The sequence below is a fragment of the Erithacus rubecula genome (genome assembly GCF_903797595.1).
Source record: "Erithacus rubecula genome assembly, chromosome: 8".
Taxonomy (NCBI): domain Eukaryota; kingdom Metazoa; phylum Chordata; class Aves; order Passeriformes; family Muscicapidae; genus Erithacus; species Erithacus rubecula.
This window is the reverse complement of record NC_136659.1, coordinates 28568978-28710274: the sequence shown is the minus strand read 5'-3', so window position 1 is coordinate 28710274 and position 141297 is coordinate 28568978. Positions and strand designations below refer to the sequence as shown.

The 141297-nt window shown below is 46.0% G+C and overlaps 5 protein-coding genes across 11 annotated transcripts; 3 read left to right on the top strand and 2 right to left on the bottom strand.

Annotated features, from left to right (window-relative positions):
• The first annotated feature begins 2216 nt into the window (after positions 1 to 2216).
• MARCO (macrophage receptor with collagenous structure) lies at positions 2217 to 11806 on the top strand. 2 transcript variants are annotated; one of them, XM_079311672.1, is made up of 15 exons: positions 2217 to 2390; positions 4294 to 4395; positions 4831 to 5067; positions 5212 to 5247; positions 6134 to 6169; positions 6534 to 6641; positions 7897 to 8004; positions 8096 to 8140; positions 8660 to 8758; positions 8846 to 8899; positions 9370 to 9414; positions 9558 to 9665; positions 10450 to 10491; positions 10808 to 10984; positions 11254 to 11806. In XM_079311672.1, exons 1-15 carry the CDS (start codon positions 2252 to 2254, stop codon positions 11382 to 11384), a joined length of 1467 nt encoding a protein of 488 aa, XP_079167798.1. In that variant the 5' UTR covers positions 2217 to 2251; the 3' UTR covers positions 11385 to 11806. The 2 variants fall into 2 exon arrangements, with proteins under 2 accessions (XP_079167798.1, XP_079167799.1); XM_079311673.1 differs by lacking the exon at positions 2217 to 2390 and adding an exon at positions 3063 to 3286.
• A 46667-nt stretch (positions 11807 to 58473) lies between these two features.
• On the bottom strand, positions 58474 to 92655 carry C1QL2 (complement C1q like 2). Of its 5 annotated transcripts, none has more exons than XM_079310531.1 (5): positions 92211 to 92655; positions 91729 to 91810; positions 64539 to 64709; positions 62989 to 63748; positions 58474 to 62606 (listed from the first exon to the last, which is right to left on the bottom strand). In XM_079310531.1, exons 3-5 carry the CDS (start codon positions 64622 to 64624, stop codon positions 62427 to 62429), a joined length of 1026 nt encoding a protein of 341 aa, XP_079166657.1. In that variant the 5' UTR covers positions 64625 to 64709; positions 91729 to 91810; positions 92211 to 92655; the 3' UTR covers positions 58474 to 62426. The 5 variants fall into 5 exon arrangements, 4 of the variants coding, with proteins under 4 accessions (XP_079166657.1, XP_079166658.1, XP_079166656.1 ...); XM_079310532.1 differs by having other exon boundaries at positions 92392 to 92655; XM_079310530.1 differs by having other exon boundaries at positions 91729 to 92655.
• Positions 90338 to 114085, top strand: STEAP3 (STEAP3 metalloreductase). 2 transcript variants are annotated; one of them, XM_079310529.1, is made up of 5 exons: positions 90338 to 90552; positions 105197 to 105677; positions 106120 to 106647; positions 108232 to 108396; positions 113681 to 114085. In XM_079310529.1, exons 2-5 carry the CDS (start codon positions 105198 to 105200, stop codon positions 113969 to 113971), a joined length of 1464 nt encoding a protein of 487 aa, XP_079166655.1. In that variant the 5' UTR covers positions 90338 to 90552; position 105197; the 3' UTR covers positions 113972 to 114085. The 2 variants fall into 2 exon arrangements, with proteins under 2 accessions (XP_079166655.1, XP_079166654.1); XM_079310528.1 differs by lacking the exon at positions 90338 to 90552 and adding an exon at positions 93257 to 93397.
• A 10683-nt stretch (positions 114086 to 124768) lies between these two features.
• Positions 124769 to 133824, bottom strand: LOC306804213 (UPF0538 protein C2orf76 homolog). Its single transcript, XM_079310518.1, has 6 exons — positions 133684 to 133824; positions 132427 to 132577; positions 130714 to 130764; positions 128185 to 128222; positions 127972 to 128053; positions 124769 to 124954 (listed from the first exon to the last, which is right to left on the bottom strand). Exons 2-6 carry the CDS (start codon positions 132557 to 132559, stop codon positions 124878 to 124880), a joined length of 381 nt encoding a protein of 126 aa, XP_079166644.1. The 5' UTR covers positions 132560 to 132577; positions 133684 to 133824; the 3' UTR covers positions 124769 to 124877.
• A 419-nt stretch (positions 133825 to 134243) lies between these two features.
• Positions 134244 to 137317, top strand: DBI (diazepam binding inhibitor, acyl-CoA binding protein). Its single transcript, XM_079310519.1, has 4 exons — positions 134244 to 134397; positions 134481 to 134598; positions 136257 to 136319; positions 137023 to 137317. Exons 1-4 carry the CDS (start codon positions 134389 to 134391, stop codon positions 137094 to 137096), a joined length of 264 nt encoding a protein of 87 aa, XP_079166645.1. The 5' UTR covers positions 134244 to 134388; the 3' UTR covers positions 137097 to 137317.
• The last annotated feature ends 3980 nt before the right edge of the window (positions 137318 to 141297 follow it).

Genomic DNA, 141297 nt, shown 5'->3' with positions numbered 1-141297 from the left:
ACCACAGGTACTTGTTTTTTTTTGTGGGAGAGCAGTGTGGTCTGTGGCAGGATTACTTTTTGTGTTTTGAAGCCCATCTGCAGAAACAGGAGTGCAGGTATGAGGATAAGGGGTAGAGTGTCACCTTTCCTGGCTGCAGCCCTCACTTCAATCTAGAGGCAGCAACAAAAATGGTGAAAGTTCCTGCCCCAGCCTACCCAATACAGGGCTTGCTCGTGCCACACTCTCTTTTTGCCCTCTTCCTTTGTGAGGAATGAAAACTTCCTAATCCTTCACATTTATGCTTAAGACAGTCTGCAATCAAATAGATGAGTTTGGAAAAATTACCTTGTGGATAAATGGAGAAACACCCCTGAGCTGGGATATCTTCTCACTCGGGAAACAAAAAGTCTCTACAGAACCACAACTTAGTTCAGTCAGGAAAAATGGCTATGCTGAGGAGGCTGATGTCTGCCCAAGCCCCCTGGCAGAATCCCTGCTGTTGATGTGGAGGCTGTTGATGTGTTTAGCTATTGCCAGGCTGGAGTCTGGTGTTGCATCCCTTTGCTTTGTCATGAGCTCTTGGTGGTGGCAAATGCCTGCAGTGGCCAAGAGTGATGAAAGGAGATGAGAAAGATAGTGGGTAGGGCCAGGGACTTTTTGCTCCACTAGCCACTTCCAGGCCACTTCCTTTTCCCATCACCAGCAGTTCCCCCAGGCCCGTGACTTTGAGGCAGCTGTGGTCAGTTTATAAAACTTGGTTCACATCTCGGTGCACATTTAGAGTGAGAACATGAGGAGCATCTTCTGTGTGAATGTAGGAAGGAAAGGGATGAGCTGAGGACTACAAGCTCTTCCTTGAGTGTCAGCAGAACATTCAGGGGAGGCAGGATGAGCAGCAGGAGGAGAGGGAGCAGGGCTTTCTCACAGACAGCCTGAAGCATCCAAAGGATAAGGCTGATGGCCCAGTGTACGTGTCCCATAATGCGCTGTTGTTCTATAAATAACCCCATTGCTTCAGCAAAACATCAACCTAGGGAGACTGTACTGAATCAGCAGTTTCTTTTCTTTTTTTCTTTCCTGATTGCAAAATCAGAGTAGACCCATTGGTGCAGTCAGTGACGGTACAGTGAGAAATGAAAGGGAGCAGAAAGCAGGACAGGAGCACAGGCAGATGCTGAGCCAGCATGTTGGGACATGGTTTCTGGCACCAGGGCGTGGCCCAGACCCTCGGCACCACGAGCACTGGGAAATCTGCTGCCTGTTTGCAGAGGCTGACATACAGATACAAGTGCACCAGCACCTCCCAGGCAGCTAGGTGCTCACCTGAGCTATGGGAATGTGGCAGCTGGCCAAATTTCATCAGATAGAAATAGAAGTTTGATCAGCTGGGTAAGTGACTGCAGTCAGAGGGGTCATGACTTTCCCCCCCAAAAGTGGAGAATTGGACTTCAAAACCCGAAGCACTGCAGTTCAGGGCTGTCACAATCGATGGAGTCAGCCCCTGTTTTTACACCCCTCCCAGCTGGGCTGCTGACGGTGGCATGGCCACAGCATGACCATGAATCATCTGAAAACTTATCCCTGAGTTTGTCTCTCAGGGAAGGAGGGCACAAAGATCTCATTGCAACTTTTGTCTTTAGGCAGGCTTTTTAGAACTATGTCTGCCAGTTTATCTTTAATACTTTGGAATCAAATGGGTTTGACTAGAAGTATTATTAAAAGCCTCTCTGCTGTAAATCTGCTCCCTGCATGCACCTGAATCACATCCATCCCTATAAACACCCACTTGGCAGCACAAGCACAGTCATTCCCAGCTCATCACCCAGCAAGAGCAGAGGCTCCAGGCTTGTGCTGAGTGGTGAGCTGAACCACCAGAACCGTCAGAAACGGGCTGGAGATGAGCCCTGGCTCAGCTGGTTGGTGGTCACCTCTCGAGCTTCCCTAATCCAAGGGGATATCTGAGACCTTCACAACTCCTACACATTCCTAGCAGAATGTTTAAAACTAGAGGATTCCTCTTCCCTCCTGCTGGTGACAAAGCAGGCCACAGCTGCACGAGCACGTTTGAAAGGAGAACACAGAAGCAGTTTCAAAAACCCCCGTGTGTTTGTGGTTCAAGCCTTTCAGCAGTTTGTGCATCAGGGGCAGAACAGAGGGCTTCACTCTGCGCTCTCAGGGTGAGGGGATCCAGCTCATCCCCACCTGGAGATTTGCACACTGGATTCACCCCATGGCCCAGCAGAGCAGCGAGGAGGCAGCAGCCCCCGGGATGAGCAGAGAGCAGGCCAGGAGCAGCCCGTGTGACAGTGACAGCCCGGCACCCCGCAGAGGGCAGGACCTGCTGCTGGCAGCCTGCAGGAGGAGGGCTCTGCCCAGCTCCTACCGACGGCTCCTGCCTGCGGGCTTGGGTGAGTCACCCTGCTTTGCACAGCCAAAATCAAACCCTGCACTAAGGAGATGTCAAAATGACAAATGCAAGGTCTCTACAGGAGGGGGGGTTGGCAGGGTGAGGGCAAAGAAATGGTGAAGAAGTAGGAATTGTGTCCATGGGTGTGAAAAACCCAGCAGGGAGGAAGGAGGAGCTGGAGAGACCTTGTCAAGGAGGCTACAAGTGTCTCTTCTCCAGATCATCCCAAACCCATTTGGGTCTCAGCCCATCCAACCATCATTAGCTTGTTTTCACAACCCCTCCTGATTCTTTGCCTCCTTGCACTTGAGTCCTGCAGAGTCCCTGAGGTGTCACCTTGGTGCACATTTCTGTGTGTTTCACTAGGAAAAAGTCCCAGCCTCCCCTCCCAGGAGAGGGATTGCCCAGCTAACATTGAACATGGAATATTCTTGGCTACATGAGGAGGTTTCTTTGTGTTAGAAACAAAATGCCCATCCCATGCCCAACTCCACCACAATGCAGAGATGCTGAATAGCTCCAGGTTGAAGATCATTCAGGACCCTGCCCAAGGCTCCTGGACTCCAGCTGAGCACGAGAGCAGCTCAACATCTTAGCTGTGGGATTTTTTGAGGAACTATTGACATTACCATATCAGAGTTCTCAGTAGTCTATAAAAGCTGAGCAGATAGGAAATGCATATCAGAAAGTGCATCAAATCAAGAGGCAGAGAGCAAGTACCTCCAGTTCTTTATTGTTTTTGTAATCTGACAAGGCTTTAGGTTAGCCACAAGAAATTTGTCATGAAAGTTAAAGACAAGTGTGGGGAAGACGGAAATTCAAGTGATATGAACTCTTTCAGTGTTTCAGAAAAGATTGGGTTTGCCTCACCTGCTATCACAACCTTTCAGATAAGTGGTAAGGTTTTGTTTTTTTATTCAATTGATTTATATTGATTTTATCTGGTCTAAAACAACACATTAAAATGAAATATTGCATATTAAATGTTTTTTGCAGTGATTTTGCTAGTAAAATAACTGCCATTTAAAAGTAGAAATATGTCAAACTAGCCAAAAGCTGATGCTGAGCATCAGAAAAAAAATTAGTTATTTTCCTGACTTAGAAAATGTCTAATTTTCTTGAGTAAGACTTTCATGCATAGCAGTTAAGATATTAAAATCAGCAGACTCAATAAAAAAATGTAAGTTTATGAATTTTTAGCTGAATATAAAAGCTTCATTGCTGACTAAGCCATTCTATTGTAAAGCCAATTAAAATACTGTACTTTTTTTTTTTAAATTAAGACTTTAAACTCCTGATTACATTACTTTGAAAAAACCCAAAAACTTCAATTGAGGGTAACTTACTGAATGTCTGACATAATTACCAATGCTTCTAAAATACTTTTTTTTTTTCTCCCTGAAGGTCAAAATTCAACAAAGCCATTTATTTCTTTTCCATTTGCTGGTAATGATTGGTTTTATGTCTTATGACTTGTTTCAATTTGTCGTGCAGTTCAGTTTATTATTTATTTTTCATTTATGTTGATGCATGCATGCATCACTGTTGAAATCACATGTATGCAGTGCTCTGGATAGAGAGGGAATTGCTTTGAGCAACCCTCTGAATGGCAGCCTGGGACAAATAAAAGTGATGGAAACAGGGAGTTTATTGATGCAGAAAGTTGGAAACCACCATACTCACACTGTTATGGAACACTGGATGGAACCAAGCTGGATAAATTAGCTCAGGAAAAGATGGCCAAGCAGATTGCAGGGGAACACAGGATCCTTGCTCTCACAGAGGGATCTCACTGCTCCACACTGCTGGAAATGATGTGGCCAAGCCTGAAAAGGCTGGGAGCAGGCAGAGCTTGAAGGGGAGAGATGTGGGAGAGTGTCTACCCTTCATGTCTTGGTTTTTAGAGCCTCGGAGCCAGAAAAAGGCGTCCACATGCTGTGTTAGGACAGCCCTGAGCACCTACCTGCTGCTGCTGACAGCTGGCCAGGGGCTGCTGATGTACCAAGGTAACAACACCCAGCAGGGTCTTGGCAGAGCACAGAGCTGAGCTGGGGGCTCCTGGGACATGGGAAATGAGCACATGGGGCACACAGGGCACAGAGCATGGATCATACAGGTCACACAGATCATACAGAGCACACAGGTCACACAGAGCACACAGATCTGACACCTCTGAGCTCCTCTGCACACCACCAGGCAGAGCAGCCACTGCAGGGACCAATTCCCCCTCCCTGTGAGAGTGTTCTGCATTTGCAAAAGCACTCCCAGCTGCACTCCTGGCTGCAGCAAGGACTGGCACATGAAAATCACCTCCCCGGGTCAAACAGGGTGGTCTTTATCCCCCAGTCCCCCCCAGGTGCTGAGGAACTGCTCTGCCAAACAACATTTCCCAGCCAGGCTGGGCAGTGAGTATTCCTTGCATGGGCTTTTTGTTTCCTCAGTATTTAAGATGCAGAGAGAGATATTGAAACTTCAAGAGCAAAATGCCTCCTATACAGAAGAGATTCTGCAGAGCTCCTTTGCCAACAATCTGGCCTTGTTGAGAAGCTCTGCTGGGAAGAGCTTTCTCATGAGACATGATGAAAACTGGAGGAGAAGCTTAGAAGAGGAAATCACCATAATTAAAAGCAACAATGCAAACCTGATGATGAGGATGAACAACATCACCTTGGTTGCAGGTATGGCTCTCCATGCTGGCTCTGCAGTGAGGAGACCTGGTGTCTCTGCAGCACTAGTGGGGCTCTAGCCTGTTCTATCCCATACTGCTGTGTTCCTCACTGACTGCTCACTACTGAAAAATATCCATCAAATATTTATTTCAGGGCCTCCTGGACCCAAAGGAGATTCTGGTCAACCAGGTATGTTGGTAAATGAGCCACAACTTCCTTTTCCTCTTCTTTATTTCATCTAAGAGACCCTAAGTGAGGATTTGGGATTTCAGTCTCCAGATCCTACCCAACCCCTGGTCATGAGGACACTGCTGTACCTTTCCACTGATCCTCCAGGAGCCTTGGCTAGCCCAAGTGCTCTCACAGAGGTTGATGCCCACCTGGCCCTTGGAAAACATTGGCACAGACTCAGGAATGAGCTGGGTGCAAGTTCTGCTCTCCACAGCCATGCACAGGCTGCTGCCCTGGGTACCTGGGGGTTTGGGTAGAACTACACCTGCCACAGGAGATAAATATCTCCAGACTGTGAGGATGCAACAAGTCCTGATCTAATGTTGGCTCCACTTTGAGCAGAAGTTGGACCAGGCAGCAGTTTCTATGATTCTGTGATGATGATCTAAGATGCAACCCTTGTTAGGTCAGGTCTGTAACTCATCCATCCCTACTTCTTGGCTACACTGATGAGATTTTCTGAAGTAAAAAAAAAAAAATAAAAAAATTGTGTTTTCATATCTTCCTGGCTGCACTTACGACATTGAAACAGCACCTCCTGCCAAGCAGTGTTATTACACATCAGAGCCCAATCATTCAGTGAGTTTTCATGAAAGATCTCCCCAATGGTCCCCATGAGCTGGGCTTGGCAGGAAGACAAGCTGGCCCCTGCCCAGCTGAGCACTCAGCTGAGCTCCAAGGACTTCACTCAAGTGGTTGTGCTGGTCCCTGCCAGCTGAAGATTGGCCTCACTGGTGACAGAAATTGTGTGAGCAAAGGATGATTTAAAAATCAGTCTCTTCTTCTTAGCCATTACTGTGAGTAGATGATGTGTGTCAGCTGATATATGTATTTTACATCCCAGGGTTACGGGGACCACCAGGGACAAAGGGAGACCAAGGTAAGGCTTTTCTGACACCTGAATTACTTCTGTAGTTGAACATAAAGTGGCTTTATGGATGATTTTATGAGCAATCTTGTCCTTAGCCAAGGTATAAGTGAGTAAGAATGTCATTGGAGTTGAAGGAAATAAACCTACGTAAAGCTAATGTGAGCAAAAGCAAAACTTAGCTGGAAAAAAAATCTTATTTTAAAAGTCAGTGTGCAAGAGTCACAATGGGCCAATTTCCCACTGTCACCAGCACCACTCTCAAGTGCACAGAGTGGAGTTTAGTTCATGCTCACAGCTGTGTGGACATCCTTCTGTTGCAGTGAGTACACATGGCACCTGATGAGGCATCAGAAAAATGGTGTTGTCCTTGCAGGTGCACATGGACCCCAGGGTGAGAAGGGGAGCAAAGGACCTCCTGGTCCTGCTGGCCCAAGTGGTGTTCCAGGAGTAAAAGGAGAAAAAGGAGAGATTGGGCTTCCAGGTAAGACTTCTTCACTACCTCAACATTTTTAATGTTCTCACACATATTTCTTTTAAAACTCATTGTACATAAAACACCAGAAAAAGTCTCCATAGGTCAGTACTTATAAAATCCAAGCAGCCCTGAGCATGGTTTGCCAGTCAGTGAGGGAGATGGATAAACAGGACACTTGACCTGATGTGAAGGGGTTTAATTTCATGTCATGCTTCAGCAAATTTCCCAAAGGAGGGCTGGGGAAAAGGGCCATGCAAAATGTTGACTCTGCACCATGGAAGTCTCTTTACAGAGTGACCTTTGTCTAATGAAAGCCACAGATATTCAATTATCAGCTTACTCCATATTGAAGCAGTGATGTTTGCAGGAGGATTTCCATGGTATAAAATAGTACAATATAATTTATATGCACAAGCATGTGGATGGTAGTCCTCATTTTAGTGTAACCTCTTTCTGAGAGCTTTATATCTTACATAAGCCTGGCTTTATACACCTGGAGTAGAAGAGTTCAGCAATGTTTCTCCCATGTAACATGCATTATGGATAGCTGTGGTCTCACATGGGCTGAGAGCAGGAGAGGAAGAGAAAGCAGGTGATGTGTGTGGTGCAGAGCAGGGAGGACAGCTGGACAGGTTAATAAGAGCTTCCTCAGATCTTCCATCAGATCCTGAATGCCCCAATGCTCTCATTAGTACAAGATACTCCAGAAGAGAAGAGTGATTGCAGGAGGAATACCAAAAGGCAAGAACTTTGGGATAGTTGTAGAGCAGAAAGGTGAAGGAGAAGTCTTCAAAAGAGGCACTTGCAAGTAATTCAGCTCTTTTGGAGCATGCTGATCACCCATTCAGAGAAGAGAAGGTTAAGGGGAGATGAGAGAACTCTCTGGAAGCACAGGAGTGGAATGTGCTGCCCTGTGTCTAGCAGAAGGGAGGCCTTCAGACTGCAGTAAGGGAGATTTAACCAGAGCAGAAAACATTCCAGCAACAGGGGGAGTTTGGGGAGTAGATTGGAGAGGTGTCACTGCAAGCTTTAAACAGCATTCCAGACAAACATCTGTCCAGAGAGGCTGTCAGAGCCAGGGGTGGATCAGAGAGACCAGCTCTGTCCTCCTACAGCTTATGGTGACAATGTCACTGAATGGTAAATGCAGGTGTGAGGCCAAATCTTGTACTGGTGTGCCCAGACAGAGATGCTCCACAGACTGCAGGGACAATAAATCTGGATTTTTGAATTTACACGTGTGTGCTGTGCTGTTTGACAGGTCCCCAAGGACAGAAGGGTGACATGGGCAGGAAGGGAGACCCTGGGCCCCAGGGACCCGTGGGTGCAGAGGGAGTGCGTGGATTCCCAGGACTGCCAGGTTCTGAAGGTGAGTGCAGAGGACACAGTGGAACAGGGTGCAGGACTGCCCCAGCTGGGGCTGGTGAGCTCTTAGCACTGATGCCAGGGTATCATTGCAGGTAGCCCGGGCAAGCCTGGACCTCCTGGGCCAAAAGGAGAGGCAGGTAAGCAGTGCAGAAGGTGCAGCTTCTTCTGGATATAATCTCTTTTATATGGTGTTCCATGACAAGGAAAACTGCAACTGGTCTAGATCCCAACATGGGTGAGAGATGACGATGATTAGAGGAAGAAACCTTGCCAACAATTCAATGCCAGCCAACCCATCCAACAGCCTTGGCTGTCTCTTCTGGGCCCCTCTCACTGCAGAACCTGAGAGGGGAAGAAGGGCCATGCCCTCCTTCCTGATGGGTGTGCACACACAAGGGCAGAAGTGGGCTGCTCTTTCAGGACAGAACTTGTGCATTTCAAGGCTGGCAGTCAGCCAGGACCTGATTCCACACAGCCTTTCACTCCAGACCATCCCTCACTGCACTGCTAAGGTTAGCACTGCCAGGATTGCAATTTGGAGACATTTGCCTTCATAGGCTCAACTCAGTGTACAGGGGCTGGTGATAGAGCTGTCTTTTAATCAGCCTCATGTGTTGTGTTATATTTCATTTGTGCTGCTTTCACTCCACCTCAAGGTGCAGCTGGACAGCGTGGCCCTGCTGGAAGCCCTGGCCTGGATGGCAGACCTGGTCAGAAAGGGGAGAAGGGGGAGCAGGGCCCCAAAGGGAGCCCAGGTACAGCCCTGCTCAACCTAGCACTCACTGACCTCCTACTCTGGCCTCGCTTGGGCTTCACCCTCACTGATTTCTTTTTGATTTTAGGAGCACAAGGCACTGTTGGGCTCAAAGGTGAACAGGGAGAACGAGGAATAGCAGGTAAAGGAGAATAAAACAGGTTTGGGGTCAACAATACACATCAGAAAAGGAGCTACACCACCCAGAGGAGATTTCTTGAGTCTTCTTCTTGGACCCCCAATGCATGCCAGGATGCCATGGCACTCCTGGGGCTCTGCTGTGGGCTGACTATTCACCAGAGGGCTGTTTCTGCCATCTGTAGTATGTGTGAGGGGCTGATGGTACCTGAATTTTGGTATAAAATGAAAATGCACAAAGAATCAGTTTAAGATGAATTTCAGGAGATGTTTCTCCACTGCCTGTATTTTCTTTTTCGACATGGTCTGCACTGAGTATGTGAAATAAGACACCTGATTCAGAAACAGATGTTTATGGTGTACACCAACACTAGACGAGCTAAAATAAATTGTAAATACTAATTTTTTAAATGTATAAACATCAGCTATATAACGTTTGTTTGTTTGTTTGTTTGTTTGTTTTTATGCTCTTAGGACCTCCAGGGCCAATGGGAACAAAGGGAGACAGGGGCGTACCAGGTAAACTCTTATAATGTGATTTATTCTGATGATGCAAAGAACTTCAGGTGCCACATTCCAGTGTTCTGCACCAATGTGAAATGTTTTTCATGTCCTTTCCCTGGGAAGGGAAAAAGGCAATGACTTTTTTGCTTTCCTCCCAGGCATCCCAGGCTCAGCTGGTCAAAAAGGAGCCAAGGGGGATTTTGGCTCTCGGGGTCTGAAAGGAGAGCCAGGACTCAAAGGAGCCAAGGGAGAGCCTGGATTTTCTGGTAAGGCTCTTTGGCACAGGGGCTGTAGAGCTGATGGCAGATTGGATTCGGGACTGTAGATCACAGACCAACAAAAGCTGCACTGGGGTGTGTTTCCAGAGCAGGAACTCAACAGACAGGTCAGCCTTCCCAGCAGAGAATGAGCAGGAATTGTACACCCTGGGAGGTGTGCTAAAAGACATGCAAGTACACAGAGGCATCAGATTTTCTCAAATCAGGGATTTCACAGAAAACCAGAACAACTCATGTTCCTCTTTGCTTTGTTCAGAGACATCAAAGACACCCATGGGATAAATCCCATGTACACACAGCACTCAGGAACATGGAAGAGTGAAGCTATGGGAAACAACAGCGACGCTCTTTAACAACATCTTACTAGCTGCAGGACACAAAAGTTGTTCAAAAGGGCCAACATACAGCTACTCTCCATCCTTAACCCCCTTACCTTCCCATCACAGAATGTTAAAAAAAAAAAGACCTGTAGTAAATAAATAAACAAACAAACAACAACAAAAACACATTTCCCACAAGTGAATGAATAAATGAATATATGGGATTTTGAAAGTGACCCTTTTCTGGGTCACACATTGGGAATGTTTTGCTGTATGTCATCCTACTTTTCCAGCCATATTTCTTTTACATACCCTTAGTCACTTCAGAGTGTTCATTTTCTACAAGGGGAGGAGTCTGCACATCTCTAACTCACACAAGTATTCAGAACTAGATAATAACTACATTTTTCCACAAGCAACTGTCAAATGTCTGCTTTTCTAATTTGGAACAGGTTTGAAAGGAGAGAAAGGGAGCAAAGGTGAAAAAGGAGGAGGTACTGGACTTTTACTTCTTCTCTCACTTGCCCTTAGGTATCAGAGCTCCCTGGGATCAGGAGCAAAATACCCCTCTGCTCACACTGGTCAACCCACTGCACAGCTAACAGGAGTCTGTGCTTTGAGCTGCAGCCTGGTGTCTTCAAACGCAGGGAGGGGCTTTGGATAGTTTGGATTTGAGCTGCCAGTAACTCTGGTCCCACCCTGGAGCTGGGAACATCCCCCTGCTTTGGGTGGTCGCTGCTTCTGTCTGTCAATGTCTTTTTCCTTATGCCTGCACCAGCCCTGGAGTTACTGTCTCCTCTGAACCCCCAGGTGGCCTCAGTAATTTTATCCGAATCGTGGGAGGAGACAGGAGGGGCCGAGTGGAAATCTTCCACAAGGGCTCCTGGGGCACAATCTGCGACGATGGCTGGAGCCCCCGGGAGAGCGCCGTGGTGTGCCGGATGCTGGGCTTCAACCGCGCCGTCTCCTCCTTCACCGCCCCGCCAGGTGAGGCCACAGCACCTGGCAGCCCTGCAGGCCTGCCAGGGGTCACACAGCCACAAATACCACAGCAAGGTCACCCACGCCAGCAGCCAGTGGGATCCTCAGCAGGGCAGCTCCTTCCTCTTGGGATGGGGAGCTCTATGCCACTTGCTGCTTGAACCGTGCCCAAATGATGGATTTCCAACAACCCAACACTGGGCTCCCTTTAGAAAAGAGAAGCATATTCCCCTTTCTCCTGTCCAACAGGTTTTTGTTTGTTTAATCTTCCAAAGGTACTGGACAAATTTGGCTTGATGATGTGAGTTGCCAGGGGACTGAAATTACAATTATGGACTGCAGGAAGCGCGACTGGGGTTCACACAACTGCAACCACGGCGAGGATGTTGGGGTGGAGTGTGTTTGATGGGACACCATCAACAGTGTCCTGGGAGCTGCTGCTGCCTCTGCTCTCCATGGAGCTCTTCTTCATGATGCAAACCCAATTTCGTCAGGCTGTGCTTTTGTGCCTCTTTACTGGATCATAAAAATATTGACAAAGAAAGTTGGATTTGCCACAAATCAATAACAGTTGTGAGACCCACAGGTAACCTGACCCATCCCAGCTGTCACAAAACAACTGGAGCTCAGGCATGTGAGCCAGTTCACAGCTTTTCCAGCTACCTGACATCAGCTCATCTGCAGGAGCTCACACGTGTGTGACCTCTAAGTCCACATGGGAGGGGATGGTCTACGTTAGCTTAGTGCAGTAGGAGAATAGGATCAGTGTGCAGAAACCTGCACTTACTGCAGCTGAGCTGGATAGTCCATCTTCATCACAGTACAGTTGTGAACCTGAGCTTAAAACCCCCAGGGAAGTGCATACACCCAAGAAAGCAGATGCTCAGAAATCTTCAGATGATCTCTCTGGCATGCAGATATAAATATTCTTCAGTTATGATGCAGATCACACATTAAAGTGCAAAAATAAGTGCCTGGGATCTAGATGCCATACCACCCTGATTCAGCACAGCACTTGTTTTTGACCTTAGCTAAGTCCCTTGCCTTCTCTGTCAGTGTTTCCTAAGCTGTCTCCAGGAGCAATACCCCTTGCTTACCTGGTGTATAAAGCTAAGCTTTTAGAAATTAGATGCTCCAGTAAAGCAAAATGATAACAAATAAAAAATACAGCAAAGCATGAATAAGCTATCGATTGGTGTTAAAAATAACTAACTAACTAAATAAATAAATAAATGCTGGAATAGACAAAGAAATACAATTATACACGCACACCTGTAGATATTAGGGAGAAAATATTGAACTGGGCTTTCCTGGATTCGATGCGTTTTACGTTCAATAAAGAAAGGTCTCCCTGCAAGGACAAGCGCTGGACACATCCCGAGGGGATGCGGTGCGAGCTGCGGGATGAGCCGCGGGCAGCGCGCCTGGACCCATCCATGGGCTGCATCCCCGGCATCGCTCCCGCCCGGCGGAGCCCGCTGCTCTCAGCTGCTCCTTGCCGGCACTAAGGGGAGCTCAAGGGCCGCCGCCGCTGCGGGAGAGCCGGGCATCGCCGGAGCTGCCCCTGCCCTTCCCCTGCCCCTGCCCTTCCCCTGCCCCTGCCCTTCCCCTTCCCCTGCCCCTGCCCTTCCCCTTCCCCTGCCCCTGCTCCTGCCCCTGCCCCTGCTCCTGCCCCTGCCCTTCCCCTGCCCCTGCCCCTGCCCTTCCCCTTCCCCTTCCCCTGCCCCTGCTCCTTCCCCTTCCCTTGCCCCTGTCCCTGTCCCTGCCCTTTCCCCTGCTCCTGCCCCTTCCCTTTCCCCTGTCCCTGCCCTTTCCCCTGCTCCTGCTCCTGTCCATGTCCCTGTCCCTTTCACCTGCTCCTGCCCCTTCCCTTTCCCCTTCCCTTTCCCCTTCCCTTCCCTTCCCTTCCCTTCCCTTCCCTTCCCTTCCCTTCCCTTCCCTTCCCTTCCCTTCCCTTCCCTTCCCTTCCCTTCCCTTCCCTTCCCTTCCCTTCCCTTCCCTTCCCTTCCCTTCCCTTCCCTTCCCTTCCCTTCCCCTGCCATTTCCCCTGCCCCTGCCTCCTCGGCTTTCCCTTCCCCTACACCAAATGGATTTAGGTCTGTGATGCAGCCTCTTGTGCCTGATGGTTTGAGAGAGATTGCTGGGCGGCTGTGACACTTGTACAGGTTTTGCTCCCCACTCTTTAATAGCTAGAAACTTGATTTTCAAGGCAAATTCTCAGATTTTGCCAGCATGTCGGAGGTGTCCCTGTGGAGAGACTGCTGCACAGCTCATGTCCAGCCTCACCCCTGTGGGGGCAGGACACAAATCCCAGCAGTGTGTTTGGAGCCTGAAGCTCAGCACTGGGATCCCTATGCAGCAGGTCTGGAGGGCACTCATGCCCCACATGTTCACTTCTCCAGTCTAAGAGAAGTGGGGAGGAAGAGTGCCAAAGGTCACCATGAGATGATTGGTGAGCAACAAAAAAAAAATCCTTTTGCATCTACAGAAAGGGGTAGCCCTGAGATTTGTAGGTTGGTTTGCAGGACCACACCCTCTCCCTCCCAAATACCCAGCTCCACTATTGCACCCCAGCTTCAGTCTCCCAGCCATCCTGCAGTGCCCTGAAAAGCTGCCTGTGACAGCTAACGAGGAGTGGTACAGCTTTGCTTATCATTCATGCCCAGCACCAATTAAAAAGACTTAGTTAAGCAAAATGCAATTACATTGTCATGGATAAAAGGAATACAATTAATTAAAATGGAACACTTTCCCTTAGGAATGGTGTTATTTCCAGATGCTCCCATCCCCGTCCCTCACCATTCCTCGTGATCTGAACACATTTGGGATGCATTGGGGTTTTTTGGGTAGTTTTGTCCCATCTTGCTGGATCATGTGTGTTTATGAGGTAAGCGAGCAAAGACCCTTGAGGACACAAATCTTTTCTGGAGCCCTAAAACAGCATTTCCATTGTATCTGACACTACCTTTCCAAGAAGTTGAACATTTCATAGAGGCTATCAGGTGCCAAGCTAAGAGCTTTCTCCTTTTGGGGAGAAAACTAAGCCTTCTGTCATCTCTGAAGGAATGGGGAACAGCCAGACACTGTGGGATATGTGTGTGGCTGGAAGGATTTTCCAAAATTCACAGGGAAGCAACTGAAGTGAGGTTTCCCATCTCAAGCCCCATGGGAAGGGAGAGAAGCTGAAGAGCAAAGCGTTTACCAGCTAAAAGCCAGTTCTCCAGGGTTCCAAAGCCTGAATGCATCATAAGACACCTTCTTGGCAAAATTATAGATTATTCCAGCTGCAAAAGTAAAAAGGCAATTTATGCATTTAAGACATATTAAAATATGCAATAAAGGAATTAGTTTTCTATATTACATTCATATGACAGACAGGTAATAACTTTAATACACATGCAGGCTACATCTAAAGCTTAAACTCCTCATATCATAGATAGGTCAATAATTGTATTTTCATCCTTCTCTTCTGAAGTCTTCTGATGTTTTAGATCACATATCCATCCACAAATCTGCCAGCACATTTCCTCGTTTTTTCTGTTAAACATCACAGTGGAGGGCAGCATCTGGTCTCAAAACCCTAAGACTTTTTTCTGTCTCACTTGGTGTCAGAACAGGTCAGGTTTTGCTTGGTTAACTCTTCCCACCAGCATGGTCCAGCAAAGGCCCAACCATCCATCTAGTGCAGGACACAAGCCCAAAGTGAAAATGTTTCTGACCCTGCAAAGGAGCCAGTTTGGTTCTCACAGGTGCTGGCACAAAGCTGGACCATGCATGGATGCAGGCAGCTGCTCTGCTGTAACACCGAGCTGATTTTAACCCAAAGTGCTTAAACAAACTGTTAATGGTAGCTCCAAGTGATTATCCATTTATTTCAGTATTTGTCTTTTTCAAATGTGACCTAAAATCTATAAGTAATTAGTTATTGTACAGGCTACGGTATTGCAAAATGCTTCCCTTCATTTTTTATTCCGACTCTGAACTATAATTCCAAAATCATTCCAGTCACACCAGCCTTCAAAGGTCTAAATGGGGAGGAAGGGGGGCTAACTCCTTAGTATTTTTGAGACTTACAAGAATATTTGAGGATTTTCTGGGGATTCAGTGCGAGATGAAAAAAAAAAAGAGTTTTGCAGGCAAACAGAGAAATTTATGCTTCAAGTTCAAAAGGAAAGACACATCCAAATAGAGAAAGATTTAAATGCTAAAATGATAAATAAACATTGCTATTCAACAATGGTCTTTGTCTTTTGAGTCCTAGGTTAAAACTACTTCACAGGGACTATAAATGCTCATTACTCTCCTTTGTTGGAGCTAAATGAATTTTAACCACAGAAGTTCCAGAGTGAACTGAAGAAAAATTGCCTCCTAAAACTCCTCCCAAGGCACCTAGATACCCCAGCAGAGGTAAGCAGGAGAGGACTTTGGGAGCTGTTAAATAAGGTGAATAAGAAAATAGCATACAAATTGCATTTATTCCACTGGTGATGTTTTGCATAAATGCTAACAAATAAATGCTAACAAATCAGTGGTGCTGTGGAGGTGCTGGTTCCACACCAACCAGGCATCAGCAGCAAAAGGATGCACAGTTCTGCAATGACCTTGCCTTAGGAAATCCCAGTGGAGCCAGGGGATTCAGAGGCTTTCAGGCTCAGGCCATAAATCACTCAAGATATGAATTACTGCCATATTAGAGCAGATTCATAACTGTAATTTTAGATAAATACACAATTAGTGTGATCTCCTCTGATAACATGCCAACAGGAAAAAAAAAAAAGTCGCCTCCTACTAAGCAGAGTAACTATTCAAAGGAACTGCAGCAAACTTTCACAGATGTTGAGGCCAGCAGGACCACTGTAATAATCCCATCTGATCTTCTGCATGGTGCAGGGCAGGAAAACTCCCCCAGGGATTTCTACATCATTTTGAAACTGCAGCTTGTTTTCTAGGAAGGTGCCTTACCTTGGTTGAAAGTTTTCTGAAAGCAGAGAAAATATTCCTTAAAAACCCACAATATTCTTGCCTCATTAATTGATATTAATTAATGTGCCAGCTCTCTCCCAGTGACTCCACTCCCAACCTGTGCTGGGACACCAGGGCCCAGCTGAGGTCCCTGAACCACCGAGTGCTCTTGCCTGAAGTCCACTCAGACAAGGCCTAAAAGATTAAATAAGTTTTCCCTAATACAATTAACTTCACCTGGCAGAGACAAGCCCACAACCAGGTTTTAGAAGAGCTACTTACTGTTCCAAGCAGGCAGCACACCTCTAAAGGGATGCTAATGCCCTTGCCAGAGCTCAGAGAAATGAGGAATGTGCAGCACATGCCAAGATCAAACCAGAGGTGACCTTGACAGTTTTATTTCTGCTCAGCATCTGAAAGGGTATTTCTGGAAGGCTTTTGCCCTAATAGCTGTGGCTCATGTGAACACTGTGACTCTGCTTTTGCAGTTGCTCTGATTTTAAAGGAGGAGTTTGACTCTAGAGAGCAGCGATAGAAGGAGCTCGTTGGGATTAGAAGGGTCTCAGCACACTTCTGAGGCCCTCAAACTCTTTTCTGGGTGGAAATGAGATCAGACTAAACTAAAGTGGCACTGTTTGCATGAGCAACAGCTAATCCAAATTACCCAGGGCTGAGAGTTGAGGATCCCAGGGCTAAAAGAACAAGGGTGTTTTTTTCCACACATGGGTAAAGGCTGTTGACTCAACTTGCAGGGCTATAAAATTTCTCCAGTAACAAGCAGGGACAGACTCCTACAGCAATGCTGCAGGGAAGGGAAATACCCTGTCTCTGAAAATCCACTTATTTCAACCAGACTGAAGGAGCTGCACAAGACTATAAATGGATCTGGCTGTAGTTAAGGGGCAGATGAGAGAAGGAAGAGCATCCTTTGCTTCTCCTGTGTTTTTACTTCAAAACTGTAAGCTTAAGAGTGAGGAACTCACCTGCTTCCAGTTTATTTTCTTTAGAAGCCTTTTTGAGTCCCCTCATGCAAACTGGCATGAAAGACACACTATGCCCAGTGTTCTGACACATTCTGACTTTACACATCATAGACTGGGAAACGTGAAAAAAGTCACTTTTTCAACATTTTCTTTTGTTGCTCCCGGATGCACAGTGCCACTTCCCATTACAGGCCAGCATGTCAGTTGTGACCCACTCAGGGGAGACAGGCTGTGACCCTGTGGGACAGGCTCAGCACACTGAGGATGTGAGGGTAAAATGCACAGTCCTCAGTAAAGATGTGGGGCCCAGCTCAGTGAGGGGTCCTGAGCCATGAGGCTGAAGCAGAAGGCCTCCAAGCATCAGCCAGCATGGGAGATGAAGCAGAGACTTGTGACCTTGGTCACATCTGCAGCTGGTATAAATCAACATCACTCTGTTGAAAACTTGAGAAATACATGGATTTGTTTCTGCTGATAATTTAGCCCTATTTTTTTTTTTTTTTTTTTTTTTTTTTTTTTTTTGCCCAGCTCTCTAAAACACTGCTTAGTTCCTGGTGAGTCTACCCTTGGTCTTGATGGTGGGTTGTGTGTGCTGCCCAGCAGCCTGGGAGGAAGGTAAGACACCTGGCAGGAATAGTGAGTCCTTCCTCAAATGCCTGGGCACCCAGGAGAAGCATGCCTTAGGCTAGGAATCCTGAAGTTGTCTAGTGCAGAAAACAACAGGAACTCTTTCCAACATGGTTATTTAAACAAGGCATTTTAAATCGAGGTGCTCTGGTTATTAGAAAGCACAGTAATTTTCAATCTCATGCCACAAGGGCATTATAAAACTGCCAACAACAGCATCTCATTAACACCTCTGATTCCAGCTCTCTCCCACCTTGACAATTCTGCAGTTTAACCCTCATTATTGCTGCTTGCCCCACTGTGATGGATGTAGTCCCAAGCCATCCTTCATCTCTGTGCCATCAAACTCTCAAGGATCCTGATTCCTTCACTTAATGTGAAGTGATGAAATGGGTTCTGGCAGCAGAGATGCAAGTTGGAAAGCTAAGGTTTTGTTAAGTATGAGCATAGAAGTGAGTTGTGTGGAGCTTTCATCCAAATTACTTTAGAAAGACATATTTCATAGAATCAGAATATCCTGAGTTGGAAGAGACCCACAGGGCTCATCGAAGTCCAGCAGCTGGCCCTGCACAGGACCACCCCAAAGATCATCCCATGTGCCTGAGAGCATTATCCAAGGGCTTCTTCAGCTCTGCCAGGCTTGGTGCTTCCAGAACCCAAGCACCCTCGGGGAGAAGAGCCTTTTCCTAACATCCAACCTAAGCCCTTCTGACACAGTTTCATGTCATTCCCTCAGGTCCTGTCCCTGGTCACCACAAAGCAGAGATCAGTGCCTGCCCCTCTTCCTTCCCTCACAATGCTCTCTTGCAGATTGTGATGAGATCTCCCCTCAGTCTGCTCCTCTCCAGGCTGAACAGACCAAGTGACCTCAGCTGCTCCTCACATGGCTTCCCCTCAAGGCCCTTCACCATCTCTGTTGCCCTCCTTTGGATATTTTCTAACAGTTTAATATCTTTATTATATTGTGGTTCCCACATCTGGAGAGGAGAAACTCCTTCTCCAATATAGAAGGGCTTGTTCCCCAGCTAACATCAAGTACCACAGCCTATCTAATGAAGTATTTGTGGATCCCTTCCCTATCTAATGAAGTATTTGTGGATCCCTTGCCTTATCTTTAGAGAGTGGTTCTAGTTTTTCCCTTCTATTCAGTTGTACATCTTCTGCTCTTTAACTGTTCCAAGATGTTCATCTGATATAAATTTACAAACCAGATGATAGCCATCATTTTCACATTAAGGAGGAAAACTCATGTACTGTTTCAAAGGCTTTAACTCTGTTTTCAGACCTGTATGTTCTGGTCTGTTCATATTTCTGCCATTTAGTTTCCAAATACTCAATTCTTTTCAAACAAGATCATGGTAGCTGGCAGTATTTGAAAACACTGATACTGTTAATCACCAAAAGCCTGGTTGAGTTGAAAGAAACCCAAACTCATCTGTCTTGCATGACAAACAACTAATGCAATGTTAGCCCAGCTGACACATTGAGGCACGAGCAGGGAGCAGGCCTCTAAGGCCTTTAGGGCTGGTAAAGACAGAAAATATTTTAATCACAGCTGAAAAAGGAAGAGATCACTGTCAGGTTTGGATAGGCTCAGTGAGGTGCTCAGCTGGTGTAAATAAACTCGACTCTGTCGAGGTCAAAACCGTTTATACCCACAGTTATTTTTCCTGAGTGAGGTGAACATGAACAATCCCTTACTGAGTAATTTTCAGCAAGCTTGAGCACTACAATTCTCTCTCAAATCAGGAGGAATGAGCAGGCTGAGAGAGGACCACCCAAGTTATTGCAGGCTATCAGTAGCTGTCAAGGGAAAAATGGCTGCAAATCAAAGAATACAGAGTTCTTCTCCATTAAAAGCACAGATTAAATGTATATAGCTGAAAGGAGCTCAAACACTTTTCTTCCTTCATCAGAAGAGTGTTTGTCCTGGCAGCAGCATTTCGGGTAAACTGGAAGAAGTCAAATATGTAAATACTGGGACTGAACCATCCCATCTGCCTTTTGAGGTTGAGAGAACAACCTGGCAGATGATATGATCAGTACCTGGATGGAAAGAAGAGAATTTCAAAGATGAGGGGAACATCCAGCTTTCAAAATGGTCAGAGGAAAAGAAAGTCTGAACTGATTCTATAGGAAAGAGCAGAAATGCAGGGAACCTCCAACAGAACATCAAAACTCCACACTGTTAAGAAAACAAAGGGATATTTTCAGGGAGTTAGGGATTATAAATTAGAGTTTGGGCTTCAGAAGTATTTGTAACCTCAATCAAGTCAAATTTGAGGAAAAAAGAAAGTTCATATTGTCACCAAAGCTGTGGGAAAACCAAAAACTCTCCAAGAACATTTTTAGTGTTACAGAATCGAGGCGTTACTTTATTCTGGCCAGGATCTGCAACAGAAATCATTTCACCTACAGACAGCCTGGGTTGTGCAGAGAAATTAATTCCCTGACACATGAATTTGACTGAATTTTTTTTGATAATTATACAGCCAAAACCCACAGAAATTCATTGGTTTAATGTTCACTGGTCCCAAGTTGCACAGTTCTTAGTTTCCTATTCACAGTTCTTTGGTTTCCTATTGGTTATCAATCTCTTTGCCTTTAATGTTAATTAGGTTCTCATTTTTGGTTCTCTCATCTCTCTTTTCCCAACCAGGAGTTTCTGACCATGCCAGGGGTGCTGTTTGGAGCTGATGGTTCTTGATGGTCCTTATCTTTTGTGTATCTTCTGTGCTACTCCCAGTCTTCTGAGATGTTAAGCTCATCACTGCCTTGAGTGATGAAACAGTCCTTTAAAAGAAACTTACAATTCCTTTTGCCCAGGGGCAAAGGCAAATAGAACCCCTTGACTAAAGTTATATATAAAAAAATTTAAACTTGGTATCTTTTCCAATAATATCAAGTCTTAAAAATTTTAGCACAGCAGATATTATAACTGCAACAGTAAGAGACTCTTTGCTAGAGTAAAAAAGACCCAAAAACTTGAGATTGAGCCAAAATGCAATTTTTTTGCAAAAAACCAAAAATATTACCATTTCTAGGGAAACAGTCTTAAAGATTTCACCAAGTTTGCATATTATCAATCCACAGTAATTTAGAGGTGGTCCCAACCATGAGGAAAGCAGCCTTATCTATCCCAGTCAAAAGTGGCCAGAAAAAGGAATTCAGCCCACTCAGATCTGTGTTTGTGCCCCACTAAACCAAATTCAATCCTAATGTCCCTGTACCCACCCTGCCAATAAGCACTTCTGAGCATCCCAGCTAATTTCTAGAAACTTTGTCAATGGTGACCATCTGTCATTGGGAAAACACAAAAAGGGGGATTAGTAACAGACTGGCAAGGAATAGTAGAAAGCTGCAATATATTTTACTGAGTACAGACGTAAACACAATGAGGATATTGTTTTAAAATTAAAGGAAGAGCAGGAAATTTTGCACTGCTCTCCTGAGTTGGTTTGTTGGGTTTTTTGTTTTTACCTTTGCCACATCAGAGTGAAAAAAAAGGCTGGTAAGTGAAAGGACTAATAATAGAGCATAAATGTACCATTTTGGGGAGCTTCCCCTGGGGTCTGCCTCCCCTCCCTCACTGCTCAATTGCCACCATTACTGCACGTGAGGAGCATTTTTATGCTGCTGCTGAATGAATGCACAGATGCATCTCTGTTGCCCTTAGAAGCACAAACTGCTTTTTCTAACAAATACATTGCCCAGTGCACAAACACACCTAACGAGCTCCTTCTGCCTTTTTGCTGCAATACAGCACCTTCTGCTGAGACTAAGATAAAACTGAAAGAGCACAGAAACCTCCTAGAAAAGCTAAATGGGGGGACTTAATTGCCTCAGCAGTTTTGCTTCCAAAATTAGAGGGGGAAATGTTTTACAGATGAGAAGATTTTAAAGTGCGCCAATCACAACGAGAGAGATTTCTGTTTGAAATGCTGATGGTCGAGACATCTCCAATGCCATGTTCATAGCAGAAGGGGAAAATATTCAGAGAACTGCCAAAAATGTCATCCAGGGAGGGAACCTCTCCCCAGATCTTGTCTGCACTAATAAGAGTTTGCTGGCACTTCTGAAGGCAGATGTATCTTCTGCTGAAAAGTCTTTCCCATTCCCTCGGTGAAGGAAGGCATGCTCTTTGGCTGGTGTGAACCCATGTACTGCTGCTCCTGCTAACAGTAGTCAAAACATCATTAAAAATCACAGCCTGAGAGGCATTACTGCAGCAGGAGAAGTCTGTGGCAAGGGGCAGCCTTTGGCTGGAGGCTGTGGCTTGGGAAGGGGTCTATAACGTTGCTGATGCAGGTATAGGGGACAGCGAGTCCCCTAGAATGGGGCGAAAAGCATGAAGGCAAATCTGCAATTCATAGGGCAGTGTTGGGCAATGGACATGATCCACAGGAGTGGAGGCAGGCTGGGATTGCTCCCACATCCCTCCCCTCTGTCATCACTGCTCTTGGGAATCAGCCTGGAGCTAACCAGAGTGATGGAAATACTTCACTGACTTTGACAGATTTTGGATCCAGCTTTTCATGACATTTTATCTTCTCGTACTATTCCAAAAAGTCCTACACCACAACCATGAGGCTGAGATTTCCAAGTCTACTCCCATCACTTTCAACAGAGACTTTTCTTCCACCTGCCAAGACAACCCCGAGCCACGAACGTTAATAATTAAATAACAGCTGAGCACCAGGGGAGGGGAAGTGACAAAGCTGCCAAAATCCTTCTGAGATATTTTGACAATCCACAGCCTGGAAAGATTTTAAATGAGGGCCTGGCCTCTTGTTACTCTCCCACTTTCTCCAGCTTATCTTTAAGCATCACACGGATTAGGCATCATCCATCCCAAAGATGCATATTGATGTCATAACAACATTTCCCACGCTGGACTACACAACACCGAGCTGCAGCCACGGTGATTAACAACTGCTTTTGCCCCTGTGCCTTCTGGACTGCCATCAAAGCAGGATTTGTCCCAATTAATCAAACCCAAGTGCTCTTTGTCTGCACGGAGAGGATCCCAAGCGTTCATCCCGGATGCTGTGCGCGGCTCTAACCTTTCGCTGGAGTCTGCCGGGAGCTGCTGCTCATTTATACACAAAGCACAGCAGGTAAAAGGGCAACTAAACATCATTTACCTGCAAGGGAGGTTAAAAGTGGTTTACCAGCTTGATGGTGTTTGGCTTGAGAAACAAGACGTTAATTAACACCTACCCATCGATTAATATTGACCAGGTTTTTGCCTTGCGCAAGTTTAAAGCAGGCGATGCTTAAATTTATTTTAACTTAACTTTTTTACCTGTACCAAAAATATTTGGGCTGAACTTTGACCAAACATGAGCTAACACAGAGAAGACTTGCACCCCCACTGATGGCTGTAAGCGCTGCTGCTCCAGGAGGGATTCCTGCCCTCGGTGGGAGAGTGCCCCAGGACAGCCTGGTCCAGAACCACTGACATTAATGAGCCTTGTCACTGCTTCCAAACTCTTAGGGCCAAATCCTGCTGCCTGAAAGGCTGGGACTTCATGACATGCTCTCCTTGCCTTTGGAGCCATGACCAATTTCACTGCAGGCATGTTAGAAAAGCCCAGCATAAAGGCACAAATCCTCTGTTTCTTTGCAAGATGTCATATTTACTTAGTGGAATTCTCCTGGTGCCATTGCAGAGATTGCACTGTGGGGTATTCACATGATCTCAGCACCCCAAATGCCCTACTGATCCCACAGACAGAAGCTGGGCTATTTCACCCCAAATAAGAGAGAAGACCTGTCCCATTATTTGTGATTGCCCCTGGATGCCTGTGATATGATTTAAATATCCTTATTGCCAGGTGGTCCTCTTGGCACAGGATTATGATCCAAATTCATCCTCTGAAAGTTCTGTGTTTATCATTTCTCACTCATCCATGGCACATTTAATGTGTCAATATGAGATACAAACAAAATTAAAGCCAGCTATTCACCTATCTGAGGCAGGAGGAACCCTGGATTACTGCACTGAAAAGACACTGAAAGAGGGGAAACTGGCTTTCCCATTAACATTTCCCCAAAAGAGGCAGCACAAGACCCAAAACTCACCCACAGATGGGACCTCCCAAGTCCCAGGAGACCCCATTTAAAGGAGTGAGGTGATTCTGGACCCATGGAGGGAGTACAGGCACCTAAGCCTTATCTCCCTCCACAAACTTCCTCCACAGTCTTTCCAGATGGCCAAAGCCCTTGGAAACAGCTTCTGCAAAAATCAGAGCAGGTGAGAAAAGCCTTCAGGATGCAAAGACAAAGCCTTGAAGCTGTATCTGCATTGGCAGGCCTTGAAATAGAGCCCTTGCTTTGTACTGTCTTTTTGGGGGTTTTTTGAGTGGCTCTTTAACTGGTGTTTATTAAAAAGAGACCACTTTTGAAACTTGAAATATCTTTTTCCAAATTGGCATAATTTGTCTCACCTTCCAAAAATTTGAGTTTTCTCTTGACTTGAATTTTCCATAAATGAAGACTCTCTGCAACTTTGAAAAGTACTTTAATTCAAAGTTTTAATAAAAGCCTTTGAGGCATCTTACTGTCCTCTCCTAGAGGGGAGAATACTCATTTGTTGGCAGGATGGAAAATGCTGACAGTAATGGCATCTTCAGGAAAAATTAATCTTTGGGGAATGAGGGTGTTTTTTCTCCTGGCAATTAAAAAAAATTGTATATAGGGGTTTATGCCCTCAACTATAGAAATATTAAAGCAAATGTTTGTTTACATTTAAGCTATTAAAATATTTCAATGCACTCCAGAATCAATTTAATAATTTCATGTTCTCACTTCCCTTTTCAGAATGGGATGACTTTGCAACTCTGGAGTCATGCTGTTCACTTCAAGATTGACCTTACTATTATAGTACAGGTGAAACAATCCCAACTGCAGTGTGATTTTAATCAAACCAAGCATTCTGAAAACAACAAAAATATGCCAATCACTTTTTTTTCCAATGCAAAACCAGTACAGCACACCCTGAGCCCACCAGTGAGGCTGCTGGTTCAGCCACTGCTGAGGGGCACCATTTTGCAAGTTTGGTTTTGTTTGCTTCATTGTGTTGTTGGGCTTTAAGGATAGATCAAAATGACACATCTTGCCCATCACAGATCAATAACCCATCCTATTCTTGGCCTGTGTCCTGTCCTCCTACCTCTAACCACTGAACTAGAACAAGCATTAGAGGACTCTGAAATCAGTCCTGGCCCAAGAAATGGGCAGTAGACAGAGATCTCACTCTGGGCCATGTTACAGAAGCACATATTGTTCTCTGTGCTCCAGAGTCCCCAAGAAAGCATCCTAAAAAACATTCTTCAAAATGTTCTGGAGCTTAGCCTCAAATGCTGAACAGAAATGGGGCAACCTCAGCCTTCAGGAGCTGCTTCATGGCTCAGGCTGTTTCAGCACTCCCATTTTCTGCCAAGGGCTTGGGGTGTGCTCACATTTTATGGGTGTGCAACAGGGACAGCTGGTCTAGTGATCAGGTGAGAGATGAAGAGTATTCCTAATACATAAAGGTAAATAGAAGGATGGAAATTATTTACATGTGTGGTTTAATGGGAAAAAGTTTTTTCCTTGCAATTGAAGCCTGGTCTCTCCAAAATTAAGGGAGGGCTGAACTTACTTCATCCCTTTACAGGCAGATCAGTGCATCAGGCTGCAGCCACTATTTGACTGACAGAGATTTTGGAAGCCCTGTGAGTGATGAGTCATGTCCCTACAGGATCAGCCTCAGCCCCAGCGTGGGCACAGGACAGCCAGCCTCTCCTCTGGGTGGCTGTACAGTCATACTCAACACATGAACAAATTGTAGCTCTGCAAGGCTCATAACTCAGCCAAATCAGACCCAGTTTTCAAGGGAGAGCCCAGCTACACTCATCAAGGGACCCATTCCCCTGCCAGGATTCATTTGCCTGCCCCCAGCTGCTTTGACTGTGCAGATGTTAAAAATGAAGTTGTAATGATTGTTTGCTAGAGGAAATAAAGAGTTTTTGTACTCTCATACTGCAGAGTGAACAGGCCAGGTCAGCTCACAATCCACCCTCCCATATTAAAAAAATACATGAAAAGTGTTAGGTCTGCTAACCCTTTTGTCCAGAGAGAGGCCAAGGTTTGGAATCAGTTCTCTGGCAGGCAAATACAGAAATACTCTTTTATCACCAAGAGATTGGACACCTCTTTAATTATCCATGCTGATCACCCCAGCAGCCTGGCCTTGTCTGAGTGCTCACCCAGGGCTGTGTGGGACAAACTTGGCTCCTGCTGAACCCCAGTCCCAGCCCTTGGAGGTCACCTGCCAACGCTGAGCAGCTGCAGCCCTGCCAAAAAAACTTACTTTTCTGACACTTATTGTTTATGAACTTCTACAAGCTGCTGAGAAAGAGATTTTCTTGCAGAGAGAGTTGACTGAAGCAGCAGGAAGAGATGAAAAATGCCCATTCTTCCCCCACTTTCTCATTCATTGGTAAATTAATGAGAAGCATTTGCAAAGGACGCAGGCGCTGCAGCCCACGCTGCACACTGGGTTTCCCCACCCACCTAACCTCACAGGTAAACAGCAGCACCAAGGTCTGGCTTTGTGACAAAAGGCACCCACCACGGCCAGAGCCAAGTATTTAAGAACCACTCTTCAATTAAATTAAAAACATTTCTTGCAATGGTGTAACTCAGAGTCTAGGCTTAAGGGAGGATTTTTGAATGCCAGATAATCCATTCATTAAAAGTTAAAAAACCCACCCTTAGTTTATTACCTGCTACTCTGAGGTGAGAAACTTATACTCAGCCTCTGCAGAATGCAGCTATATTGACTACAAACAGGATTACTCACAGGAGCTTTTCATTTATAAGTTTTCTGTGGAGCTTGAAGGTCACACATTAACAAAGGCTACACCTCCTTCAAAAACAGCAAGGGAGAATGCATTACCTCTGCTGCTGCTGCTTATTCAAGGAAACAGTAAATGCCTTTCTTAAATGGCATAAATTGAGCTGTGCTGGTGTTTCACAAAGACACAAATTGGTTTTCTTATTTAAATGTATGGTTCTTTGCTCCTGGATGAGATCTGAGCCTCTCCACCATAACAGACAAGATTAATTCAACATCCCTGGAGCAGGAAGGGCCAGCTCAGAGAGCCCAGCACAGCTGGTCAGGCCAGCTAAGCCATGTCTGCAGGGACAAATCACTCTGTCCCACACATGCAGTGCTTTGCCACTTATGACCCAATGATCTGAGTCTCCAGAAACTGAGATTTGACATGACCAAGCCAGAAGGAACTTTGTCCTCTTCAGTGCTCCTTCTCAAGACACTGGGTTTGGAGAAGCCACCTTGTGCTTGCTAATGAAGGCAAATGGGCAGCCAGGAATTCCTGCCCACAGCAGGTCCCCCAAACCCTGCTTGAGGATTGCAGGCAGCCACATAGAAGTGACACAGAGGTCTCCTGTCCACCTTGTTTCTGCTGGCAACAGCTCCAAGCCCCTCACAGGGGTGGTAGGGCTGCAAAGGTGAGGTGAGGCTGTTTCCCACCTCCCTTCCCAGCCCTGGGCAGCACCAGTGATGTGCAGCACATGCCTGAGGACTCCCTGTTCTCATCAGGGACACAGTGGGGCTTGTTGAGGAGCAAAATGAACTCACCTTGCCTCTCTACAGTAATTAGGTGTGCCCCAGAGGACCCCTGGGCCAAAAATCATACATCTGAAAAGTTCCTTTTATTTTGAATTAATTTTCAGTTATTTTAATTGTCTCTTTCAGCACACTTCAATGACATCTATCTTTTAAAAATGTCTTAATTAAAAGCCAGACTTTCAGAACTCTGAAGGATAGCAGTGGAAGTGTGACAGGACAGATGCACAGACTGTTACCCCACCAGACACCAAGGGGGTTGATCTTTTCTTGTTTAAGAAAAGGAGGAAAAGGAGTTCATCTGTCTGGTCCACAAAATGTCTGCTTGTGACCAGAGGAGCCACCTGAGAGCAGCTCCATGAGGTTCATTAATAAGCACCAACACACACCAAGTCAGGAGCTTCTTTTCCAAAATAAGCACCCATGACATGTGCTGCTCCCTGACCACAAATCCTCTCCTACCAGGGTGAGAGCCACCCTCCACATGGCACCAGCAGGTTTTATCAGCCTGGACTGGTGACTAGGGTCATCTGCAATCCAGTTTTACCTGCCTTAAGAACCTGCTAGTGTTACAGCTCCTGACCTTGTGGTATGTGCAGCAGCACCCAGCTTGTGTCTCCTGGTTTACATCAAAAAGGATGCAGACTAATTTTTTCTCAGGACCAGCTGTAACTTATGCACCCTCTGTGATTCTTTTTTCTCACTACTTCTGACATTTTGGTGTGCTAGCTTTGTTCTGCACTATTATAACTCCTCCTCTCAGCTATGGGAAAGGCTGGGTGGGTGGAAAGCCTTGTTGAAAGATCACAGACAAAACAGAGTGGTAATGGGGGAAGCAGCACAGCCAAAGAGAAGTCCAAAAACGGTTTTGGGACAAGGACCTATAGCCCATGGTAGTGCTGTATTGTACTAAAGATCTCAGATATGTGACCTGACATAGGCAGGAACCATCCTCCTGGACTCAGCCTCTAGGAAAACACTTCACATTAGGAGAAAACTTAGTCCCAGCTGTCTAAGCTAAACTCTGTTAGTAATAGGAAGGCTGCTGACTTCCCAGGAGCTCTCCAAACCCTGCATCTGTGTGGTCCCACAGAGCAGGCTGCAGGCATGGGTCAGCTTTGCTTCTTAGCATCTTCATCAGGTACCACATCATGCCACAGATCCTGAATACTAAATAAATCATGTCTTTCATAAGCATTTATTGCTCATTAGTTTGGACATGAGCTAATGAATGACTCATTTGTCTTCTAAATCCCTAATGACCATTAATTAAAGAATTAACCCAGCTCGCTGAGAAATGGAAGAAATCAACCGACAATTATTTACAGATACATACAAAAATTCAAAGCTATTTTTAAGATTCCAGGGTGCTTTGTCAGGGAATTGCAATCACTCACCAAAGTGCTGTTCTTTAATTTTCAGTTGGGGAGCTTCAGAGCTTGTCTCCTGGCAATTGCTAAGTGGCTGAATGATTGCTCCCCATTGACAAACGAGGGGCTGGCAGGTCGCAGGTGCTTATGTGCATTCATATAAAGCAGCACAACGTGAGCCAGTGCTGCTTAGCTGTGTGTGTCACCTTTTCATAACAACAAAGAAAAATACCTCCAAAGGTTTCATGAGTTTTGCTTATTAAGCAGTTGACTGATTGCTCCAGACTGGCAAGTGACAGTGAAAGGCACCAGGTGTTGCTGCTTTCTGGAGTGCTGGAGCTGCCCACCTTCCTTTTGGACTAACAGATTAGAGAGGGGCACAGTCAGAAGATGAAGATTTTGGTGTCTTAAATATTTTTAAGTACCCCTATGCAATGTCTTCTTTGTGACTCCTGTTACAGAGCAGCTCCTTCTATTCACTCTGAAAACAACAGGAAAAATACTTGACTGGCCACTTGAGGCACAAAAGTTTCCATGGAGGCAGACAGGGTGTAATTGGGTATCAGGTGAGGAAGCACTAGGAAGCATTTTTTTGTGTTTCCTCTGAACCTGCTGCTCACCAGTGAATACTTGTGTTCAACAACATGGTGAATAATCCCCTGGTCACTCCATCCATCACCTTCAAGATATCACAGCTTCTAGCTCATCTCCCTCAGAGTCATTTATTTTCCAAGAGGAAAAGTCCCAATCTGTTTAGTGTTTGTCATACTGAAACTCTTGCATGCCCTTGGTCATCCCTTACCCTTCTCTGTATCTCTCCTGATGGATGAATGATGCTGTTGGCTTCACTGGGATCAGTGGAAGCATGAACTTGGGGTTGCAGTTAAAAGTTTCTTGGTTTCATGTGTGGGTTTCAATTTTTTCAAGGCACATGTACTCTCATAATTTCGGTGACACTGAACTGGGTTAGAAGAAGTGCTGGTTGGGCCACTAGAGGATACAAAAACACAGCCTTTGTGTGGACTCAGTTATCTGTATCACTCAGTAGCCTGTAAGGTCTCAGTATTAGATGATGCAATAGCCAATACACCTTTGAACTTCACAATACTCATTTAATTTATACCCTATAATTTACATATTCAAGTGTTGGCTGCTGATGAGTGGGAATGACACCTCATATTGCCAAAACATAGCATTCCAAAATCAGGTTAGATATCATCCTGCCTCCAGAAAACACTTCTGGGACAGAGATTTTCAATCTGTGCTTTCTGAACCTATGTGTTTTGCTGAGCTCACGTTTCCAGGCTTTTTGGATTAGCTGCTGTCTTTGCCAATGTCTCAGCATCTCATGATGACTCAACCTATGATGAGAGTTTTGCTGCAGATTTTTCTCTGCAGCCACTCCCCCAGTGTCTGCCCCTGGTCTCTTTTGGCAGATGTGGGCAGACATCATGGCTGTGGGCATTTTGGGGTGTCTGATGTGGGACTGCCACCATAAAAATGTTTTTTAAAACACCCCAAAAAATGCCAATTAAAACAAATTTGTAACCTCCACTGTTTAAGCCACTGCTGGACAGGGCAATGCTTAAGATCTCAGTATGTTTGATGGACTGGAAAAAAGCATTTCCCAACTAGCTCTGCCTAATTACAGCCTCATTAAGGGGAGAATCAACTGTACTGAGCCATTGGCAGAACCAGGCTGCCACAAAGCACAGCCAGGGAAAGGCCTTGGATTTCATGAGCTGTGGCACTTCCAGGCTGGAACACCTATGGCAGGTCTCATGAAGGACCCATCCAGACATCAGGAGTGTGTGTACACAAATATGCCTGAGCGTGCATTTCTGATTTTCCACAGGTGGTAACTGGCAGTAGGTGATGCCACCCCCAGCTGTCCCCCACCCAGTGCCCACCCCAAGCATGGGCACACCTCTGGTCCTCAGTGTCACCTTGGTGCCAGCTCCAGCAGCTTTGGACTGACAAGATGGGACTAAACAATCACCATGGAGCTGGACAAACACTCAGAAACCGTGGGGTTTGGTGTTTCAAAATGACTTCATGGACTAGCAAATACCTTGGGCTCTGAGTCTGCAACTCCTGGTGAAAAATGAAGGTGGAAATCACCAGCTGGGGTAAACACAACATACCTAACCTACATGATTAAAAACAGGCTGGGTTCACCCAGGACCCAAACAACTCCATCCTTCAGTGGTCACTGCACCTAAAAGCTCTCTCCTTTTTAATTTTTTTTTAATAAAATGGTATGTAAGCAGAAAGAAAGGTCTGGTGCATGAACTAACTTTTAATTGATTGACTTAATTAATTGCCTTTCATTATTTTTTTCCTCCTGGCCATCTCCCATCCTCCCAGGCACACACCAAATTGTTGGCAGGAGCAGGATGAGAGCAGAGAGGAGTGTTGAAGGTGGGTGTTTGGCAGCAGAGCTGGGCTCCTGCTCTGTGCTCATCACTGCTGGGAGGACAGCAAGGAGCCAGAAAGTTTCATCATGTCCAAAAGAAAGGAGCAGAGTGATGAAAGACTGCTCAGATGGTGCTGCAGGGTGCTGAGGGTAATAAATCAATCAGAAAGAGAGACAAAACAAACAGGAGCAAAAACCTATTTTTGTGCTGAATTTTGAGCTTGCTTTGTTTAAGTTTGGAAGCATTTGGTGAGGGCAAGTTTTTGCTTTTATATGAAACATTTGCAGTAAAATTCCGGTTTCTCTTCAGGCTCTTTTGTTTAAATCACAATGATTTTTTTTTTTTTAAATCCAGAATGATCCTTCCACAAAGGATTTGTAAATGGTACATCTATAAAAATAATATTTTAAATGGGATTACTTTCTGCCCAAATTGCTTTTTAAAATAAAAACTCATGTTTATTTAAATGTGCAGTTTGGAAAAACATTGACCAAAATCCTCTTAGCAGAAACCTTGGCCACAGTGTAATGAAGGGGATTTTTGTTCTTGAGTACAATGAGAACCAAGATTAATCACAACACGATTTTGAGAAACAGCTGGATTTTTGGCTAGAGGGGAGGGAGTTTAAAAATAAAGCTGGCATAAAGATGAAAAAAAAAGACTTAGACATTATGTTTAGCTAATTAGCTAATTATCCTGTCCTAGCAGTCTGCACAAAAAGAAAATACTCTTACACCAGCATCAAACTCCTGCAAATTTCCAAAACATGTTTTGGAAACTGTTTTGCTTTCTTATTCCTTCCCCAAATTCCTCTTCTCTCCCCAGCCCAGCCAGTGATGTCTCAAATCCCCTCTGTTCACTTTGGGGTTGAGCTGCAGGTGTGGACCTGCCCTGGTGGAGCTTCCCAAGCCTGAGAGCAAAGCTGGCAGCTGTTGGGAGGGACATCCTGGAGCTCAGCTCTCCTGCACTCACACACCCAAACTGAGCAAATAATGACTATTTTACCCCTCTTTCACCTGCTGGGGAAGATGCAGACCAACCCTTTGCTCTTGGGGCAGAGGAGGGGTATTTTTACACTTGCAATCAAAGCTGTAGTTCGATGTGTTAGTTTTAGAAATGAGGAGTCTCCCATGCCAAACTCTTAGCAAGCACTGAGTAAAAAGAGATTTCCAGCCCAAGACCAGAGACAGCCACAGACAGCCAGGGTGAGAGCAAGGGCTGAAACACCCACACTCAGTGGTGGCAGTGAGTGTGAGGTAAAAGGTTTGAATTGGTGATTTAGAGGTCTTCTCCGATGTTAATAATTCAATGATTCCATGACCTTGGGTCACCATCAAGACATTATTTTGGATTGGGACCATATGAAGAAGGAGCTACTGAAGAACCTGAAGGAAGAGAGAAATTTACAGTAGAGATGGCCACAGACTACTGAAAAAGGAAATTCCATGGTGGCTCATCAAGCTGCATTTGTCTGGAGAGGAGGAAAGGTGGGTGCAGGGGAAGCTGGAGGAAAGATGTAACACCAGAGGCTGATGGAGAGGTGGTTGCCTGTAGCTGCTATACAAAAATAGCACTTAGGGCACAGGCATAGCCTGGATGCAAAGGGATTGAGCTGGCAACCAGACATCCACTAGGACATGTCAAAAACGCTGTGACGGATTTGGGAGAGCAATGCTGGAACATGACCTGCCAACTTTCTCTGCTATGGAGACAGGCTGAGAGAGTTGGGCTGCTCAGCCTGCAGAAGAGAAGGCTTAAGGGAGAACTTAGAGCAACTTTTAGTACCTAAACAAGCCACAAGAAAACTGGTGAGGGGACTTTTTATTAAGCCTTGTAGTGATAGGAAGGGAGGAATGGCTTTAAACTGAAAGGGGGCAGGTTTAGGTTAGATATCAAGGAGAAGTTCTCTGCTGTGGTGGGGGTGAGGCACTGGATCAGATTGTCCAGAGAAGCTGGGGATGCCCCATCCCTGAAAATGCTCAAGGCAAGGTTGGATGGGGCTTTGAACAACCTGGTCTAGTGGAAAGTGTCCCTGCTCAGGGCAGGGGGATTGGAACTGGATGGTCACAGAATCCACAGTTCTGTGGATTCCTTAAGGTCCCTTCCAACCCAAACCATTCTGTGATTCTATGATTCCCAGTGACATTTCATCCTCAATGAAATCTCTTCAAACCTATATTTTCCTGTAACAAATCTTAGAAATACTCTCCAGAACAGTCATTCTTGCTCTGTCTTCTCCTTGGACTTGTGTTTTCAGCATCTCTGTTTAAGATCCTGTCTCAGAGGTTTGACTTGCCTGTGGTGAGCCATACCCAGGAGCACTTCACTAATTGCTGCATGACCAATGGTCCTGGTAGTACAGCACAGTTTCAACATCCTTGGCTCAGGTGCAAGCACAATTTCGTAAGTCTTTTGGTTTTAACAGCACATTGCTGAAGTGGGGAGGGGGTGGGTAATTCATCAGCTGCAGAATCCTGAGCTGTAAGACATTGCTCTCTTCATGATCAGTGTGAAGAACAACGTCAGCATTCAAGCCTTGTCTTGAGCAGCTCCTCACCCCAGCTGTCAGTGTGTGATCCCAACTACTTGTTTTTGACCTACTGAGTCTTTGCAAAAATTCTCCCTGATGGATACCCCCAACTTCCCAAACTTTCACACGCTGCTGTCAGATACAGGCAGTTTTGACTGTTATTGCATGAAACAAGATACTAATAGCTAATAGGCAATTTATTTGGTGCTGTCAGCTTCATGATTATCCACCTCAGAGACATGGCCTAAGAAAACATTAAAAAAATGTATGGGCCAGATCCTCATCTCTGCAAATCTGCCTCATTATCTCTATTTGTGCATGGAAATTTTCACAATCTGACACTTAATCCATGTGAAGGACCAATGTCAGCCACTGGGAAAGAAGCACTTCATCAAAAACAGAAGGTTTGCCACAAAGTACTTTGGTGTACAAGGTAGGATTTAAGTGTAGAGGCAAAAGGGCTCAGAAATTATAAACTAAGCTTAATTTCTCATTGAAGACCAGCTCTCCCATGGGTAACACTGAGTGTAAGAGCAAGTCAGTGCTTGAGTGGCTTTTGACATATGTCATGTTAGGGTTTTTTATCAAACTCTGGTGAGGGAAAAGCTGGGCACTCAGACATATGATCCGTGTTTGCTCAGGTCTTCCCAAAATGATGCTGGCCTGTGGCAAGGACAAGGTTGGGCCCAGTTTTCCATCAAGGACCCCAACATGTTTTGGGTCCCTTGAGTACCAACATACTGGTTGTTCCTCAGAGCTGGAGGTCTGGTGGCCTGCTCTCACAAAAAGTCACCCAGTGACAAGAACAGACAAAAATTAGCAGCCACCCCTCACAATAACAACATATATAATAGGTCCAGGAGTCATAAAAGACATAACACTGCTGAAATCCTGCCCATCTCCTTTCCTTCTACCATAGAATGGAACATTCTTGCACAGGCAGCTATTCTCAAACATGCTCCATCTTGCTGGATGCAGGAAGGAGCATTGCCCAGTGTTCCACTCCAGGACAAGGGCTGCTTTGTCACTATGCACCTACAACTAGTGTAGAAAGGCAACCTTGTGGACTACCAAGGACTTCACCCCTTTTTTCTACATCCATCAGCATTAGTTCATTACTTCACGCCCCAAAATTTTCTGCTTGTAAGTCTCTTTGAAGAGGTCTAAGTAACTTTCATGGTGCTCCATCAGAGCACTGGGTTTCAGGGCTATTCTTTTCTCCAAGCTTCCCTCATTTTGCATTCCTGGTGACAAGGGCTGGCACAGTGCATAAAGACAATTTCATACCTGTTTATTATGGGGAAGGACACATGCATCTGTAACTGATTTGACAGGAGACAGCATGACAGCTGTTTTACAGGATTCTCCATTGAAATAGCAAATGAGAGGCTTGCTGGCATATATGGGACATATTTATATCCTAAACAAAAGGGCAATAACATACATAGTGACAAGCCTTGTTTGTACACAGCTTTCAGCAAGTTTGTGCCAAGCACTGGCTCCCAGCCAGCTCACAATCTGGCACAGCCCCTCCGACTCCGAGGCAGCTGCATCAATTTGCACCAAGAAAGAAATGAGGTATAATTTTCTCAGTTACACACCAGAATTACAAGAGGTGGGGTGTGGGGAGGGAGAAAACAGTGATCTGCAGGAAGGCTGGGGGCAAGCAGCATCTCAGGCTGCCACGTGCTGGAGGGGGATAGGTCTGAGAATGTTCACCAGGCTGGGCTGCTGGATTTCAGGGGGGGCTGCAATAAAGATAGAAACATTTCAGAAGCCACCATAGCTCTGGGTACAGCAGCCCGTTGTTTCCAGCCTGTTTAAATGGGAGGTTACAGTGGGGAAAGCTGCACTCCCATCAATGTTCCACACAGGGAGATGGAGACGGGGCTCTCCCGTACCCCAGGGTCTCTAATTGTTCTGCAAACAGCAATTTTCTCACGCAGGGAAAAGAGATATGAGGATCACCTCCAGGCCTCATTTAGTCCCTGACCATCTGTGTAATGCCAGAGGATGCTTCAGGGAAGAGGCTGATGGCCTGTGGAGGCTGAAGCAGGACATTAGTGATCACGCCACTGAGCGGGATTTTGGCTGAAACTAGCAAGTGAACAACCTTTGCCATACTATTAGTGGGTTTTTTTAACAGCAGCACACTCTCAGGAGCACAGTAAGTATTAATGTCATTTCCAGACACCAGTTCAACATGCCTTCTAGAGGTCTCCACCTTAATCTTCTTTTAAATTGATTTTCATAACTCAATGAGCAAAATAAAAAATAATGTGGGTGCTTAGTCCTGCTCTTTAGGGTAAGCTTTGCTTCTCCAAAGGTGACTCCATAGCTCCTCTCTGCACCAGGCTGTTGTCTTGGCTTAAACATTTCACATTATTTCAGCAAAAATAGAAAGAAGTACCTGTTATTGTTTATAGCAATTCCAACCATAATAAATAATGCCATGCCTGTGTATCTACTAATAGTATATAACTATACCTTGTCACACCCAGCCCTGCCCAGAACTGTTATTGAGTGTAAGGGATTTTCTGTATTTCCAACCCAAACCCAAACTGGTACCAGATCTGACATGTAGCCAGAAAGATTCCCAGCAGATGAACACTGTCAGAAGGTTAGAAATTATAGTGGCTAAATATGTAATTTTGCTTTCACTCTGTCAAAAAAAAAAAAAAAGCAAAAAAAAAAAAGCATAACACAGGAAAACACATAGGATATAAATCTTAGCAGGAAGCTCCCACAGATCTATGTTCTTGTTTACACCACAAGTTTTATGATGATCATCTTGATGTTGGCTTGTTAGTCAAAGATAGGTATGTTAAGAGAAATGTTTGGCTTGGTTTGCTGTAATTTCTGTTAAAGCAGGAACCAATATATAATTAATTTTAATTTTAGCCTTCTAATACTAAAACCAAACTTCTTTTCAGAAAACTGAGATGACTCTGCCTCCAGCTATTACAGGCAACAATATGGGTATTGTATGCTAAAAACCCCAGGAACAATGGCAAAACAAGGACTCAGTGTAAACAAATGGATGAGGCAACAAAAACTGAGTGAGACATTTTCGAACATTTAATGATTACATGTCAAAACACAATTTAAATATCACAGCACCTTATGTGCTCATGAAGAGGAAAACAAAATGACTGAGAACTCCTGGCTAAAATAGTCTTGTTCCTGGCACTGATTGATATTCTTGAATGGAAGACTTGATGGATTATGATTTTTGCAAGAGAATCATTACACGCCAAGTGCACAAATAGAGAAGTACAGCTTGTTGACACCTCTGTGCAAAATAAAGCCATTCTAGAAATTTTGATTCATTATATCTCTATTAGGAATCAATCCACCTGACCTAAATTTTGCATCATAAATCAGATTAAGAAATCCATCTGGATCTCAGCAAAGGCTGTATGCCCTTGGTTTAAAATCACTCCACTATATCCAGCACACCATTATTATTCTAAATGCAATAATCCATACTGTATAATTTAGGTCAACTTGATTTCAGACTAGGCAAGAGCATTTTTACCCACTCACCTGTAGAAGAATTTAATCATTTTAGGGACATTATTTGTCTTTTTGTATATGGGCCATTTGTTGGGCTTTTTAGTTTCTTATTCACTCACTGCTTGAGGTGTGGGGAAAAAAATTAGCACAACATTGATAAAATACTATGGTAAGATCATAAAGCAACGTTGGAGAACCTTAAAGTAGAGCCATATCGTTTTCTTACATGGGTAATTACAGTAAATTGGATTTACACAGCTAAGTGGAGAGTCATTGATTTTTCCTGGCTGGCCACAGTGCTGAAGAGAAGCCAGGTGGGTTTGTGATGCTGCCTAAAAGACTTTGACAGCTGAAAATCTTCCCCCCTGAAAGTGTTTAAGAGTGTATAGGTCTGGCTGAAAGTCAAAGGGAGTTGCATCCAAATCTGAGATGCTTTTTAAACTATCCCCATTGGTATCAACCTGGAATTTGGAGTGAGTTTTAAAAGGAAAGACGGCAGCATTTTCTGCATAAAATTAGACAAGTTCATTAACCGTGAGGAATTTTTGTTTAACTTTGAGGAGCTGCATCTCTCACTCCTCTTTGAGCTGCACGAGCAAACCCAGGGGTGCAGCACCAGCCTTTGACGATGAAAGGGCCACGAGCAGAAACAAAATGGGTTTTTGAAAGCTTCAAGCCCATGACAGCTGTGAGAGAGCAATAATTCAGGAAATGTCTTGGGTAAAATCAACTCAAATGACTTGATGCTTTGTTTTATCATTACGAACATAAAGGAGTTTCTTTTAGTTATCAACCAAAAATCTCAAGGGGTTCCCCAAAGATTTGCTAATAACACACCTTGAATAGAAATGACTGCAAGTGACAGTAAAATAGCAATTGGAAAGGGACATTTTGCCCACGAGTGTCAGTGCTGTCACTAAAACATGAGACTCCCCAGCTACACCTACACCCTGTTCCCAGAGTGCCTCTAAATCCAACAGGGCAAGTCTCTCTCCAGGCTTCAGTCTGCTCCTCCAGAAAACAAGGATGTCCATGGCTTTTGGTGGTAATTTACACCTGTGTGTGTGGGAGGTGGGCAATAAAAATGTGCTGTTAGTGTTGGATGCTTTGCTAAATTTGCCAAGGGAGAGGCACCAATGGATGGGAGCTCAGTCCTGTGGGCACCTCCCTGGGGAAGCTGGTCCCCATCCAAACACCCTGCTGCCTCCAGGCAGAGTCAAAATGACAAGTGCTTTTCTGTGACATTCAACACTGAGTTTGTATAGACTCATTTCCAAATGAGATGCCTCTTTTCCTGGTGAAGGAAGCATTTAGATGTCATTTGGTTATTTTGTTATGACCTGTAGGCTTTTATGTGTCTTTAAAGAGGTTTCCCATCCTGGCATAACTGAGATAGCCCCAGACTCTGATCCCAGGGCAGGACCAATCCCCATCCCCATGGATGGATAACCCATGACCCTACCCTTGCCCCAGCAGAACCCCCTCAGCCTTGAGACAGCTCAGCATGAGCCCAGGAATGCACAATTAACTACTAGGGAAGATGTCAAACAAGGTGATTGTCAGCTGTGCTGGCTGGTTATATTTATACCTGCAGTGGAAATAGACTTTAAAGGGAACATAAACGTTCTTGGCTCCTTTCTCAACCATTCTTTTACCTGCCACAGTGGTGTGAAGGGACTAAATAAACACTGAAAATCTTACTTAGTCTGTATTGTGCTAAATAAGACCCTACCAACTTTCTTTTTATCTTTTTAACACAAGACAATGAATTCTCTTAAGACTTTTCTGACTTTTTCTAAGTCCTCACACAGACTTTCTTAGCAAAGTACTAAGTTATGCCTTTCTTCCAGAACATTGGGACAAATGACAAGACTAGATAATAGGTCGTCCATCTCCCTTAAGTATAAATGTATTCACTGACTGCCTATGAGGAAGCTGATGAAAGCTTTAAAAATCTATAAACAGTAAGAATAACATTTCTGCCGTGGGGAGACCTGTGACAAACAATTATCCCTGCAATTTAATAGCATTTTTTGATCTAAATGGTTAATGCTGGAGAATAAAAACTGACAGTGTCACACTCCTTAGGGGACCTTGAAACACCTCGGCTGAATGGCATCTCCCCTGAACTCAGTTGCACTGTTGCTGCCTCCCTGAACACTCAGTTGAATTTTTCAATCCATTCTCAAACTCCCTCATGTTACCAAGATTCCATGAGGGGTGGTCTGAGGATGCTCTGGGAGCATCATGCTCACATCACCTAATTCCCCTGTCAAACACTGCAAAGCCCCATTGTGCCATGTCCCCATCACTGGAAATACCAATGTTATTTTCACAGAAAATAAAGACTTCCTGATGGACACGATTTCAATAATAAAGTCTTGGCTTTTTTTAAAGGGGAAGAAACAATCCATTCAAATGTAGAATGATTTCTTTCTCAGAATGTTTCAAAGTCATGTCACTCTATCTATTACCCAAGACAAATTACTTTGACAGCACTATCTACTCTTGACATTTGAGTTGTCTCTCTAGCCTATTATATTTTAACACAGGCATAAAATATTGTTCAGACAGTATGGTTAGTCTAAAAGAGTAAATCTAACTGCTTTGAAATGGCCTATTAGGAGACAAACTCTCAGTTTAGCTGCAGGCAGAGAATTAATCCAGTGCTTTTCTTAGTTCTTCAATGGCAATCTTTTCTTCTCGCTAACTAAACGCTCTTTATTTGGAGGGATGTAAAAAGAGAGTGATCTTCAGAAGGAGAGGGAGCAAATTAAACAGAAATCAGAGGGGAAAGTGTCATTAAGAAAGTCTGACACATGACATCGTTAGAGGACATATCTGGGCTCTCCTGTTGTGGCAGAAATGGAGATGGGGTTGAATTGTCACTTCAGTCTTGAGGACAACTATGTACACAACTTACTCAGCTTCCTGCATGCCTTAAAATACACCACCTGCCTCTGCTCTTTGGGCTGGCATGTTGCAAATACCCAGTTATAAAAAAGAACAGCCTGGGGGATGCCTTCCCAGGGCACAGCTGCTCCTGAGTCCTGAGCAGGGGAGCACTGGGGGTCCCAGCCCTGCTCACTCTCATGGCTCCAGCTGCTCACCAGGGGACAGTGCTCTGCCAGCTCACAAAGGGATTGTGTCTTACAGCTTCTCCTGCGGCCATGGGAGTGGTGTGAGCCTGTGCTTGGCCACATCATCCTCATGCATGTGGAGATATGAGGTTTGTAATAAACAAATGGTTGCAGCTGCTTCAGAGGAATTCATTTCAATTCTTTCCCCAAGCTTCTTCTCTCCTTAGAACCTGCTTTTCCAGTGCTTGCCTTTACATCACAATTTTAATGTTTATCTACTTAATGCCTGCTATTCAGCAGCTCCTTCTGTTGCCACTCGGCAGCTCCTGCAGAAGAGAACCTGGAATTAGAGCCACACATATACTCACAAAGCCCAATTAAACACCAGTGTCTGGCTGCCCTCCAAGTGTGTGAAGGGGGTTTTGCACAGGCCTTGAACTGCCCAGAGACACCCCAGCTATGGACATCTTCCACCCGGTGTGTGCTGCTGGAGATGGGGGGAGATGGGCACTGAGGGAGGGGAGTGTGGCCCGGGAGGGACCAAAAGCCACCCCAGCGTGCAGATATGGGCAAGAACAGTCCATGATGCTGGGAAGGCACCAAGCGTGAGGTGCTGGGGTTGGCCAGGTACTGCTGTCCCCTTGTCGCTCTCCCCATGTCGCTGTCCCCATGTCCTGTCCCCATGTCCTATCCCCATGTCCTGTCCCCATGTCCTGTCCCCAGCGCTGTCCCCATGTCGCTGTCCCCATGTCGCTGTCCCCAGGGCTGTCCCCATGTCCTGTCCCCATGTCCTGTCCCCAGCGGTGTCCCCATGTCCTGTCCCCATGTCCTGTCCCCAGCGGTGTCCCCAGCGCTGTCCCCATGTCGCTGTCCCCAGCGCTGTCCCCATGTCCTGTCCCCATGTCCTGTCCCTATGTCCTGTCCCCATGTCCTGTCCCCAGCGGTGTCCCCATGTTGCTGACCCATGTCCTGTCCCCATGTCACAGTCCCCATGTCGCTGTCCCCATGTTGCTGTCCCCATGTCCTGTCCCCATGTCCTGTCCCCTGTCCCCAGAGGTGTCCCCATGCCGCTGTCCCCATGTTGCTGTCTCCCCATGTCCTGTCCCCATGTCCTGTCCCGGTGGCGCTGTCCCCATGTCCTGTCCCCAGCGCTGTCCCCATGTCCTGTCCCCAGCGGTGTCCCCAGCGCTGTCCCGCTGGCGCTGGCCGCGCAGGGCCCCCGGCCGGGGCTGGGCGGCTCCGCGGGGCTGCGTGGCCGGGCCGGGCTCGGGAGCCGAAGGCAGCATTGCCACCCTGTGGAGAGAGGAGGGCAGGGCTCGGCTGGGCGCGGCTCCCGGAGCTCCCGCACCCTCGGCTCCCCTCGGCAGGGGACCGGGTCTGTGCCCTGCCGGACAGCACAGCCCCGGACCGTGCAGCTGCAGGGATTCGTGGACCGAAGCCAAATGAGGTGATGGAGGTGCCCAGGGGGCTGGAGCACCTCTGCTGCATAGACTGGCTGAGAGAGTTCAGCCTGGAGAAGAGATTTTAGAACACCTACAGTACCTAAAGGGGGCTGTTACTAAAGGGGGAGCAGCTTTTTACACAGTAAGACAGTGTTAGGTCAAGGGGAAAAAATTTTAGATTAAATACTAGGAGGAAATTTTCAGTGTAAGGCACTGAACAGGTCCCTGTCCTGAGGAACAGGAACAGGTAGCCCAGAGGAGTTTTGGAGGTCCCATGCCTGGAAGCATTCATAGCCAAGTTGGATGGGGTCCTAAGCAATATGATCTAGCAGGTGATATCCCTGCCCATGAAAGGGGATTGGAATGAGATGATCTTTAAGGTCCCTTACTCCCCAAACCAGTCATCCTATGAAAAAACAAACTGCAGATCAAATGCCTGAGCAACAACCATCTAAATAATCTAAGTTTTGCTCAAGCAGTGTCCAGAGATTCTGCACATCTCCTGTGACAAGTGCCAGCTCCATTTGCCATGTGGTAAATCTGCCTTCATTCCCCTCACTCCTGGCTGATGGTGAGGCTGCAACTCTTCTGTGCTTCCTGCATCGTTAGGTCCCTTATTGCTAAAACACATTTATTGTTGTGACAGCTTTGCTTTGTGTAATTATCTGTTTATCAGCCACCAGCCTTGACGCCTTCTTTTTTATTCATCGTGCCTGATTAGTCTTGAAGATAGATATCAGGTTAAACGAGCTTCCTGGGCCAATCAATCAGCTCCGGAGACAGTGCCTCTTGTTGCTCAATGAAACTCCCCTGCTGCCCTACCTGTGTGGGGTGATTGCCTTCCCCTTCCCCTGGGACTGCAGCAAAAGGATCCAGAAGGCATTTGTTTTGTTTTTGTTAATTGAAAGGTGAAAATTCTTCTAATTAATGATCCTACTACAGGGCCTCATTGTGTCATTATTCCTTATTGATGAAAAAGGAGTAACAGGCATCAGATAAATTAGGGCAGGCACGTTAGGACCTTCACAGCGTGCCTAAATTGCATGTGCTGGCTCGTGAAGGACTGAGCATAAAGGGGGTCATTAGGAGTGACTGGGTGACCAAAGGGATGCCCAGGATTACTGTCCCCTGCTATTAGATGTGTCTGAGTTACACACCCTGTTGGTAAGCCAGGAGCTCTTTGTGCCCTTCCTCACGTCCTTTCAGGAGCTGACCCAGCTCTTTTGCTGGTAGGTAGGAAATCTTGACCCCTCTCATTCTTCATGGTTACAGTTATATGATGTTATATCCTTCTTTTTTTCTCACCCAGCATTGTTCTCTAACTCAAACAGTTCTTTCTGTGCCCCCATGTCTTTGTCAGAGAGAGCACCCAAAGACAAGAGCTCCTGTCCCTGCTCACTGAGCACTCCCAGCCTCCTCTGCAGGATAACCTCTCCCCTCTGCTCTCTTTCCATCAGTCTTTCTCTGAATTCCAGGCTAAATGCATCTTTCTTGAGGATGCGTGACCCACATAAGCAGTATTCCAGGCAAGGACTTGTACAGACCTTGTGTGCTGGTAATGATATTTCATTTTACTGTATCTGGGAAAAGTCCATGCCATCCCTGGGTTACTGCTGCCTTTCTGATAACTGGGCCAAAGAGGGTGGCTGTCTTCACTAGCTCCCAGCTCTCCCAGCTCCCAGTGTGTACTACAAGCTCCCAGAATGGGACTTTGCAGTTCTCACATTTCACTCCATTCCTGCTGCTTCTTGGGGAAAAAACAAACAAACTAACTAAAAAACAACAAACTCCCCCCCACCAAAAAACCAAAAACATCAAAAAAACCCCCCCAAAAAAAAAAAAAAAAAAAACCCACCAAGCTGTGGTTCTGCTGTTCACTGACCAGATCTCCTGAAAGTATCTCAATGTCTCATGAAATAAAGAAAATGTTGGCTTTTTGGGCCATGAAAGAAATGTCCTTATGTCCTTGAAGAAAATCTGTCCCAATCTTTGATGAAAAAGTTTATTAAGTTCCTTGCTTGCTGCTGTCTGCCTGTAAATGAACTCCCTATCAACCTTATTTGTTCATCTGTTGAGAAACAACTTTTCTAGTTTCACCAATTACTTCTTGTAAAGTACTTTCTCAAGATTGTATTTTCAGGGAGGAGATTTACTGCCCTTGTGTTGAGGGTGTTTGTTAACTTAGCCAAGGAGACACAAATCAGGTTAATCTGGCACGAACTTCCTGGCAACACCTTGCAGGATTTTGCCTTGCCAGCTTTCCTTTTAAACTGTTTGGGACTCTGAACTTTTGTCTACAGAAATCAAAGCTGCCTTTCCTACTGTTTGAATAGTCCATGAATCAAATGTTCCTTCTGACAGCAGCCTCTGAAGTGTCAAACAATTCACCATGTTCAAGTCTTTCCCAGATTTCTACTCTGCATGTTCCCACCTCCCACCCCAGCACTTTTTTCCACCCCAAAGATGAGGCAGACACTTCACTTAACCAGTCAGAGGCTGAGACGAGAATGCGAAATGACACTTGAATTTTTAAAAAAATTGTATTTGAAATTGCATGAAACCCAACTTTCTGCACAAAAGAATTTAAAGACTTATGGAGACATTTCCTCTGAAGCATTGATCCTCTTGTCCCTGCTCAGTGCACAGAACAGACTGGGCAAACACTTCTGCTGTGGCTGAGTTGGTACAGCACAGGCTACAGCCAAGTCAGCCCCAAACTTGGCTGAGATGAAGATGACACCTACTACAGTCTGCTCCCAGCAGTGTGAGCAAGACAGGCAGGAGATATCAGGGGAGCACCCACAGCAATCACGAGGGTGTCTTCGGGGCACGCGAGCTGTGCACGCACGCAGCTGCTTGATGGAGAATGTCTCACCTTCTGAACCACTCTCAACCAGGCACGGGGATTCTGCAAGCCAAGCAATTGTAGGGGAGGGAGATCCAGGGAAGACTGGCATTTTTATATAGGCAATAAATCCTGCTTCATGAAGAAACACGTTGAGGTAAAATTGCCAGTGGCTGTTTTAATAAGTATTTATGATACATAAAGGGATTTGATTCATAAACGCAGTAATTATGTCTTTACTACAAAGCAGTACAAATATAAAGCCTCCTACCTACTACACTGAAACTGTAATTGCATCTCATTAAAGAATATAAGCAAATCAAAATTAAAAACTTGAGCGAGGGGGGGGAAAGCTACCCAAAGTCTTGGTGGTTAGACATTATTGGCTTTGTGTTGTGCCATTCAATCAGCCTAAATACCTCGTAAAATGGGGTGAAGCCCTGAAGAACTGGGTGGTGTTTGGGCAGCCCAGAAGATGGCTTTGCTCACCTAGGCAGCAAGTTTCCAAGGAGACCCGTCCACATAAAAGGCACAACAGAAACCTTGGGTTTAACCTCAGACAAATGGGAATTCCACCAGAACCTTCCATGTGGCTGCAATTGCACCATGCCAGTCATGGCAGAGCCACAAAGGAAGATTAAACCCTTCCTAGTCCAAACACAGCTGAGGGACAGGCTGAAATAACCATTTCAAAATATTATTTAAATGCACACATCTGAAGACAGATTCTTTTGTGCTGTGGCAACAGAGAGGTGTAACATCATAGTATTCCTCTACTGCAGGCACCAAGTAGGTAGAGGGTAAATCAATGTCACACAATAAAATAACAGCCCTGAGGTTCAGGCACTGGTCACAGAGGTGCCAGAGCCTAGTGATGGTTTTGTCCAACAGGCTAACCTCATTACACCTGGCCTTTGCCAGAACTACTATTGCTCCTTGCTAGGCCATCTCTCAGCATCTCTGGAGTCTCAGCCTGTCACTCTCTGCTCCATTCATCAGTGTGGTTTTGGGGTGAGGGCTTCTCCCTCCTCCCATCCACATCTCATCCCTGGGCAGTTCGGGTCCCTGAAGGCACCAGGCTCTCCTCACTGTGTTCAAAACAAGTTCCTTGTGGTCCAGTACAGCTTTTATTGTCCCAAATCCCTCCAGGCCCAGCACCTGCTCCCCTCAGGGAGAGCACCCCCACAGCACAGCTGGAGTGTCCCAGTTATCAATGCAACTTTCCTACCAAATGTTCTTTGCTCTAATCGCTTTCTTAAACTACACAAACACAATCTCTGCACCACGATCAATTATTTAACAGAAAATGATGCATTGAGTTAGAAACTAAATACCATTTAATATGCTTCAGGAATTCTAATTGAGAGATTTCACTGTACTGCTAATGAAAACTTTAACTTTGCGGTGTTTTCAAATCTTCCTTGAATATAGATAAGCCAATATCTATATACATTATTTTAATGTCCGGAATTATTTTGCCATTTTAATGTAATCAGTCTTTCTATTTTGAAGAGGATGCCCTTGTAGGTTATTTGTTTTCCTTCTGTTTTGCAAATTGTTCCCTTTTCAGGATTGTTTGTTTAGTGTCAAGAGGTTATTAAACAAACCAAGCACAGTCCTTAAACTAATCAGCTAGAAGTGACAATAGAGATCAGGAATAATTCAATATTAAAGAGGTTACTTTTAAATTTGATCTGAAAATGTAACGCTTTGGGGGGAAGGGGAAGCACATGCACATCTCTTATTAAAGTAGAAAAGATGAGCTGGAGGGACCAGATGCCTTAAAAGCATGAGCCAGGAGCCTCCATTGATGGGAAGAGTTGAACTCCACCACACCACAGCCAATTTCCACATTCAAACATGTTCTCCCAGTAGAGTGACTCAAGCAAAAAACCCCACAGGCCTTGCAAGCAGGAGAGAGCTGCCTTTCCACCAGCTTTTGCTATCAGTTTTTTCAGTCTTTGGGATCTTTCTCTAAGTATGCTGCCATCACTTAGGGTGGACCCTGACTCCTGACCTCAACACTGCAACTGGTCTTTCTACCAGGTAAAGACTGAGGGGTCTGTAAGTCTGGGTGTCCAACAGACTGCTCATTAGCTAATCAACACAAAATCACTGTGGATCTCTGCCCATGCAAATTTTGGCACTTTTCTCAGTGCCTTCTCTGAAGTTGGTTCAGCACACTGCCTTGGAACAGTGATGTTCCCCCTGATTTACACACTTCTTCCTCTCTCCTTCCACTGGCCCACAGCTGGTCAAAACACAGAAAAGGAATGAGAAGAAAACCATCCACTAAGGGACTTTCTGAAGGAGTTTTAGGCTGAGTCATTTTGGCTGGGTGCTATACCTCTGCCAAGGACTCACTGAACTCCTGGCACTGTAAGTAGTATTTTCCATCCCAAGGGCTTAACAACCTTTCCACAGACTTCTGCCTGTAGAAGACAGTGCAGGAATGAGATCTGTAATGGTCAAGGGTCCTCTTACAAACACAGTTCCTCTGGGAGCAGCAGCAGGTCACTGTGGCTGCCACCCTGCCCTGCAGAGCACCTGGAGGTCAAGCACAGCAAACCACAGGCACTGCTGGGCTCATCAGAGCCAGAGCCAGGCTGTTGCTGAGCACTTTCAACCCAGCAGACTGGTCCATCCTGGACCTTTCTTGATGGAACAGCCCTGTGATCTCCCTTGGTGCCTCATCACAAGGTCACAACCACCCCCAGGTTCCAAAAGAGTGCTTGTCTCAGCTGTATCCACACATACACAGCATGAGGACACAGTTTGTGCAGTACACAGGAGCTACCTGCCCACCACTGCCCACCCCACAAGCCCTATGAACACCCCCAGCTATGAACACCCCTCCTATTCCCAATGTTCAGCTCAATCAGCTCAGCACTCCCGATGGAAGCAGAGCAGAAAACTCTGGTGTCCCTGGCTCCAAACACAACTGACAGGTTGAATTAACATAAAATCACCCTTTCATCATAATTTTGGGCAAAAGATCCTCCAGCCAGGCTATTTATACCAAAGACACAGCACAGAACATGGTGTGAGTCCTCTGGTGCCCCTTGCTCCCGGTGCTAATTGTTGGGAAGTGTCATCAGGATCATCGCTCTGCTCATGTTGTGACTGACTTTGGGAAAATTAATTTAAAGGGAGCAGCTGGTAACAGTCCTGATCTTTCAGAGGCAGCAGCACTGCCTTACAGTGTGTTTCTGTCTTGTATAATGATGCAACAAGCAGTGGCAGAGTCCCCATGCAGTGGAGTGACTTTTTGCATCTTTAAAAAAGAGTAAATACCTAAATTCTCACCTCTGTAGTGCAGATGTCTAGAACTCCCTCTCTGCACTCTCAATCTGCCCATCAGCAAGGGGCACAGCAAACAGCCTCCAGCAAAGCTGCTGCTGTGGAAACTGCTGGCTGGACACTTTCACAATGCTGTAAGTGGACTTTGGGAGTTTTTGAATATTTTTCTTCTTCTTGATGTCCCTTGAAATCAGATTTAAGCTGAAGTGAAAAAAAACAAGCCATTCATAGCAGGAGATTTTGTAAATTTACTAGTCTTATTGAACTTAAAATTTCCCTGTTTATTTAAAACAGCTGAGGGGAAGGAAGGAAGAGTGGAAGGGCAAAATCAGGCAACAAAGCTTCTGTTGTAAGCCTGGGTAGTGAGAGTTTCTGTCTACCACAGACAGGGTCTCTTAAAAGCAGAAATTATATAACCATTGAGGTTAAACCAAAAATCAAATGCCATTTTCCCTTTTTAAGATGTTTGTAATAAAGTTGTCTTCAAAATAGGTAAATAATATATGCACTGAGAAAATCCTGCAAACCCAGGTGGGGAATAGGACACTGAAAAGAGGACAAACACCACAATCTAAGTCACTTTCTTTGTTACAAACCTGGGATAAACAAAGCTGTTTAATAAATATTAATATTGTTTGTACATCCTGCCTTTGGAACTGAATAGCAAAGTGATGCTCTAGTCCCTTTCCCTCTCTGAAGAGACACTAAACTCAACACTGTGCATCTATATGCACCCCAAACTGGTTTTTAGAGAAATCTGGAAAACAAGTCCACAGCAACATTAAAATATCCATACCAGATTTTGGAAGTATTTAGCTGACACCACCCTTTACTCATCTGTCTGTTTAATGCCAAGGAAAATTGCTTTCCCAGCATGGAATAACTGTGACAATTATGCTGGGAACCAAGTGTTTTGGGACCAAGGAGTTATTGTGAGGTGGCTCTGAGGGTTCCCTTGGATAGGACAGGGCTATTCCCAGTCAGGAAGCACTGCTGTATCTCTAAAGACTCCTTGGTAGACCCAAAGCCAATTCACTTTATATCCCACACCAGTCTTTGCTTCCTTTGGGACATCTCTTATACAGCCTTTCAAGCTGGGTCTTGGCTTCATTTTCTACTCTACTACCACAGATCTGAGCATCTCTTCCCTTCCATGTCTCCCACCTCTGTCCTATGCAAAAGCTCATCCATTGCTACAGGCTCAGCTTCCCTTCAAACCACTGCCCTCCCAAAAGAGCTCTGTGCCCCACAACCAGCCCCCCACACTGCCCCTAAAAAGAGACACAGTGACATTCCCACAGCAGTGTTTGGTCCTGCTCATTCCAGCTTAAGCTTTTCAAACATGTGTCAATGTGTTCTGTAAATATTGAAGCAAAGCTCCAAGGCAGGGAGGCACATTCCCTGCAGTCACAGGGCTGCAGTGCAATGAGCTCACCCAACCACCCCACCTGGCATCCTAACAGCACCCCTTAACTCACAACACCCCCAGGAACACAAAGAACCCACCATGGCCATGGCAAAGGCACAGTTAAACCACCTCCAGGCTCCTGCTACAGTCAGGAGCCATCAAGCCAGCCCTAACTCTGGCCGGCATCTCCAGCTCTGCCCTTGGGAGTTGAGGCTTTTTTCCCTCCTGTCTCCTCAGGCAAGGACAACCTCCCCCAGCACCAAGGGTACTGCTGCCACATCAGGCAGCTGCCTGCTGGACAGATCCTGCCCTTCCCCAGCCCACCTTCTGCACAGTCCCTGCAGCAGAAACCTGCAGAACAAGAGGCCAGGTGACAGCAGGGGGTGCCTCTTGTTCTGCAGGTTTCTATTTGCAGGGGCTCTGCAGAAGACTGGATGAGGAAAACACAGTGATCCTACAGAGGAATTGCTCATTTCTTCAAGGCTGTAAAAATAATGAGCATTACCCTGCCAAAGCCTATTGTCCCAAACTCTGTGAGGTCCCAGTAGGTCAGCACCAGTGCAGCACCCCAGTAGTGCACAGGGGATGGGCACCAACAGGATGGTCTCCTGCTCCTTGCTGGAGGCTTCAATATGTTGGGAACAGGCTGCCAGCACTTCCATATGGTGTTTAGCCATTTTGAGTCTTACCAGGAGCTTACAGAGCTGTAGGTAAACTTTTATTTCCTCGTTTTTGGCTTGAAATTGAATTCCAGAGCCTTATGCACATTCTCATCAGATATTCTCCTTGGAAATGCTCAAGGAGTTCCCTGTGATTAAGATGGAGCAAATTAACAACTGCCCCTTCAACAGGAAGGTTCTTCTTCACACCGGATGGGTGGTAACCATGTACAAATCCTGTCATTATTGTAACAACTCAAGGTCTGGATGCAAGGAGCTCCAGCAGCTCAGACCTTGAGGAAATCACCTCCCTGGAGGTTCAAGTGAACACATTTACCTTTTCAATCCAACAGCCCCACCCACGAGGGGTGAATTCCCAGCTGATGGGACAGTTGCCTTCTAGAACACTCTGGTTCAGTTGTTCACAATCACCTGCCCTGACTTCCATCAGTTTCACCTCAACCATCAGCTGCAGCATCCTTGCCAAGACAGAGAGCAGCTTCAGGTGCCAGGCTTTGTCTGGCTGCTCTCTGCCAAGTGCCAGCCCCACCAGGACAGGAAGGTGCTGGTGAGTGAAGATGCTCTGGACCAAGCCCCAGCTGCCCTCTGTCACCCTGCCCTGATGGAGGGAGAGCAAGGGGTGAGTTACACCCACCAGGACAAGGAAGGAGAGCAGAAAGCACCAGCTTGAAACCCTCTGACATCCTTGCACAAGCACAACACACTTCTGGACCCACAGCCAATGCACCCTCAATATCCACTGTGCAAAGAACAGTGCTGGAAAGTACAAGCCACAGCTGTTTGTTTTCTCTGCCAGTCAGATGATGACATGATCCACTAAAAACTATCTTCTACATGTGCACATCTCATTTAAACTACCTGGGGGTGTTTAATTATGGCTTAGCTCTAGCACACACTGCTGCTGCTGCATCTTATTTTACATAAGGGCCTGGGTGAACCCCAAGGCTCTGTGTCCTCTCCTGCACTACACCACTGAGATTACATAGGGATGTGCATAAAGGATATTTACAGTGCCCTCTGCCTTCCCCTGCTCTCTCTAGAATAATGCAGTACTTAGCATCATTTATTCTGTATATTTTTTATCATCACCTTATCAGCTACTCTGGTGGTGGAGAGGTAATTTGCATTTAGCAGCTTCCCTTGAAAAGAAAGCAAAAATTAACATTCAGGTGTAGGTAGAAGAAGTAGAAGATAATATTAAGTCTTTGCTCTCACACTGACCATGTCTTATTCCTCCACAAGTTTTTGTCCACTCAGCTTTGGCAGAGGCAGCATGAAGGTTTCCTCTGAGACAGCAGCTGAGGGCAAAACTATTGAGCCCAGTCAGTGTGAGCACAAACCACTACACTAGCAAGCCTGGTGGGTGTCTGCACCAGCAGGTGATGCTTGATGTAATCATCTTTCCCATCCCCTTATTTGTTCATCAGTGTTCCTTAGCCACAGAGCATTGTTTCCTTTGCACTCTGATTTTTTGCAGCTCACAGACCCTCACAGCTCTAATCTCTCCAGATTACACTGGTTCACCTTAATTTTGATGTTTTTCATCTCTCTAATTTTTGGGTGACGTCAAGGATGAAATTATACCTGAGAGATACCCTTCATGAAGCCTAGCTGCTGAATATAGGGGTGGGCTTTTTCTGGTTTAGTTTAGTTGGCTAAAAACCTACCAGGAATATTTTTAAAATGTTTTACCCTGAGGGTTGCTATTAACAGAAGTTTCCTCTCTCTGCACCACAATTTGAGAATTAGAAGGCTAAAGGAACCATGTCAAACCATTCTCTTTTTTCTCCCTCCTTGCTCCATGCAATATGGAACAGGCTAATGTTGATTTGCATTAAAATAATTTTAATCAGCAGACCACACAGACCCCTTTTGAAGAAGGTGGGAGTTCTGCCAAGGTTTCACCCTCTGTGAAGCACATTCTCACTTTCTCACCCTCTGCCTACATGGACTCCCACTGCCTACACAGGCTAAAATAATTTTGTCCCATGGAGATCCCATCCCTGTGGCTGCTCCCAGGTGGCACAGACTGCACCAAAACATGCAAATTCACAGTGTGGTCATTTGGTGCTGAAGACACTCACTTCTCTATTCCAGCCCCATGTTTTTCAGAGGCACTGTAGTACTTGCAAAAACAGGGCTTGGCTGTCTGCAGCAGAGCATGGACTGCAGCACAGGGTCTCCACACACAGAGCACAGTGACCTGTATTGCTCTCCATGCTTAGAGATTCCCTTTTCTCCATGGCAGCTGAAAGGGGAGAGTATGAGAAAGGTGGGAAAGCCCAGAGGTAGCAGCCAGTCCCAGCAGACTGAAGAAGGGATGGAGCTGAGGAAGTGATGGGATGGCAGCTCAGAGAGAAAGGAACTGCTGTGCACAGCACAGAGCACTCATCACTGCAGCATGGTGTGTGGACACCAGCCTTGCTGTGGCTTGGGAACCATACAGAGTCACCACAGCAGGCTCAGCAGCTCTGAGACAGGTCCCAGCAAGGTGAGACTTTGGAAAGATGAGGAGCATTGGAAATACAACACTTAGTTTGTGGTGTGGGTGATGGCAGTGAGCTGGGCACACCTGCTTAGCCATGTTGTCACAGACACCAGGGCACAGAGGACAAAGTGTGAGGTGAGATGAGCAATTCCACCAAGGAAGGGTGATCTGTTTTCCTAGAGACACATATGGGTCATGGTCTACTTCAGTTATGGAGGTGGAAAGTCACAGAATTACAGAACAGTCATGCTTGGAAGGGACCACTGGAGGTTCTCTTGTCCAACCTCCCTGCTCAGGCAGGGTCCCCCAAAACACATTACTCAGGATTGTGTTCCAGCAGCCTTTGAATAAAGTCCAGATAACTCCATGAGTCACAAATAGTTCTGCAACCCTGCAGGCTGATATCACCAAAATTAATGCAGTCCCTGTGAGCCAGCAGCATGGGGAGAACACCTTTGCACAGCCATTCAGCAGGAATTGGGGGGATCCTGGACATCAAGGCAGTCTGGAACTATGATAACAGATCTTAGCTCTAGGAACTTTAACTAGAATCCTTCCACTAGCATTGCCCACACACCATCACCCCAGGTACCTCCACCTGCCCCTCCAAAAGGGATCTAACAGAAATGGAGTCACTCTGGTGTGCAGAGAGAGCGTTTTTGGGGACACAGAAACACACCAGGCTTCATTTCTCGAGGGCTCTATTAGAGGCAGGCAGATGGGTGTAATATCTCTGCAGATCCAGGGAGAAAGGAAGGGTGATGGAAAATCAATAGTGCATATGGTCTGAGGAGTCTGGCTCAGCTCCCCACCCCAACACAGCTATGTTACAGCCAGTTCTGATGGATGTCTGGCTCACTCTTACAGTCCTTCTGTGCCAGAGACCCACAGCCTTCCCAGGCAACCTGCTCCCATGCCTCACCATCCAAAAACTCCCCTTTCTGTTTGACCTTGCTACTACATCTCAAGGCCCTCACTCTCTGCTAACCAAATTATCTCAGTAACACATTTCCCTTCCTCTCTTGTCCTTAAGGACCATTCCTTCTGACTTTCCAGCACATGTACTGCCTCCAGGTGGAGGTAACTTGCATCTCTTTAATTCTCTCCTGGCAATTTTACATCTATTTCTCCTGTTTTGTCAAAGCCACTTTGAGGTTAATCATTTTCTCTGCCTTTATGCAATCTGCAAATTTAACAAACAGATTTCTGCTTAATGAGTCCCCTCACTAATGATGGCAGTGACCAGAGCAGAGCACAGGACACACTTTGGCACTGTCCCACACAACACTGCTCCTCCTGGCAATGCACCATCCACAACTGCTCTCCTGGTACAATACCCAGCAGCTTTGAGTTCACTGTACTCAACAATCATATGATCAATATTTATAGTATTTCCACAGCTGTTTTGAAAGTCATCTGCTACAATTGCAGATAATTTTCTTATTTATGAGGAACAAAAGAGAGAAAGGAAGGAGACACATTCACATCTGTTAAATCCATGGTTTTCTCTGCATTACCTGATGCCAACTCTGATGACTGTCTAAGGAATTGTCACCCTCAGAGAAGCTTACAGGGAAACACATGGGAAATCACAGGTCTGAGGACAGAAATGGACCTCATTTTGAAGATAGAGATGATTGCTCAATCCTACCCCAAAATCATTTCCCTCCTCTCACTTCCCTCCCTCCCACCACCAGTTTGTAAGAGCTAAGACAAATTTTTAAAAAGTCAGCTCTGCCATTGTCCATAGGTCCATTTGACAGCACAATTAGTGGATTTTTTTAGGCCAGAAAGGACTGTTATATTCACCTTATTTGACCTTCTTAAGCAATTCGAGCTCTTGTATTTTACTTGGAGATTTCCGGAAGAGAACCAAGTGATAAACACATACAGATACCTCGAAAAAAAAATCCCTGCCTACCTGACAAGTTTGCTTCTCTATTGCTTGGAGTAAGTAGTTTGAGAAATCTAGTATGAAGAGCAAGCTCCATTTTTCAATTTAAAGTCTGCTGAAGCACAGAGGTTTCCGGTGGCTACAAACTGGCATAAATTGATTCCCCAAGCATCTTTCTTCCATGAAACAAACTGCTTCCCATTTAAGACCCATCTAGAAAGTAAAGCTTGGCAGTCCTATTAGTCCAGTAATAGAAAAGAAAAAGCAAAAGGACAGCTTGTGGTTAGGTAGGTAGTTAGTGCACTAACTCAGAAGAAAATTAGCTTGGACAAGCTATCAAGAATTCTGCTTTATCGTTGTGCCTGAAATCAAAGATGCTCTCTTTGAAATCAGAGATAGCATCCTGTATATTGTTCATCTTCCATTCTCTAAAGCTGTCATACAGCCTCTGCATACATAGGGATCAAATGCATCTACAATTGCTCCAGTTTTACCCTGATTGCCTCCTTTTTTTTTTTTTAATTTTTCTTTTGGAATTATGGCAGTGTGAACAGGAAGAGCAAATCTGAGCTGCAGTTATCAGAAAACACCAACCACAAATTAATTCAACAACTGTGTATTTGATTTGTGCTGTTCTGAACTAAAAGCACACCCATGCCACACTCTGCTCCAGAGGCTGCACATATCAATATAGGGGTTTATTGATTATGCCAAGACCAAATCAAATAATTTCCTGGGAACTGAGAACAGCAACAAAAAGACCACCACAAAACCCAGCCCAAGATTAAGCTTAACCTGGATCCTATTTCACCAAAGCCACCGAGCACCTGCCCACCTGCTCCAATGGAGATCAGATCAACCCCATGAAGAGTATTTACAAACCACACCCCTCCTCTTGAGCCCTTCCACTTGAGAGCAGAGCTGCCTCAGACCTAGGGATGTGTAGGAGTCCAAATGTAAGAAAAAACAGCAACAAAGCCTCGTGCAGGCAGCACTCTCAATTAAATATTCTGAGACTAAGAGTCAATCATCCCTTACAATGCCCTCCTGATTTTGCTGCTTTAGGGAAGGATGCTGAAAAATATTTGGGCAGAATTTATTCTGATGCTGCAAAAGGCAATTCTAGGCAGAGAGTCACTGGAGAGTTCAGTGGTCAAGGACTCTTCTTCTGTCCTAGGATGCCAAAACAATGTTCCCCTGGAAGAGAGAAAGTGTTCCATCTCCCAGAAGCCTTTCTGCCCAGTCTCTAGTCTCATAGCTTTGAACAAACCTTGAGGAAAGATTATTTAGATTGCCCCATCAGATGCAAATTAAAGCTAAGGCAGCTTTAAAGAACTGCCTTGCTTGAATGGAAATACATATTTCCTTTACGATCTATTTGCATCAGTTTCAGCCTTTTTTTTAGGATCAGCTGGAACATCTTTCCTTTTTTCTTTTCCAAGCAATATAAAGTGCAAATAGCCCTTGAGACACAGCATATGCTCAGCAGAGACACATTTCTGTGTGGTCTTCATACCCCCTCCACTGACAGAGAAGCTTTTGGAAGAAGCTGGTGGAGTGCTGTGACTCACCCAGCCTGTAACACTTTACCTGGGATCACAGCAGGATTCTTACTATGCACAGCAGTGTCTTTTGGATGTTTCACAGGGTACACTGTCAATATGTAATAACACTGCACCGTGAATTATGGAGTTGCTGGAATCAATGGGATTTTGCATATCAATTGCAAACACACCCAAAAAGACAAAGGAATTTATTGGCTTAATTAGTGTTTCAGCTCTAATAGTATTCAGGCTTCATTCTCACACAAATTGATAAATAGCAGCAGTGTTACTCCTCAAGGATGCTTCGCCTTTTGAGAGGGGAGGCTGAAGTTTATGATCCCAGCTCTCTCAACTGCAGGGATGCACTCAGCAGGGGCTTGGAACAGCTGAACTTCAGAGGTGTTTGACACCTTTCCTTCCTCAGCAGGTTGCTACACTTTGGCAGAAGCTGCCCTGCCCTCTTGGGGTGGCTTTTTTTTTTTTTTCTGAAAGGCATTTACATAGTGACGTTTACTGGGCAGGACCAAAAAAGGAACTGAACCATTTCCACCTCCAGGGTACAAAAACTGAGATTCATCTTACATGCCCAAACACTACTTAACCAGCTGCCACAGTGGCAATCTGAGGGAAGATACAGGTAATGTACTTAAGGATTGATTCTGACTCCAGTGTGAAAAAAAATCACATAAGTGTACCTGGAAGCAAACTTTGGCCCTTGGGCTCCCAGCTCCCAAGCAACACAGCTCCGTGAAAAATAAGGTGCTAGAAGAACAGGAAGCAAATGTCAAGAATTCAACTGTATACCAAAACAAAACAGAGAGATCCACCTGGATCTGATCTCCATCACCCCCAGCATTCACATGCTGCAGCACAGCATGAGTGACACAAAGCTGCAGGAACAGCATTACAATAACGAGGGAAGAGCAAGACACCACCTGAAAAGCAGCTTCCTCCCCAAGGACCTAAGACATTTTCTGCATTATCATACCACCAAAATTGCACCTTAGAGCTAAGATCCAGCAAAGAATCATTGTTCATAAAGCCTGTGCTTGCATTTTCAAACAAGTTATTCTCCTGGGCATCCCTCCCCCCCCTTCTCAGCAGCAGACCTCTCCTTTTTGGGATGGGGATCACAACACAACACTTAAATGATAAGCAATTTGTTGACAAAGAGAAATGTCACCAAGAAAACATTTCAGCTGCATTCAAGACAGGGGCTGGATACTTTTTCTGTTTGTTTTTCTAGACATGATCTGGCAGCTGCAAGCGAAACGAAGGATCATGTGAATGTGCCCTCGCTGGGGGGAGCGCAGTCAAAGGCTGCAGGCAAGCCATGCTCTCTGTGTCACCGTGCTCACTGAGCACTGCAGGAAATAATCCTGCATTAATAGGGCAGCAGATCACAGAGATCAAGCAGGCCTTTTCTGTTTCTACCCTAGTTCGTGCCAGAAGAAAACAAAATGGGAGCAAATGCACAGAGAGAGGGATATGCCATCAGCTCCGGTGAAGAAAATCCACTGCATTTATCAGAATATAAACAGAGCTGTGCCACACAGCTGAATGGTTAATTCAGGCTACTTTGTAATTGGAAGGAGCCAATTTGTGGGCATTTGTGGCTTTTTCTGCACGGACACAGGATCATCACTCATAGCTCCCTCTGAATTATGCTCTGCAAAACCTTGAGAGATCCTGCTGAGCACTCTGTGGCAGGAACCAGGACACATCAGTGGCTTGGTACCCTTCAGCTTTTCACCTGAAACCACCAGCTCTCAAGGCTCCAGCCTGAAATGCAGGTGGAAATAAGGGGAATTCCAATGCATGTTCAAGCCTAGGACACCAAGTCCCACCCCAGCCTTAGCATGTCACCTACTCAGCAGCAAATGCCCTGTTCCCCTGGCTGATCCAGGGAACAAGCCCTGCCCTTTACTGGTCTCTTTGCAATTTACCATTGAGGCAATTAACAAACTGCTCCTAAACACAGAGGAATCAAGAGCTCAGTCCCTTTGGTCTTTAATGCCCCTGCTGCCATGCCCCCACAACCTTCAAAACTGAAGCTCATTCAAGAGCAAGTGAGCTCAAGAAATAGTGAAGCATCTCCTCCACCACTGCTGTGGCACCTGCTCTGGGACCAAGGGATTCACTTCTGGACTGGCACAGGCTTGGTCTAGAGAAATGGGTCCCCCATTTGCATGTTACCCTCAGTTTATAAACAAGCTGAACCTCTTTCTGCCATTAAAGGAGAAACCAGCTGAGAGCAGGCTCTCACCCAAAACTGACAGGGTGTGCACACGGTAACAATTTACCTCTCTTGTCTGTAATTAATCTTCCAAGTCTCTGCATCATGTAGGCTTCCACACTAAAAAGGACAAAACTTCTTGCAGTCTCAAAGTCAGTGAAGATTCAGTTAGTCTTTATTTTATTCTGACAGGCTTTTTTATCCCAGAGACAATACTAAGACACATGATTTTACCAGGATTTTTTTTCCCAGAGTTCAGTCCAATCACTAAAAGGAAAAAACCAGCATCTTACAAAAAGAAATGTGTTTAACACAGATTTTAAATAGATTTATATGCAATTTTGTCCCTATTGTCACAAACCCTTTAATATAATTAGTCTATGGCATAAACAGAAAAAGAACACATGAGCATCACCAAAATCCATCCTCCATACTTTTTGAGTTCTCAAATTAAACCTGTTCAGGCACTGTGAGCCCCTGAAGGAGCCAAGCAAAGAATAAACAAGCATTAAATCACCAAGAAAAATGCCCAGAGTGAATTTCAAAAGCAGCAAGATGAAGACCAATGTGTGGTTAAATGCATGGGTGTAAAGACATGAGGCACAAAGAGCAACACTTTGTTTCTCTTACAGCAAAAGGGAAAGAGGAGAACCCAACATGGGGCTGTTCTTGCTGCTGCAGAACAGGGAGCCCAGGCTCTGCTCCACAAGGGCATGAGCATCAGGGAGGAAATCTGCGAGCTGAGATCCTGGAAAACACCGAGGCAGCAGAGCTGGCACAGGACACACAACACCAGCTGCTGTCACAGCATGGATTCCTCATCTCTGTGCCATGGCTAGAGAAAACTCAGCACCAGCAGCTCACCCTCTTACCCCAGACAAAGCAGGATTTCCTCACCCATCTCCCTGGAGACTTGCCAGGAGTTCCCCAAACCAATGAAGGTCAAGACAGAAGAAAACAAGTGCCCAGCCACAAATGCACTGGCTTGTGGAAAAGCAGAGTAACCTGAACACCTTCCTGCAGGGAACAACCACAGACTGGGCAGGCTGGCAACCCCTCAGGGCTCTCAGCAGCATCCCCATTTCCCTTTTCACCATGTTTGTGTGCTCCAACATCTCCCTGCTCCCTTGCACAGCCAGAACTGACTAGGCACAGGGCAAGGGTCAAGGTGAACACTGGTAGCACAAAGGTCAAGGATTTGCTGGCAGTATCTAAAGTTACTTTGACAGCATGAACACCTGTCTTTTTGTTTTAATCTTAAGTTTTGTATTTTGATTTTAACTTAAGTGCATGGCTGGGCACGGAAACAGAGAGCACCTTTTGTCTAAAAACTCCAATCTTCCACTCTTTTCTGGGGGCTTTCCCTATTCACATCACACCTGATCACCCAACTGTTAAAAGCTTTTCCTTAACTCATCAAGTAAACACCATCTGAGGGGTCAGACCTCCAGAGCAGACAATGGGTAACGTGTGAGATGCAGTGTCATTTGGGAATCCCAGAGAAAGCTGAAGCCAGCCCCTTGAGTACACTTTCATTCTGCTCTTCCCATCCAAACCAGGGGACAGGGCATACCCCTTACAAACAACCCCTTCCCTTTGTGACATGAAACGTGCAGAACCCACGGAACATTCCCAAGGGCAGGAAGGCTCAGGTGAAACCCACTTCAGGCTGTTTGCTGGACAGTGTGACCCTGCTCTCACCCACAGCCACTGGCAGCACAGGGACCCCTGTCCCCATCCACAGCACTGCCTCTGCTTCTCTGGATAACTGCACCACTGAGCACTGAAGTTTTTCATCTCCCAATTGCTTTTCCCTGTGTTACTTCAGAAAAAAATCAACCCACACACTGAGCTACCACCAAGCTGACTGGGACAGAGGAGCCTGTCCAAGCACCACAGCCACAGATGCTGGGTGAGAGCCATCAACCCCCCACAAAGGCAATCTGGGAAGACCCTGCAATGAGGAGAGGAAACAAAAAAGCCTGTGAGCAGCTGAGGGAGACGTTCATTCTATCGATTGTGTAAACTGTCAGTGGAGTGGCAATGAGCAATTTTTTTTTTGTTTCTATCCTGGGGAATAATCCAGCCTGATAATTAGTACATAAGAGATAAGTGGAAAATGAGACATCTAGCGAGGGTGGTTCAAGCCTCCTCATGACATTGATAATGTGCAGATACATAGATCACTGTCGGGGCAAACTGCCACTGTGAGCCTGTGTCTTCCCATTGCCTCATCAATCCATCATCCTCTTAGCTACTGACACCTTGGCAGGCACACACCACCAGCCCTGCATTTGAATTGAGAGGAGCAGGCTCCACCAGGGAATACAGATTTAAAAATCTAAGATTCAAATTTGTTTAAGTATTGTGAACAGCAATTCCCTTGCAAGGCATCTTCATTGCCCTTTTGCCAAGGGGGAACAGTTGGGTCTTTGTTAGAAGTACAAATTGCTTCTTAATGCAAAGGATAAAGCAGAGCCCAGGCACCTCCTTAGAATTCCTCCTGGCTCCTGCTAATGCTGCTGCATGTCAATTTTAATTTTTTGAAATTTAAACCACGGGCTTTGTGTCTAAGCTCCATTTCATTGAAGGAGGGGGGAGGAATAGTCAAAAAGGATTACGGATCCGGTGGGAATTGAGGATCCATAGCAATTATACTTCATTTGGATGGTCTCAGACACTGGTTTTAATCATATTCTAAAAAGTACAAATCGACAAGACATAAGAGATTGATAAGTGTCCAACACGTGTACCTGGTTATGAACTCTGCCTCCCTCAGCAGGGGTTGTCAGAGGACAGGATGGAAGATTGCTTTCTCCCTCTGACCCTCCTCTCCAGCCAACGAGAAAACAACACCCCCTGAGGACTAGGAAGGAGACAGGAGTGACTCTAACAATTGGTCATCATGGGGCTGCCCCAAAGTGGGGCTGGAACAAGCCCATCTGACTGTGGCTCCCTTTCCTCCTGCACCATCAGAGCAGGGGCAAAGCTCCAGCCCTGGCAGAGCTGTCCCAGACCAGCTCCTGTCTCTCTGCAGCTGCACTAACACTGCAAAGGGCAGAGAGCTGACAGGGAGGTAAGACCTTCAGGAGGGAAAAATTAAATGGCAGTACAGTAAAACTAAAGCAAGTGCTTTTGTAAATCAATCTAGCTCTTTTAACTTCAGCAGTCCAAATTTACCCTAACTGAGGAGGGTAAATGATGAAAAATGGGGCGATGATGAAAAATGCACCTCCTCCACCAAAGGCTCAGAACCACATGCACTACTGACACACATGTGCATTTTGAAAAAGACCAAGGGTGGCTGGGATTTACAGAGGACCATCAGGAGAAAACCCTTTTAAATGGTCTGAATCCACCAGTCCTGAGCGAGCTTTCTCACCAGCCCATCTCAGGCACTGTGCAGACTCACCTGCAGTCAGGTGTAGCTTCCAACCCATACACACACTGCAAGTGCAGGGTTTAAACAAACACTCTCCTCTGCTTCCTTCTTAGCATTTGTCAAGCATGTTACAGAAATATGGCTTTCCATAATCACTGATTAAACTGCTTTTCCTTCACTGCTTTTACTTTACTAACCTCTGGATCAGGTTTTAACCCAGTAAATCCGTTTAGGAGATTCACTCCATACCCCCAATTTCACCTCTTGGCAACTGTGTGCCTTATTTTCACAAAACTGTGTAAAGGTGAAGCTTTTTTCCTCTCTCTCCACTTCTTCCCAGCCCCCTTGAACTATATTCAAGACCTAGGCAACGAACCCCATCCTAAATTTAAATGTTACTATAAACCTAAGGGACTGAAGTGACCCCTGCCTTTACTTCCCACCCTCCTGTAGCATCACCACAGTGCTCCTTTGTAGCACTGGAAGAGACAGAAAGCAAGAAGGCATTGTCTAAAAACATAATTTAATGTAGTATTTGGGTGACTGTGGTCAACGACCAAATTCTTTTGCAGACAGAAACAGGTTTGACGTTAATGACACCACCATTCACACGAGCATTGCATTGCACAGAAAGAAAAGTTTACACTTGACCCCATACAAAGCAGCAGAGGAAAAAACAGTTATGATCCAGTCCCACTTTTGAATAGTTGAGCTGAAAATTCATCATCGTCATTAATACTTATTGATGAAAAAACGTGACCTGTTCAAATTCCGTGTGTGACACAGTCCAAACTCTGGGATCTTTTAAACCCTCCTGGAACCACTTGAGAGTTTCCAGCTGCCAAGTTCCTTTTGTGACACACTCAGGTAGACAAAGGGAGTGCGGGGGTCAGAAGAAATGGGGAGAGTAAGGAAGGGGTTCACTTTGTTTCATTTCTATTTCGTTTCCACAAGGGTGAAAATAAAAAGATACAAACTGATAATGAAGCTAAAGTGACCTGCGGAGACAGTGGACACCAGCAGGAACAGCAGCACGACAGGTTATGGAATTGCCAAACAGCCCCATGTGCACCAGTGGCAGGGCCAGTTGTGTCGTGTCACGCGTGGTTAATCAGGGTATAAAAGAAAGCCAGAGAAAGTGCTGTACTTATTGTTGTTGCCTCCGTGTGCTTTGCCTCCATCCAGCTTGACATACACTTCGTCGCCGGAGTCCAGGTGCAGCACCACGCTGTTGCTGGCATAGTCGTAGTTCTGGTCTGCGTCTTGGGCGATGGCACTGGCCCGCACCTGCCAACACAGCCGCTGGGCACATCAGCGCCCTGCCCCTCTTCCCCAGCATCTCTGTCAGCCCCCCGAATCACTCTTCTGCAGCCCTCCCATCAGCCCTCCACGCACCCCTTTTCGGGCTCCATCAATGCCCCGAGTCCCTCTCTCTCCCACTACGCTGTGTCCTCCCTCCCGCCCCTGCGCTCGCTTCTCCCCTCCCCAAGAAAGTTTGCAAGCCGCGAGTTCGGAATTTGTCGCGGCTCCGGAGGCGCATCCCCGGCCCGACGGCGCGAGGGATGCTCCCGCCGGATCGCTCCCCGGGAGCGGCGGCGGTGCCGCGGGACGGGAACGGTGGGAGAGGGACACCGGGGGCTCCCGGGCGGGGGGAAGCGGCGGAACCCACCTGGCCGTTCTTGCAGAGGTCGGCCCACATGCTGGTGCCGTCGCCGCCGCGCATGAGGATGTGGTAGGTGAAGAAGTAGATGCCGCGCACCTGGCAGGTGAACTTGCCGCTGGCCGGGTCGTAGTGGTTGCCCAGGTTGGTCACCACGTCGTCGAACTTGAGGACCTCGTAGCCCTCGTGGGGGCTCTTGAGCCCCACGTAGAAGGCGATGCGCGGCCCGCTGAAGGCGGCGCTCAGCCCGCCCGCCGCCTCGCCGCCCGCCGCCGCCCCGCCGCCGCTCCCGCCGCCGCCCGCGCCCGCCAGCGCCAGCCCGGGCAGCCCCGGCTTCCCCGCATCGCCCCGCTCCCCGGGCGGGCCCCGCGGCCCCGGCGGGCCCGGCTCCCCGGGCGGCCCGCGGGGGCCCGGCTTGCCCGGCCGGCCCGGCTCCCCCTTGGGTCCCTGCACGAAGGGCGGCGGGGGGTTGGCGCCCAGGTCCTGCAGGGCCTCCACGGCGGCCGTGCTGCCGGGGCCGGGCGGCCGCCCGCCGCTGTACGGGTCGCAGATCATGCGGCAGGTGCCCATCATCTCGTAGTGGGCGCCGGTGTCGGCGGGCGCTTGCAGCAGCAGCAGGGGCACGGCGACCAGCAGCGCGACGGCCATGGCCAGGGCGAGCCCGGCGGCGGCCAGCAGCCGCCTCCTCCGCTGCCAGAGCCGGGCGGCGGCGGCGAGCAGGTCCTCCTTGCCGTGCGAGGCGATGGTGGCGCGGGGGGCCGGCCGCTCCCTGCGGGGGGGACGGCAAGAAGAGGCGGTGAGACCCCGCCGCCGGCGCCTCCCCGCCCGGCCCCCGCCTCAGCCCGCCCGCCGGCCGGCCGGGAGCCCCGCCATGCCGAGAGCCGCCCCGCTCCGCTCCGAGGGGACGCGGCGCCCCGTCCGCCCGCCGGGGCTGGGCGGGCGCGGGGGCGTCGCCTCGGCGGGCGGGAGCCCGGCTCTACCCCTCGGTCCCGCGAGGGGGGACGGGCTCGCCCGCCCTCGTCGCCGCCCCGACGTGGGGGGCGCGGGCAGGGCGGACCCACCTGCGGGGGCCCGGGGCGGAGCCGCCTGGGGGGCTGCGGGGCGCCGCCGTCGTTGCGGTCCGCGGGGCGCCCGTCCGGCAGCGCCTCCCGCCCGCTCTCCGCAAACAGCGCCGGTGGCGGCGCGGCCCCCGGGCGGGGCGGGCGGAGGGGAGGGGAGAGGCGGGGGGCGTCCCGCACTTCCCCGGGCACTCCGGCTGCGGGGGGGACCGCGCCCGCCCCGCCGGCACCGGCGGAGTCACTGCCGGTGCCGCCCAAACTGCGCCCCGCTGAAACCGGGATGGTCGGGGACGCATCGCGGTGTCCCGTTCACCTGCCGCCTGAACTGCTTCCTCCCCGCATCTTTGCATCCCTCCGTCCCTCCATCCCTCTGCCCGCAGCGGGACGGCCCCTGCGCGATGCCTGAGCCCCGGTCCCGGCGGGGTGAGCTCCCTGCCGCCCCAGCACGCACAGCTTTCTGCGGGAGGGGGCCGAGAAAGCCCCGGCCAGACAGCAGGTCACCTCAGAGCGGTCCCCGCGGCTTCCTCAGGCTCCCCGCGTCCTGCCTCGGCGGCCCAAAGGCGAGCGGGACAACATCGCGGGTGCATCTTGCTCCTCTGCACATCCAAGTGTCACCGCAGCCCGTTACACCCTTCCCGCTTTTCCAAAGGCTTGCCGAGTGAAAGGGGAGCCCTAGGAAGAAATGCCTTTAGCAGAGTTCAGGCTAGGTTACAGCACGGTATTCTGTAGTTTCCCTGCGTAATGACGGGTCCAAATCAAGTGGGTTTTCCCGCGAGAAAACTGTGATTAATTGCCTGTGATTTTCCGAGTAAACGGTGGTAGCACCGCGGGAGCTCCGGCATCGTAACCTGCCTGCGGAGATCTCCCCTGGAGAGAAAGCTGGGATCTCACCCGCGTCCCTCCGAGCGGCGGGTTAAGCACCTGTCCTGGAAAGAGAGAAAAGAGAGGTACAGGGATAACACAGACTGCCTCGGGGCAACATTCCGTGTCCCCTCGGTGCGTAAAAAGGGCGAATTCCCGTCGGGCTCGCTGAGCTGAAGGAAATCTGTTTGGTCTTAAAGCAGGCAGAGCTGCAGGTCGAAGGAGCGAGCCGCCCAGTCTGATCCAGCGCCTGCTGAAGCTGATGGCCTGGAGGCATCCTATGCAAATAGGGACATACAGGCTTCTTCCAAGAACTGTGGAAATGCCCTGAAAGGACTTGGGACTCTTTTGATAGTTTTTCTTGAAATTTAAGGAGGGGACATCAAGGTTTTTCTGTCTGGAGTGCAGCGCTTCAGGTCTCATCTCAGTTATATCCTTGCGTGCATCCAGAATTTTTCTTGGAATTATTCAGGCTTTGCTCTGCTGTTGCTGAGATCAGGGTTTAGCCCTGTCCTTTAGAGTGTCTCTGATTATTTTCACCCACATCTATATACTTGAAGCTGGAAGGGAAATTAATTTTGTATATTAATACCTTTGCCTGTGAATTGTATGGATAGTCACATTAAAGTAACTATTTCTTAGCACAATGGAGCTAAATGTTTTAAGAGATGAGATTATGAGGAAGACGTAAATCCTTTTCCTCTTCTCTGAATTGAGTTGCATCCCACAGAGTTATTTTAAGCCCCCACACGTGTCTAAAGCCTTGTGAAATTATTTCTAATAGTTGTTTCTGTTCCAGCTTTAGTATAATTTTCCATATATTAACTGTGCTAAATACAAATAAATTCACAAATAAATTACACTGCTTCGCTGCTCATCCCTACTTAAGCTTCTGTTAATTTCCCTTTTGTTCTGGTATTTGTCACTCGCTCTGTTCTTCCCATGTATGTGGATCCTTGCTATTCCCCCAGAGCTCTTCAAACCCCCCTAAAGTGGCTTTTTAATCTCCTGTTTTCCAAAGGCAGCAGCCACACCGTAGCTTTTCTAAACCTTTTCTGAATAATTAAGTTCTTGCATCATTTGGACTCTGTTGCAACGTCCCAATTTGCAGCAACTCACTTCTCTAATGATGTGACCAGGACTGGGAACTATATTCCAAACAGAGGCTCACCAGCCCCTTCTGCAGAGCCAGAATAATTTTAAGTGATGAGGTCTGTTATTCCTATAGACCAACAAGGACAGAAGAAGAGGAAGAAATATATTCTAACTTTCTGCAGGACAAAATCGGCACTGTTCTTGATAAGGAGGGTTGAGCATTTGAACAAGTAGGAAGAAAAGATTACAGAGACATCAGCAGTTAGATTAGGGGCCAAATTCTAGCAATTTTGTTTGGGAATAATTGAATTACTCCTCTGCGATGTGGTGTGATGGACTGATCACCTAGTTAATCCCTCCTCAGATTGCTTTAAGGTAAACACAATGTGACTTTAATGTATAATTCCAGTAGGATCTATATTCCTGGAGACCTGGAGTTACTGCCTGACTGATGCAATGCATTTTGTGCCCCAAGACGTAGCACTTGTGATCCTGGAGGCAGCTGGTAGCATTTACTGAACCGACATTAGTAATTTGGAATACAGTCACAAAAAGGTACATGGCAACACTTAGGTTACAATTTTAATACTAGACTGCTGTGAGCCTGCTTTCCATATGCAATGGGATGCACCACAGCAGTACAAGGAGAAGGGAATTACCAAATCAGCTAATGAGGCAGTGTCTGAGGCACTGCCACCCCTGCAGGGAGGTACATTTCTTCACTTGGGGTGACAAGTACCAAAGCCCCTCTGAGAGTCAGGCACTCCACATCTTTCCAAAAGTGAGTCAGGCTGGTGCTCCATTGCTGGCTGCTGAGGGCTGGCAAGACTCAGGTGCCTCTGGGTGAGCACAAAGAGGAATAAGGCACCCACAGGGCATCCCTGGTGAAACACAAAGGCTGTCTGGACCTTGGCATTAGATGGTGGCTGACCAAGAGCTTTGGTGATTGCTGTTGTTGGCCAAAGCAATGGTTAAGCACCTAAAAGTGTGTATGGATCTAATTTGAAACTTCAGATGTGGTGTAAGGACATGGGAACCTGACTGATCAGGGAAGCACTTGACAGTTCAGACACTGTTCCCAGATTTGGACAGACACTTTGAAAGAACCAGACACTTTGCATTGAAGCTCCGGAATTCCTTGAATTCCATTGAATGCTCCAGAAATGGAGCATTTCCATTCCTTAATTTCTGCTTCAAGGGACAGCCACCCACCCACCTCAGGTTGCTAGAAACTTTCAAGAGATACTGTGCTCCATCAGATCCACTTCCCACAGTCATTCCAGAGTGTCTGCTGGATTGGGCCTCTCACAACTATTGCAGGCACTCACATTCATACAAGGCAGTGGTGAGGACACCAGCCTGGGAGGTTGGATGTTTCTTCCAGTGTTTCAAATTTACCAGATTTGGAACATATTTTAAAAACTCTTCCCGGTCTTCTAGGAGAGTAGTCTCAGACTTCCAGATGTTGGGTGTTGTGACTTGGATTTTCTTCAGCTTGTTCTCTAGGATCTATTCTGCTGTAAAATGGTCTGTCCCAAGAGACAGAAAGAAAACAATCTGATGACTGAAGGAGCTCATGGCTCTGGGCTGTCACTGTCACTGGGGCTGAGGCACCTTTCAGGATATGGTCAGTCTGTCCATCCACAGGCAAACACAGGACACTCCTGCAGGCTGCAGCTGGCCATCTGTGTTTCTCAGGGAGGATGTCAGCAAGGTGACAAGGAGGAGATCTGGGTTCAACTTGATTTGCTGCCTGAGAAATACCTACCTGTGTTCCCTGGGGAGCTACAAAATCTTCCAGGGTGGAAGATACCCAGAGAAGGTGGAGAGAGCAGAGGATAGCACTGTATGCCCTTATGCTGAACCTGTTCTTCTTTGCATAAAAAGAATTAAAGATTCATTGAGCTCTAAGAGGAAGATCAAAGGTGAGTATAATTTTTAGTTTAGTGGTGAGAGCACCTATCTGATCTGGAGTTTCAGTCTTCCTCCAGAAGCTGTTTGTGAATTCCAGCCAGGAGGACACAATTCCTGTTCCTGAAAGATCAGTCCCAGCTGCTGAACTAAAGACTCTTCTGCACTTGCTTTCTTTTCTCTCAGAAGGTTTATTCTTTTTTTTTTTTTTTTTTTTTTTTTACTTTTTCAGCTGCACATCCTTAGCACAAGCTGAGCTCATGAACTCAAGCATGTGGTTTGTTCCAAGTCCAACAAGAGCTGAACCATCTGTAACCCTGGCAGGATGCAGCAGGATGCAGATCACTGAGGAGTGGAGGTTCCAGGCACAGGTGCAAGGTGACTGTTGTACACTTGAAGACTGAAGGTAGCACCTCCTGAGTTAGGTGCTTCTAGGACTGGACTGGAGCTGAGACAGCCTTTTCATTTCAGTGCTGGATTTAGATGTTTCTATTCTGCCTTAATTCCTTCTTTTAGCAGCTTTTTGGATTTGGCCATTAGGTTGAAAATGTAAGAGCCATTCCAGCTCAGTACCCTATGTAGCAAAAGATGCCAAGAACAAAGTAAGTCCATGCTCATAGTTTCCTGGTATTTTCCCTTAATCTCCATCAACCCATGTCTTAAGGACTTCCTGAGCCATGGTAGGATACTTCTAAGAATCTGAAATCAAGATTATTTTGAGTAAAGGCACAGTACCCTTAGATCAGTACCCTCATTCATCCCACTGTATAGCTTTGTTTTGCTGTCTTTTCTCATAATTGATGGAAGTTATGGATAACATTACACTCTGATCTGAAGTCCTTCTTTCATTGCCTTTATCATATCACAAGATATTTCTCATTGCCAAAATTAACTATCTGGAACATGATGTATTCAACAGCTAGTAAAACATAATACATATATTACACATTTCTTGCTAAAAGCAAATTCAGCTCTGTTAATGTTCAGAATGTATATAATATCATTTTCATTCATGAAATATAAAATGTAATGACACTGATTATTTTTGCTTAATGGGGGGAAGAAGTTTAGAAATTGTTAGGTTTATTGTATTAGCAGCCATCATTCCCCACAAATACTGTGCACTTTTTTATGACCTATGCCAGGGTTTCCAACAGGACTTGTTTTGAGAGCACAAAGCTCAATCTACTCCCATTTGATGGACCCCGTGGGTACATGAGGTCCTGCACAGCAGCAAAAGCATTTTATTACACAGAACAAGGAGGGGAGCTGGTCTTGTCTGTCTGTAAGGCAGAGTTGTGACAGCCCAGAGGCACTTGAGCTGCTGTAGCAATGCATAGATTTCTGTTCATATAGCCAGAATCATCCCCCTGGACTGGCACAGTGCCGTTGGAGATCCTGCACAAGGAGCAGCTTGCACTCCACCCAAACAGACCCTGCAGCTGCATGGGCTCTGCTGGCTCTATCCATCCCTGTGAACTGCTGCTATTTGCATTTTGCATTTTGCCACATCCACGTGCTGCACAGGGAAGCTGGCTCCCCCTCTGTTGGACAAATACCTTTGAGTGTTTACAAGAGAGCAGCTTTCAAACCCCAGAGCTGCCTTCAGGGCACTGCTTGGAGAAATACCAAAAGGTGTGGAGAGGATCAGTGAGAGCCAAATGCCTTTCTATTCCCAAAATAGGTACTATTCACCAAACTCAGAAGAAATCAGCCTGTGTTTTCTGGAAAAAAACAGTCAGAGCAACTGAACCTTGCTTCCCACTTTTGTCCCACTGGGACTTTTGTCCTTGCCTTCTCTCACAGCAGGGTCACACCCTGAAATTAATGCATCTAAGATTAGATAAATTCTGTGAGAACAGAGCAGCCTCAGACAATGACTAAAACTGGTGCTGAAGATGCCTAGTCCAAGAATATGTGGCTTCTCCTGTGCCCAGGAAACTGTCAGGAGCTGTATTGGAGCAGCAGCTGATACCTGGCCCCAGCAGCTGAGGAATAAACTGGTGGAAGCTGGTGGAAGAAACATCAAAGGAGCTCCAAGCTGTTTGGGAGCTGCCTGCTCCCAGAGCAGCTCTTCAGTTGGATGTAGAGTAGGTTTAGAGAGGAACAAAACTGACCTGTAGAAAAGGCAGGATATGAGCATCACCACCTGTCAAACACCAGCTTTGAATGAAGTCTTGATTAGACACAGTAAATTAAAATGAAGCTTGCCCTTAACCAGCTGAATCCAGGTCACAGCAAGAGCAAGTTCAACTCTTTCCTAATTCTCTGCTTCTCAGTATGTGTTTACAAACTGCTTGAGGAGAAACAGGTTGGCCCTAGATTTGTCTTGTTCAATTTGTCTCCTTAGATAACTAATGCTTTTCCAGTGTGACTGCTGCAATAACTCTGCACTATCTATACAAATAAGCATCTGTTTTTAACTGAGCTAGGGCCTTCCAGACAAATACAAATAATTAAGTAATAGTTAAGCATAATTTTTTAACATGATTTGGGAGGTCTAGTAGGAAAGAGATCCTCCCCTTGTCGTCTGAGTACAAGGTGTGCACTTGGCCAAGCTGCTCAGCAAAGTGTGTGTGCGTAAAACCAAACCCCTGGCAGGTTCTCCAGCTGAAAATCACCCATCTCTGTTCCAAGCCCTCTGAAATTCCCAGCAGGACTCAGATCTCAAGCCTTCATGACTTCCTTCAGAAGAGTTGATAGGGAGGCTGGAAAGTCAGAATACTGAATTCAGTCCATTTATGCAGACCCTTTGTCTCAATTCAGCAAAATTTCCATACCTAACCATGAGGCTGAACATTTCTATTCCATGAAAGGAAAACTTGCTGCAGGGAATTGATGTGCATGGACAGCTGGTTTCACCAGGATGAAAGACACACATTAAAAATGCTTTTGAAATGCATTTGGGCTTCCCTCGGGGAGTTTGCTAAGCCTGCAGTCAGGTACCAGAAAGAATTTGTCCCCTTAAGGCAAAGACAAAATTAAAATTAGTAAGAAATAATAGCCAAAGCCACAGGTGGGACAGATGGCATTGAATGGACATCTGTTTGAATAACATTGAGTTACCATGATAGGCTTTTACCCTGCATCCCCCAAAATCAAAGGTGCTCTTCTGCTAACCAAGTAGCATGAAAAGGAAGATGTGTGGGTTGGAAACCCAAAGCTAAGGATGGCAGGGATTGGCAGTGAGTGGGGGGTAAAGGCTGGAGAGGGCATACAGGGGAGCTGGGGCAGGTTTGGCTGCCTGATGCTCTGCTCTGGTTTATTGGTGGCCAGGAGAGGAGCACTGCTGCTCTGAGGCAGCTGTAAGGTCTGTGCACAGAGAAGGGGCTTTGTTACTCTCAGGCAAACAATGAAGAGGTTTGACTGCAACCTCTGGAGTAAGGGCAGTTTGGGGGGTTGCAGAGAGGAGACAGAGCTGGAGACAAAGGTCAAGGAGAAGCAGTCCAGTGGCATGGATCAGCCAGAAAACCTCCTGCACCTCTGAGACACCCAGGGAATTAATAACCAGACTAACTGTGACAACTGTTTTTGCAAAATCCCCGCCAAGCTGAAAGAGTAACTGTGAGAGAAAAACAGAGATTTCTATAAAAATGAAGCTTTAAATAAGCACCAAACCAAAGTAGGCAAGATGACTTTGTGAGATTAAAAATGTTTGATTAAAACATGCTGAAATTGTCTCAAAAATATTCAGCCATGTATAATGTTTTCAATATAAACCCAAATTAAAAGCATGGCAATAGGTTTTATTTAGAAATATCCTGACCTTTCTCGTATGACTCTTGTCCTGCCTTCTCGTTACTTGTCATTCTCATCACTGTATCTTGCTTAAATGAAAAGTGTAAGCTCTTCAGGGCATAGGGCTGCATCTCTGGGTTTTCTCATCCACTGTGTACAACAATGCATGCAGCAGGGACATTCTTAAAAACGTTAAACAGAACACAAATAAAACATTTCATCTCCGATTTTGCAACTTGACTGAATTTCTTCACAAGGAAACTCTAGTGTGGATATCAGTAAGAAGCTATTTGCTCACATTAGGAACACTTAGGGTAAATAATAATCAGGGGAAAGCAGCTCTCTGCCAGGTAATGATGTTTATTGAATCACAGAGCAGCTCCTGGGGAAGGGCAGAGGAATCCCATTGCTCGGGATTTTGAGAGCAAGGTTGGGCAAAGCCAGAGACTGCACTGCAGGGCTCGGTGCCCCGCTGGCAGGAAGACGAATGAGGAGCCCTAAGAGTCTTCTCTATTTGTTCTTCTATGATCCTTATAAGAGAGATTGATGCTGACAGCATCCAGGTGGTGTGTCCGTGACTCAGCTGTCACGTCACTGCTTACGGCCGGGAGCCAGTGAGTCAAGGAATGAAAAACAGGTGCAAGGAGGAGGAGAGCCCTCCCCAAGAGCTCACCTCCAGCCATCCCCTCCTGAGCAGGCAGGGCCAACTGCAGACCACAGGGACACAGCAGAAAGAGAGGCAATGACAGAAGGAGCGGCTGGTCACCTTCCTCCAAGGGCAGCAGGGTTGCAAGCCCTTCTCCACACCTCCCATGGTGTGGAATAAAAGCTTGGGGTGAGTTAATGGACTTCTGTGAGCCAGAAGTGTCCACCCTGTGTGGTAGGTCTGAAGCCCACTGACTCTTGTAACTGTGCTCTGTAGACAAAGCTGTAGATAGCAAGTATTAAATCCATCTGTTTTAGCTCCAGCTAGACAGAAAAAGTAACATGTCTGGCCACATATTGTCATCAATACAAAGTTTACTATTATGGATCTGATTCCACATGACACCCAAAATTCTATTCTGAGAATAAGTCTTCAATAGTGACTTCAAACAGTGACAACAGACACTAATTTCTCTGAAAATCCAAGAATTCCTAGAATACAGAAACAAGCCACCTTGAAAGCAGATTCCTAGGCTCAGGTGGCTTTTGAGACAGTGTCTCTCTGGGTAGGTTCACAAAAGAAATCTGCCACACCTGAGATCTAAACCTGATGTTTTAATTTTTTTTTTAAATTTTTTTTTTACTACCTTGACTGCAAGGTCAGCTTCTTGTAATTCCCAGTACCAGAAGGTCAGTGGCATCTCCAGAGATGGGTACTCCACCACTTTGTCTTTGGGTATGGTCAATGTTTAGCACATGGAAATCTCTCCAGGGATAGAAACATCTTAACCTCCTCAAGAAATCTGCTGCAATGCTTCATAATCTCTACCATATACAAAAAAAAAAAAAAAAAAAAAAAAAAAAAAAAAAGCATAAGGATCTGACCATAATTTCTCTGCTGCAGTTTAAGCCTCTAATTCTTTGTCTTATCCACCATGGACAGAGAAAGCAGGTGATTCCCTCCCTCTCTGTGACAGCCTTTCACACACTTGCCACAATTGCCATCTTGATTCCCTGGTCAGTCCACACTCCAGATGCTCAGTCCATTCCACATTTCTTCATCACTTTTTTTCCCTAGAGTTCTGTTCACTCCCACTCCTCCCCCTGGACTTTCTCTGATGATTCACATCTTTTTTGATCTGAATGAAATTCTAGTTTACTCATGCAATTCATGATTTACCACTGTTATTTGGACTTCTCAACCTCTCCTTCAGCCTGCCAGCTGTCACCATGTGCTTGTAAGTTTAATAAGTGTTCCTTATCCCATCATCAGTGCCTTTACTAATGATCTAAGTAGTACCAGACCCAGATACATGTGCTGGCTGTCACTTATCCCTAAATCACGAGTGTAGCATGGTTTGGTAGCTGCCAGGAAGCTTGTTATGCATTGGCACCCTTTTGTGCAGAGTGCTAGGCAAAATCAGAAATGAAATATGGATCCTGCCCCAAGAAATAAACTTTTTTTTTTTTTTTTTTTTTTTTTTTCCAAAAGGATGTGCCAACTCTTTCGTTATCACACTTTGCATCTGGGAAAATAAGACCATTCATTCTGCACACCCACAAAATGAGATGACCACTTCTTTCTAGAAGTCCCAAAAAATTAGTTATTAGCAGCATTATGAAGAGCCACATCTAAGCCTTGGTTTTAACTGCATTAAGCCTTGCTTAAGTCCAAAAGACTGTCTGCATCCCTCTTGCTGTCTGCTCACTCACTGCCTGCTCCAGCTCAGATGGTTTTCAAACCTGACTGCTCCCAGTCTGAGTGACACATCTTATGGTGCCACAACTGCTGCAGGGTCTGCAGGAATTGTCTGAAAGCCAAGAGCTCTGTCCAAAGGAAGGAAAAATGGCAAAGATATAGGTATGTGCAATGAATGAGTGAAATGCATCAACTCCACGGCTGCAAGGCAAAGTAACTGAGACTGTGGCATTTAGCACTGCTCCTGTTGTGCAGGGTAAACCAATTTTTAGAAGTGCTTAAATCAAGGCACTGGTTGTGGTGAGCAATGAAATTTCATTTTATTTTATGGAGTTTTGATCTGGACAGGCCATTACCAAGGTGAAGTATTCCAGCCAGAAATTCTGTGACTGTGTGTTTGCAGAGCACCTGTGACAGCAAAACAGGGGCTCTGCTGTTGCTTCTGGAGCTGAAGAGTTACTAACAACTCCTGTTGTTTATACATGCAAAACATTTGGAATTAAGCACAGATCTGTGCTCTATTTAAGTGTGCTTTTAATTACTTTTGATTAGGATAAAGAGGATAATTTTCTTTTACAAATTCTCAGGATATTCAGAACATCTGGAAATTAAAGCAATTCTTTGCATGCCAGGTTATTAGTGTCAACTTCAACAGAGAAGAGAAGAGAAGAGAGAAGGGAAGAGAAGAGAAGAGAGAGAAGAGAAGAGAAGAGAAGAGAAGAGAAGAGAAGAGAAGAGAGAGAGAGAAGAGAAGAGAAGAAAGAAGAGAAGAGAAGAGAAGAGAGAAGAGAAGAGAAGAGAAGAGAAGAGAAGAGAAGAGAAGAGAAGAGAAGAGAAGAGAAGAGAAGAGAAGAGAAGAGAAGAGAAGAGAAGAGAAGAGAAGAGAAGAGAAGACAATGGGCTTTTTATTTAATTTTTATTTAGTTCTCTTTATCATGGGATCACAGCAAGGATGTAATTTTTCATCATGGAAAAGCTCACTACAGCCAGGGATGTAGCCAGACAGGCTGGTTTTGCTGCCCTGAGGCTCCACACAGCATCTCTCACCCCCACACTGCCCAATCTGATGGAATTGGGAAGCAGGCATGGATGCTAATGATTTACTGGGAGTGCAGGAGGCTGCTTGTTTTAATATATGGCACATATAGCATGAATGTGTTAATGGAATTCATACTGTAAAAAAATTATGTCCACACAAAGTATGGAATTACTTGGGTAGGATTTATGCAACAGGCATAAAATCCAATGGAAACAGTCTAACCTTTCTGAGGCTTATTAAGTTTCCTTCTTATTTATGGAAATGTCTTAATATATGCAAGGTGAATGTCAGAAAAAAAATACTATAGATTTAGTCAAAATCCAGCTCTTGTTATTTATAAACCTTCACAGCTCTATTCTGCTCTTGTTTACATCAGGAGTAAAATTATTTTAAGTCACTGGGTCCAATCCCAAATCATCTGCATGGCTGTTGAATGGGCACCAGCACTGTGGTGGTGTCAGCTGACCCCAAAGTGATGCTAAGAATGAGCAAGAGAATGTGAAGCTAAAAATGTAATTAAGGGCATTAAAAATTTGGAATTTTCCTGCTTACTCTTGTTGTATATGTTACATTAAATATACATCAAAGTAACACTCTTCCATTCTTGCCTGTTTGAGAGGAGGAAAATGCAGGGCTCCCTGAGGCCTCCCAGACCCCCTAGGACAAGGATGGTTTTTATTCCCTGGTGGTGAGGAGGATATTTATCCAGGTTACTAAAAAAGGGGTGACACTTGAGTAACCAAGCTGTCTCTCCATCAGTGGGTAAGGCCCTTATCACAGCTTCAACCAAACTGTGGCAATGCCTTTCAAAAAATTGCATTCCTAAAATGTCATGGAAATCAGAGAGGCAGAAATCAGTGCTCTGGTAAAAGGAGACAGAGTGTCCCCAAGGGTTACACCACCTCTGGCAGGACAGGCCAGCCAAGGTGGCCACCCTGAGCCACCAGGAGTGCCACACACAGGGCGGTGTTTGCAGTGCAGAGGGAGGAGGTGGATGGAGGGAGAAAAATGTGCAAATCCATGGGAAAACAGGTTCTGTTCTTCATCAGTCTACACATCTTACTCAGTGCATCTAAATCCTGCACAAATTCCATCCTGTACTTTTCCACAGCACTGAAGCATCTTAATTTCTTACAGACACTAATGAATGCAACCTCAAAACACCCCCTGAGGTCAGCTGGGGTTACTAACTGGAGGTGACAATAAATGAGCTCCAGCAAACTTTGCTCTGGTGGTTTCCAACACTACCTCCATCTGCTTGTTCCCCAGTCACTGCTGCATGGCTGGCAGAGAAGAGTTGGGGCTGCTTTCCCACTGCCCCTGGCTCCCCAGCCTTCATCCCAAAACCAGGCAAAACAGCACCAACCAAGGCTGGTGTCTTGGAAAAGAAACTTTTCACCAGCCCAAATCCCAGGGTGTAATGCTAATGCAGGAGGAAATCAAATGGCACCAGGCAGAGTCTCTGGCCTTTGGAGACCTTGCCCCTGGAAATGAGTTTGAAGTGAAGCACTGTATCTTTTCCTCTGATTTTTAAAAGCAAAGGGTTTTTAAACCTTCCTGATGAGGAACTGTCCTAGTTCCATGAGTCAGGGAGAGTTCAGGATGGGGGCAGATTGCAGACAGGAGAACTGGAGTTCTAGAGCCCAGATTTTGCCACTCTGGATGATGATGATGAGCTAAATGCAGTGCATCCTGCTGAGAACCAGCCCTGGAGAAAAACTGGACCCAGGCTTTGCCAGAGTTCTGCCTCACACTGAGGTCTGTCACCTTCTCCAAATCCAACCCCCATCTCTCATGTAACACTTTAAACCCTGCACTCCACACAGCTCCCTGCAACAGCAGCCCAGCAAGGTCCATCCCTCACCCTGGGGACAGGAGACACCCCCAGGCTGTGCCCAGCACCCAGGGGCATGGGCAGGAGCAGGAGAGCCTGGTCAGTAAAGCTCTCCCCCATCACCCTCCAGAGCAGGGAATGCAGCACTCAGAGGCTCTGCTGGGTGCTGGCAGAAGCCACTGGGGCCCCTCTGCTGTTCATCTCATTGAGATTTTTCAGGCTTATCACTTCACCCAGTCCGGGGTAGTAAATGGAGAGCATCCCTGCTCTCAAACTTGAAGCTTCCACTCTAAAGCATGGAGTTTCTTCTAGCCAAAACATCCACAGCAACTTCTATAATGTGGATTAATTACCTGCATTTCTCTGAATTTATTCCCAAGAATAACTCTATTCTCTATTCCTGAAAATTTGCGTTGGTACATATAAGCAAATATAAAATTACCATGTTTATAACAACTACAGGCTGAAAAACTCCCATCAAAAGAACTAATGTTTAGTAAAGTTACTATCCAGTGAAAACCTTTATCTTATCGTGTTTAGACATCTTAACTAGACATCACAGTCTGTATTACTTATAACAGGGTAAGGTTAATTTCTACATCACTCTGTATCACAAAGAAATCTGAAAGCAATGCTCATATTTCATTTATTCTTCACTCCACTGAAACTCCCTATCAAATCAAATCAATGTTAGCTGAAAATTGTGCTTTGCCACAAAAAAGCACATTCAGATTTGTTCTGCTTCCACCATTTCAGTTATACTTTTCACAATTATTTTGAATGATGCCCTGCAAATCCTACCCTGTCCTACAAAACTGCATCAACATCTCCTATCTCTCTGAACTCGTCTGTTCTCCCTTTACCATTATCCCATCAAACTCTGCAACGTGGTCATCTCTGCCTCTTCTATAATGCACACTGACCCAGAATAACAGAGAGAAAATATTAGCAAATGTGATTCTTTTAACTGGGATCTTACATGTACTCTCTAAATGGTGTCTGATGCAGTGCATATGCAGATCTGACTTTGAAAGTGTCATTTAGGGGAAATCCCTGGAGGATTCTCATCCTCTGAGTTTGCCAGCACTGACAGAATCTCACTACAAACACATTTAAACAAATGGGAGGGGAAAATGGCTTTTAATCTTACCTTTCAGGACTTCTGCAAAAGCTATGTCTGCCTGCTCAACAGATGTAAAAATGGAAAAGGAGATGGTGGAAAATGTAATAAGTGATTTGTCTGCCTTACTAAGCAGTTTTAATTGCTTGTGGATTGCAGCTGGCATGGTGGTACAGCCCCACGTGGGGAAGGAAGGGGCTTTTCCTGCAGATGCAGCATTGCTGAGCCTGCAGAGCCACCACGAAATCCCACCTCAATTCCTCTCCCCATTAACAGCAAAATATGTAGAACAAAGGTGCTGAAAGGATATAGTGGGCTTTTCCTGCTGATCTGACAGAGCAGTTGTGTACAACATGGTGTAACACTGAAGTTCAGCTGTTGCCAGGCTGTGAGACCAGGTCCTCACATCAAGTCCATCTTGTCCCCACTGCTCTGCTCCCAGTCCCTTTTGATGTCTTGCTGACACCCTGGTGGAGTGTGGAGACCTCTTGGCTGGTTTCAGTACCATCACCCAGAGTTTGGGATCTAGGCAGTGTTGGACAGGACACAAAGCCAAGGCAGGGACCGTGACACTTCAGTTTAGTTCCACGAGGTCATACTCAGCCCCACAGTCAGGCAGACAGAAGACAGAGCTGGGCCAAAACTGTCAGGAGGACCCTCAGGAGGAAAGGTCCTAATGTTTTAAGGTCCAAATCCCCCCATATTTTTCCTCCTGGCACACTGGTTGTCAGTGGGGGACTGAGGGACAAGGAGCACACAGAACATTGCTGCAGGTGGGGGGAGCTGGGCACAGCTAAACACAATCCATCCAAGCAGTGGCTGCAAGGTGCCACAGAAAGACAGAATCCTGCTGTGGAGCCAGCACTGGAGAACCTCTCCTGGCCAGTGTTTGAAGGTAGCAAAAGGGCTGTGTGGCTGCTCAGGAGAGCGTGACTGTCCAAGGCTGGCAGCAGCACCGGCCGCTGTCACAGCCCCTGCCCTGAGTGCTCCAGGCTCTCTGTGAGAGACAGCTCTGCACTGAGACTGAGCTCACAGCCCCTGCCCAGCACACACACAAACACACTGACAAAGCACTTCAAATCTGGCACTGCCTTTTCTTCATCTGTGCCTTGCACCTTGCTATAGCACAGTGACATCCTCCTGGGTCTCCTGATAAACCTGTGTCTCCACTGCAGGGACCCTGGCCCCAGATCCTCCTCCCCTTCTCCCTAGTGCCCACAGGAGTTGTCAGCCTTAAATCAATGCTGACTTAAATGTTTTAATCACCCTTAGGAAGCTCCTGCTCCTGGATTTTTGAAATTCATTGACAATTTGGGATGCTTTGCATACCAGCATCAGCACTGCCTTACACAATGGCCATCAGAGGTTGAACTTGTCACAGATGCATCCCAGCGGCACACCAGTAATCCTTTTCCAAGCTAATTGGCCCAGGCATGCTGCACACAGCCCTGCATAAAGCTGTGGGTTTACCTCTCTGGCAGTGTCAGCAGAAGCTGGCTTTGCTCCTGGGCTGTGTCCCCAAGGGCAGCGTGGAGCCCCCAGCCCATGTCAGACACCCTGTGACACTGCCACCCACAGAGCCAGCACAGCAGGCAGCCTGCAGGGCTGCGTGTCTGCCTGAGTGCACACAGCTAAAAATAGGAGCTGTGAAACGGGGCATCCACCTGGATACCAAGGAAGAGACCTTCTTTCTTCCAGGGATCACATGCAACCAGTGTCTGCAGAGGGAGAGGGAAAAGGAGGTAGTTCAGAGCACCCACAGCACTGCTGTGCTCTGGGGGACACCTCTCTCAGCCACTTGTAGACACGCAGACACCAAGCCTTTAAATCATGTATTTAGCATCACCTTAGCATGAATATTCAGGAGATTAAGGAGATGTCTTAATCTCCTGTGTCCACCACTTTGTTATCCAGTAAATAATTTTACTACATAGCTCATGTTAAAGAAAAAAGGTTTTATACAAAAATAGAGTCAGAACACATCTTTACATATCTCAGGATATACTGCATGATAACTTTGGCTGGCTGAGCCTTCACCTCCATCTACAGAGACCCCAGCCTTGCTGCTGGGTCTCCTGGGGTTTGACCAGACCCCAGCTGGGGTGGGCTGACAGGGTTGTCTCTCCCCAGTGAGACAGCCCTGGTATTTCACCTGCTGAATACTGTACTTTGACATCACACCTCTTCTTCCTCAGCATCCCTGAACCCATATAGTGCCAGGAAAGCTGATTTAAGCTTTTAAGTGTCTGACCAAAATGGTTTCCTCCTCCCTCCCTGCAGCCCTGTTCCCCATAAAAAGGCACTGAGTGGTGTATTTCAAACACACTGATGCACATCTATAGGTGAACTGTGTATTATCCTATAAATTGGGAATTAAAGATTCTTAAACTCTATAGCAAAAAGACAGCAAATCCATAAAGAGATGCATTCCCTTTTCTGTTTCTGAATACATTATGCTTGCTTAAATCCCAGGCAGTGCCTGGTAATCACCCCAGCTGTGTTTCCACTGGTATCAGCATGTACAGTGCTCATGCGAACACACAGAGCTGGGCTCCCCAAATCTCCAGGTGTCTGCAGAAGCACTGACCAACTCCCCTGGCACCAAGCAGCAGCATGGCCTGATGAGTTTGCCACAGCCATGAAGGGAAGGATAGGACTGCACTGCATCCCTTCCATTCCAAACTCAGGAGACCTCGAGTGAATTCCCTGGTCCCCATCAGTGAGACCCAGCACAGGGAGCTGAGAGCTGGGAGGGCTGTTTCAGTCACTCTGTGCCTCTGATGCTCAGCCATGGGGATCCTGAGTGGCACAGGTTAATGGGCTGCACACATTTCCTAATCCTCGTGAGCAAACACTGCCAGGAATGATTACTAGCCCCTGACAAAGGTCATGCTCTATCAGGGCTCCACGCTCATTGCATCAGGATGTGTTTTCTTTACACTTGTGTGTAGCTGCTGAAGAGCCATTATTTTCGTGCATTTTATTTCTGACACAGCTTTTTTGTTGGTAATACCCAGTGCTTGGTGCTGAGCATGGCTTTCAGCTGGAGAGGAGAGGAGAGGAGAGGAGAGGAGAGGAGAGGAGAGGAAGGAGAGGAGAGGAGAGGAGAGGAGAGAGAGGAAGAGGAGAGGAGAGGAGAGGAGAGGAGAGGAGAGGAGAGGAGAGGAGAGGAGAGGAGAGGCGAGGAGAGGAGAGGAGAGGAGAGGAGAGGAGAGGAGAGGAGGAGAGGAGAGGAGAGGAGAGGAGAGGAGAGGGAGAGAGGAGAGGAGAGGAGAGGAGAGGAAGGAGAGGAGAGGAGAGGAGGAGGAGAGGAGAGGAGAGGAGAGGAGAGGAGAGGAGAGGAGGAGAGGAGAGGAGAGGAGAGGAGAGGAGAGGAGAGGAGAGGAGAGGAGAGGAGAGGAGAGGAGAGGAGAGGAGAGGAGAGGAGAGAGGAGAAATACAATCCTTCAAAATGGCAAGCGAAGTTGAAGGAATTAGTGCTTTTAAGTTACAGCCTGTAAAGCCCAGTGGTGAGATGCCAGGGTATCCCAGGGATCAGGATACTCATGCAGCTCCACCTAACCTGCTGCTGACCTCACCTTCCCTATGATCATTTTTCCAGGAATCTCCATTTCCTTCCAGAGGAAGGAATCACCTTCCTCTCGAGTTTCTTCCCTATCCTTTGCTATTTTCCCCTCCCCTGGCTGCAGGATGTGCTGTTCTCTCTCTCTGCCTGCTCTCCAGCAGGAGCAGAGCTGTTTGTGTGGAGTGCTGGTGACATATTGTGGCTGGGCTGGTTAATCACACATATTCCCAAGAGCTATCAAAGCTGGTTGTATCTGAGCTCTGAGCTAACACAAAATACTCACACTGGGCCCCCAAAATCTACCCAAGCCAGGGGGGTTGTGGCTATCCACGTGCTCTGGGCTCAGCCCTTCTGCCTGCTGTAGTTTAGGGTTGAAGTCTGAAGGGTTTTACACCACTGATATATAATTACATACAGGCATGGAGTATTATTTAACACACAATCTTGACTTCAAAAATATTTAAGCTTGAACTTGATGATATTTGCATATAAATACAAATCCTGGCTTTGTGTTTAAACTGTATCATTGAACAGAGTGGTGGGGCCAGGCACTACAAGTAAGATAATTGTTTAACTGACATCATTACACTGATTTAAGGCAAGAGGAATTCCTGCATGCAAAAGCATATGCAAAAATTGCTAGCTGTTTATTTATTAATTGTTATAAATTGCTCAAGCCTGCATTTATAAATTTTACAAACCCAGAGCCTAAATATACCTCATGTCTGCAGGTGGAGGGTGGTGGCTGCACCTGCAAGAGCTTCCAGCAGATCACATTCAGGGTACAGAATAGCTGCACAGTGGTAGCCAGAAAATATTCAAGTCCTTCCTTGTGCCCTCTTGCCAAATGACGTTTCAAAATTGCGACATCGAGTAATTCAAATTCTGTCAGTTTATGCAGCATCTCAGTTATCCTTTAATAGCATAGTTACTCTTCTCTCAGAAAAGAGTGGTGTCTAATCATGTCAGGATTTTCTTAAGTAATTCTGCCTCAGGGTAAAGGATATTTTTTTATACAGCAGCAGTGGATCTATATGGCTTTAAGAGGCAGATTCTTCTAACACTCAGGGCCTGGCTTAGAGGAGGCTCCTGAACTGATTCTGTCAAAAAGTGTTTGCATTTTCTTCAGGGCAAGTTAGAAAAGGGAAAAAACCTAAATGCGTTTTGACATTTGTATTTGGAGTGTTATCTGTCAAATATGCCAGGACCAGATCACAAATTTCCTCAAGATTGTCGTGGCTCTCCTGCCTATCAATAGCAATCTGGAGCTCACAGAGGATGCAGGCAGAAAGGCACCCTGACAGATTTCACATTAGGATGGAGGAGGAACAGGGAGCAGCCAACGGCATCTTAGAAACCACACATTGGTCTTCTCAGTAAGTGAGGTCTGACAGGACAGTTTGCAAAAACCAGAGAGGAAACAGAAACCAGAAGGCTGCCTAGGGCCAGGGCTGTGCTACCTGGAGCTGATCAGTGGCTGATCATCATCTGAGTCTTCATCTCTTTGCATCTCTTATGTCTTCTGATGCTCTGGGCAAAACTACTCTGTAGGAAGTCTTGACCTTTCATTTCCTATTTATGTGTAATTTTGGAGCAACTCTTCCAGTCCTCTCTGAAAGCAGGTAGGGGCATAGGGACTATGCAGAGAAAGTCAAGCAATGCCACCAGGGTTGAAGGATGCTGAGGAGCAGAGAGGCCCCAGGATGGGCATCCCCTCCTCAGAGCCCCAGTCCTGGGAAGGGCTGCAGCACTGGCCTGGTACCTGCTCCAGCAGGACAAACAGCACTCATGCAGGACATCCAAGGACAGCCTTGCATGTGCCTGCTCAAAATCAGTGGCAGCAGAGGACAGAGGCTGTTTAGATTTTGCATTGCTTCACTTATTTAGTCTCACAGGTTGGTTATTGATTCTACAGGTGACATTACACAAAAGTCCCCGTGGACTACATGACCATTTAGGACAATTTCTTGTACTTCAGCACATCAAGTTAGACTTTTTTCAAGGTGATCTGTCAGCTCTGCCCCTCCATCACACAGCACATGGCTGTTTCTAAAACACCCTATTCTAAATTCTGGTTTAATACCATATGGATAAGAGATCTGCAGGTCCCATCATTATATGAAAATAACATTCACTCTGTGATGGTTGCATTCCTAGGTTTAATGTATTGGCACTACTAGCAAAACTGAGGTACAGATATTGTATTAGCTACACAGATTCGTGGATGAGGAATGCACAAACTGGTGGCACATCACCAACATTAGAGCAGAAATGCCAGTGAAATGTAATGCTGTATGGAGATGTGAGCTGTTCCATGGTGTATTAACAGTCAGGCTGAACTGGAGGGAAAGGTGTTGGTCTGTTTGCTGCTGAACATTCTTGAAATCCCATGTGGTAAAGTGGTGCTGGTCTGTTTGACCACCAGTGATTTATTCTTAGCAAGAGCATGCTTGTCCCAAGGTTTTTCAAGGATCATCAATACCTTGAGTCCTGCTACAGTTACTGTCAACTATTTAATTATGGATGTTTAATCACTGGTGCTGAATTAGCCCCTGCTCTTCTCCAAACACCAGCATGTACCTGCAGCAGAATCTGATTTTCATCCCAGGCAGTGAGCTCCCAGGTAGCTCTGATTTTCCTAAGTTTGTCCCTGCACCAAGAATTCCTCATCCCAGCCAGAAGCCCCCAGCCAGCCCTGCACCTCCCAGGACTGCCCCAACATCAGCCCAGCACTGGCCTCCAGCTCACCCAAACAGATCTGTGAGATGTGTGCTGGCCTCCAGAGAGATGTGTCAGTGGTGGGGAGTGCACAGCAGCCTGAAAGAAAAATCAGGGCCAGGGCTGCACATTTAGGACTCCCCACTGTCACTGAACCCAAATACCATCTCCTCCCTGCACAGCAATGGCTCCAGAATGCAAACCCCAAGGAGCACAACTCATCCTACAACTTCAGGAACTCCTTTCCACAGAGCATCAAGCAGGCTGAAAACTGTGCTGACCACCATGGATGCTCCACATGTGCTTCTGTCCATCTGCAAACAAACACAGTGCAAGTTCCCTTTGAGTATGAAATAATGTGAATAAGACAACTCCAGAAAACCTCAGCAAGATCATCCCAGGACAGGCCATAACTATCTCTAGTGCCTTACTAATGGGTCAGAAAAATATTTATATCATGTAATAGCTTTCTCATCAGCTACTTACAAAGCACCCAGATCAGTGAGAAACCTGGGCTCTGCAGCCCATCAGGGGGATACCAAAAAGCATAGAGCTTTTTCCTGATAATGAAGAGGAGGAAGAGACACCATAGGGGATGTCACCACCAAGCTGAGCTGGGGACTCACAGAGGTACTTCAGCATCTGCTTGAAAATACATAAAAGCCCTTCCCCTTGATGGACACATTTGCAGTATAAATGGTTGTGTCCTCTTTATTTCACTCTGAGGTTTAATTAATATATAAATCAAACGCTTATAAAACTCACAAATGCTTGGGAAGATGTAAAATTTAATTAGTTTGCCCACACAACTCCATATGTCAACTGTTAGCTCAATTACTCTTTGCCATGAAATACTGACTGCACTTTCCCATATTACTAATTTCCCTCTATCTCAAGTCATGCTTAATCAACACCCTGAACTCAACACGCACACACTTGTGCTAAATTAAATATTGAGCACAAGGAGCAAGAGCCTCTTTAATGAAACCACAGCTGGATTTAGCTCAGAAATGAGATCCTCAAGCAATATTGGGCAGAGGATATCTGGGGTAATCCCTGGGGTGGGGGGCAGGTTATCACCTGCTCTGGGATCTGCTATCAGATCAGCTTGCAGGACGTGCACTACCCTGCTCACGTTCTTCCATGGAGAACCGGAGGAAATACATCCTGTCTGTGTTTTCTTGGGATGGAGCAGATGCTGTGGGGCAGGGGCTGGAGGAGGGGAGGGGAGGCTGGGAATGAAGGGATGGGCAAGGAGGCGCAGGCAGTGGATGCCCTGTGACCAGCTCAGGTGTGTGGTGTCAAAGTGCAGGTGTGCAGCAGCTAAAGGTGGGGATGAGGGACCACTGCAGCCATTAAATATTCATTAAAAGCATGCTCAGGTCAGCCCCCAGCCTGGCAGTGACAGTCTGTACAAATGAGCACTGATGCTGCATTTCTTCCTATTTCAAAAGCCTCAAGAGACTACAAAATGTCAAAATTATCATCTGGATAGGGTCCAACAACTTCTCCATCCTCCTGACGCCCCTCCCTCTCCCCCCTCCCCCTCCCCACCCGTGGGATGAGGGCTCTGATACCCCCTTGGCCAGCTCAGTGCCACGCTGTGCCTGCAGCTCTCCCCTGGCCAGCTGTGCCACAGGGTGACATGGAAATGACCTTTGCTGGCTCCTGCACAGTGCCCAGCACTGCTCCCAGCACAGAGCCAGACCGTGGCCCCCATGGGCTCCCAGATGAGCCATCCCACAGAGGATGGATCCTGCCTGCCTGTGGGGAGCAGGGGACATGGCCATAGTGTCACCAGGGCCAGTGGGACTGTTCAGTGAGGAGGAGGATGCTGGTGGCTAGAAATGCTGTGGCACAGGGTGTAGCAGCCAAGTGGAAATTTAAAAAGCCACAGGGAGATGCACTAAACCATTTTGCCACCTTGAGGAGAACTCCCTTGGAATAAAGATGCTTATAACTATACAAAAGTACTGTAAATTAAGCTCTTATTTTTCCCATTTGTGCTACTTGCTGGTATATAATTTTCCTGATTGTGCTGTGAATATAGACTATTCATTTTCCCTATTTTCTGGCTGATTTTGCTTTCAGGAGTTGGTGTGGGAGCAGTGCCTGGCCATGACCACTGCACATGAGCTGCCAGCCCTGCCTGCCCCTGGGGCTGCTGCTCAGAGCCACTTGCAGCAGGCTCTGACAGTCCTGGAAATGCTCCTTCCACTGTCCTTCTTAAGGCAAGGGCCCACCTGTCACTGGCCCCTGGCTTGCTCCCAGGGCTTGTGTTTTCCTCCCTTCTCTGTAAAGTGGAGCTGTAAGCCTTGCTGCCAGACCTGAGGTGATGCTGGCAAGCTCTAAGGCTTGGATCAAGCTTGGATCTCTCCCTTTTACCACCCCTATCTCAAATCTCCCCTAAGCCCATGAGATCAAGTAAGAGCCCCATTTCTCTGTGATCATCTCAAAAAAAATTTATAATTTCAATGGTAAAACCACTCTGAGTGTGGAGTTGGGGATTTTTTTATGAGCTATCCTATATAAGCAGGGCTGGAACCCATTATACTGGAATTCATATTATACAAAAATTTTTAATTCTTGAACTTCTTTCTTCAGGCAATCAGCTTGTTTCTTCAATTCAAATTAGATCTTCATATTCAAGTCTCATTCTAGTTAATCATATTTTTCAATTAAATTCAATTGTCTGTGATCTCCCTAAGTTCCAATGCTTCCCTGCATCTCTAATACAGGCAAATTTTGCATTTGTCCTTTTTTTTTTTCTTTTTTTTCTTTTTTTCCCCAAGCTGGTAACATTTTGCTTAACAAAACCAATTTCCAGCAATGGGATCAGAGCAGAACCATGGTTTGGTCTGATCATGTTTGCATTGTTTATACATAAGTGATGGCTTACTGAAACAACACTGCTGGGAGGGAAAACATGTTTTTTACAGGCCACCTGCCTCTGCTTGATGTCAGGATGCTTGTGCTCCCCATGGTCAGGGAGGAAACTCAGTCATAGAATTGCAAGCTTGGGACAAGCATCAGCAGGTGGAGGGGGAAAACCTCATTGTTAGAGGTCAAGGAACATCCCTCTACTTTTTTAAGTATTCCTTCAAAACACAGCATTTTTGCATTTACCCCTTCAAAAGGGAGAAGTGTTGCATGGAAAGCATGGTGTTAAACATGGGTCCCAAGCACCTGGGAGAGCTCAGGGCAGGTCAGACTGCTGATTCCAAGTGTCTGACACCCAGTGCAGTGCAGCTCAGCCCTCCAGACACATGAGCACAGCTCAGTGCCCAGTATTGGACCCAAACCCATCTCTCCTGCAAGCCATGCTCCAGCTCTGAAGTGCAGTCAGACAGCACCTCCTGGTCAGGATGGGGAGTCCTGGGCTCAACCAGGGCCATTCAACACACAGGGAAACCAGCTGACAAAAGAATGGAGAAATTTTAGGACAGTTTTGTGCACAGCTGTGAAGCACCCAGGGAGTAGAACCACCTCAGTGGTGAAGCTGACACCCATCAAGAAAACTGCTGGCAGTAGGCAGACCTCAGATAGCTTTTAGTAAAGAGGTCATAGAAGACAAAATCACAGAATGGTTTGGGTTGGATGGGACTTTAAAGATCATCTTGTTTCAAACTGGGCAGGGCACCTTCCACTAGACCAGCTGGCTCAGAGCCCCATCCATCCTGGCCTTGAACACTTCCAGTGATGGAACATCTACAGCTTCTCCAGACAATCTGTTCCAGTGCCTCAACACCCTCACAGTAAAGAATTTATTCCTAATATCTAATCTAAACCTACCCCATTTCAGGATAAAGACAGGAAAGCCACAGCAGCCCAAGGATAAACCCCTGCACACAGAGGTGATGTGTGTTACCAGCTACATCTTTACCTGGCCAGTTCTATGACACAAGAGTGCAAAAGGCACTCCTGTCCTGCCCGGTAGCACGAGACCTGGCACTTGCAGGGAAAATACTCCTGTGGGATTTACTCAGTTATTGCATTAGGGGTGTTTTGCTGCTTTTGTGCTATAGCAAAGTCTGGCTGTTTCACCAGCAGTGTCATAATGATGCTTTCAGTGCTTCTGGAAAGGTTACAGGAACCAGAGATCAGGTGAGAAATGCAGTTTCCACCACCTCTTTTAAATACTAATAAAATACTAATGAAATACTAATAAATGCTGGTTATGGTAAAAAAGCCAGAAACAGCCCCCAAGTGTATTTTGAAGATGGAAAGACCAGCAGGCAAAGAAAAAAAAGGCCCCCAGTTTTATTATTTTGTATAATCAGACTATAATTGGAGAGCAGACGCTGTCTGTAGCACACTGCCATTGGGGACTCTGGTTTTCTAATAAGAAATCCATGAGGGAATTAGATGCTGCTTCAGTGGTGTTCTGGCTGATTTAAGGGATGCACCTGGAGCCAGAAATCATGCCTTCAGTTGCTGTACTTCACCAACAGCAAAAAATGTAGGTGCCACTTGTAAATCTCTGCAAAAATTGGATCTGCAGTGGCAACAGTGAGAGCCCCTTAATTATAGCAGTGCTTTTGGGAGCTGTGATAATTAGGAATTTCCGGTGTTCTGGAAATCAAAGTGGTTTCTATTCTCTTCTTTAATTAATCCAGGCTTTTATCTGTGAAAGTGGAGATGAATTGAGGCTCTGCTCTAGGCAAAGGGCAGTGATGCTTGTGCAGTCCCTGGCAGGGTGAAGCCACTGGACCCCCAGGATCTGGGTGACATCCCTCACACTGCAGCACCCCTGGCCTCCAGTTATGGATATTTAGGGGATAAAGGGGAAAGGCCAGAGGGTGACATGCCTGGAGCAGGACTCACCACAGCATGCACATATCACCAGAGACCTGCTGCACAGGAGGGACAGTGCCTGCCTGCAGGAATTCAGCAGATAATACACACCCAGCATTTATCACCTCCCCACATGGGAAAGGGTGAGTCAAGCTGCACAAAAATCGCAAGATTGGTATAAAATCATGATTTTTTTTTTTTTTCTGCTGTTCAAAGGAAATTATTGTTATAGACCCTTTTATTCCACCCTGGGAAGGGTTGATTTTGGGATGTTTTCTAGGGTTGGGAAATCACACTGAAAATCCATGTGACTCAGGAGATGTAACAGCAGTGTGGGATTTGTGGCAAAACCATGCAATGTGACCAAAGTGAATGCCTCCATGATGGGAACTGTACATGCATGGACAGCAGAGAGAGGTTCCAGCTGTAAGCAAAGCCTCCAGGTGATGGGATGACCTCAGTGCTCTAAACAGGAGCATCTGTCACCCACCAGATCCAAAGGTAGCAGAATGCAATTAACCCATACAGCTAATTAATCAAATCTAGCCCTGACAATGTTATCAAGGAGCTGCCTGGAAATTATTTTTTTATGTCAAAGTCTATTTTTAGATCAAAAAAATCCAGACCCATTCTGGACAAGCTGTGCTCCAGTTTGGGGCATCTCCACACTTCAACATTTCCCGGCAGTGAATTCTGCAGCTTTGTCTTGGATTAAATAGTTTTTCCAAAGAGAAACCGAATTTCTACATCCACCTCCCTTGACTTTCGGTCTATTTTCTCCTTTTCCTACTAGATGGCGCCTGCGCGACAGGCGGAGCCGAGTCCCGGCGGGAGCATCTCTAACAGGTCTCCCCCGGGAAGGGCCGATAAATGACATTTTTCCCCGAAAAGCCAGGCAGCTGAGAGAGCGATAACCTGCCAGGAGCTGATTATAGCACGAAGCCGTTTTCTGGTGGCACCACGTTAACTGTGCGTGCCCAGGGGATGCTGCCTGACCCCAGGAGGGGGGGGATAATGGAAGTTCTTCCAGGTAACCCTTGCAAGGTCGAGTGACACTTTTTCACCCAACAAAGCCACTGTGTGCCCAGCTCTGACTTCACAGAGCCACCACAGCTCCCCACATCCCACCTTTGCAGTCCCCAGCTCATTCCCCTGCACAAGCTCTGTTTCACAACCGTGCCAAACAAACTCCTGGCCTCTGCTTGCTGGCAATAATTAACCAGATGTTATCTCCACACTCCACCTCTGTTGTACATGTACATTGTACATCCAGCCTCTCAGCTCCTTTCTGAGCTTGGCATTTTCAGCAGCCCCGGGCCATGTGCCAGTCCAGAGCAGGCAGAACCCTGTTGTGCTGATAACCCAATTTCCCAACCCAAACGGTACCACCGGGCCCTAAGAAAGCAGATTCCAGCCCCAAAAACACAGCTTTGGGACAGCCAGAGGAAGAGCTACGTTTACTGACTGCCCTGCCAAATAGGTTTGATTTTCCAGTGGTAAGTTTGCCATTTTCTACCCTGGACTTCAGGGGAAGCTGAGCCATTCCCTTGCTGTGACATTGGCAGGGTGAGGTCCCCAAACTCTGCTTTTGTCACAACATCTGCTCAGGTGCAGCCAGTGCTGCCCAGCACTTCTGCATCCCCAGTGACCTCTGGGTGCAGAGCAGCCTTTGGACTGGCATATGATGGACCCAAGGGAGCTGACAAGGGAGAAGGGGCAAGGGGAGGCTCAGCGACCACTGCCTTTGTGACTCAGTTCAGTAAAGCCGGGTACACCCTGGGTCACCCCCTTATTGATTTGGAGTGGGGCAGGTACTGAGCTGGCATGGTCATCTTGGATGGCTCCAGCCCCCCAAAAGCAGTGTGGGAGGTGGGCAGTCCCCATGGCTCCCTGTCAAGGTTCATCTGCTCACCATGCTGTGCCAGCACACAGGCACTGGAGGAGCCTGGCAGCCCCAGCCCCGAGCAGGTCCAAGGCAACTCCCTGTCCCCATGGAGGGGCAGGACAGGGAGGAGGGGGTGCAGGTGGCACTGTGGATGAGGGGACAGCAGGACACAGCCAGCTGGGCACAGGGACACAGATGGTGCTGCCAGAGAGCTGCAGATCTGACCAGAGAGTGATGGGCCAGGAAAGACAATTGCAGGGAGAAGAACAGCCCAGATGACACAGATAAAAGCCCTTAGTCAGGACCAGCAAGTAAAAAGGGGGAAAAAACCCAGAAATACACCCAGGAACACTGGCCAAGTTCAGCACAATACTGGCACATTGGGAATCTCTGGGTAGAAAAGAAATTAAGCCAACTTGCAAGTCCACATCAGATCTCCCATCAGAAACATGGTTCCCAAGGGAATCTTTTGAGCAACCAGTAAAGCCAGTCAAGGTCTGGGAGCTGGGAAGGCCTTAGCTGCCTACTTACTGAATGGCTGTAGAAAAAAAATGGAGCTGCAGGACTCAAACTGTCCAGCAAACAGGTGGCCTAGACAGGGCTAGTCACAAGTTTAGGAAGACAGGTATAAAATGTGTATTCATTCTGAGGGACTTCTCTCTGTGACATAAAGGTGGAAAAGCAGAGGGTGTTTCAGTGAAAAGTTTGCTAATTTACAAAAAAAGGAAGTGCAATCTAAAAAAGGAGAAGTAGATTTCAGCACTCCAGAGGGTTGGTCATTAGTCACAGAAGTGATCATACTGCCATGGCAGAAGCCTTGCCCCACGCAGGAAAACAAGTACAGGAAAAGACTCACACAGTGCAGAGACCTGAGAGAGCAGAAAGGAATCTGTAATATGAATTGTGATGGCCAAGGCAAACTAGGCAATGACTATGAATTCTGTAAACAAATTTAAAAGCAAAATTTGTCCTTTACATAATGTGGGAGAACAGGTGATAAGACACAACAGGTGCAGAAGAGTTCAATGATTTCTGTCCTTCAGCCTCCACAAAGAGCTGATTGTGGCATATAAATTATCAGTGTGATAGGCATGAGGAGGCAGGGGACACTGCAGGCAAGAAGGGGCTAAGGAGTAATCTCATTCTTCCATATGCATTTAGTCACAGATGGGCTGTGCAGAAGTACAGCTGCCCAATGATTCTCCTTCTCCTAACCATGTCAATAAGTTTTCACACCTCTCCAATACTGTCCAATACCAGGGAACTCACAGCATCTCCAAGTTTGCAGCTTGAACATCCCAAACCTCCGGAGCTCTCTCTTATCCAGTGTCCAGTCGCTGGGAATCACCCACGGGAACTTTCTCCAGCAATCCCACATCTTTGCTGAAGCCTGCCCATATCTGCAGGTTTCTGTATCTCCCACCCCGTGGATGTGAGAAGTGTCCAGTACCCGTGCAAGCTGGGACAGTCCTGGCTGGAATCTGAGCCCGTTTGCAGGCAGCACAGAGACTAGAGAGGGGGAGCACAGGACAGCGGTGAGAACGGGCTGAGACAGTTAAAATCACAGCCTGCCCGGGAGAGACGGGGAAAGTGGGACTTGTTTCATCCTAGGAAAACACATCCCATGTGCAAGGAGAACACACAGGCCAGTTGGCAAAGATCAGGAAAACCTTCCTGACTGCAGTGGTGGTGGAGCACTTAAGGCTGGGTTCAGAGGGGCTTCAAACACACACTGCAACCACTTCCCCATGGTTCGGGGCTGGATGAGACAACCCCTTCCCTCCGTGCTCCTCTGCCGGACTGAGTGAGCCAACCAAAGCTCCGGAGGGATTTGTTTTCAATTTTGTGTTTGCCCATGCTTTTGCCCGCAGGCTCCCTTCGGTGCCAGCTGCCGGTGCGGTGTTTGCAGCAGGACAGCGCTTTCCCAGCGCGGGGGGAAGAACCATTATCAGCTCCAGCCTGGCGGCACAGCTTTTCTGAACGAGTGCGCGGCGCCTGATAGCAGGGGCAGAGCGCAACAAGCCGCACCCGCCCACTAAAATAAGGCACCGGCCGGCTCTGAAGTGCGTTTATAAATAGAGAATTAAGGTCTGCTTCGACTCCTGTCTGCAATGGACACGCGGGCAGCGGTGCTGTCCTGCCCGCGGGTGTTCAACCTGGGCACGGCAGTGACGCCCGGGCAGCGCTGCGGGGACGGGGCTGGGGTCCCACCCTGAGCCGGGCGCTGCGGGCTGTGCCGGACCGGGCTGTGCCAAGCAGCGCTGTGCCAGGCTGTGCCGAGCCGAGCCGGGCTGTGCCAAGCAGCGCTGTGCCAGGCTGTGCCGAGCCGTGCCGAGCCGAGCCGTGCCGAGCCTGCGGGCACATGGGCAGGAGGGCGGGGCCCGCGGCCTGACATCACGGCTCGGCTCCGCTCCCCGCTGCCGGCCGGCGCCGCTCGCCCTCCCGCCGCCGCAGAGGTGAGGAGCGCGGGGGGACGGGCACGGCGGCCGCGGGCACCGCCAGGAGCCGCGGCCGGCCCGGGGGAGGCTCGGCTGGCTCGGCTCGGCTCGGCGCCGGGGGGGCGGTCCCGGGTCAGCGGGGGAGCGCTGGGTCCCGGGGCCCCGTTCCGTCTCACCCCGGCCCGGGATCCCCGCGGCAGGAACGGGGCTGCTCCTGCCCGCTCCGCTCCTCCGCGGGCCCCGCGGCGATTTCGGCCGCAGCCGCCTCGGTGCGAGGGTTGATGCTGGGGCTGGGGCCGCGTCCCGGGCGGGGATTTCTGCGGGGCCGCTGTGTCTCGGGAGAGCTCGGTGGGATGCTCGGGCCCCGCAGGTCCGCGGGGCTGCGGTGCGGGATGCCCGCGGGAAGCGCCGTCCTCCCCTGGCTGCTGGCCATCCGTGCGGGTGCGGGAAACTCCCCGGCACGGGCACCAACCCCGGAACGGGTCAGCTTCGCTGTTGGAGTGATGCAGTTCGCGTGAGCGTAGCGGGGATGGATGGGTGGATGGGTGGATGGATGGATGGATGGATGGATGGATGGATGGATGGATGGATGGATGGATGGATGGATGGATGGACGGACGCACGTTCAGGCTTTGCTCCACAGGGAGCAGCACTAGGCGCTTAGGTTTCACTTTTCCTTCTCAGCTCGCTAAATGCTTTGAGGAGATGAGTGGCTTCTTCCAGCCAGGAAGAAATCAGCACCGAGACATTAAAAAAAAAAAAAAAAATTGGGGAAAATCTTGGCCGGGGCCCAGGATCTCTCAGAGGCGAGCAGGGAGCGGCTGTGGGGTTTCTGAACCGATGCACTTGTAAAAGCTACAAAGGTTGGATGCTTTTGGGGAGGACTGCAGCATTTGATCGTTGAATAAGAATGAGGAAGGATGGAAGCTGTGAAGGAATTGTAGAGGTGACTTTGTAGCAGGAACATCCCACAGGTGGTGGAAGCTGGGATGGGACTGTGCCTGTCCTGTGGCCCTGTGCAGGGTGTGACATCTGCTCACTATAGATGGACACTGGGGAGCTTGGAGGAGTGTTTGTGTTTGTAATGCCTGAGCTGGGCAGAGGGCACAGGGGTACAGAGGACCCCAGATCATTTTCATCAGAGTAGTCTAAATAAAACTAACCCATAGAGAATTGCCTCCTTTGGCAAGAAACCAAAACTGAGAGACAGCAGGAGAGGAAGGCTGTCGCCTACAGCATCAATACTCCTGTGGGCTGAGGAGATGCAGGACTAATAAGATTTAAATAGTGCATCAAGCTTTCATTTTCTGTTCTTCTAAAATCACATTTGCTATGAAACAAATGTACAGTAATATAAGATGCCACAGTCACTGCACATATTTGATTTCCTCTGTGATTATAAAGGAGAAAATGTTGATGACTCAACAAGTCTGTGTTTAACAAAACCACATCAAACCCCAGGAAAACATTTTCTTTGACGGCATAATAATTTTTTTGTTGTTTATTTTGCTCTTTATTTTTGTTTCGGGATTGTTTTGCTTTTTATTGTTAAGAACTATGCTTTGACTATGACCTTGTAACATCACACCCATAAATAGAAGCAGGTTTAGATTCGGGGGAAACACATTTTTTCCAGTGATGGAAGAAGTAGGCCAGCCATGCTGGCTCTCTTGAGAGGTGGGAAAGGCAGTGGCAGCTGTGATAAGAAATGCCACACACTAGGAATTAAAACACACAAATTTGTTACCTATAAGCTTACCATCACTGATTAGAGTTAGCTTTTTATCAACATCATAATGGAACAAAATGCTATTTTCAAATTTGAATTTACTGCTTCTTCATAGGTTTTTGTATGAAGACCTACAGTAGATTAAGCAGTTTCCCATCTTCATCAAAGTTTAAGTGAACTGTCACTTAACTGGAAGTAAAAAGCTTCTGAAAGTATGTCAGTGACATGGGAGCTTCCAACACATTTCCAAAAGCCTTTACATACTCTGGGGCCTAAATATCTTGAAAATTTTCCTGGAGTTTAAGGTACAGAGACAGAAATTCTTCCCATCGTTTTTCTCAGATTTCAGTGAGTCTCTCTGCAGCCTTGGTTGTGGCCAAACAGGCATTTCCATCTAATATGAATACACCACTGTAGTCTTTGGAAAAACTGTCCTAGGAGCACCCCATGGGGTGTAGGCTTCAAGAATCAGGGTCTGTAGATAACATATCCACCACTGAAGGAGGCTGATACCAACTGCTGATCATGTGCAGGCACTAACAGGTCATAGAGCCACACAGGGGTTTGGGTTGGATGGAACCTTAAAGATCATCTCATTCCAGCTCCCTCCATGCTCAGGGCCACCTTCCAATAGACCATGTTGCTCAAAACTTGGTCCAGCCTGATCCTGAGCACTTCCAGGGAAGGAAGGAAGGATCATCCACAGCTTCTGTGGACAAACTGTGCCAATGCCTCACTGCATTCATAGTGAAGAATTTCTTCCTTATATCTAGTATCTAAACCTGCCCTCCTTCACCATAAGGATATTTCCCTTGTCCTACCACTACAGCTCTTGTAAAAAGTCACTCTCCAAACTCTCTTCAGGTACTGGAAGTTGCTCTAAGATCTTCTCAGTGCCTTCTCTTCTCCAAGCTGAACAACTCCAACTCCTTCAGTATGTCTTAATAGGAGAGGGGCTCCAGCCTTCTGAACATCTCTGTGACCCTTCTTTGGGAACTCCAGCAGATCTCTATCCTTCTTATGCTGGAGTTAGATACTGGGCAGAACCTGTGTCAGTGCATCTTGAAATAGAGTGTTTGTACTTGTCCTGCACACATGGGTCTCTCTAACTCATTGGGGTCCTGGGGGGAGGCATGTTGTCCACACTGCATGTATTTGTCTCTCTGGGCTGACCTGCAAGACCCCTGCCAGTGCAGGGGAACAGGTGAAGCAAGCTGGATCTGCTGTGCAGGATGCTGGACTGAAGGCAAACGGTGTGAGAGGAAGGGGAAGGCAGAATGCTGTGGGGTCCTGGCACCTCAGGGCAGTGAGTCCATTTCCAGCAAAGAGCATCTCTCTCCCCCCTATTTGGATCCCCAGAGATAACTAGTTGGACAGCCAGTTGTGTTTGCCTCTCTCCCAGGAGCTTCCCAGAAGCTGCTGGAGAAATCAGAAGAGGCAGTACATGGTCCTACGTTCCTTGCCTTTCCTGTTTTCCCCACTGTGCTTATTCAGGGCTGGCTCAGAGCTGCCTCTGTGTGTGTCATGCCTGTGCTCCATGGAGGGGGAAAAACACATCAGCAGGAGATGGGCTGGCCCTCTGCCACAGGTTCCACCGCACGCTGCCTCCCGGGCCATCTTCTGCCCGTGTGGTCCTGTGCATCTTCTGAGTGACTGGGAGAAGCAAAATCAGAAAGGCAGGAGAGTGCTGATCTTGGAGACCCTTCTAACAGGCGCTGTGGCACGGAAATTGCCAATACAAATATTTCCATGCACACGCAGTGCAATTCCTCCGTGCCTTTCCTGGAAAGAAACAAAGGGGTTTCAAAGAGCTGCAGCCTGCCAGCTCCCTGTGGTGACTGCTGCACTCAGGTCCTGCTGGTCTGGAGAAGGGTGGAAGCCCCAGCTCATTTTAGGCAGGAACACTTCCACCCATCGTGTCTGGCTGCAGGGAGTTACTAGATCTGCCTGAGAAACTTCCACCATCCAGACTTTGGGTGGCTTTCCTGCTCTTCTCACCTGGGGAAGGGAAGGCTCAGAAATGGGTGAGTCACTGAATTGTTAACTTGATAAGAGCAGCAAAAGAATGAAGACCCCAAAAGAAAGCAAGAGAAGCCATACAAGATTTAAGTACAGTGCTTGTTGTAAACCACCCCTTTATGTTACTTAAGAACTGTGAGATGCTAATCTGAGAAAATAATCTTCTCATTCAGAGTCACATCAGCCAGATAAGCTCCCCTGTGCTGTGTCAGCATCTGCACTGCCCTAGCAAACTCTGTCTTGTTTCAGGTCTGTGCCTTCCACAGTCTTACAGTGAAACCTCTGGATTTCCCAGACTTTCAGATTCTCGTTTAATGATGTTTTATTACAGGGTAGGTCTTTCTCAGGCTTCTCATTACTGTGTCAACACAGTGGGCACAGGCAACAAGATGTTTTTGCAGAAGAGCAGAGGAAGTTCTTCAGACAAGGATTTTGCTGCAAAAAAATGGTACTGCAAATGGAGGCAAATCTGGAGGAGAAAAGTTTGAGGATATCTATGGCAGAACCTGTTGGTAACTGTGCCTTAGAAGTACATAGTTTTGATGAAAACAGGCCAAAGGTTTGTTTTCCAGTTGTTTATTACAGATAGATAGTTTTCCTGCTCAGCATTAAAATGGAAGGTTTGTCCTTGGGGAGGGGAACTTTCCCTGCAAAATGATCACAGGCTGGTGTAGTTCTGTAGAACTGTAGGCAAAATGTCTGAGCTTCTGATAATAATTGGGAAATTCTGATAGCCCTTTCTCCTCTACTTTCCCCTCTTTTAAAATATTTTGGAATTTTGGTCCTGGTGAAGAGCATCTCGTGGTCAGGGACATGGACATTTCCTTAGGCTTCACTGCTGGCTTCCAAAAACAACATTCTCAGTACTTTTCAGTGTATAAACCTGAGGGTGTTTGGAGTTGGGAGGTCAGTGCCTGTCAGCCCGTGTTTTCATTAGTGTGTGATGGAGTAGGGAGGCACATACTGAATTTGTAGGTGACACTGAGCTACGAGGGACTGGAAACATTTTAGAGAAGAGACTAGAAATTGAAGATTGTGACAAGCTGGAGAGCTGGTTTAAAACACCAGGGCACATGTCCTGCCCTGTGTGACAGGACTGACTGACCCCCTGGACACCAGGTGAGCGACCAGCCAGACAGTGGCACAGGGAGCCAGAGGACAGGGACACTGTGCCCCGTGAGTCAACAGGGAACACAGTTGTGCAAAAGCAAACAGTCTTCTTGGGATGAAGAAAGAGAAGGGCTGCATTGGGGAAGTGGTGCATTCTGCTCCACGTGGTGCCTTTCACGGGCTCCTTGGAAAATGCAGCTCTGGGCATCCTCCAAGAAAAGTGAGAGCAAGGAACAGAGGCTGAGTTTTTGGATATTCGGTAAATAACAGCTCTGATGAGAGTTGGGTTTCACTTGTGCAGGAAAAACCGAAGGGAGATGTGAAACCTGTTCTCCAAATACAGAACGTGTCTGCAGAGGAGAAGGCAAATCTGCCTGTCCTTTGGGAGTAAAAGAGGAAAGGGATAAGGTTAACTGGATTGAGAGATAAAGAGGAAAGAAAGCAGGGCTCTGCAGGAGCTTATGGAAGTGGTTTTAGCAGATAAATACCTGATAAGTGAGGTAATCAGATAAAGAGCTGCCCTGGGGAAGGAGGAGGGATGAGGACCTGTGAATGCAGAGTGCATCAGGGTGCAGAGCAGTTGCAGGGGGGCATGTGGCAGCTCCTGGAGCCCCACAGCAGCTCTGGGGTCCCAGCAGTGCTTGGGGGCACAGCAGGTGTGTCCCCAGTCCCTGCCGCAGGTCCCTGTCCCACTCCCCAGCCCAGCACAGGGTGCAGAGCCTGATCCCTGTCCCGTGTGCCTGCAGGGCTGAAGGACTGCAGCAGGGACAGCCCAGCTCCAGCATTTCCTCATTCTCACCTCCTGGCTGGCAGCCCAGCTGGATTTGCAATGTGGCTTTTCTGGAAGGGTGATTTACATCCTTTGCCAGTTCCTGGTTTGTGCCATTCGGGAGATAACTCTGCTTTGGAAGGAGAAAGAAGAAAAGGAGCAAGCAAAAAAGCAGCAAACTTGGTTGCCCTGACTCTTTCTCTTGCAGTCATTTCCAGTCAGCCTGGGAAGGACTGAAAGGTCTCCAGAAATGTGCACCAGGGCTGAGATTAAAGCAGCTTTGGATAAGCTCTTTTATTACTTAAATCTGTTCCAGTTCCAACAAGTTCAGGCTCATGGCACTTGCTGTGCTCCTGGGAGGGATGCACTGTGTGTGGGAAAGAGACTGAAACATTTGATTTTCCCTGGAAATAAAATGGTGGTAGCAAACAGAAAGAGTATTTCTGCTCACAGCAAGACCTGAGGGGAATGCTTCAGGTGCTGAATGCTCCTCTCCAGCTGGGGCTTTTGGAGGGTTAACACAGCAAGAGATGCTCTGCAAACAGAGGCTGGAGGGCTTTGGCTTGTGGTTCAAAGGTCTCTCCATGCAGACTGGAAGTCCCCTGGGGGCAGAGATCACTCCTGTCCCTGGAGTCTGTGTGTTTGTGGCATTCTCATACCAGCCATGGTCCAAAGGGACCTTCCCAGTGCAGAAATCAGGATCTTCCTCTGCAATGACCTGACCAAAGGCTCTGCTGCATCATTTGATTCCTCATGCTCCTTGCTGGTTTTTCAACCCATGTGCTTGTTAAGGAATGTGAATAATAATCATGTGCTTTATCTCCAGTAACACCCAAGCAGAACTGAAGCACAAGGCAGGCTCTTTGATGACCTGCACGGGTTGAATCCACAGCTTAGGGAGACTCAGTTGTGGTCAGTCTAAACAAACACTGACTTTGGGGGAAGACACAAAAGCAGTTCTTTTAGCCAAGGTGATGCAGATTGGGTATATGAAGCTGAGCTCAAAGATGAGTTTCTGTGCAAACAGGAACCAGTTTGGTTTCACTGGACAGGACACTCATTGCAGATCTGTATGAGATTGCTGCCATATTCTTCAGCACAGTTTGATATGTTTAAAGCACTGCCTTTTTATTAGTTATGGTAAAACTAACTTGTTTTTTATCTGATAAATCTGAACACCAGGGCATTCAAATGAATCTTGATTTTTTTTTTTTTTTTTTTTTGTCCAGAACTGAAGCAAAGCTCATGCCTTGCCACCACAGGTTCATCCTTCTTCAGGGTAGGCAACTCAAACATGAATTACAGGAACCAGCTAGGCTATCCTCCTGCACCAGAGGATGGGAAAGGGGCCCCAAAAGATGGTCTCATTGTTAAAGGCATGGTTAAAGATATCTGGGTCATCCCAGACAAACTTTCTGGAGTCCCATCATTGTTAGTATCTCCTTCCCCATGTCTGTTGAAGGAGGATAACAAATGTGCTCATTCCCCAGTGGCTGGGGGCTGATCTGCTCAGCAGATTGACTCTGCTGTGAGCCCAGGGACACCTGAGTGGGCTCCTGCAGCCCAGCTCCATCCAGAGCAGCTGTCCTGCTGCAGAGCCTGAGGGAGGCCTCAGTGCAGACAGAGAGGCAGAAAAACTTTGTTTGCCTGGCACCAAGCCTAAGCTAACAACCTCTGCCAAGCCTCAGGTGCAAAATACGTAGAATTATCCCTGTTTGTCTTCTGTGAGAGCCCCTCCCTCCCTCTGCCTGGCCAACAGAGATTTGACTGCTTTGTTTCATGCAGCTGCTGTCTGTCTGATCCCACTCCTTGGGGCAGAAGTTGCCTTTTGGACAGTTTTTGTAGTGCCCAGCAGAGAGGAGCTCCTCATCTTGCTCACTGCCCATCACTGCCTGCAATTAATAGCAGTAATGGCAATGAGGTTGCTGAACTGCACATGGGAACAAGTGTACTACAGCTGGACACAGCAGTGATGTAAAGATGCCATTAGCAGAAGAGCTGAAGGGCAGCTGTACATTGAATTCAGTATTTTAGTTAGGGAATGCTGCCCAGTTAGAATTGGAGTTTGTTTATTCCCACTGGGCTGTGTTCTAAATCATCTCGTAGCTTCCTTGGTGAGAAACTGATCTCCTTGAATTGCACCTGCTGTAACTCAGCAGGGACACAGTTTACTTGATAAGGAAGATCAATAAATGAGGTTTGTCTAAGTCTGGAGGTGCTATAGATGTGTCTAAGTGCTGTGATATTCACTCATGACCTCCTGTGCCTCTGAGTGACCCTGCAGCATGCTGGCCATGGTGCTCTGCACTGACTCTGGATGGGTGACCTTGCTGTGGTGAATTAGCTTTGAGAGGGAGAGTTTCAAGCAGGACATGTTGTCCATAGGTGCAGAAAGTGCAGTGTGGACATGGTAAGTCAGGGGTGTGGTGGGAGGCAGGGGGTCTGTGTGCTCCCCAGAGATACAGGAGTGAAAAAAAGCTGTTGCCTAATCAGACAGTCCTTTGCCAGGCATCTGTTAGGCAGAGACCACAGTGTTTGTCTCAGTGAAATGTGTTAAAGAGGAATGTTTCCCTTCTTTCTCAGGAGGATTTCAGTGCAGGGCAATGACAGCAATGCAACCCACAGGCAGGAGGCAGCACCAGGGACCATCCCACCAAGGGCTGGCAGCAGGGATGAGTCCTTCTCCAAAGCCCCATCAGCCAGAGCAGGACTGAAATAATCACACTAAAATTCACAGAAAAGATTTTGAGTCTTCTGACTTTGTAGCTATCCTGCTGACTTCAAAGGCTGTTTAATTCTGTCATCTCTTTTAATCAAAGTAACTGGAGACAGCAAAGATGTTTATCTCCAAACATTGCCAACATCTCTCTACATGTTCAGTGGCAGCTGCAGGACAAAGGAAACATGCTGTAAGAAAAATTGCTTGCAGCAACATTTTCATCCCAGTGGGACCACAGAGAAAACTTTTGAGGTGCCTTAAATCGATTATGAAATGAGTTTGTGGGTAACAATCACTCTGTCACCCTGAATGCTGATTTCTCCCTCTGTGGCTGAGAGCCAGAGATGTGTTTCTTTATTTTGGGGTAATATTTTGTGTGCACAGGTGGTGGAAAAGGGGAGGGGGGATATGGCAGAGCAAGCTATTTGTTCTGAACAATAGCATTAGCCCTAAAACAAATAATTCTGGACATGAATAAATTTAGCAAGAAGCAAGTGAAGCAAGGAGGTTTCTAAAAAGTAAAGCACTGAATGTGTGATAAAGCTGCTGATAAGAAGGGACCAGGAAAAAAAAGAAACTCAGCATCTTTGCAAACAGAGATCTGAAAGTCATCCCTCTCACTTTCTCCCTGTGGCCCTTTTCTATGTTTATTCCTCCCCACCTTTTTTTTTTTTTTTTAGTGGAATAAGCAGAACTGCAGTGTGCTGTTTGATCTCTTTATTTATACAGTGGACATGTGTGTTTTTAAGGGGAAGAAGTCACCATGCTATTCTTTGACACTTGTTTTCCCCTGACAGCACTTCTTCATGAGCACATATTTTGGTCTCTGGGACAAGGTGGTGCTTGGTGAGAGGGAAGGAGATCAGACAGACCTCTGCCATAGAAACAGTATTGTCACTGAAACCATGGTGGGTTTGTACCCAGGACAGTGAATTATAGTTTCAAATCCATCTGCTGAAAGTGTTTTGCAGGTTTTCAGTGAGGAGCAGGATTGAGATCATGGTTGCTGTGTGAGAGATCTCCTCCAGTAACTTGGCTGTGCTTGATGTTTGTCTGCCAGGGACCACCAAGTTGGTGTTTTCATAGCAATGTAACCCTTTGAGCATTTTTCTGAGTGATTTTAACAATTTTACAGCTCACTAAAATGTATATATGGTATGGGGAGTTTATGGCCACAGGCAGCTCTTGCCATGTCTCTAGTGTCTGTAGTGAATTTTAGTGCTTAGGCACTTTGAATGAGGAGATCCTTTTGCAGATTCTTCACAAGAAAAATTGACTATTCTAAATGATTTTGAGTAGATATTAAGAAGAAATTCTTTAATATAAGGGTGGCAAGGCATGGGAACAGGTTGCATAGAGATGCTGTGGGTGCCCCATCCCTGGAGGTGCTCAGGACCAGGTTAGATAGGCTTTGACCTGCCTGGTCTGGTAGAAGGTATCCCTGCCCATGGCAAGGGGCTGGAAGTAGATGATCCTTCAGTCCCTTCCAACCTGAACCATTCTGTGATCACTGTGCATGAGTTCCATCTTCTCAATATTCACTCCCTTTCCCAGATCATTTATGAGCATGTTGAACAGCATAAATCCTGAGGGAAATCCCTTGGCAACCTATTCCCATTATGAAAATCATTTATTTCTTCTCATCCTTTGTTTCCCATTGGTAACTATTCATGCAGAGGTGCCCTTCCCCTTTGCACCACTACTGTGCCAATCCCAGAAAAGCCTTGGGTAAAGGACATTTCCAAAAGCCTATGAAAAACAGCACCTGTGCCAGGGACCAGGCCACCCCATCCAAATGGTCACCTTCACTATGAAAGAGCTTGGCCAGGTACAAGGCCAGACTGCACTCCACCAAAGCCAGTTTATCTCCATCCCCAGTATATCACAAGTCTGTTAATTACAGTCTTTATTATAATCTCTAGCAGTGTGCCAATACAAAAGCCAGATGTAAGTGCTGTGTAAGTTCCATGGGCTGAGCCCTTTTAAAATCTCACCCTCAGGAATCTGCTGTTCCTTCAGGGTAGGTTTGCTGTTCCTTAAGTTGGGAGGCAGATTTGAGCCACTGACACAGCCCATGAGCAGTCTGGCAGTTCCCTGCTTGAGTTTCTTCTGACCTCCAGGTTCAGCTGCTGTGCTGCCTGTGAATTTATTGATCTGCTTAAAACCTCTCCATGCCCTCAATATCTAATCTGTTACAGGGCAAAATTCATTAACGTTTGTAAAGCTCATCAAGATCTTTCATGAGCAAATCTCATCATATTTTAATATATATTTTTAAATGTCACGAGTAAGTTCTCATTACTCATTAAAGAGCTGAAGCAAACAGAGCTTGCCAGACCCAAATATTGGAATAGGTAAGAGCTGAACTCTCTTTGTTTGCCACTTTTAGGACACTTTCATTTCAGTCTGACTTCCTGCCTTGGTTCTGAAGCACCCCTCCAGGTTTTTCAAATGTAGTTTTAGGGATCTCCATGGAGCCCTTCTTTAGGAGATATCTGGTAGCTCCATGGGACTCTCAGAATTTCTGGTCCTGATTGCTGTTAGTGTTGGCCTGGCTTTGCAGTGTGAGATACCAGGAAGGACAGCAGAGGATGGATGAGCACATCCAGCAGGTGTTGGATCACACAACCCTGGGATACCTCTGTAAAACCCTTCACCTTCCAACCCAGCATGGTGGTTTGTGCCCCTCCAGTGGTGCCTGCACATTGCTGCACATTTCCTGCTGGGTTTGGAAAGTGGGTTGGCTATTGGGACCAAAACCCTGCTGGGTATTTTGGACTGGCCTGAGTGGAATTTTCCCCCGTGACCTCAGGCGTGGTCTGGGTCTCTGTTGCGATCAGTGACATCTCTTTGAGCCTGAGATCACTCACCACACAGTATTTGGTGGTTTTAGGGTTCTTAGTTTTCTAGCTCGAGCACCAAAGGAAGAGTCAGAAGCTGTTTTATGAGGTTTCCAAGGCTATTTATTTTTTTCTTCTCTAAAGAATTCTTTCCCTGACTAACAGAAGTCTGTTTAGCAGGTCAGTCAGAGGCACACTGCCTGCCTTCTATAAATTACATACATGATGTTTACAATTACTTTCCAATACATGACACTTACATTGCACTGCTCAGCTTTCTCTTAAACCAACCCAGAAGTGCCATCCTAACCCAAAAGATGAATGCCATGAAGAAAGACATACCACAACCACCTTCCTCCATCTTGGCTCTAAGTTCCTTATTATAACTATTTTATAAATTCACTTTTCTACCTTCTAACAATCTAATTTATACTTACTTTTTGTGACTTGTAGTTCTTCCTGTAATGATGGTAATTTTCCCCAGGGACTAAAATCAAACCCAGAGTGGTCTCGGGCACAGTGCCAAGGCCCGGGTCTCGAGGCGTCGAGTGAAGCCAGGGCAATACCCTGGATTCCCACAGGTGTCCGCCAGAGCTGCACAGTGAACATTTCCCCTTGTTCTTCCTGCCAGGATGCCCGGAGGAGACATGGCCAAGCCGCTGCTGGGCAGGGGCGGCGTGGAGGGCGGGGGCGGCCCCGGGCCGGGCGGCCGCGCCGTGGGCGTGCTGGGCAGCGGCGACTTCGCGCGCTCGCTGGCCGTGCGCCTGGTGCGCGCCGGGTTCCGCGTGCTGGTGGGCAGCCGCAACCCCAAGCGCAAGGCCAGCCTGTTCCCCGCCGCCGCCGAGGTCACCTGCCAGGCAGAGGCCGTCAAGAAGGCGGATGTCATCTTTGTGGCCGTTTTCAGGGAGCATTACTCCACCCTCTGCGACCTGGCGGACGTGCTGGCGGGCAAGATCCTGGTGGATGTCAGTAACAACACCGAGATCAACCATCACAAGGAATCCAACGCGGAGTACTTGGCCTCCCTGTTCCCAGCCTGCACCGTGGTAAAGGGGTTTAATGTGGTTTCTGCGTGGACGCTGCAGTCGGGTGCCAGGGATGGAAATAAGCAGGTATTGTTTTCTTCCAGCAAGGGCTAAATCCCAGCTGCTTCAGCCGCTGAGGTCTGGCAGCATCAGCAGATGGCCTTAGGCTCCAGAAGGAGTCTTGAGTGCCCACAGATCACTCGTTAGCTTCTGTATTTCTTTATCCAGAAATGAAGTCACTTCACACTTTGTAATCTTAGGAGCATCTGCCTAAGTGAAAAGTATTATTCAGTTGTTCTGTTTATCTAAACAGAGCCAGTAAAACAAACTGGTGGTGCATACATGAAAGGAAACCTGTCCAGGAGAGAGGTCTTTGGCAGCTGTGGTAAATCCCTGTCCAAAAGCCTGCCAGGAATCATGATGCTCAGTGGAATAACATAGGATCCTTGTGACACACAATCTTCCCCATGCACTCAGTCCCAGCAGCCTGATTTCTTTGCCTGTGTGTGTGCATTTCTGTTTGTTGCAGGTTCTGATCTGCTCAAATAGCCAAGAAGCCAAGCGCACCGTAGCAGAAATTGCCCAGGTCATGGGCTTCACCCCTGTGGACATGGGCTGCATGTCGTCAGCCCGTGAGATCGAGAACATTCCCCTGCGCCTCCTGCCAGCCTGGAAAATCCCCATCTTCTTGGCTCTGGGGCTTTTTCTTTGCTTCTTCACCTACAACCTGATCCGGCAGGTCATCCACCCGTACATCAGGGAGCAGAAGAACAAGCTGTACAAGATCCCCATCGAGGTGGTGAACACCACGCTGCCCTGCGTGTCCTATGTCATGCTGTCTCTGGTGTACCTGCCCGGGGTGCTGGCAGCCTGCTCCCAGCTCTACTACGGCACCAAGTACCGGCGCTTCCCAGACTGGCTGGACCAGTGGCTGCAGCACAGGAAGCAGATTGGTCTGCTGAGCTTCTTCTGTGCAGCCCTGCACGCCGTGTACAGCCTGTGCCTGCCCATGCGCCGCTCCCACCGCTACCTGCTCATCGAGACGGCCGTCAAGCAGGTAAGGGGGCAGCTCCTCAGATCAGCACTGCAGGCATCTTCTGACTCACAGTCTTGGGGGCTGGGCTTTGTGTCTTGGATTTTTTGTTCGTTTTCCAAAGTAGGTGTGGGGCAGTGGGAAAATGCTGTTATCTCTAGGAGCAATTCCCACACGTCACTGATTGAGCACTCACCTTTTTTCTGGGGGTCAGTGCTTGTTAGTGCAGGAAGTTTAAATTTTGCAGTGGCTAGGGTTTCAACATCTGTGCTGAGGATCTGCCATCTCCCTGGATAGAGAGTTCCCTGTGCGTTTACAGCCAGGGCTAGGATCAACCCCCTGTGCCATTGCCCCCAGAAACACTGAATTGGAAACCAGCCTTGCCTGGCTGAGACTAGGTCAGAGGCAGGAAAAAAGCCAGGAGAGGGGAAATCCAGTGGTAGAAGGAGCAGAGTTCCCTTCAGCTCCCAAAATCTTGGGAGATCCGTGTTCACACTGATGTTCATAACTGTGCCTGCTGGAGTAAGCAAATCTTAACCCAGAGAGGATTGTGTGTCCTCATCACAGTGTGCCTGCAAGACTGTAACAAAATGTTGGTGAAGAACTGGTTATATAAGAACAAGGAAATGGAAAAGGAGAGTTTATTGCTTTATGGACACTCTCAGCAGTGTTTATCCAGTGTGAGATTGCTGCCTTCAGGCAGTTCAGCCAGCTCTGTAACTCGGCAGTGCCATGGGAGGATGGGATTTGCTCTTTCCTGCCCCTTCTTCTCACTGCTGCACACTGCTCCCTCCTGGGATGGCACAAACTTCATGCAGCTGAGGGGGGAATGTGATCAAGGAATTACACCACAATCACTCTGCTTTCTGTGTTGGGGTATTTGTCCAAATGATTTCAAATATTTGCCCAAAAAGGAGGGAAGGGGCTGTTGGGGCAGAGGGGAGAAGATGGCTGGTTTTGGCAGCAGTGCCTGTGCAGAGCATACATCAAACACCATTCCCAGCCACTCAGCTCCAGCCTTGAGCAGGTTCTTCTCAATTGCCACAGTTGCACATTAATCTCAGGCAAGCATCCTGTGTTCATTTCCCCTCTGCCTCCTGTTTTCTAGCAACATCTTTGTTTAGTAAATTAAACCCATTTAATGGGCTAAAGAGGACAGTTCTAAATGTTCCTCTTTGCCATGCAGTATAAAACCCATCTTCCCTTCCATTAGCATGAACAATTTCCCCCTTAAATGCACTTAAAACAAGGGTTATTAGGAGACTACTGCATATTCAAGCATCTGTATTTGTTTTCATGGCTTTAAACTGAGTTCTCATTGTAATTATCTTTCCAAATGTGACTTTGGGGCTTGCTGCTGTGGTTACAGGCATGGGAGCTGAGAGCAATCAGCACTTCTTCCCAGCAGGCTTCAAATCAGGTCTAGCTTTAGCCAAATGGCTTTGGGATAAGAGAGCATTTCCACATCTCCCAAACAGGCAAATAATGTTGGAGGTGTGAATAGGACCCAGTGCTCATCCAGGAAACCTGCTTTCCAAACCAAAACATAAAATTCACTTCCTCTGTCCCGAAGAGCCCCGTTTTAACAAACCTTCATTGTCATGCCAGGCTGTGGAGAAGAAGATGACAATCTGGGTAGAGGAGGAAGTCTGGAGGATGGAGATTTATATCTCTGTTGGAATAATTGCCCTGGGCTTGCTGTCGTTACTTGCCATCACTTCACTTCCATCCATCGCAAACTCTCTCAACTGGAGGGAATTCAGTTTCATTCAGGTAAAGTCGATGTTTGCTGATGCCAGAGTGATTCTGCAGAATCAGTCAGGCCCTCACACAGGCAGGGCAGGGGCTGACCTGCTTTACAGCACATCCTGCTCTGCTGGATGTGTCAGCAGCAAACCCTCCCCATGCACCCCAGAGCCACAGACTCCTCATCCAGGAAGAGAGACCCAGAGGCAGAGAGGGGCAGAGGACTGTGGTGTGTCCTGGGGCGTGCTGCTCTCACACAGGGCTTGTCCTGTCCAAGGAAGGTGCTTTTCTCAGGAGAAGGGAAAGTGCAAGGTGTCATGGGCATCCACATGCAGGGCAGGCAGGGAGCTGCTGTGGAGACAGCTGGCTACAGGACACAGATGTGCCCTTGCTGCTCAGGGAGCTGCTGACAAGGAGAGTGCCTGGGGGGACAGTACAGGGCAAGGACAGGTTTGGCAGAGCCTCCTTGCATCCACATGCTCAATAGACAAGTTCAAAAAGGCTTAGAGTAGTCTGTAAACTGCCAGAGCCCACACAGCACAGAGAACTGGGTATGGTTTCAATGAAAAGGACATGTCAGATTCTAAAAGCTGAATTAGTAATGCAGTTTTTCCCCAGTGGTTTAGGAGCCCTCCTCCCACTTGCAGTGATGGCTGAGCTCCCAAGAGCCAAATTCCCTTGGTGACCTGAGTCTACCCCATGGGATGTTCACAGACACCATATTCAGTGGCTGCAGCTTTTTCAGGGATTCATTTGGAGCCAGGCTTAGGGCTAAATAACAGAGATAGCAGAGAATGAACTTTTCAAGTATCTCCAGCAGAGCTCCTGTAGAGCTGATTTTGAGGCCAGATTCGACTCACTGTGTCACAATCATATCCCACAGCCCTAAAAATCTCTTGTTACCTGTGCTTCCTGCACCAGGGCTGCTTAGCATGCAGCTCTGTGGGCTTTGTGTCCCACTGCAGTAACCCCTGTGGCACCCAACATGTGTGAGCCCCCCCAGGGCCCCATTCCCCTGCAGCTCCTCCCTTTGCACCACACTGGCACACACCTAACCCTTCCAAAGGGGAGGGCAGGGTTCAGGGATGCAGAGGTGAATATCTATCATCCAACCTCTGTTAAGCTCTTCTGAAGCTCTCCAGTGGTATATAAATAATTCAGTATTCATTAGAGCAGGAGTTTGAAGTCTGCTCCCCTGCTTCTCCCACGAGTGCCCCGATCACCAAACGAGCAATCCAGTTTGTCTTCTTTACCCTCTTGCTGTGGGCTAGCCAGTAATTATTTACACTGGGTAGAAGAGCTGCACCAGGAGAGCTTGACCCCAAGAGATCATCCCTTGAGGAAAAGAGAGACCTGGCTTTAAACCTCTGTTTCAGACTGGACAATGGGAGCATATTAATTCTCACCTCTCAGGAGAGGGCTGCAGCTGCTGGGACACTGGATAAATCAGTCCTGACTTATGCATGTCATACCAGGAATTCCAAAGGAAGGGAAGTACCTCCTTGCAGCCTGGGAGGAGGCTTTGAAACCCCCTGCTTTGGCTGCCCAGGCAGCCTGGCAGCTGTCCTGCAGGGTGCTGGTGTTGTGTCTGTAACACGACCATTGTCGTGGCAGGCAGTGTAACATCACTGTCCCTCCTGCCCTTTGGAACCCCTTCCCCAGCCTTTCTAAGGGCATGTCAGCACTGGGACCAGACAAATTCACTTCCAAAATAGCTCTTGGCTGTCCCACATGGGAACTGGCTGGCTCAGTTCATGGAAAGATACTCACACCTATTTCTGTCTGCATGGAATAAGGCATGACTGTGACACCAGCTCCCAACTGGTCTCATGCAGGACAGGCATGGCTGGTATTGTGCCTTACTGTGGAAATACTATGCAAAAAGAGCAGGTTACAGATCTCCTGACGTGTTAGCTTCCATATTATTTATTTTTTTTTAATGAGGGATCTTTTAAGTTATTTACTCCTCAGTAAGTTGGTGGTGCCTTTCTTGACAAAATTAAAAGAACAGCTACAGCTACTGCTTCCAGGCTCCAGAGGTTACATTCACACAGCTCAGTGTGAGCCTCCTAAATTAATGCACAGTGGCACAGTGTAAATACAAGGGGTAAAGCATGAGGCTGCTTTCTCATTTGGGATTTCTAGCACTTCTACAGCATAAAAGAGGTGGAATGCAGAGTTCAGGCACCCCAGCCAGATGCAATCCAGAAAATGCAGCAATTTGTTCCCATGTCAGTTGAACTGGATGGTGTTTCAGAGCTGCTGTACCAAAAGCCACATGTGAGGCAAATTCAGGAGTCACTCTAGTCCCCTCCTTACCCAGAGCTTCCCAAGTCTGACATTTTCCAGCAGTCAGTGTGTACACCTGTATTAGTGCCATACACTGCCACAGTATTAAAATACACATCTGTTGCCTGACAGGTCGAAAATCCCATTTGTGTTGCTGCCAAAGTTATAAGAAAAAAGGTTAATTTTCACAGTAGCTCCTGCACATACACAAATTTCAATTAAATGTAGTTAAATTAGATACACAGTTCCCCTGTGTGTCCAGTTTTAGCAGAAAATATACAGGATCGAAACACAGACTATCAGGAATGATTTGTATGTAATTCAACTTATAGGAGACATTTTTAATGTTCCCCAGTGATTTACTAATCAACTCTAATTGCCTGAGAAGTAAAAATGTGTATGATTGCCTTTACCTTCCTATCCTGAGAAGGCCTCCTGGAATGTGAAGGTTGAATTGACCTGGTTTCTTTCATAGTTCATGTAGCATAAGATGTAAAGAATCTGTAATCAGACCTTTTCTAACCCTCCTGTTGAGGCAGTGAGAGGGGCCAGAGCTCCTTCCACTGAGCTAATAATTTCATGGTACTGATGGCTGCACAAGTCAGAAACATATCTGGGTCAGGAAGGTCTCTCTGCTTTCAGTGCTGCCCAAGCATTTGTAAGTGACCCACATTGCATCACCTTTGTGGATGCATTACAAGGAGCCTGCAGGCACCAAGGAGATAGGGGAGGTAAAAGAGTTAATGCAGAATAGAAAATACACACAAAGCCTGCATCAGGAAGATGCCATCCTCATACAGCATCTTTCAGAGAGCTTTGACACCCTGCAGGGCTGCTGGCCCTGTTTATTGGCAGTCAGCCTTTCTGTTTCATCCCTGCCATCCACTCACAAAGGTGGCTCAGTCACCAAGTGCCTGTGATGGTTTGTCACCTTTTGTCTTATTAATTCCTCTCCTGCTCTCCCCCAGTACCAGCAGCTGTTTAAAGAGAAGCTGTAGAGGAACAAGGCAATTATCTGCAGCTCTGACATCTCTGCCATGCACAGAGCCCTGTTGGGCTGACTGTGAATGCACCCCCTGCCCAGGGCAGAAACCATCTGCTCTTGGATTCACTCTTTCCCTTTCCCTTTCCTGCTTTGCCAGATGAGTCCCAATTTGGTACTTCAAACCTTTTGCCACCCTGGGGTTTTTTTGCCTGTTGGAGAGAATCTTAACCTATAAATGATGGCTGATCTGCAGGTCAGGTCCTGCTGTTAGGTTCACCTGTGAGCACAGCACATTTCAGCAAACTCCTCCTTATTTCCAAATGCAACTAGTCTGGACTCTGTTGGGTTTGCTACTTCTTACCACTGATGTAGGAGATGGACATGGCTTCTGCTAGGAGGGACATCTGTGCCTGAAAGAAAGGATGAGTGTGGGGTTGCACACAGGGCTGAGGTTCAGTTCCCAGCTCTGTCCCAATTCCTGGCATGACCTTGAGTAATGCTCAGCTGTAACACAGAAGAGTCCTTGGCAGGACTCAGTGACACCCACATGACTGCCTGATAGATACTGTAAAAGTGAAGTACCTTGATCTGGTAGCACATTTTAGAGCACTCCTTCCTTCCCTTGCCCAGTCCCTCAGCTGTTTAAAAGATTAGGTCTGAAGTTTAGAGGGCTCTGGTCTGGATTTTGGTTAACAACATGGTACATTTTTAAAAGTTGTCTAGCTTTTTTAATTGTTTCTCAGCAATTAAAAATAAAAGGGGAAGCTGTGAATTGAGTGGTTCTTTGGCTGAAACTGTTTTTTCAAAAGATGATGAGTCCTTCCTGCCCTGATTCCTTTTTTTCCCTGCCATGTCCACTTTCCTGGACTTACCTTCAGAAAGACCATGTTTCTAGCTGATCTCTGCACCAAAACAGACAATTTGGCTTTTAAAGGCTTTCTTCCCTAAGTTAGGGACATAAGCATCAAGATTTTCCCTGTCTAGGCATCTTGAAATTTGGTTGTTATTTCAGGCTTAGACCAAGCACTCAAAGTAGGGCAGCAGATCAAGGTGCTACAGCTGTGCTTTTCTCTGAAAGCAAAGGTGTGTACAGAGGAAAACACAGCAAGTGCAAAGGAAAACACAGCAAGTGCCCAGTGCTGCTGAGTGCCAGCAGGCTCTGGGAGCTGGCAAGCTCTGGAGCCACCACCTCTGATGCTGGCAGGAAGCCATCAGTGAGGGAAAGAGTTTAAAACCTATCTCTGAGAGCAACTCTCAGAGGGAGCTGGAAATACTCAGGAGGAGATGTTGTCTCTGTGGGTGCTTGGAGTGTGATCTCAGCTGAAAATGGGGGCAATTCTTGCCTGAAGAACAGGGACTGAGTTCTTGCTGCCTCCTGCGTGGATAAAGGGCTGTTGACTCCCCATTCCAAGGGCTTAGCCTATCACACTGCCTTTGAACCAGCACACATCTTTAAGACAGAGGAAGAAACCCTTGAGGGCTGTTGCTCACCTCATAACAGAGCACTTCATCTTGCACAATCTCATTTTCCTATAGATGACACCAGTCACCAGAAGATGTCTTTGCTTTGTGTGGAGCTGTGGCTTCACCCACTTCCAGCAGTGCCAGCTGTGGTCCAGAGCCACACCACTGATGCTTCATCCAGCAGGTCAGAATCCTGAGGCAGCCAGGGACTGGCAGGAGCAGAGCTGGGAGCCTCATCTCGGGAGCAGCTGCCTGTGCCCAGCTGCTCTGCCTCCACCTGGGGATGCTTCACAGGATGCAGGAGCCCTCCTCTCTGCTGAGTCTGCAGCACGTCCTGGGAAATTCCTGCTGAGCTTCTAATGTCACACTTAACCTCTGATTAGACAAATCAAAACACAGCCTGGCACACTACCCAGGAAAGGTTTCCAGCCATGCTTTATTCTGTCCAGGAAACACAGGAACACCCACTGCTTTCCCTGTGTCATGTACACTTAGAAAATAGTGTCAAAAATACAGGAAGACAGCCAGGCACGAGGTACTGTGCTAACTGGTGTGTGTTTCTCTTCCTTTTAGTCCTCCCTTGGATTTGTTGCCTTGGTGATCAGCACTCTGCACACGCTGACGTACGGCTGGTCGAGGGCCTTCGATGAGAATCAGTACAAATTCTACCTGCCCCCAACCTACACCCTCACACTGCTCGTCCCATGCACTGTCATCATAGCCAAAGTCATCTTCAGTTTGCCCTGCATCCAGCACAGACTTCTGCGGATCAGGAGGGGCTGGGAGAAGGGCAGATATGTCAAATTTGTCCTGCCCAGTGCAACGGGGGAATTTTCGAGTGGGGAGACCTCCAGTAATGTCTGACAGCCCCAGCTTTGAGGATTGCAAAGCACTATCAACATTTCTATAAAGGTGTTTCTTTTTCTTAAGTATATGTATGTTTTGTTATAATGGTATTGTGGAAAAAAAAAAATAAAATTTGGTGACTTTAGAAAATGGATGGCCATCAAACTAGGTTAGACAGTAGTAGTTAAATTATATTGCTGATTTGCTAGGACAATTATTGCCTTAAAAATGACTGTGAGAGCCGAGCTAGCAGCACTAACATACACAGGAAACTGATGGACTGTTAGTCAGATCAGTCACTTGATGTGCTGGCTGGCAGCTCCCCAAACCAGTACTTCTCAGTTGCTTTCCTAGCTGCTCTCATAAACTTCAATGCCCTTTTTTTTTTTTTTTTTTTTTAATACAAGGTTGCACAGATTTTCTGAGGTTTATGACTTCAGAGATACCCTGCCTCTTGAGTGTATGGATCAATCAAGGCAGTGAGGTTTACAAACATCAATTGCCTCTGGTTTTGTTCTCCTCAATGAACTCTGTGGACAAGTCAGAACAGCTATATTCATGTTATTGTGACAGCAGATGTTACTAAAATCATCAAATCTGACAGCAAGCCCAGTATCCCTGTTCTTTCAAATACAGACAGCACTTCTGGTCCTGGAAGCAGTGCCTGATGCATGTTTATAAGCTGAGGAAATAAAGCACCTTTACCAGCAGTATAAAAGCATTTGAGAGAGAGACATCCCCAGTACCAGACATCTGGTCTGCACTGCTGGCTTGGAGATGACAGCTACTGCTGCATGTTCTCTGTTACACTGAGCCAAAGTTTCAAGCAGTATTTGATTGAAATAGAGCGAGGATAATTACTGGAAATGCCTGCTGCTTCACAAAATTACATGGAGAAAACCAAGGCCTCCCAGCTGGCCTTACACCAAATAATAGGGTGAAGCTTTTAGAAATCGCTGTCACCTGAACATTCCCATTTCAGCAAACAAAAGAGCAGCTCTAAACCCACAGGTTTCACTAGCAATAAGAAGATCTTTGAACAGTCCTGCAAAGGGATCATCAAGTCTTGACCACAACTTGAAAACATGGTAGTTGTATATTTTAGGCACAGTCCTTCATTGCCCTACACCTTAAAAAGTCACTTGTTAGATCACAGAGCAGGTATGAAATACTCTTCTGACTTCATACCCACTGTGGACAAGGCAAAGAAGATTTCTGTCCTCATTTCATGCTTCACCTGTCACTTTTTATGAAGTTCTTACTCTTTATCAGAATAATTCTTGGTTTTGGACATCCAAATCACCAAACAATGAATAGACAGCCATTCACTAAAGGTCATTTAAAGCAAGCAATTAGGGTGACACAAGAAGACTACCTCAGTAAGGTCAGGTACAAGGACATGCCTGGAACAGCCTCATTTTCCTGCAGTTAAGGAGAAGACAGTGTTCAGTATTGCTTTGAGAAACAAGAGCTGTCAGCACCCAATGAGGTACAGCTTGAGGGACAAGGAGTAATGTTTATATAAAGGGCAGGAGGAATTATCAGCTTTGAGGCACATTAAGCTGTTCTACAAGTCAACATTGCTCCATAACCTGGAAGAGTTCTACACAGAGACTCATAACAATTCCCTGTTTAGCCTCAAGGAACTACAGTGAGTAATATTCTCCAAATATTACTCATGTGGCCAGTGATGATACTGAGAGATACCCTGCCTCTTGAGTGTATGGATCAATCAAGGCAATGAGGTTTACAAACATCAATTGCCTCTGGTTTTGTTCTCTGGTTTAGTTCTTGCATAGCACTTACAGTAAAGTCTCCAAATGCTGCTTCTTTTTGCTGAAATAATAAGGGGAAAGCCTAGATTTCATAATCAGGTGATTTTTTTTTGTTGTTGTTTTTATGGGGTTTGGACAACATGGTGAAGGTACCATTCTTTACCACTGTCCCCCTCAGCAAGCTGAGTTTATTAGGTTTCCCCATCCACCTCCAGAACTTAGCCCAGATTGGCACCTGACCAAATCACTCTCCAAGCACACTGATGACCCAACTATTTACTTCTGCTTAGGTGTTAGGTTAATTTTCCACATGGATTTGAGACAGTTTCACCTGAATATAATTCCACCCACTCCAGTTTAGTTCATCCTTGAGGGAAGACTGGATTCAGCAAGCCTGGTTTTTTAGTGGTCTTTGCCATTTCATCATCAGGCAAAGACAACAAAAAAACATCAGTTTGCATATTTTATAGTGTATTTCAATGCCTTTTTTTTTCCCATGTAAGTATCTTTTCACATCTTTAGGTCAGGCAAAACTACTGTGTGACAGCCAAAAAAGATTAGGAGGCAAGGAAAGAGCACTACACAGGCTCACAGGATTTGTCTTGAAGGGGAAAATAATGGCTTATTTTGAGTCACTGCAAGGTCAAAGACTTTCTGCCCAGCAGAAGGTTTGCACCCTTGCTTTGTTTACACAACTTCCATGCCTGCAAACCCTTTCCCATGGCAAAGGGACAGTTTCCATGAGCAGAAGGGGAGTCAGGGAGTCAGCATGGTGCTTTTCAGATGGACACAAGCCCAAAGAGACAGACAAGCCAGCTCAAGATCTCCACAGCTACTGCAGCTCTGCAGCATCTACAAAAACACTGGTCAGCTGTCTCCAGGTAATGCCTGTGCCACAGACTGGCCACCCACCATCCCCTCTGAAAACCAAAACCAATTCTTATAAATGCAGAACAGCATTTCACATGATGCCCTCTGTATTCATCTGGTCCTTAAAACATGTGACACAGCAGTTTGAGTCATTTCTTCTGATTCTGGAATGATGGAAATGAAACTAAGGAATTTTTAAATTATCTTTTCTCTAAGCATTTTTGATGTGCATAGGACATTCAGTGAGAGTTGCTTAAAATTTACCATTTAACTGGTTTTTTTACTTGAAGTTTTTCTCTCTCTCTGTATATATGTACACACACACACACACAAATATATATATATATATATATATATACACCTTATTGCAGAATATATAGCTTGAATGTAAAAATCTTTGTATTTTTATTTTCTGTACTGCCTATGTGCCTCTAGGATATGTAAAATCCAAATGAAAAGCTGTAAGAGTAAGGCCAGTTTTAATCACTGGTCTCTGTTGTTATGTAAAGATATTCTGAACAGGTCTACATAATTATATCAGAACTTGTGTGAGTCTTTTTTCCCACCTCCCCCAAACAAAACCATTACTTTAATGACAATATAGAGTAGTGTGATGATCTAGAATTTAGCCATTAAGAAATAAAACCCACTACAGCCAGCAGCTTGTAGAATCTCATTATCAAGGTAATAAAATGATCATTGCTGTGACCCATGGTGCCAGGGCTCAATTACAGAGTTCCTATGTGTGTGAGAGGGCACAAGTGTGTACAGACATATTTCATTACAGAGGGCTGCTGATATTACACAGCACTTGTAGCACAGGATCAAACAAGCTTAATTCACTAAATAGAAAGTGCTGTTGATACAGAGTCCAAGGAAGGAGTTCCAGATGGGGGACTGCAAAGAAAAATGGAGTTTCAATACTACAGATTTGTTCTCTGCTGCTTAAGTCACTTTTTCATACAAGTGGTATGCCAGTTCAACCAACTTCTGGATCTGCAGCATGGCATTTTAATGAGCTAATTTGTAAGTTGATTTTAATGAGTTCATTTAAATTCCTGAGCTGAAGATTAACCTCTGCAGGTACAGTTCTCTCACTCGTTCAGTTTTATAATGCAAGGCTTTAAACAGTGCAATTGGTTTCTTGCTCTTAAGGGATTTACTCACAAAGGAATATATCAAACTGTAGTTAAAACTTTAGGGGGATGCACTTGCTTCAGCACCTCTGTGCAATATATTTCCTCCAGTGTCTCCAGGATGGCCAGCACAGCTACAATCAGCAACAAAACCTGGTGTTATTCTTGAGCTCTACATTTCACACACTGAGCTAGTGGGATTTGCAGATTCTGCTTTGGGTTTAGGAATGAGATTTGTTACACTAGGACAGTTTTCTATTATCTATTTATTGTGCCTTAATAAGGAGCATCAGCTTTGCAGAATATCTGCACAAGTTTTTTTTTTTGTGTGTGTGAGAACCACGCACATTTGAAAGCTGAGCACAGAATACACAGATACCATCTATGATTAGGGACAGTTCTTGTTAGCAGAGCATGTACAGGACATTCATAATCAAAGAGTAAAAATAAGCATTATCTGGGGCCAGCCAGGAGGATCCCATACCACAAACCATAGTATTACTGAAACCTTTCAAAGACCTAAAGTGGCACAAGTGCATCCTCCTAGAAAGATAATCTGCTTTAGACTTAGAAATCTCAAGACTGGAGGATGCACTTCAGCTGCTGTTCAGCTGGTTAGTTACTCTTGTTACCTGTTTCCCAAATCTGATCTGCAATTAGCTTCCTTCAGCTGCTGCATGCCAGCCTTTAAGAGCTGTCTGCAGCCAGATGTCTGCTTTCAAAGTAGCTGTCTTGTTCAGCACTCTAGAAAACAAAGCTGCTGTGCAAGACTCAAGTCTGTGTTCTGCAAAATCAGTTGTATTCGATTTGGGAGGGATTGGCAGGAGAATAGTTGGGAAGAAATGTCCATGATGGTAACTGCTGGGATACAAAGCTATCGTGGCTAGATTGCTCTTTGGCTCTAGAGCCAGCTGATGCCCTCCAAATAGGATGGGCATAATCACAGATGCACAGAAAAAGATCATTGAGTCCAACTGTTATCCCAGCACTGCCAACATGTCCCAACACTCAAACATGTCCCCAAGTACCACACCTACAAACTGTAAAATTGTAAAAATTGTAAATCTCCCCCCAGGACTGGTGACTCCATTTCCCAGGGCAGCCTGTTCCAATGCTTCACAACCCTTTTGGTGAATAAATATTTCCAAATATCCAGTCTAAACCTCCACTGGGCACAACCTGAGGACATTTCCTCTTGTCCTATCACTTGTCACTTGAAGGAAGAGATCAACACCCAAATGCAAGCAGAGAGGCAAATATGACTTCAAAGTTGTGCTGAAATCAGACCAACATTTTAAAAATCCTGGTTCACTGATGAAAAAGGGCTTCCCAAACTGTTCTTAAAGAATATGGGCTTTAGATTAGAAAGCAGAATTAAACCTTCTCAAGTGTGGAATGAGGACAGACAGCAGCAATTCTTACAGTACTCACATTCTGTACAGACATTGGTACACAACACTGTAAGTCACCTGCCAGAGAGCAGGAATGGACAGTCAAAGGTAAATTATGTTAGAATCTGTCACACTGAGCCATTTAAGTTACTCATTACCAAGTGAAACTCCCACTTTTCTGGCTAGCTGCTTCTGTCCCACTACAAAGGAATGAACCTATTGGTATCAGAGGGAGAGGCTGGTAACAAATAGAGGTTACAATCCCTATCTGATCAAAAATACCACATCTACAGGGACCCAACCTCTCCCCCATTGCATCACCCCCTAAACACCCACCCCTCCTCTCCTCAACCCTGATCATGTGTACCAAGCTTCCAGACAAGCTCCTGGTCCCTTGGTGCTGTGCAGAAGGGACAGAAGCCAGAAGAAACCTCCCAAACAACCTGCACAGCACACTGGCTGTACCCATGCACGTCACAGTCTTCCCCTGCACACAGCCCCAGACTGCACAGCTGCAATTTCTCATCACCTCCAGATGTGAAGTGTTTGAGGGTTCTAGCAATAGCTTGGAATTGAGAAGCAGTTCCATTCACAGCAAGCTGTGGCAAACCCCTAACATGACTCCAGTGTGATGAGGCTAGAAGAAAGGAACTAAACAAGCAGCCCAAAACAGGAGGAAGGAATATTTACATCACCCAGGCTCTACCTGCCACTTTTACTTCCCTCTCTTCAACACCCCCTGGCACCTGCAAGCTGCTGCAAGGAAAGTGATGGGGATCTGAGCAGAAAGCTCTGTCACACCTTGTCCCTGTACAAAAATTCAAATTTAGCCTTTTAACCAGGCAGCATCTATGCAAGCTCTAATCACTGACAGCATAAATCTGTGCACAGTGCTTGGGTTTGGGCTCTGAAATTCATATCCCACCTCAGCTCATCCCAGCTCAGAGGATGCAGCAGCAGATTCTCCTTAGCCCTTGCACTGTAAGGAGGAAATAGTGGGAGCTTAGGGTCAGAAGCATGGAGGATACATTTGTTGTGTGTTTAAGCTGTGCTGCTGAAGATGTTTTGCTCTGCTTTGCATGTGTGTCTGTTCCAGATGGTTTTCCTTGTGTTTAAAAGAAATAGGCATACTTAAAATCTGCTTTACAAAACCTCAGCAAATGAACACTGATCTTTTCCAGACAATCCTTCAAATGAATGTTCTGCAAATGCCTCCTCATAGCATGCAAAGATTTAGATACGCTGGGAGCTGGCTCCACAAAGGATGCTCTCTAACAAGAGGAATTTAAGCACTGAAACCAGTTCAATTTGCCGCTTTTTGATTTTAATATAAAAAGAAATACTTTCTGCAGGGAAGGAATCAGCTTTCAACACCAGAACCCGAGCACAGACTTCACAGGCTAAACCAGTTCACAGATAAGCACTTTCCATAAACATGACACATGTCTTGGCTTACAGAGGTTCTGGAGAAGCAAAGAACAGGCTGTGCTGACATCTGGTGGCTTTCACTGCAGGCAAAGAGTTCGTGGCAATAGGTCTTGGCTTTTCACTGCCCTTTTTTTTTTTTTGCCTTCCTGATGTAACTCTTTCATTTCCTTGCAAGATTCAAAGCATTATGGAAACATTCTTGTTTCCACCGACTGGTGGACAGTGCTGTCCTGTGTAAAGCAAGAAAAGAGCCTTTGTTGTGCACTATTAGTGACAGTGTAGAAAAAGTCTCCATTTCAAAGCATATTTTTTCATGAAGAAATTTTTTAAACATGTACATTCACTGCCACAGGAAATTGAGGTGCAAACCTCACCACTAAAGCACTGCAGATCAGCAGAAGTGGCAGCAAGAAGCAAAGGGAAGTGGTTGGGGAAACGTTCGAGGCTGTGTCTGTTTCTCTGACTCAATAGGAAATGGGGAGTAAAGAAAAGTCAATATCATGATAAAATGAAAAGCAACATAAGTTGTCTGCTGGATGTTTCTTGACTCATTAATCACTTACAAAGCTGTGCCAAGTAGTTCTATGGAAAGGAAGCAATGGAAGGGGGATCAGGTGCCAATCAGGAATATTGAGTTCAGCCCAAACTCTTCAATAAACAAAAGTGTGCATTTGCCTTAGGCATTTGTAATGCCTACAGTCACTCCTGCTCTGTATCTGGGATCCTGTCAGTCACAGGAGACCAAGAATGAGAATTCTATGTTCTGGTTTTAGCTTCTTGATCTTTGGACACTCAGGATTTCTGTGGCTATTAGCTTCCAAGGACAGGGCCCATGGATGTCCCATCATGGCTGTGGGAACTCTTGGACTGCTGCTTGCAGCTTCATTTTTAAATAAGTGATCTGTCAGGGAATGTTAAATACTGCCAGGGAGTGAAAGAGTACAACTTACAATATATTTGTGGATGACCTCTGGATCACAATGTTTACCTCAGATAAAGCAGTTAACTGTAAAAGTGGTGCTTATCAGATTTTTGAGTTCTCCTTTATGCCACTGGTCAACTCAGCTGGCCATGTCAGCAGATTTTTCTTAACTCTTGCTTCTTCAAAAGGCAACGTAACTACCTCTGGGCAGAAAAATAAACTGTTGGATGCAGGAAGTATAAAGTGACAAAGCCAGAAAAAACAAGATGCTTATTGGAGAATTTCATTAATTCAATTCCAATTGAATTATGAAAAAGCACTATTTTTATACCTTTAGTTCTATAGAAAGCAGCACTGCTCTGGTATCTCTGCACCAAGAGTGTTGCACATGCAGATTTTGCTGTTTATTCATTACACTGTTACCTCTTCTTCCTATTTATGATCATTCCTTCCCAAATTTCCTCTCTTCTTCTTCAGTAGCAATGCTTTCACACCTCCTCAAAACTCCAGTCTCTCTTAAGTGATTTTTTTCTTCAAGAATAGTCAAGGCTGACACACTACCCCATGGTTTGACTGCCTTTCCCTGTACAGTCTTATAACCCAGGATAAATTTGCTCTTTAGTTCAACAAAAAAATGGTGAATGGTTCCAAGAACATCCCACTGTAACATGAATCCTTATTAACCCCCCAATGCCTGAGACCACTGGCAAAGCAGTATGGCTTACCCCAGCACACCTCTGATTAAAAGCAGCTGTAAACCAATGATTTCTGCCAGGATAACAAAGCACAGTACCAGCTCAGTGATTTCCTTCAACAGAAAGAGGATGTCAAAACAACATGGGCAAAGACAGGGCAAAGACACTGGCTAATTTATTAGCCAGTGATTTCATTCAGTACTCAACAATCCTGGAATCAAACCTACTTTGATACAAGGCTGTACCATATCCCACTAAAAAAATGTTGGAACAGCATCTTTCCTAACAAGTTTTCAGTTATTATCTGTGGTTTTTTGGGGTTTACTTGAAAGAAGCTTTATTGAAAGTCTCATTAAAAAATAAACCAAAAAACACATAAAACAAAGAAAAAAATACACAATAGAAAAACACTTCAGGAAGAAACTAGTTTACAAGTATGGCCATTGAGAGCACTACAAAAGGCTCCACTGTGCTGCTGAGAAAGAAGCCAAAGAAGTGCCATTGCCAGAGCAAACTGAGCTCACAAAGAGTAGTTTAACTCTTCCCTTGGAAAGAGAAGTTAATCTGGAGTGCCAGTCACATCACTCTTGAACATTTGCAGTAGAACATTTACAGTTTTTCTCACTGATGCTGTAGAATTGCTCTTCCACTGTACCACACTTGATGTGACACTGCAAGTTTGGAACTGGACAAGCCCAGAAAGGATAATTGTTGAAATGTGAGGACTCTTTCAAACACAAATGCATTAGAGAAAAGGGATCACAAAACTAATCCAAATCTGTCTGAAAGGGCTGGAGACCAAACTCAAATCCCCAGAACAGGAGGAAAAGAATGGCAGTGCTTGCTCAGTCTGAGAACTGGCATGTGCTGGCAGACACCATTTAGATGCCTTGGCAGGCCAGCCTGATGTCTCTGGTCCTTACTCTGCTCTGACAAAGTTACTTTCATTATTGCAAATTTGGCTGAACAAAGATGAGATAGTCTGGAGTGCAATGCATCAGCTTGAACTGAGAAGATGAGCACAAACATGTATTAACCACACAAATCTGCAAATACAACAGACTGTGTAAGAACAGCTGAACATGGGCCCATGTTTGGGGAGCAGGTACCAGCCACAGAGAGGCTGCCTGGACAGAAAGAGAAGGCAAGAGGCAAATTCTCCTCACAAATTCATCAGGGCATGCATAACAGCACCTACATCCCAGGAGAACAGGGGTAGCTTCAGTGACACAAGACTCCTCCTCACAAGATAAAGATACAATAATTTAATCACAGTTGAGAAAGTAGTTAAGTTCTTTGACTAGAGAATAAAATTGAAGCAAAGCTGTTGGTGAGTAAAACAGCCTAAACCAGAGAGCTGTCAGGAAGGATGAGGAAAATGAGGTGGGAGCAATACACAGAGAGTCCTTTGGCCCTACATCTAAAATAAAGGGAAATTTTACACAGATATTTTGGAAACCACACACATCGATAAAAACAATAATCAAAACTCTAGGAAATGGTAGGGTTACCCCTCTAGAAATTCTCATGGATACAGACTGTCAGCTCTCACCCAAAGCTCAGTGTAGATGTGTAGGTCTAAAGCAATTGCACGTGAGGTCTCCAATTCAGCAGAGCCTGTGCCCAAAAAACCTGCTAAGGCAGAGAGCCAGCATCATTCCTGTTTCACTGAAGGGAGGCTTAAAGGCACAGAATCCCATGTTGGTACCCCTTAAAAAGCATTTCATAAGTGATGTCTAACTAAAGGCACTTTATTGGATGCATTATTATTTTCTATTGTTGTTAATTTGGTTCATGTAGTAGGAAAGCCCAGCTTTACCAAGAACAAACTCATAGCAACAGAGTCTTTGGCTCATGGAAAGCACAAAGGAATCAATTCCAGCCTTAAAGACATGTGGCTCACAGACTGGGCCTCTCCTCACAAAAAATGCAATCATTCAGGTTTTATTCTTAAAACTGAAACCATGAACTTTCACTCCCCTTGGAAAAATGCCCAGTTCCTACTTAGGCACACTGATGTCCTGGAGCTGCTACCCTATGTGAAGGTGTCTCCATGAAGTAAAGCTAGAGGCAAACTGGTTCTTGGACACAAAAGCCTCCCAACAGACATTTGTGCCTTTCAGCATGCTAAAGAGGGCTGGAAGAGAGGATAATGGAAAGCATTCACCACTGAAAAGCATGAAACACTGGCCAGTCTGCACTGCTGAAACAAAAGAGACCAAACATAAAATGAGAGAAGTAAAGCTGTGACTTGAAACACAGAGATTCTCTTCTCAAGTTCTTTAAAATACCCAGTGATTTGGTCATAAAACATTTCATTTCATTTGAAGGAGGTTTCACTTCATTTTCATTAGAAGTGAGTAGGGTGATGGGATCATCCTGTGCCTTCTGTAATTCCCAGATGCAGTTAGTGTCTGCTGTGGGATCACACCAAGGACATGTGTCACGGGTCAGGGATGGCACTGCCTGAGGCTCAGCAGCCAAGCACAGCAAAAAGAAAAGGGAGGGAGAAAAAAGTCATTTATGTCCCACAGTTTTTCTTCTCTCAGCCTTAGCATATTGACAGAAATTAATTTCTATAGGAAGGGAATTGCACTGTTTGCAAAGAAATCCTCCAGGATTTATTGATCTTTAAGAAAAATCTCATTAAGCAGAATAAGGAAAATTTACAACAGGTATGGGAAAACAAAACAATCTCTTGGGATCTTCACCAGGCTGAAACAGGATTAGCTCTGTAGTTTCTGTAATCTTCCTCACAGAAGAATGCTAATTCCGTCTCATTTGCTAGAATGAATAAAAAAATTAAATATTTAGCACACCAGTAAATGAACCAACAACCAGCTATTTAGAATCTTAGAAGACAATTAGCAACTTCATGGTCAAAGACAATTATAAGTCACCACACACTTTTTTTTTTTCTTCCTCATCATATTTTTGGAGAAGGTTGCCAGTATTAAAGATGTCACTTAACCTCATTAAAAACAACACAAAAAACCAAAACCACCAGGAACACGAATGTATAGAAGTAAATATGTACATAAGACTCCTCAAGATTTGTTTAACAGAATCTTCAGAATTGTTTGTATAAGCATTCAGCAAATTAAGTGATTGCATTTCTTACACCTTCAAATGCTAGGAAAGTAATGAAGCATGATACACACTTTTTCTGTGCATTTTTCTGTTAGGAAAGGGAGAAAGAAACTTCTTTTTTTCCCTTGAATTAGCCTGTAGGTATAATAATTTAATACTTAGAGGATCAGTAGAATATTTTACAGATCACTTTACATTCTCCCTCATGACCCATCAAAATATGTGTCTGAAGAAGTTAATTTTTTGCCCTGCTGATGATTAATTCATGAGGCTTCGACAATATGCAAAGTGAAAGACACAAATTGGCTTCTCCAGCAATACCTTCAAATACCTCTAATTATTCACAGGGGATATGGCAGAGCTAAAGGACCCACAAAGGTTCAGAACAGTCACAATTCTTTCAACCCAGTAGGTCAAGGACTTCCTCTTCTAAAACAATAAGTCAGCAACATTACTAATTCAGAACAGAGACAAATCTGATGGAATGCCTTCACAATTATTAAACATGGAATTCTTTAAGGTGCTGAGCCAATAAATTCCACATTCGTTTTTTAAATTAAACCTCAAGTTAATGAAGTCTGCCTGTCTTGTAAAAAAAAAAAAAAAAAGAAAAAAAGAGTAGAAGGCATTTTAGAATTTCAACTAGAAAACAGACAAGACTATTTGTAATGAATATTGAACACTTTATTAACATACACCCTGCATAAAAAAAAAAAAAAAAAAAAAAGCAAGCATTAACTTTGCTGACTGGATAATAACTGTAATAATAATCACTACTACAGAGGCTTTCCTGAGGATACTTATCTAATGTCCTCATAATTTATAACTCTCTAGCCCAACCCTCTATAGTGCCAAGGGCAATCAACTGCAGCTTAGGAAAAATGTTCTGCATGTATCAGAATTTCCCAGATTTTCTAACAGTGATTCTGATTGTTTCATTCTAGTAAGTCCTGTCCAGACTAGATATTGGAAAAATTTCATATCTCAGTAGGAGATTTCAAATTTTCTTACTGATTTAAAGAAAATGTACAAAATTATCATTGTGTACAAAATGAGGACCAGTGGTACACGATACATGATACTTACTCTTACTCTTTTCTCCTTCTTATTGAAGGAAGAAAGTAAAATCTTCATGATTTTACTACAAAGACCCCACACCTAACTTAGCCAATTTTCACATCAAGATACACTGGAATATATCCAAATTTAAAATGACATAATGGCACATTGCATATTTCAAAGAATGGATTTTCCTTTTCTATCACAAATATACTAATGACTAATAACTACTGTTATTCAGAAAAAAAAAAAAGAAGAAAAAAGCAGCTTTAAATCATTTTCTGCCCTAAATGAACCTTTGTACAGAGACACAGAACAGGCTGCTGCATTTCTATTTCCTTTCAGTGTAACATTTAGTCTGATGATTTGACACCATTTTTTGAGATCACATCCAACTGTGTCACTGCTGTAGCTACAAACCCAGTTTCAAAGACAGATAACATATGCAAATACTTATCCATACCCTTTTGAAAGAACAGAGCTTTGCTATTTCTAATTCAACATTTGGCACTGTCATCAGTCCCTCTCCTGGACTGCACTGCCTCTTATGCCTTACATAGATAAAGATCATGGTTAAATGAATCTACTGCTAACTAAATTACAAATCTGCAAGGCTTGGGTGCCAGTGATCCTCCCTTCCTCCTCCACCCCCTGCAGACAAAAAGACCTGGTGTACTAAAAGCTATGATTCATATTACAGGAGTACTCAAAGACCTTCAGGAAAGGTATATTAGGACCAGTTGTAGTTCACACCAGAGAAAAACAGTGAGGAGACATCCCAAGCCACTTAAAACCAAGAAAATAAATCGAAGGAAATAGGAGAGCCAAGTAACCTAAGAGAAAGAAATCCCATTAAGTAGCTGGGGAGCAATCAGTGAGCAGCAGGAGCAGGAGGGAGCCTCCTCTGTGAAGCCCCTGCACTTAGAGCTCAGGCAGCTAAAGCTTCCCAGCCAGGCAAATCAGATTCAAATGAGCAAATGTCCATATCAAGGTGGAATGCAATCACATCCCTTAAGTGCCCTGCTGCCACAAAGTCATTCAGCCACACTTATGAGAAGCCCAAAGGACATCCAGGGACCATCAATTTCATCATGACAGACATTTCTTTACATTATTACCCAAAGACATGCCCTATATGTAGTCTCCTGTCAAAATGTGAGAAATCAGGTCAAGTTTCAACTCTTTGCTATGTTCAGCACATTCTCTAAATGAGACTGCTCCAGCTTTCCTGAGCAATCTGACTATCAGGCACTGTATGCTGCACATTAAACAAATCTAATCTTATTTCATTATTCCATGCTGGTTCCACTACTTACATTTCTAACCAAAACATCAGTTTAAATGTTACTGATAAGACTAAGCAGACACGGTACTAATAACCTATCTGTCAATCATTTAAAATTACTCTCAGCAGAATTATAAGCATACCCTCTAAAAATCACAATTTGCATTCTGAATATTTGGAATGCAGATACCTGCTGCCCTCAGACCAATGATTTGAATAATGCTTCCCTGAATAATTATCAAGTCATGTAAAGAGCATCAGAAATAGCATTTACTTTTCAGCAGCCTGTCCAAACATAATCAGCCAGTTATCAGTTTAATGCTACCACAAGGAACAGCATCTTCAGTCAATACAAATGTACTCCTACCTACTCCAGCTGCTTTCAGTGTGCTGTCTTCCTTCAAAATCAGTTTGTCATCATCTTCCAAACTCACTACAAGCTCACCAGTCTACAAATCAGAGAACCAGAATACAAAGATAAGAATTTACTTATTTCCTCTGTTCTTGTCTAATTTGACAGTGCAGAGATCTGCCTGCATCAAAGCAAGCAAAAGGGGAAGAACACAGCTAATAATCTTACCTTAGATTTGTGTGCTTGGTGAATAATCTTCATTGTATCTGAAAGAAAAAACAGTGTTTTTCTAAACTAAGGCTTAATAAGCACACAACACTGAAAGCTGCACTTGGGGAAAGAAAAACAAACAAAGGGGGAAGTTTCAAATTCTTTTGTTATTAACAATTTTGTGTATTCAATCTGAAAATGGAGAAAACATCTTAATCTTACAGTCCTGCAGCCACAGTCTTAAAGCAGTCAATGCAACATTAAGGTACCACATCCTATTTGGCTTCTGTCTGCTGGCTGAATTACAATAACCAACTAATGACCATCTCAATTGCCAGTCAAAACACATCAATTTAAATGCCACTTAGGGTGTTTTAACTTAATAGGTTTTACACATGCAATTGGGGCAGGACCAACAGCATTTATGCACTGTCAACTGCCACAGCCAAGTTGAGAGGCAGCAAGTGATTATGACACAGTAACCTGATCACTTCAGGTTATCCATTGAAATTTTCCTTCTCATGAATACAACACCCACCATCCACGGTAGAAATTTTGTTAAGCAAGTTCATTTTACACGAATATCTCTCTTTAATGCTATACCCTCTTCAATAATTTTTATGAGTGTAGTGCTTACAGATTTTTTTTTTAAGTACCACTTTCTTCTGGCAACATGGGCAGGGCTTTGCTAACAGAAGGGAAAAACAGTGAAATAACAGTCACTAAAGCAACTGGATGAGTGCAGAGATCCAGAGGGAATGGCTTAAAGCCATGCAACACTAAAAAAACAAACAAACAAAAAAAAAACAAAACAAAACCCCCTCACAAAAACAATCATAAGAAAACTCTGAAGACTCTGTTTGAACAATTTGGGGTAACACATCAATCCCTTCCCAGCAAAGAAGAAAAGCCAGTTCTGCTTGTCTGCTCATTTTCTGTTGTAGTTCAGTTTTGTGCATTGAGTGAACATTACATGTTGAAATAGCCTGGTAAGAGAAGGATGCAGCAAAGTTTACTACTGGCTAAACCAACTTTCAAATTACCAGGAGCTGGTAATTCAGATATTCAGAATAACAGAGATCACATTCCCACTCGGAAGTTTGCTTCCACACCATTCTGGCCCATTATGAACACTATTTAAAATATTACACGAGGTAAGAAGTACTCTCTGTTCTCACTGCAGAGGTCACTGAGAAGGCAGCCTTGGTATGTTGTAATAACTGTGGTATTAGAAGTAAGACAGACACTAAATTACAATCACCAGCATCCATTTGCCTAGAAACATTACAAAAAGACCAAGCAACCACAGAAAAAATATACTGCAATCATGAAAGCTTTCTGCTACAACAAATTAACCCAGCCTGTGCCTCTTAGTTTTAAGCTCCTCTGCCTATTTTGATACATTCCATTTTCTCCAGTCTTTGTGCAGTCATGCCCTGAAGTATTGTCTCAGTTTTACCTGCTCAGAACTCTATCACTGGCACCCAGCACTTCACCATGGGTTCATCTGAGCTATTAATGGCTTCATTAACTCTTTCACAGAGATGAAAATATAGTCTCTTCTCATAAGGTAAATCCTCTGACTGGCCTTTGCTATTCCATCCCCATTTTGTCCCACTCAATCATACTGCCAATTTTTTATCTTGCCTTTTCTGATAATAGGTCTATCATGGTGATTGATAAAGATGAGCTTTCCACTTTCACAAGAAAACCACTTTCTAAGTGGTTAGGGTTAGGGTTAGGGTTGGGATTAGGGGTTAACCCTAACCCTAACCTAACCCTAATCCCTAACCCTGCCCCCCAGAAACTTTGAGAATTACCAAGTTTAGGAAAAGATGTGACTGATATCTGAGTTTACAAACTCCAAGAAAGAAACTTGATCTATTTTAAAAGTTTTCTCTGTCCCAAAGAGATGAATTGGACATGTTTATGCCAACTCACAGAGAAAGGAAATATATATAAAGTTTTACATTAGAGGATAAAGTAAACTTAAATTTCACACCTCCAGCTTGTACCTAAGAGCTTTCACAGCTACTTGGAGCAAAGTTCCCCTGTTTTTCTTATATTGTGTAAGCTATTTAAGTATATAAGTCTTAAGCATTTTTGACTTCTTGCCTTCTGCTTCACCATCAGTAAATAGATATTGAAGTACATAAGCACACAGATAACTACAATTTCAAAGTGTTTTGAGATCACATGCTGCTCATTAGGGTGAAGACAGTTAAAAGTATACTTATAACTTATACACTTATAAAAGTAATAAAAAATTAATACCAAAACCCATCAGTTCTCAGTAGCAAATAATGTAAACCATACAGCCTAATTCAAAGATTAAAACAGATCTTCAAAATAATGGTCAAATTCTGCAGACAAGATCCCAGTGGCATAACTCCAGCTACAAGAGCTGGATAGAGCTGTACATGTAGGCAGGCACTGGCACCAACATTAGCATTGTACACCAGTTATCTTTTTATGTTGTACAAATGCTGGTGTAAAATATTATGTGGTCATTTGGCAGTAATTACAAGAAAAATAAAAAACACCTACCATACTTGTAATTTTTAAAAGGAGGAGGAAGTCCTGGTCTTGAAGACACATCTATTAAAATAAAAGCACAAAGTTAAAACAAAGTTCTCTTTTTAAATTATTTCCAATACTTCATTTTCCATTATTGTGCCATGTATGTATCCCCTGGGCAGCCTTTACATCAAAATAAATCTGCACATAGGAAACTTGTTTGAGCATCAAATGTTAAAACACAGCCTTTGGCTCAGATTCTATAGTGACTCCATATGTGAACAACTTAATGTGAGCATGAAGTCCCTCTGAACAAAACACCCCATGAGGACAGCGGGTCAGTGCAAGTGGGGTATGATCAAGAGAGTCTGATCCTTCCAAAATCTGCCAGGAACATCCTTTTAATGGTTTGCCCAGCATCTATCTTTACCTTACACAACCAGCTGACAACTGTCATTCAGAACTGAATCCTGTAAACATGCCATGAGAACCAGCCACAAAAGGAAGCCAAACTGTAAAAAATTAACTCTTTAGCTGCTTGCAGGTCACAGCCCATATGTAACTGCAGGAACAGTGACACCTTCCCTGGTGCCAGTGCTCCCTGTGACTTAACCAGCACCTCAGAAGGCCCAGCCACCTGTGGGGTACTCAAGGCAGCATTTCTTCAGTAGTTTAACTTATCTTAAATTGCCTCTTCAAAACAGATTACTGTAAAGGAAGGAATAGGGCTTTTGGACCCCTTTGGAATGAGGTTTTCAAAAGTCTCATTTTGTCTCAAATAGCAGTAAGCTGCAATGCTGCACGCATCAAAAGCAAGTTTTGTAGCATTGTTTTTTATTTTCTTGTTCATAACAGCAGCTGTGCCATATGTTCTGAAAGTGCTTGCAGTTTCCCAAAAGCATCCTAAGATCTTGCCATGTCTATCACTGTCTAGAAATGTGGAAATTTCCAAACACAAGACACCCATAAGTCCCAGGGCAATTTAGGAGTTGCTCAAATGTTATCATCTGTAACAGCTCAAGACTTGTTTAAGCTGACTTCATACAAAAAAAAAAAAAAAAAATTGTTATTTTGTACCCTTTGAATGTCTCCATTGAGGTGTGTGGAAATACATCTGCAGGATTAAGAGTAACACCCTAGTTACCAAGTCCCTGTGTGGGCTGGTCTGCAACTTTTGGATTCACTGTCACTTTCAGCCAGGCTTCTAAAAGAGAAAGCCCACAAATGACTAAAAGTGCATCACACAGCTCAAGATGGAGACAGAAACTCAGAAACAAGCATGCACAGTGAGACCACACAGTGTCAACAACAAATTTTCAAGATTCTCTCTTCTCACAAATAGCAAACAGACTTGAGTTCCCACATTCCACATACTTGTGTGGTTAGGATCAAAGACTTTCTAAATTATATTAATTTATTCCTAATAATTTATGAGTATTTGACTGACAGCACCACTCGAGGAGCCTGAGGCACCAAGCCAAATGCAGCAATGCCCTTGTTTCTTTTAGACTAAACATGGGGATAAGGGCAGGGGGAGCAGTCCATCCAAATTCAAGCATGGCACACCAACCATGGAAGCTCTCATTAACTCCAGACCTTTCATCTAAGAAAGGAAAGCACACAGGACATAAAACCACAAATTTGGCATTTCTACCAAAAACCACAGAATTCCCATTAGTTTGCTCCCCTCCAGGACAGCCACACGTGGGGCTGAAGGGAAGGGATGAGCCCAGCCCACCTTACCCTTGAGCACAAAAGCCATGAAGTCCCTGACTGTCTGCTCCAGGGGCACGCCGTGGTACACCACAGGTCTGAAATTGCGGTGCTGGAAGGAGCGCACGAGACGCACCGTGACCGTCGAGCGTCCTGCCGACATGGAACAGCCCTGAATAACCTGGGAAACAAAGGCTGGGGTTACTGCCTTGGACCACAGCACAGCTGGAAAACAAGGTGCAGGCGGGCTTCGTGCAAAGAGTAAAACATGGTGAGAGCTCCAGCACTGTGCCCTTTGGGATTTCCCTTTATGATTCCCACTGGAGCAGTAACAGGGTCTCGGCACAAACGGGGCATTACTGACAATGCACACCCCAGTATCTGTGCTGAAAAGCCACACCAGACTCCCCACTAAACGTGCAAATGTGCTGTGTGGGTTTTAAGTGACTGAAGACTTTACCTGCCAGGCAACTAAGCCTGTGCTGGAGAAGAATGTCCTAATACAAACAAACCCAAAGACTTTTTTAACATACTTATGTTGCAGAGAGTGTAATACTCTGAAAAATGCCTAAGCTGTTACAAAATGCTCATTATCACCTCCCCAGGGAAAGTGAAAAACACAGGCAAATCATTTTCCTGGTGCACTACTGCATAATTAAGGGTTTAATTTATAATAGTCAGTCTCTGGAATGGCTCTGTGGGCCTATACTAGAGAGCAGAGCCTAAAACAGAGTGGTCTTCTCAACCCAAAATCCTCTTCAAACAAGCCAACATATTATTCTGTTGGGTTTTTTCTCTCCACAGGAAAATAAGCTATTTTCTACCTTGACAAGCCTCTCTGTTTTTGGCACTGGGCATCCCTCAGCTTGCTGGCAGCGTGCTGCAGTGCCATAGGTGCTGCAGCAAGGAGCAGGGACTGCAGCCACACGCTCCAACATCAGCACGACCTTTGCACCCCCAGCCCCGAGCAGGCATGAACCTTTCACCTATTCATCTCCTTATGCTCGTTCTCATGTTCTTTTTTGTGTGTCTTTCTTTTTCTTTTTTTGCTGCGGGGTTATTTAAGTGCCCCACCATATGCAGGTGCATCCCAGCCTCGGCTGGATTTGTCCCAGATGGAGCCTGGCAAAGCAAACTACCAATATTTTCAAGTACTATCTGCAGATTGCTTTTACACCACCTTGGTTAGTAACCCCCGAGTTCAAATTCCATTTTAAATGAGCTCTGTGTGTGACACGCACCATATAAGTAACACATGCCAATCAATAAAAAAAGCATACTTTTTACTTGGAAATAACTCGATTTATACTAAACAGCGAAGATGGATGTTTTCTTGGTGCTATTCCACACGGACTGGTGGGAGGTGCAGTGAAGGGCACAGCATTCAACTCACTTGTCCCTAAGCATTATGTTAAAACACTGTGGGAACACAGAATCGGGCGCTCAATCAGAAATCGCCAATTTCCTATTCAAATCGATCGCACGTAAGGCTATGACCGTGTGCTATCCCCCACGGGGGCAGGAAGGCAGGCAGGTACTGGCGGCCCATTCCTCTGGGAGACAGGACCCTCCCCGGAGCCGCAGCAGCACCGGGACCCGCCCGCCCCAGCGCGAACCCGGCCCGGCCCCGCGCCCGCCCGGGCCCGTTACCGCTCTCCGCCGCCACTTCCGGGTCCGCCCGCCCGCCCGCTCCGCCAATCGTGTTCTTCCGGCGGCACCTCCGAGACACGGGATTGGCTGCGAGGGCTCTGCCCCGCCCCGCCCCGCGCCGCCGCTGGCTCCTCACGCCCCGATGAATGGGAGGCTCCCGCACCGCCTCCGCATTGGCTCCTTGCCCGCCCTGCGCCCGCCCCCGGCCCGCGCTGATTGGTGCCCGCCGCGCCCGCGGCGCTGCCATTGGCCGGCGGCCGGTCTGGCGAGGGGTGAGGCGGGCGTGCGGCGGGGGCGGCGGGGCAGAAGCGGCGGGGCCGGGATCGAGCTGTGTTCGTCGCGATGACCGAGGTGCGGGGGGCTGCGGGGAGCCGGGGGGCGCTGGGGGCTCCGGGTACCTTCCCCTCGCTCACCCGCTGCCGCCTTCCCCCCAGGCCGCGTTCCAGAAAGCTGCCGAGGAGGTGAAGCAGCTGAAGTCGCAGCCCACGGACCAGGAGATGCTGGAAATCTACAGCCACTACAAACAGGCCACGGTGGGCGACGTGAACACGGGTGGGTACCGCCCCGGCTGCCCCCGCTTCCTGAGGCACAACCTCTCCCCCGTTGCGTTGCCTCAGCGAAAGTGACTCAGTGCCGACCTGGCACGGATTTGTGTGCGGGAGGGCACAGGCTGGCCCGATAAGGCTTTGTGCAATTCGTGGTTTTTAGATTAACCCGGCCGTCTGTGCCGTGCAGTGAGGGCCTGAGGATGCTTTGTTGGGATTGGGATTTTTGGAGACTTCTGTCAGTAAGTGGCTGCTCAGGCCGAGGGGAGCTGCTTTAATGCAAACCCTTCTGGGTTATACAGACTTAAACGATACGAGGGTGGAATCGCAACACTGGAGGGGATGACACATGCAGTTTATTTAGACTGGATTCGCTGCTAAAAATAGTACTGGGAAGCAAAACCAGAAGAATAGGAGAAAACTTTTATAGCAGCTGCAATTAAATATACTTCAGAAAGACTGTAACAAAAATATGTCCTCAAGTACACAGTGCAAAATGTTTCTGGCTGCTTCTCTCAGCTGCTGTCGATGGCAGAGCAGCCTTTGGAGTAGCATTTCAAGTGAAACGTGTCTCTATCGACCTTGTGTAACTCTGGAGTAGCTAGAATTAGAAAGGGAAAAGGTCATTTCTTTGCAGTGCTGGCCTCCTAACCCAGTAGCTGGCAAACTTTATTGAGCGGCCATTGATTTAAAAGCTGGCAGTGAAGTGTACAGGAAATGGTAATTTAATCTCCTTTTTCCAAAGCTGGCAGCGTGAGGGAGAAAAGAAATTACTTTGAGTTTAAGATGTGATCCTTTTGGTGTGGCTGGACATCAGCATTATTAGTGCTTGACAGGGTGAAAGAGTGCTCCAGAGCTGTGGATATGCCACCATCCCTGCGAGTGTCTGCACTCCCGTGAAGCAGCAGCCAACGTGAGTTGGCCAGAGAAGCAGCCTGTGGGAGGGTGACTGCTGGGGTGTGTGCTGGAGAGAAGAGGAGCTGCCAACTGGAGCTGCAGGTCACTGTGCCATGGGAGCTGCACAAGGGTGCTCTGTGCAAACTGCCCAGTTCCATTTGTCAGTTCTAAGAATTATCTCTAAGGAGAGAGAGGAAGTAAAACCACGAAGGGGACTTTACACGAAGATTAAGCATATACATATCATTCACTTTCTACCTGGCCACACCACAGCCTGCAGTGAAGTGAATCAGATTTCAAGGTTTCCTTATGCAGATGCAGAACTATAGGTTAGAAACACAGCACTAACTTGACGATACTGAGTTCTGAGTTGTATGTTGCTACAAACAGCTGTCTGTTTTCATGTCTCTGCCTGTAATGGACCTCAGGGTATTTCTGCTTTACTTTAGAGCCTTTCTTCTTTAATTGGATAGCTCTTATGTGACAGCAGGCTCTTCAGAAAGTACAACTAAACCAAATCACAATCGTTGATCTTCTGCTCAAATGCTGCTGTCTCAAGGGAATTTGAAAGAATCTATTTCTGTTGTCACCAACCACGGTGTAACATTTTCCCCTGAGGTGATCTGCTGACTACAGGTTAGCAAATAACAGCTGCAGAGATGAGCCATTGTATTTAGTCACCCTTAAGAGCTAGCTAAGCCTTCCAGTGAGTATTACCTGCAGCCAGATCACACAGACTAATCCTGCTGCTTATCCTGTCTCTCTCAGAGCGCCCTGGCATGCTGGACTTCAAAGGCAAAGCAAAGTGGGATGCCTGGAGTGCACTGAAAGGTAAGTGTCTGATTAAAGAAATTAATTAAATTACTACTGGCAAACTAGTCAGAAAGACACATGGAGTTCAGCAAGAAATAGAATAGTGTTGCCTTTTACGACAAGAGTTCTAGAAGTTCAGAGTGCCATGATAATAAACTTTAATTACCTCTGCAAGTCAGAAGTAATCCTGAAAAATATGGCTTGTGTGAAAGGGAATTAGGGTGCAAAATGCCCAGTTGGCCTAAGATGTTAAATAAAGAAGAACAATAACAGCAGCAAAAATATCTAGATTTGTTTTCTTGGTCCCAGCCTGATACCCCAAAAACTGAACTCTCCCTTCAGCTGTTGAGAATCTTCCAGTGAGGAAAGCTTTGGAGGAAACAACTGAGCTCCCAGCTCTAAATAAGGAGCCAAATAAGTGGTCTAATCTAAGCCAATGGGTCTTTTTTCTGGTGTTTTAAGGAATAAATTTAAGTTTTCTGTAATAATTGTCAATTACATTAATAGAACTAATACACTGCATAGTTGCTGTCTGCAAAACCAGCTTTACATGACTGATGGAGCACATTTGTTTAAAACTTTGGCAGTGGATTCACAGCCAGGTGACCTTCCTGGCTCCTTTTCTCTCTGGTGGCACAGGCTATAGCAAGGAATAGTTACTTGTAAAAGGCATCTCAGTCTGTGAAAGGTATCTGACTGTTCCCTGTGTTCTGTCCTTCAGGAATGTCCAAAGAAGATGCAATGAAAGCTTACATAGCAAAAGTGGAAGAACTAAAGGGCAAATATGGCATCTGAGGACTGACTAAATCAGCTACATGCACGCCTGAAGCCTGCCTTATTTCTAATAATGTGGAAAACTGGTTTCTGAGAGTAACCTTAGGTACCTAATATGTCTTAGCCAGTTCTCCTCACGCCTGTAGTTCAGGAGAAATTATGTACCTGCCTAATGTACTGACACGGTATAAATTCCTTCTGGGAACAAAATCTGGAACTCATTAAAGTGCATTTGGTACTTTGGCTGTTGTGCTGGTCATGCCTGAGTGTTGCTGTGAGCTCCTCCCCCGTCCTTGTGCCACTAGAGGGGGTCGGTCACCTGCGTTCGGGCACTCCAGCCCAAACACTCCTTCCCAGCAGCTGAGGGGCAGCCCACAGCAGCTGGAGCACCACAGAGCTTACCTGGAAAATATTCTCTCTAGTGCTGTGTGTGCTAAGAACAAGGTGCTTGATTCTTGTTGCCCGGAGTTTTCAGAGGCTTAGTCAACAACTGCCAAATCATCTTTCATAAAACACTTCTGGGACATGTTATTTCCCAACAATGTTGGGCTTCTGGAGAAAAGGTAAATGCTGAACACAAAGCCTTCCCTGTGAAAGGAAAGGTTCCACAGGCAGTGAAGTTGATTCTCTTGAAGAGAATCAACTTGATATTGCCATGCTACAGTGAGGGGTGTCACATACAGACTGCTGAACACTGGCAGGACTGCTCAAAGAGAAAGACTTACAGTGATCATCAGCAAAAGTTCAATTGCAAAACACACAGTTGTGACTGTCTCCAGTAGTGTTAGAATACCCCAGCTCTACAGAGATGGGTAACTGAGAGGTGTTTAAAAATCCTTTACAAATCCATCTCTCATACAGTAGGCTAATTGTTTTAGTGTAGTCTCTTGGAGTTGCTGATGACAGAAGGGGAGATTTTGCTTTTAAAATGTGGCATTGAACTATTCCAGCAGAGAACATTTGAGAATGAAATCACAACTTTATACAGGAATAAGGCATTGTAATTCCTGCTGTACTGGTTAGGATCTGAATAAGTGAAAATTTCAAGCACTCTTCAGATAAGCAGTTGATTTATAGAATCCCTACATAGGGATGAAAACTATCATTATGTATCTGTCTAGGTAAATACAGTTTTGTAGCTAGTTATACATGGTGAGGAGCAGAATTAGAGATTGCTTCACATGCTTTCAAAATTTTAACTTCCCCCTTTACTGCTTTTAATGGGAAATGCTCATTGAGCTGCTTTTTGTCCTTTAAAATGTGTTAGGAAGAAGAGGGGAAAAAAAAAGCTTATTCTTGTATATCCTTGTTCTTCTTCTTCTGGGTAAGTAAAATAAGCATTTGGGTGTTTTTTACCTACTCTTGTGTCCTCTGTTACTTGAGATTGTCTTAATTAAATTCGTTTTGCAAGAGAGGGGTAAGAGCAGGTGTTCACTGTAAGAAATGCTTTTACCTCTTCTCTAGCCCTAAATTCCACATCATCTACAGCACCCTCTTGGAAGCTGGTTATCCTTGAAGGATTCTGCCAACCTTTACCAGAACAGAGCTCACACCAGCAAATGCTCCCACACTGCTCTTGTTTGCTGGTAGCTGATGCACTGTGAGGACACTGTGCTTTGCCAGCATGATTTCTGTCAAAACAGGTGTAGTCAGAATTTCTGACTGCTAAAGTAGTGGAGCTGGGTCTAAAGGATAGGCTGGGAGTAGCAGGTTCTATATCCCAGTCCTCATTTGGATTAGTTTCCCCTGTGACAATTAATTGTTACAGTGCTGCTCTCCTTTCTCATACTTCTAGGATTAGGAAAGCATCACTTTGTACACAGTGCTTATTCCAGAGAGGGTTTGCTCTTAGCCAGGCTTACAAATAATGCTATTTTCCAAGTAATACAACTCTACCTTGTATGTCTTTATTTGGATACTTAATTTTTTGCTGTAGTAACACCTTTCTCCTTGCAGCTTCACCGTCCTTGAGAAAGTGACATCAGTGGTCTTACTGTTTAGCTTGCTCTTTGCCAATCAGCTGTGTCTTTCAGGAGCAAGCTGAAAAATTCAAGATGTGGTAATAGCTCTGCAGTAAAGGCTACAAAAGGCACAAAGCCAGAAGCAAAGGTACTGCTGGTGACTTCACAGAGTGTTTGTGATAAGAAGGAGCAACACAAAATTTGGCTGGAGGTGTAGTAATTGTTGAGTTGAAATATACTGAGAGTTGAAATAGACTGAGCTAAGGGGCTTGTTGACAGCAGGATGAATGTCTGTAAATGTGTAAGGATGCTGGGCTGCCTGAAAATGTTGCTGACCTGGTGACAGGCTAGTGCTCACAGGTAAGGTGTGCATAAATAACACTTGGGCAGCAGTGACACCAGGGCAGTGGTGGTTTAAGGGCATCTACAAACAGATTTGTAGGTAGAGGTAATTGCTTTTATTAAACTAATAAGGTGGTAAGGTAACCATTATTGTATAAGACACAGAAGCAGCAAGCCTCAAACCCAAATATAATCCAGAGGCCTTGCTCTGCATGCACTAAGGTACTTCTGGTGGAGGATCAGATGCTTTTGATGGCTGGGCAGTGCTGCAAAACAGGATTGTTCTGACACTCACTCAGGGAGTTGCTGCTATTTCCTCTTTGTTAGATCAAAGAAAGGCCAGCAACATCCTGATGCTGCTGCTGGCAGTGCTTGGGAAGGAGGGAGGCAGAGACAGCCCAGCACACAGCAGGTCAGAGGCCAGCTGGCACACACTCTCTGCTCTGCTGAGTGTGCAGTGTGCAGGACAGAACCTGGACTTTGGATATGGCAATAATAAATGTTAACTCCTGCCTGAGATAAGACAGTGTTCCTTCTATCACGCTTCTATGATTAGCTCTTGCACAGAGCAACACACGGCTAATTGGCACCCACCGCAGGTAGAGATAAGAAAGGGGATGATGTTTTCCTTGGAAATATCTTTCTGATGGGTTTTGCTTGCTTTTAACAAACATGTGAAGGTGTAACACTCCTGGCACAGGTTTAACTAATCAGTATTGGTGTGTTGCCTAAGGGCCATAACAGATTTTTCAACCCTGTGAAGTAAATTTTTCAGTTTGGTTAAAATGCCCTCCAAGGCTGACTGCAGCATGCAACAGACTCAGAATTCTTCTGTACTCATCTGGAGTGATCCTGTTTCACATTGGAAGCATTTTAACCTTCGAACTTACTTGACCCTGATGATACTGCTAAAAATAAATGACAATTGCATTTGCTGCTGTTCAAAATATTTGCTCTTCCCTCAGAGTGTTCAGGGCAAACAGCATTGGGTAGTACTACTTTGGGGTGAGTGGCCATCTAAGCCATCTTGTGAGATTGATTAAAAATTGCAGAGACAAAAAAGAAAGTGTATTTTGTTTGGGACAGTTTTCTAAATACCACAGCTCTCACCCCAGAAATAGGTTACACGGTCTTCCAAGTTGTCAGAGCTGTGTAGAAGTAAGACACGTTGATAATACATTGAAATAAGTCATTTGAGGACATTCACAGGAATAAACTCAGAAGGGTAAAAGTTAATAGAATGAAAATATAATTTTTTTTCTCTTTCCCACAATCTATGAAGTACCTTCCAATCTATGAATTAGCCAATCTTCAGCTTCTCAGTTAAAGTGCAAATACCATCAATCCACTTTATATGAGTCTTCATCATTTATAGAACAAGCTTGTATTTCTTCTGGAATCAGAGTATCTGTGAAAGTTACAACTTTTTGAAAGTAAACACAGCTTAGTTGTGTTATCTTTAGAATACAGATTCACATGGAGCTTGTCTGCAGTGATCTTTTAACTTTCATTCCCAGTTACTCCCAGTGCACATCAGCTGCATCAAAGCATCACCACACACTTTCTTTCCACACCTTGGAAAGAAAATCAATTACATTACTTGGCCAACACAGCCAGGCAAATACCTTGTTTGTCCCCACCAAAATGTGCAAGGCACCAACTTGTATTGTGTTTCCCAGAGGGCTGAAGTAATGGTGTCATCTCCTCCTAACAAACACTACTCCTTTGATGAAGTTCTGAATCTGAGAGATAGACTCACCAGTTTAACATACTTGTTATTTTAAAATCCATTGAGCTGACTTTTTACTGAGAGAAAAAATATGTATGTGACAGCTGACAAACTGAATTATTTCCTCCAACTTAATGTAGTACTGGAATATGGACCCAAATTTTTCTGGTAGTGCTAAAAGACTTAAAGT

What these genes read in the sequence shown, in the direction of transcription:
- MARCO (XM_079311672.1), top strand. Translation starts at nt 2,252, where the DNA reads ATGAGCAGAGAGCAGGCCAGGAGCAGCCCGTGTGACAGTGACAGCCCG. An exon ending in AGGAGATTCTGGTCAACCAG is followed by an intron (nt 5,248 to 6,133) that starts GTATGTTGGTAA and finishes TTTACATCCCAG; the next exon opens with GGTTACGGGGACCACCAGGG. An exon ending in GGGCCCCAAAGGGAGCCCAG is followed by an intron (nt 8,759 to 8,845) that starts GTACAGCCCTGC and finishes TTTTGATTTTAG; the next exon opens with GAGCACAAGGCACTGTTGGG.
- C1QL2 (XM_079310530.1), bottom strand. Translation starts at nt 64,624, where the DNA reads ATGCACCCGCGATGTTGTCCCGCTCGCCTTTGGGCCGCCGAGGCAGGA. An exon ending in GCCGCGGGGACCGCTCTGAG is followed by an intron (nt 63,749 to 64,538) that starts GTGACCTGCTGT and finishes TCCCCCCCGCAG; the next exon opens with GGAGCGGCCGGCCCCCCGCG. An exon ending in ACCTCTGCAAGAACGGCCAG is followed by an intron (nt 62,607 to 62,988) that starts GTGGGTTCCGCC and finishes CTGTGTTGGCAG; the next exon opens with GTGCGGGCCAGTGCCATCGC.
- STEAP3 (XM_079310529.1), top strand. Translation starts at nt 105,198, where the DNA reads ATGCCCGGAGGAGACATGGCCAAGCCGCTGCTGGGCAGGGGCGGCGTG. An exon ending in TCGAGACGGCCGTCAAGCAG is followed by an intron (nt 106,648 to 108,231) that starts GTAAGGGGGCAG and finishes TTGTCATGCCAG; the next exon opens with GCTGTGGAGAAGAAGATGAC. An exon ending in GGGAATTCAGTTTCATTCAG is followed by an intron (nt 108,397 to 113,680) that starts GTAAAGTCGATG and finishes TCTTCCTTTTAG; the next exon opens with TCCTCCCTTGGATTTGTTGC.
- LOC306804213 (XM_079310518.1), bottom strand. Translation starts at nt 132,559, where the DNA reads ATGTCGGCAGGACGCTCGACGGTCACGGTGCGTCTCGTGCGCTCCTTC. An exon ending in CATGGCTTTTGTGCTCAAGG is followed by an intron (nt 130,765 to 132,426) that starts GTAAGGTGGGCT and finishes TTATTTTAATAG; the next exon opens with ATGTGTCTTCAAGACCAGGA. An exon ending in ACCAAGCACACAAATCTAAG is followed by an intron (nt 128,054 to 128,184) that starts GTAAGATTATTA and finishes TCTGATTTGTAG; the next exon opens with ACTGGTGAGCTTGTAGTGAG.
- DBI (XM_079310519.1), top strand. An exon ending in GGTGGGCGACGTGAACACGG is followed by an intron (nt 134,599 to 136,256) that starts GTGGGTACCGCC and finishes TGTCTCTCTCAG; the next exon opens with AGCGCCCTGGCATGCTGGAC. An exon ending in TGCCTGGAGTGCACTGAAAG is followed by an intron (nt 136,320 to 137,022) that starts GTAAGTGTCTGA and finishes TCTGTCCTTCAG; the next exon opens with GAATGTCCAAAGAAGATGCA.